This window comes from Aulostomus chinensis, chromosome 9 (genome assembly GCF_037954235.1).
Source record: "Aulostomus chinensis isolate RoL2024-O1b breed Wild chromosome 9, RoL_Achi_v1.0, whole genome shotgun sequence".
NCBI classification, from domain to species: domain Eukaryota; kingdom Metazoa; phylum Chordata; class Actinopteri; order Syngnathiformes; family Aulostomidae; genus Aulostomus; species Aulostomus chinensis.
Genome location: NC_141328.1, coordinates 17,124,734 through 17,268,373, shown reverse-complemented (window position 1 = coordinate 17,268,373; position 143,640 = coordinate 17,124,734). Strand labels below are relative to the sequence as shown.

General features: G+C 42.0%; 1 protein-coding gene and 2 long non-coding RNA genes across 4 annotated transcripts; 1 reads left to right on the top strand and 2 right to left on the bottom strand.

Annotated features, from left to right (window-relative positions):
* Positions 1–39,455: 39,455 nt before the first annotated feature.
* Positions 39,456–40,327, bottom strand: LOC147256118 (uncharacterized). Its single transcript, XR_015117737.1, has 3 exons — positions 40,203–40,327; positions 39,908–40,049; positions 39,456–39,604 (listed from the first exon to the last, which is right to left on the bottom strand). It is a non-coding gene; the product is annotated as an uncharacterized LOC147256118 (long non-coding RNA).
* Positions 40,328–52,342: 12,015 nt separating this feature from the next.
* ntsr1 (neurotensin receptor 1 (high affinity)) lies at positions 52,343–116,802 on the top strand. 2 transcript variants are annotated; one of them, XM_086214012.1, is made up of 4 exons: positions 52,343–53,091; positions 81,883–82,084; positions 98,584–98,668; positions 112,724–116,802. In XM_086214012.1, exons 1-4 carry the CDS (start codon positions 52,429–52,431, stop codon positions 112,977–112,979), a joined length of 1,206 nt encoding a protein of 401 aa, XP_086070138.1. In that variant the 5' UTR covers positions 52,343–52,428; the 3' UTR covers positions 112,980–116,802. The 2 variants fall into 2 exon arrangements, with proteins under 2 accessions (XP_086070138.1, XP_086070139.1); XM_086214013.1 differs by lacking the exon at positions 112,724–116,802 and adding an exon at positions 99,022–99,621.
* LOC147256117 (uncharacterized) lies at positions 71,256–80,666 on the bottom strand. Its single transcript, XR_015117736.1, has 3 exons — positions 80,395–80,666; positions 72,981–73,197; positions 71,256–71,462 (listed from the first exon to the last, which is right to left on the bottom strand). It is a non-coding gene; the product is annotated as an uncharacterized LOC147256117 (long non-coding RNA).
* Positions 116,803–143,640: the final 26,838 nt, after the last annotated feature.

Sequence of the window (143,640 nt, the reverse complement as noted above, 5' to 3'; positions counted from 1 at the left end):
AGATAAAGACTTTTAACACCCGACGGCCTGGACAAATATGCATTTAGTATTTTATCCTGGGTTTGTTCAAGTGGTGTAGTGTTAAACAAATGTTGCTGGGAGCTGCCAGCACCAGGGTCAGATGAGACACCCCCTTCAATCCCCTCCATGATCAGCCGACCCTCATTGTCAGAGAGGGCAAGCTCCTCTGCAACTGTGGAGCTGGCCCGCCTCCACTCTTCTCCATTTTTTTGATGAAAGCACAGCAATTACATACCACTTTGATTCTGACTTGCTGCCAAGTCCTTTTAACACTGCTGGTACCACAGCTATTAGAACACCCACTGGAACACTGAATAATCTTCTATTTAACAGTGTTTTGATATGCCATTGTAAAGTTTGTTAGGTTTACTTGTGGGATGGGATTTCCTGGAAATACATTAAAATGTATTTCTAATTGTAAAAAGAACCAACCACTAAAGAGGACAATAGTTTTAAAAAAAAAGCAGTGATTTTCTATTGGTATTTATCAGATAAAATCCAATCTATAAATTAATTTCACTTTAATTTGGCCAAAAACTGTTTCCACTTATCCTTTTATTATGGGACAGTCAGACCTAAATGTATTTGCGTATAATGTTGAAACCTGGTGCTTCAAGTGCTTTTGATGTGGGAGGCACAGAGTGAATTTAGTGGTAAAATAATTATAGAAATAAACTTACAAATTTACACGATCTGCAATTTTCTGCCAGCATTCCTCTCTCCCCTCATTTGCTGTCATAATTGTTTAGTACTGTTCATAACCCTCCATTATGGTCACTCGTTCTTCGTGACTGAAGTAGGCGGCACGTGATCTATCATTTCCAAAGAGACACACGACGCGTTCAATGCCCCTTTTTATGGGGATGTGCACAGAGCCTTGATTGACAAAGACAGATCCTATCCACCGTCGTGATACCATTATCTCTGATTGTGAGTTTAGGGTTTGTCAAGCCAGCTTATGGAAAGAAAGCCTGGCCATGTTGAACTTGCTTCGTAGTACACCCCTCTGGCCTCAGGTTAGGCAACACTTGTGCTTATAGTCTCCTTCAGAGAACAGTCAGGTACACGTCTTAGCCTGAGAAGACAAATGGTTTGAGCGGAGTTAAAGAGGCCAAGTACGTCAAACTGGAGCCATCCCTGAACACAGGAGGTTGCCCCTGTCACCCACCTGCAATCCAGTCCTTAGCACCCTGTCCGTTTTTTTTTTTTTTTTTTTTTTTAAATATATTTAACATCAAATGTCAGTGTCCTTCATTTTTCAATACTGTCAGGGCATTTAATCTCTCGATGAAGTTATATTTAAAAAAACAACTGCTTCTTTAGTAAGTTTAACACCGAGGTATTTGCCACTATTTTTTGAAATGTTAACTGAGCTGAGGTTAGCACCCTGTCTACTGAGCTAGTGAAAGATCCCCTGGGCCCTAATGACCCACATAGATACCAGTTGGATCAAGGACTCATGACCACAATACCTTTGAAACCCAGAGTTGACATGACAAACAACCCCTTTAAGAGTTACACCTACAATTATAAAAGTCTGCAACTCTCCACCAGTGACATAGAACTCCAGAAATGTTTTATTGAAGATGTTTCACCTCTCGTCCAAAACTGAAACGGTCCAGTTAACTGCAGCGCAGCACTTGAGTGACCTGTGAGATTTAAAATAATGGAAACGCTTCTGTAAACTTCCTACAGAAACTTTATTGTGAACTGCATTTTTCAGACCAGTCAAGACTTCAACAAATATGTGATGTTGAGATCAGACCTTCATTGATTTTATGGAGTTCTGACCATCTAGCAGGTTTTACAGAACCTTTCTCAAGTACCTCAAATAAATTGGTTCTGCCTTCACAAAGCTTTCCTTAAAAAAAAAAAAGGAAAAACATTACTTCAGAGGCTGAGGAAGGCAGGGGTATTGCATGATCCTATAGCGTGGGGAAGGGAAGGGAGTCTGCAAATGAGCTTAATCCAACAAGAAGGAACCAGTTAAGAAGCCTCATGTCATTGACTGTTTTGTTCCTGTAGTTTGTAGTTTTAAATTTGAATTATTTGATTAAATCACCTCCTTAGCATGACAGTTAAACTCAGTGACCATTCCTCATTTCAGTGATAGTCTTTTCTCTCGTCTTTAGTCTTAAATTTGTTGCTCACGTTGGCTCAATGAATCATATTTAGCGACTCCTCTTCCTCCCGTAGGGATGAGGATAAGGGTGTTAAGTGTTTCTTATTTACAAGGCTGGAGGGGAAGCTTGGTGAAGTTAAATCGGACCTGCAACGGCTCCGCACTAATGTATCAAAAATAATTAGCTGCTAGAGTTAGCCATCAGCCATTAGCTGGTGCAAACGGTCCTAGCATAGCTCAGGCTAAGCTGAACAGGTGCTTGGTGTCTTATAGTGGGCTTCTGCTCACAATCTTGCCCACTTGCCAGCTCTGGTCATTGGTAGTTCTATTTGGAGGAATGTGAATTTAGCAACCCTATTGACAATTCAAAACTGGCTAAAATTAACCATAAATACAATATTGTTATCCATGTCACTGGCAATGACACCCAAGAGCTCCCTGTCCAGGAAGGAGATATTCTAGTGTATCGAGGTAAAAAAAATTCTCCTGCACTTCTGAGGTGTTATGAAGGCCACGTTGCTTTGATAGTGGCCCTCAGCTCATCATCATGGCTGAATCACCACTGAACATGGGAACTTAAAAATGGACTTCAAGCACCATGGATTCTGCTGCTGGGTGCCTGTATGGTTTGAATTTGTAATGAGTTTTAAATGTAACTTTTTGTATAAAGAGCTAATATCTTGGTACCCAATCTTTTATCATCATTCAACCTCCTGTAGTACCCAGTGTCAAATTTTATTTCAAGGTTCTAACACCGGAGAAACATTCTTGTAATCCTCTTCAGTTCACACATCTGAATGTATGGCTGGCATATTTTCTTTCAACTGCATTCAAATAATCTCCAGTTCTCTTCAAAGACTGTTGTTACTGAACCACAACAGAAAACACATCCTATCCAGGAATGCACACTGTGCACCCAACAACAATCTTATTCATGCAACAATTTTTAATCGTCTTGTATACTAGATTTCCCCTAGTTTTGTTTGAGATGCACCTTTTAATCCCTTCACCTGCCCTTGGTCAGCCTTGCGTCCTCTCCCCTCACTTGGTTGTTAGGTTTCAGCATCAAGGAAAGTTTATTGGAAGCCAGGTGAAGTTTGCAGAGTAGGGGAGGCTGGAGAGTAGGCTGCAGCTGAGCTGCGGCCACCAGACAGGAAGAGCTGGAGCGGAGTTGAGAAAGGAAAGCTGGGCAGGTGAATCTGGTGGTGGAACCAGGGAGATCTGGGCCTGGAGTAGAGGAAAGGTGAATTTCAGCTAGAAACTAACTTACTTTGAGGAGCCAGGTGAAACATCACCAGAGGGTAACAGACGATATGGCAACAAGTGGAAGGATGAGCTGGGGCCTCATGTATCAACGAGGTTTACGCAAGAAAAACTTGCGTACGCAAGGATCGACGCTCACGTTCTGAGGTGTATCAACGCGCAAAGTTCGTCGATTCTTGCGTTAACTGCACTTTGGTCCGTTGGCGACACCCTGTGGCGGTGTTTGGTAACTGACATTATTTGATAACCGCACATACATCGGGTCCAAAAAGCCTTCCAGCGGGAGATGGCGGACCATTCCGGGGTGAGTCAGTCGACCCTCAGCTGGGCCATGCCCTGGGTGGTGGACCTGATCATTGAACAGGCCAATATTAATTTGCAGCAATAGCCAGATTCTCAAATGTTTAATTCTCTAATGACTGCACTCATGTTGCCATAAAAGCGCCGTCCCTTGAGGAACACGCTTACATTCATCGTAAGGGTTTCCACTCCATCAATGTGCAGATCATCGGTGCGCAGAGGCTGGAGGGATGGACGCCGATCTCGGCCAGGCAGCCGTCCGTGCGAGGACGGCCAGAATTTCATTTTCACAGTGTGAATGGATAAGAAGCGATTACACGATTCATGAAGCCAGATTCATTTATTTTGTCCACGAAACGTTCCAGAACATTTATCAGGCGGTCGAGCCGCTCATTGATCCCCGTTATTCCCCTAATAATGTACTCCTGCGACTGCAGGACCGCCTGTGTGAGGACCCTCCCTCTGGATCCGTGAGGGCCGGAGGATGCGCCGCTGGGTCCGGGTCGGCTGGAGGACCGTCCGCCGCTTGTTGGCCTGGTGCTGGGGCCGGGGGACGGGCAGGCGCGGGAGCCGGCGGGGGTGCTGCACGTCGGCGGCATGTCTGACGGATCAATTTCTGTCAAACATTGGTTTATTTAAATGGCTGATTCTGTGTATTTTTGCCTTTACATCTGTGGCAAAGCAGGTGGAAATGTTGGCGTAAGAAATGGAGTTGCCACTTACCCTCCAGGCTCTCGGAGTCAGCGTGGGTGGCGGCGACAATCCCCCCACAGAGGTGCTGCCCGTGTCTGCCGCCACCCGCTGCTCGAATTCCGTCAGGTGCCCCTCTCCCTGCCCCCACCTGTCGGCCGGCACTCCTCCGGAGGGCAGCTGTACGCCGCTTGACCTCCACCTTGAGGTCCTGAGTACCATTTTCCATATTGTTATTTAAATTTAGATTGAAGCCAATTGATTGTTGTAGTTATTGCATTTAGTGATTGTGCAGTGTTTAACTTTATCCAATAACAGGTCCAACCACTTTTTTTTTCATCTCGCGGTGGTGCGTTGCTCCGTGTCCACCGCCTTCACCCTCTCACTTCTCATCCACTCACCACCTTTATTGTTTGTACTGACTCCACTGGACAGGCTGGCAAACAAACTCCGCTGTCTCTCCTCCACCTCCCCGACCAGCTCGCACGCCGTGAACCTCTTTTTCTTGACATTATTTTGTGATCGCCAACAGCGGAGACCCTATTTAAATGAATTTGTGTATTTATAGGTGGGCGTAAGGGGGGGGGGGCGGTCGCTCTGACATCTGCGCTCAATTCCACGCTGACTGGGATGTGTCAAGGAAACGTGCGTGGATTCTGGCGTTCGCACATATTGATACATCCGGATTTATTTATTTTTTCGTACGCAACTCTCTCTCTTCTTGCGACCGCAAGTTTTTAGTTTGAGATCCAAGTATTGATACATGAGGCCCCAGGTCTTACTTAGAGTAGAAAGGTGATAAATGCCAGCTCGGATGTGTACATAGGATGAGCAACAGGGAACGGAGGGAGGCCTAAAGGATCTTGAGCTCTGCCAACTGCAAACACACTTGAGGGAAGAAAGAACATTAGGAAAAGGGGGCAAAAACAAACTGAGCCCTGACACTTTTCACCTGCCCTGATGGCTTCCTGATTTGATGCTCAAATCACCTCAATTGGCTGTGAGAACTGATCAGTGCTGGAAGAGCACACCCTGAGCGACCATGATTATAATAAACTACAAGTACCCCTCTGGGAATTATCGCCTTCTCATGGTGGAGAGGTTTATTTTTTTCCCCGTGAACCTGAGTGTTGAGCTGTCCGGAGCTTTGCGCTCCTGGTAACGTCTCCTTTGACAAAGTGGCCTTAAGTGATGGGCCACACTCAGGCTGGTTCAGAACAGACTCCGTGACAGATAGATTGATGCATTCATTATAGCCCTTGACAGACTTTCAGGGCTGCACAGGGTCAAAACTTTTCTCCCAGCAGCCTGCTGGAAAAGACCCTTGGCAGGTCCAAAGCAATACCCCTGCAGAGACTTTTTTTTGTGTTTCTCCTGCCTTTAGACTGCAAAAAGGAATCTTACACGGTGACAACATGCTGATAAAGCAGCAATTCCTTTCTGCTGTGTAACACTGGCAACCTGGGGCATAATCCCTCATTAAAATTGATCTGTGGGATAGGTAGCCGTCACACTTGGCAGCATGAGGAGTTATTCCCACTATAGTCATTGATGGGAAAGAAATGTCTAAACTGCAGGGTTTCCTCTGTTTCCAGAGACGGTGATTAATTCATTTATAGAAGTTGAGAGGGGCGGCACGGTGGTGCAGTGGTCAGCACTGTCGCCTCACAGCAAGAAGGTTCCAGGTTTGAGTCCCAGCTCCATCACAGGATCTTTCTGTGTGGAGTCTCCATGTTCTCCCTGTTCCTGTGTGGGTTCTCTCTGGTACTCCAGCTTCCTCCCACAGTCCAAAGACATCAAGAGGGGACGAGGCTGATTGATACTCTAAATTGACCGTAGGTGTGACTGTGAGTGTGAATGGTTGTCTGTCTCTATGTGTTGGTCCTGCAATGGACTGGTAACCTGTCCAGGGTGAGTGGGCCCGTTGATGCTGGGATAGGCTCCAGCCCCCCCGGGACCCTTAATAATAGGAATAAGCGGAAGACAACGGATGGATGGAAGTTGAGAGGGCACTCCCACTCAACATGTACCTATGTGCACCTCACAAAAAAAGGTTTCAGGCCGGAAATTAAGGAGGAAGCATGTTTAGTCGAGAGTTGAAGGATAATGGCCGATAGTCTATATTAAGTTTCCCAAGCAAAGTTATTCTTGCAAATCACTGATGCAGGGTGGTAACAATTATAACCCTGGTGTTGTGACTGTGGTCCCCTCTGTTCTGATCAATACTTCAATGTTCGGCTGCAACAGATCAATCTTACAACGCTCCCGCCGTGTTTAACATTTTGCTGACAGGGATGACACGAAGGTTAATTTCTTGGAAATCTGTACCATGTCCTTTTGACACAGGACTTAGTTTGTCAATCACCACTGGCTATGAAACCTCTGATTTCACAAATGTGCAATCCTTTTATTTTCCCTGAGCCATCTGTGCCCACTCAGCTTCCTCCCTGTACCTCTTCTGGAAAAGGTCCCTGTTTCCTGGAAACCTGAACCCTTTCATGTTCAATGTATTGAAGGTCTGTTTGTGGGGAAAAAATTGTATATATACACACTCTGTCCAATTTGCTCCAACCTAACAGGAATAATTCTGCTGTAGCACAAATTATATCAATTTTTCCACAGAAAGCGAAGAACTGACGTATGAATCAAGACTCATACAAAGGAAGAGAGAGGATTAACCAAACAATGGAGCGAGACAGTGAAAGAGCCTTTTCTGCTTACATCTTATAACTTTTGTGAGGTGTCCTCAAGCTGTAGAACCACAGGTACGTTTGAGATAAATTTCCTCCAAAGTAGATTTGAACAGGAAATTATTATTAAAAAAATGCTTAACAAAGAATCACAATCTGAAGAAACTCTACCCACCAAGCATTTTTCGGTCTAAAAGATGATAAATAGACGTCTGGGCTAAAATTGATCTTCCACTGGTCCAAAAATGAGTTTTTAAAAATTTTTTTTTTTTTTTTAGCATGTCTAAGCTTAGACTAGCAGTCTAATAGACGTCTTAAGTTTGACGTTTGCCAGACGTTTACTTTTATACCAAATTTAAACCCCATTACAGAATCTAGACATTTATATAGACTTCTATTAAATGCATTATGAGGATATTTTAATAAATCTGGCCATTAGAACCTATTAATAATTCATAACAAACCTTTATTAAGAAATTAAAGATGTGAAATCAGGTTCTCTAGAAAAGGGACCAAATTTAACTTGTTATCCTTACCTTGATGTAGTTCCAGGATGTAATGACAATTCATTTACGTGATGTGTTTTTTTGGATCTCTTAAACTGGTTTCAGTAACACTAATGTCATGCTCATTTTACCGCTGGACATAAACACATCTCTTGATGTTAACATTAACCAAAGTATCCTACTGTAATGTAAATCACAAACGTATGAATGTGCAAACAATATACACGTTTTTAATTTCTTAACCAATTTAAACATTGTGGTGAAAAACTACATACACAACTAGTCTAATATACAAAAATAAAATAAAAATCCAGCAAATATACCTGCCTGGAACCTACACGAAAACACACACACAAAAATTATACCAGTGGTGTCCTGTGGCCCTCCACCACTTCTAGCTGGGGCCTGTTTGAAATGGAACGGCTTCTGCAAAACAACAGGCAACCACACTTGCAATTTCTCTTCATTTATTCTATTGCTTTGTTATACGTGAGGTCGCAGATGATGGTAGCAGACAGTTTTTTCTATTTACCAGTGATAGCAGAGTAGAAGGGATTCTTCTTAAAGGCCCTCTTTCCCTGTGGCCCACCACCTTGCATCTTGAAATGACGCGTGATGTCAACAATAAATTTACTTCTGTCAGGTCCATTCACGTCAAGAAACACAAGAGATGATAATGAGCTCTGGCGGTATGGCTCTGTTCAGAGGAGCCCCCTGATATTTTTCGTGAGGGAAGGTTCTCCCAGTTTAAGACTGGAAGAGCAGACATACCCCCGTGAACAGAGCAGCAACATGACATGGAACGAACTATGCCATGTTGTACACGACGAGGTGGAGCTGGGGAGGTGGAGGGTAGCAAGTTACGAGTTGGAGAAGCAGCAGCAGACTGAGCAGCATAAACCAGAAGCTAGCAGTGCGGTAGTTGAGGCCGGGTGACATTTGAAGTTTGAGAGGAGCCAGTCAGATGCGAGGGATTTGATTAGCTTATGAATCAGTTTGATTGACGGATGGGAAAGCCAATAGCGCTTGACTACCACGGCCTGACAGAATTGACGCTCGATTTCTGTCAGGTCCATTCACGTCAAGAAACGCAAGAGATGATAATGAGCTTGATTGGTTTATTATAGTACAAATTGGCAGACCATACCTGGCAATGCCCTCGGATTGAATCGATGAGAGGATGATGAGCGTAATAATTGACCCCCCAAACCAACGAAATTTAAGTGCTTACCGAGCGAATTAAAATTTAGAGTGGGGGAATAATACAGTACCGATATAGTAAGTGAACCATAAACTGTAATAATCCTTGAATATAATAACGAAGCTTGTACTGAGCTAAGCAGTTATAGAAGCCAATAGATATGGGCGGAACCATGCTTGGAAGTTATTTTTAAACATGGCTTCCAAGATCTTGGACAGGTGCCAGTCGGCGAGCCTGGGGCTATTTTTACTTGCTAGGCAGATGCTCCGACGAACAGCAGCGGCATTGCTAATCTCGCAGGGATCTTCGGTTGGATTAGGTGAGCCCTGCTGCGACTGGGAGTCGTCGGTAAATGTTTTCTTTTCACCTGTCTGTTGGCCATGGCAAAGAGAGAAAAAATACCTTTCCGGCATGAGCACTGAGCTATTTTTAGCAAGTAGCGAGTTGAAGAAGCAGGAGCACCTGTAGGAGCAGACAAGCAGCATAAACCAGAAGCTAGCAGTACGGTAGTTGAGGCTGGGTGACATTTAAAGGAGGAGGAGCCAATCCGAAGCGAGGGATTTGATCGGCTGATTAATCAGTTTGATTGATGGATGGGAAAGCCAATAGCGCTTGACTACCACGGCCTGACAGAACTAACGCTGACGCTCGATATAACCTACACTATCGCATTGTAACCATCCACTGTTATGTTGTCTGTTCTTCTGGATTCTAAAGGTCCCCTTCCGAGCCAAATTCAGGTTTCTAAAGGTTTGCCAACAGTCAGATGTGTACCCGTATCCTGAGTATGAGGTCCATAAATGAAAATATTGTCCTCATTTACTTGCTTTCTTAATTTTTTATTATATTATAATAAACTTAGACGTCTAAGGAGTGGGCAGGTGGCTGCAGCAAGAGGGAAGCAGCCAGAATGAGATGTTGATTTTAGATTGGCGGTCCCTGGAGCCTGCTTGATACCAGACGACAACTAATCACCACTACACAAACAAATGGTTGCCACCTAACTTTTTGTTTTTGTCCTCTTTTACAATTCTTAACTTTTTTTTTTACTTTTAACCACTTTTGTCTGCTAGAAAAAGGAAATTTGGCAGTAGATCAATCTACATTTCCTATTTTCTCTTAAACCTTCCCCAGACCTTCACGACCCAAAATGTTTTTGTTCCTGATGAACTACAATTCTTATGAATGCTAATATCATTTGAATCATCATCCTCCATATGCTCTTTCACTGCGTGATTAAAAAAAAAATGTGAAGGAGAAATGCCCCAAAAAAAGCCTCCAGGGACTCAAAGAGGTGTTCTCCAGGCAGCAACCAGTCATCAGTTAGGCCTAGAGCATCGCAAAAACCGCATGCATAGCGAATCAATCTGGTTCAGATCAACAGATATCCTATCCAAGGAGGGTGCACAAAAACAACTAAACAATCTGAGACACTTCCGGGTGGTGTGACACCAGACGATCCATGACAAGAGTGAGTAGAAAAAAAATGTTCACTTGACTTTATCACTAGATAATTTAGCAGTTTTGAGTGTGTGTGTGTGTCGCCTGGACACATAATTTCTCCATCTTTTCTGTAACATGAAAGCAAGTGGTAATAAAATTCACATTTCTAAACAAAGCAGTCACTTAACAGTTCATAATGGACCGACCCAGTGGAAATTATTGAGAAGTGTAATCAGGAAGGAGCTAGTGTGACGGGAAGCACACCAAAGGGAGAGGTACAAGAGAGCGGTAGAACACGGAAGCAAAAAGGTCACACGTACAGTCCTCGCACAAGAATAGACATCAAATTTGCATTGTTCTGTCATAATTACCCTTCCTGCCTGATTTAATTACGTTGTCTCGACATCATTTCTCATCGCTGATTAAAACATGTATTTCTAATTACACCAGCAAATCATCAATCACGCTTACTGATTATTCCCACGTTTTGTTTTGTTTTTTTAAACGATGGCTGTACTAAAGAAATGTCTCCTCGTGATGTTGTTCGATAATACCAGAGTCAAACCCACTACCTGGGTTTCTATCAGCCTGTTTGTCCGCACATTTTGAAGCATCGCATCTGAAAGCAGGGATGGAAAAACCAAACTTAAAAAAAAAAAATCCTATAATTCTAGCAAGAAGTGGTGTTTGACTGGAGCAAAAAGGAGGAGACTGAAACACTTTTGATAAATGAGTTCTGACGTAGCCAACATCAAACTCATGCGACAGCGTCTTTCTGATTTCTCCACAACATTCCTCCGGCACATCCGTGAAGAATATATGTGCACATTGTCAGGGTGACTACTTGTTTATTTCAGCCATATTGGTGTACGTTATCTCTACCGCCATCTTCCGACAAATCAAGCATAGTTAATCCGCTTTAACCGCCTGATAGAAACACACACAATTCACCTTTATTTTCCCTTTTTTTTTGGTGAACTTTCAAAAAGGTTCACTTCACATTGAAATGGAAACCAGGCTTCTGTGAGTCTTGCTGCTCCAGTAGATCGGTTGTGCTAACGAGGGCTGTTGGCTTCTTTTTAAATCTCTCGTGCCGTTTTTCCTGGCCGTACACAATCAATAACATGATAAAAGCTGCGAGTCAGGTGTGGACCGCCACTCATTATTGCTGTGTTCCAATGTGTCTGTGAGAAATAAAAAACTTTTGGAGCAAATGAAGGTATAGCAACATCCCTCGAGCTTCTTATCAGTGGTTCTTTGATAGTTTTTATTGAAAATGCCGGATGTTTTGAGCTTTCAATTAATGCTCTTTGTTTTTGTTGTATAAATACAACTTTTTCATTATTCCAATCAATATTTCGTTCCCGTCTGACTGCTGACGAGGTCATTAAAAAGGGCTTCATACAAAACAAACTGGCATGAAGAGAAAGATGTCAAAACACTCTAAACAATGTAAGTTGTATATAATGAGATAGATCATGATTTTCCATGAATTTTAAAGTTTTCTGAAGGATTGAGTGGTGGTAATAGTAGGTCAGCTGATAATGCAAAAAATGATACGACAATCACGTGATGAACTGTGTGTATGGGTGCCAACTTATCCTCTGCTCAAATTCAAATGTGTAATTATTGTTCTTAAAAGTAACATTTGTATGTCCGTATGAATTCAATAACTCATGCAGGTATGAAACTGTTATGGAAATTCTTAATACGTTATGTTACATTTGCATTTATGCTGGAAATGGCAGGTTTGTATCAGATTACATAAATTAACTAGCTGAACTACATTCCTGTCAAGTCAGTTTTATTTGTGTAGCACCAAATCACAACAAAAGTTACCTCATGACACTTTACAAGTAGAGCAGGTCCGGCACCACACTCCTTCAATGAATTTACACCCAACAATTCTCCATCAGACTGGCGACCTGTCCAGGGTGTACCCCGCCTCTCGCCCGTTGATGCTGGGATAGGCTCCAGCCCCCCCGCGACCCTTAGGAATAAGCGGAAGACAATGGATGGATGGATGGAATTCTCCATCAGCAAGAACATCCTGCAACAGCGGCGACGAAAACCTTCCGTTTAACAACCTCGAACACATCCAGGCTCTGTGGGTATGGCCTTCTGCTTAGACTGGTTGGGGGGGGGGGGGGGGGGAGTGAGGCAGAGACAAAGAGCGATAGACAGAAATGGACGTGAGCAGGCTTGGAGGAGAAAGATAGCAAACTACTACTACTACTACTACAACTACTACTACAACAAAAAAGGTAAATTTATTTGTATAGCACCTTTCATACACAGGGCAATTCATAGTGCTTTACAGAGGTAAAGAGAGAATTGAAAATTAGAATCAGTTTAAAATCAAAGACATTAATTAAAACATTCAAAAATCATTTAAAATCAATAAAACAGTTTAAGATCAATTCGACAGCAGACAAATCAATATTAAATCAATACACTATAAGAAGGCTGCAGTAAACAGCAGTGTTTTCAGCCCTGATTTAAATGAGCTGACAGTTTGTGCCCCCCTCAGAGTTTCAGGGAGTTTATTCCACAGGTGTGGACCACAGAAGCTGGAAGCAGCTTGACCCTGGGGATGCTGAGTTGACCTGTTCCTGATGACCTGAGGGGTCTGGATGCTTCATATCCAGTCAACAGCTCTGACATGTATTTAGGCCCAAGCCCATTCAGTGACTTATAGACCAGTAACAGGATTTTGAACTCAATCCTTTGACACACAGAGAGCCAGTGCAGTGATTTAAGGACAGGTGTCATGTGGTCCATTTTCTTACTGTTGGTCAGGTCTCTGGCGGCAGCGTTCTGGATGAGCAGCAGGTGCTTGATTGATTTTTTTACTGAGACTTGTAAAGACACCATTACAATAATCTAGCCTACTAAAAATAAATGCATGGACGAGTTTTTCCATGTCTTGTTTAGAGAGAAATCCTTTGATTCGTGCAATGTTTTTGAGATGATAATAGGCTGATTTAGTGATAGTTTTTATGTGGCTCTTAAAATTCAGGTCTGAGTCCATAACAACACCAAGGTTTCTAGCTTGGTCGGTGGTTTGTAGCGTCATTGAGTGAAGTTGGCTGCTGACCTCAAGCCTTGCGTTTTTGGGACCAAACACAATGACTTCTGTCTTTTCTGCATTGAGCTGGAGAAAATTCTGGCCCATCTACTGATTGACCTGTAGGATACAGTCACTCAGTGAATGCAGTGGACTGTAATCGCATGGCGACACTGTAATATAAAGTTGTGTGTCATCAGCATATGAGTGGCAAGAGATGTTATAGTGCTCTATGACCTGGGCCAGTGGGAGCATATAAATCTTGAACAAAAGTGGCCCAAGAATAGAGCCTTGCGGGACCCCACATGTCATCTTTGTTCGCTTAGATTCACAGTTCCCAAGCGAGACAAAGAAGTCACGATCTTCTAAGTAAGATCTGAGCCAATTTAGCACTGCACCAGAAAGTCCAACCCACCTCTCCAGTCTGTCGAGCAACAGGGTGTGATCGACTGTGTCGAATGCTGCACTAAGGTCTAGCAGTACCAATACTGATATTTTAGATGCATCAGTATTAAGGCGTATGTCATTTAACACCTTAATAAGTGCAGTTTCAGTGCTGTGGTGTGGTTGAAAACCTGACTAGAAAGCATTGAAGAGATTGTTTTGGGTCAAGAAAGAAAGAATTTGTTGATAGACAACTCTCTCAGTGATCTTCGACAAAAACGCAAGGTTAGATATGGGTCTGTAGTTACTTATTACTGAAGCATCCAGATTAGGCTTTTTTAAGAGAGGTTTGATTACTGCAGTTTTCAGTGCCCTGGGAAATTTACCTGATTGAAGAGAAGCATTTACTATCCTCAATGCATCTGATGAAACAATTAAAAACACTTTTCAGCAAGCTTGTAGGCATCATATCAAGGCAGCACGTCGTGGATTTTAAATTCTGAACCGTTTCTGTCAGAGTTGCATAGTTTACGGGTTCGAAGCGAAGTAAAATCTGGTCAACTGGACGTAAGTTTATCTTGAAGACGTTTCACCTCTCATCCGAGAGGCTTCTTCAGTTCTAGTGAAGAGTGTGGAAACTCCAGCTTATAAACCTCTGTGGGAGTGGTGAGTGCTATTGTGGTGGAAACGACCCTCCCGAGACTCACCTGGCCTCCCCAAACGACAGTCGTGCAGTGTCAGGGAGTTTCAGGGGTGGTCGTTAGGGAGTTTCACCGACCACTCAGATGCTAATGGGCTGTGCTGGCATCAGCCGTTCCACATGGGTCTTTCAGCTGAACTCTTTGGGGAAGCTTTGAAAGGACATGGTTGTAAATAGGTGAAAGGAAATGTCGTAGTCCACCTCCTCTGTTCAAAGATGGTTTCTCTATCCTGACGTGGATGGCTTCTTTAACTCCTCTTTCAAACCATCTGTCCTCTCTGTCGAGAATTTGGACATGGTCGTCCTGGAAGGAGTGGCTTTCCTCCTTGAGGTGGAGGAAAACCGTTGAGTCCTGTCCTCCAGAGTTGGCTCTTCTATGTTGGGCCATGCGCTTGTTGAGGGGCTGTTTGGTTTCCCCTATGTAGAGATCCGTGCAGGCCTCACTGCATCTGACAGCGTATACCAGATTGCTTTTCTGGCTGTGAGGGGTGGGATCTTTTTACCCCAAAGATCCCACCCCTCAGCTCGGGGTGTAGAAGGTGGACCCTCACAGGCACTTTTTGGTGCTGAAGGCAAAGAATCCTCTTCACCCTGACGTCTGTCATCACTGGATCTCATGTCAGCTAGCGGTTGTGCTCCTTCCTGACGACATTCATCTCTTGTCTGTATCACCTTGTCCTTGGTGGAAGGAACAGATTGGTGACACAGGCAGAAAGATATGTTGGATGTAACGAAGAGAACTTCGTTACTGAGGTCCACAAGACTGTGCCACCACAAATGGACTGATTTTAACATTTATATTAAGATGGGTGAACATGAGCCATGTTAATCACAAAGGGGCACCACGCACTTTGATAAGAGTAAGCACTTTATTAGCAGGGATTTGCGCACAAGAATTTGCACATTAGTTTAGCATTTTTGTACATGGGGATACCAGTGACAGGACTGAATGGGCTGGAGGTTCCTGGAGAGGGGAGTCCAGTGGTTGTTGGTTCCTCTACCTGTATGAGAGTGCCCAATATAATTATTTTGAAGTGAGTGGGTACCATGGGGAATCGCTTAACTTTAAATTATGTAGTTCAGTAATGTAGTGCTAATCAGTGATTGTGTCTGTGGGTGTGTGTGAAGACTTACATGTCTGTCTCTTCCAGGGTGCGCTGCTCAAAAGAGTCCTCCGGGTGAAAAAGCTGGCTTAAGACTGTTCCGGGAGGGACCATTTGTTATTCAGGAGGAGGGGTGTGTGGAGCCAGGAAAGGGGTTTTGGTGATGTAAATTTTCACAGATGTTTGTGTGGGTTTAGAGGAATTATTAGGAATGTATCTGGGTATTTTATTGCACATAGATTTTTGTAAGGGTGTTGTAGGAAAGTTTATTTTATCAGAACTGGTATGGTGGGTTCCTGTCTGTTGGTCTGTCCCGGGTGACCAATCAGTGGCACAGCATAGCGCCAGTAACCATCGGCCTGTGCTGCTGGTCAGGAACCCTGGGCCTGACCAGCCATGAAGGGTGATAAATAAAAAGAAATATATTGATAAGAAGTATGGTCTCATCTTCCTGCTGATTCTGACCCACCGCCGCTACGGTCACTCTAACATGGACATAAACAGTTTGACTCCTGACCTGTTCAAGAAGAGTCCATCTTTCTTGAAAAGATGTCTGCGCTCCCAGAAGAAACTAAAATTGTCCTAAAAGTGCATGGAGTGGACATCAGATGCTGCAGATAGCCATGTGTTCAGAGCCATCAACCTGCTGAATCTCTCAGCACCTCTTCTGACAGATGGAAGGGGGCCATGAATAAAGACCTCGACACCCAGAGAGCTGACTGTGTTCAGCAGATCAGTGAAATCTTGTTTAAGCACTTCACACTGCCAATTCACAATGTCATTCATCCCCACGTGCAAAATGATCTTTTTAACAGTCGTATTTGCTGCAACAATAGCAGGGATTCTTGCTGTCAAGTCAGGAACCATATCTCTCGGAAAACAGAGAACCTTTGTGTTTTTGCTGCACATGAATCTCAGATCTTTGACAGCAGCATCTCCCACAATCAGACTTAGGGGCCCAGTTGTTAGCTTGGCCTGCTAGCTTCTGATTTATGTTCAGACCTTACACTTCTGTGGTGATGAGGTTTTTCCAGTTCATCGGACGGAGATGCAGAGTCTTGCAGTAGTGCAGCATATCTGTTGTGGATCAGGACAGGCTGTTGTACAGGTTGCTTGCTTTTCATCTTTCCTTTTGCAGCTATCCACAGCTGTGTCCTGCTCTGCATCGGTGTTGATGAGGAGGAGGTAGATGGTAGCACTGGCCAGCCGGGAGTAGTAGTAGTAGTAGTACTACTACTACAGGTTACCAAGAAATCATTTTCAGCATAATGATCACTTAAGTGCTAGTATAGCACTAATAATACTAGGTAACACTTTAAATTAATACACCTATATTCATCATTAGCCAGTAACTAACATAATTGTTAGAAAGATTAACACTAGTTAGATATTTTACTAGGCATGAAAATATTCCAACTTTAACAGACCAAGCGGATATTATTCTTAACTACTGATTATTACTGGTAAATAATGATCATAAAAGGCAATGCATAGTTCTGGTCTTATTATGTAGCAGTTCCAAAAGAACAGCCAGCCATTCTCCATTAACAACACCCAAATAGCATGGACTGTTAATACTGCCTAAATACATAGGAAGCAATCCAGTATAAGTAATATATTCCCTGTTCTAAAGTGGGGCGCTTTTCATATTTAATGAATAGTTTATAAACTATTATTAACAATGCAATGAGACTTCTTCACTATGAGTAAAACAACAATAAAATATAGTCCAAAGCAGTTCTTTATTTTATTCTAAAACAATGTTGAAAAAAGGGCTAGCTCTAACAGCTAAGTGTTTGGATACATCAGTACAGAGCTGCCACAGGTCCAATTCAATGTCACGATCCCTGTCTCGTGCTTCCTGTTTTATTTTGTAGTCATGTCCTGTCTTCCTGACCTCCCTCCTGTGATTGCACCACCTGTGTCTTGTTTTCCCTTGTTCGGTGCTGGTCCATTGTCGCGTGTTGTGTATGTTGTCATGGCGAGTATTTGTTATTAATCGAGTTTCACGAGTATCCAGTTGTCAGTCTCCCCATCTCAAGCCTCTGTTATTCAATAAACCTCTTTTGTGCACCGTCCCTCTCTGTCTGCTCGTGGGTCTACTACTAGCCTATCTAATATCTCCATTCTTTTTTCCCCATCTGGTTGCCTTGTGTTGCCCCTGCTTGGATTTGGACTGATCCACTTCGGGCGTCCATCTCCGAGTCTCCTCTGGAAGTGTGTCTGAGGAGAACAGAGCAGGACTGAGACACTGCAACAGCTCCCGTGAATATGTGAAGCAGCAATTGCATAAACCAAGGTGTGCAGAGCTGCCAACACATAAATGAATCTGGGAAAGTGCATTTTGCCAGGGTAACGAAACAGACGGAGAAGTAAAAAGGTTAAAGAAAGACAGCTGCGCAGTGACCAGATGACCTGTCCCCACTTGAGACGTCTTTTCTTGAGGCATCCTTAAGGTCATAATAGGCTGATGTTTGCCATTGTGTTTAATTACTGTCTTGCCAGTATGAGCAGTGTCTTAAATAACTGCATCCATATCATAATGCCACCAGGCCCCCAGATACACAGACATGTTAATTGACTGAGCATCTTGATGGATATAATCATCGCCCTCCATCACAGTACACATACACCCTGAAAGGTCCATGTAATTACATGTATTTCTTTTCAAATCTCAGTTGGTTTACTTAATTACACTCCTCACATCAGGGCAAAGTGTGACAAATGTGAGTGTTGAGCAAACAACCGAGACAGAAGGTTCATTAGGTGCTGGAAAACAAGCCGCAGAAACGGAAGTAAAAGTGTAACGTGACGACTTGGGGGTTGGTAAACAAATCCGCTGAAGATTTACTGTTACCAAGTACTCATAAGCGGGCCTGCTAAGCCGTTTGCAGCAGCCCCCACCCCAAGGGCTGTTGCCTCCAGGTGCCTCCTTGTAATGTTCAGTCTCGCTTCGTCGCCTACAAGCTCTGTTTCCTTTTCTGAATAGCTCCGGGCTGTGAGCTCTCCAGCTGGATACCTCTCTGTGCTCTGTCTGTGAATGTAGCAGCATTATCAAACCCTTCATACAAGACAGAGATGACTAAATATCAGAAAAAAGTAGGCCATATGGATGAATTGACCCAGCACGGGACCACGTAGTACAGTCATTAATAAAACTGTAGAGGTACAAAATACGCCAGATTCGTTCATTTAATTTCCATTTGAAAATAATCTGAATTACTTAATCTCTGCTCGACAGCAGTATATGGAGGGGACACCATTCCCAATTCCGAGTAACAAACACAAACACGGGATCTTTGACTTGAGGGAAAATAACGGTTTCAGGTGGATTATGGGTGGGTATTAATGCACACTTGCAAATTTGGGTGACTTATAATTATCAGTGCATCACTACTGCAGTTTTACTGAGTAATTGCCCTCACAAATGTTGTAATCTTTGTTGATGGCCCATCCTAGACCCACCTATGTCATGATCCCCGTCTTGTGTGTCCTATTTTTACTTTGTAGTCGTGTCCTGTCTTCCTGACCTTCCTCTTGTGATTGCACCACCTGCGTCTCCCCTGTTCCGTGTGGGGTCATTATTGGATGGTCATGTTTTTAATGTCTCTAGTGAGAATTTCTCTCCAGTCACGAATCTCCAGTCGCCAGTCTCAAGCCAAGTTTCACTAACAAACCTCATTTGTACACCCTCCTCCTCTTGGGTCTACGTCCCTATGACAACCATGTCCTTCAAATCAGACACCTCTTGGCATGACAACTTTTCACAACCAGCTACACAAGAGAAGGCGATAGGAGATAGAGAACCACTCATTGCTTCTGTCCAATAGCACAGTGGCACATTTTCATTGCTAGCCTGTAATATCACTGCTGACTGTTGTTATAGGAAAAAAAGAGCATCAAAAATGTCCCAGAAAACCGGATCAATTATCCAAGTTAGTGACGCAAAGCTCTTCATGCTCTCACGGCACCCGAGTTCTCTTGGAAATTGATCAAGACCGCTCAGGTGCCCATGGTTTCCAGGACTGACTGTTTTTGTCCTCAGAGAATGATCACTGCTTTCACCAGTGCCAAAACTAACCAGCCAGGATCAGATTAAAATTGATTAAATGCTGCTGAAATGAAGATTCCTTTTTTTTTTTTTAAATTTTGACACGGTTGATAATCAAGCCTGAGAGAACAGGTTCACTGAGGGGGAAGCCTTGATTGACAAAGGATGGCTATTGCAGCAACAGAAAATGCCCAATTTCCTCCTTTTAACCTTAATAGGAAATGGCCAGAAGGAGCTGGTCTGAGGACCAGAGGTTAGAAAAGCTCAGATGTACTTCAGCGCAGATCAGTCCTGTATCTTGAGCTGCAGGGATGGGATCTTTTCTGCCTCAGTCTGTTCACACCATTCCCATCCGTAGCTCTTTTGCATTCCGTCCGTGGTTTCATTCAGAGGAGCGGGATGTGTATGTGCTGTCATGAGCAAACCTTCTGCACCATACAGCACCATGAAGCTGCAGTGAGCAAAGTGTACTGTAAAACTGGCACAGACTTTTTTTTTTTTTTTAGTGGTTGTACTTGATGGTTTTGTCAAGTTATGGGTGACGAAATATCATGCTACAAATAATCAGGACATAAAAAGCATGACAATATAGATGGTCATGAGGAAAGGCTGTTTCACAGTATTAGGACATGGAAAATGATCCGTTCATACAAGCAGCTGCTGCTCTTCTGCTCAGGCGATGCTTAACACCTCCACACTCACAACCCGAGCAAACAGCAGAGCAATGGTCTCCGTGGCTGTGGTGGGTTGAAAACTTAAAAAAAGCGCATATCAAATTCTGTTCCACTATCACAAATATTTTCACAACTAAAAGCATGATTAAGCTAATTGCCACATGCTATAAACAGACTAAAATGACAGCAGGCAACCCAGACCTCCACTCCACAGTCAAGTTGGCCCCAATGTTATTCTGTCTTGCATGTGTATACTAGCAGTTACGGTAAGGGCAATCATGAATTAGACTTCAGAATAAAAGTTACATTCCAGTAAACACAATTTCACATTTAGTCACTGATATGCATAATTCAATTAAAGAAGTTGAGAATCAGAACAATTAATTCAAGGTGAAAGAAGACAATGTCGATCATAAACATTTCGCTGTCACAATCCCTGTCTCCCTCACAGCAAGAAGGTTCCGGGTTCGAGTCCCGGCTCGGGCGCGGGATCTTTCTGTGTGAGTCTCCATGTTCTCCCTGTTCCTGTGTGGGTTCTCTCTGGTACTCCAGCTTCCTCCCACAGTCCAAAGACATCAAGAGAGGACGAGGCTGACTGATACTCTAAATTGACTGTAGGTGTGACTGTGAGTGTGAATGGTTGTTCGTCTCTGTATGTTGGCCCTGCGATGGACTGGTGACCTGTCCAGGGTGAACCCCGCCTCTCGCCCGTAGATGCTGGGATAGGCTCCAGCCCCCCCGCGACCCTTACTAGTAAGGAATAAGCGGACGATGGAATCCTTATCTCGTGTTTCCTGTTTTATTTTGTAGTCGTGTCCTGTCTTCCTGACCTCCCTCCTGTGATTACCTCATGTGTCTCACCTGGGTGATTGCACCACCTGTGTCTTGTTTCCCCTCTTGTATTTAACCTGTGTGTTTCCTCAGTTACGTGTGGGGTCGTTGTCATGGTAGTCGTCGTCATAGTCGTAGGTGTTGTAGTTGTCACTGTCGTTGCCAGTTGCCAGTTGCCAGTCTCCAGTCTCCAGTGTCCCCGTCTCAAGCCTCCAGTATTCCCGTCTCAAGCTTCTGTTGATGTCAATAAACCTCTTTTGTGCACCCTCCAACATTCTGCATTTGGGTCTCCCTCATCCACCAACATACACCGTGACATTCACTTCAGATTGATAGACCACCTTCCTCCAGTATCAGGCTTCTTATAAATTTGATCAATTTGACCTTGGCAACGGGCTGCACGGTGGTGCAGTGGTCAGCACTGTGGCCTCACAGCAAGAAGGTTCCGGGTTTGAGTCCCGGCTCAGGCACGGGATCTTTCTGTGTGAGTCTCCATGTTCTCCCCGTGTCTGCGTGGGTTCTCTCCGGGTACTCCGGCTTCCTCCCACAGTCCAAAAACATGCAATTGGGGACTAGGCTGATTGAATACTCTAAATTGACCGTAGGTATGAATGTGAGTGTGAATGGTTGTCTGTCTCTCTATGTTGGCCCTGCGATGGACTGGCGACCTGTCCAGGGTGAACCCCGCCTCTCGCCCGTTGACGCTGGGATAGGCTCCAGCCCCCCCCGCGACCCTTAATGTGTAGGAATAAGCGGAAGATGACGATGGATGGATGGATGGATGGACCTTGGCAACCCTGAAGTCTCATGCTTCTGTGTGTCTGCTGAATAAGGCTCCAGTAAAACATTAACAGTGGAGGAGAATCCTGCAGAGAAACCACATAATTACTGTAAGTGTGTAATGAAAGACTCAGTTGGAAAGAAGCAGAAGTGATACGAATTATGAAGTGCAAACTTTATCATACATTTGTTTTCAATTAGCTTTGCCTTTCACATAAAAGTTCTATTATTTTAGTCACTTTTGATCATTCAGTTTTCGGGTCATGGACTCATCAGCATGAGCTGAGTTTATCATCCAGCTCTGAATAAAAAAGATTTATAGATTACTGCCAGCAAATATTAGCAAGTCATCTGTTGAACAATATAATAAAAAGCATTGGTTTCAATTAGTGCTTGCTCCACACTAAGCTGGGATGAATATGATGATATTTAATAAAGTGCCTGCAGGGGCATATTAAAGTAATGCAATATTGTTACTTTCTTCCTCTTGTATGTTATGGAGCCTGCTGTTTCCAAGTGAAGAAAATGCAATAAAAGTACCTTAAGACATTACATAGTGGGCACTGGTAATACGTTCAGATGAATGTTTCAGCACCACATTACATTCCAGCATGGTCCAATAACAATTACCCTTTTCATCATATTGATGATGAAATGGACAACTCAAACTGATCCAATCAACTCCTTCCTTGCCATCATTCGTTGAGAAACGCTCAGGATGGGGACCAATCCAAGATTAACAGGAGAGACATGTAATTCACTGAAAAATGTCAGGAAACAGACAAAGACATGAGGCGCTACGAGATGCGTTCAAATATTCCTTTAGCCATTAGGCGCTCGTCTCTCTTGTTTTAGCCTTTCTACAACGAAACCCATATTTCTGTGCATCAAAATAAAGCTAACTTTGCACAGGTCTGGTGCTAAGCTAAATAACTTCAAATGGCAGTGCTACAGTAACCATCTAAATTTTTAAACCTTAAATTCATTGCAATCAGCAGTAGCCTACATACTACTTATGTACAGTATAACGCCAAGAGATACAAATCTCTTGTTTGAACTGGCAGCGATTTCCAAGTCCAACACTCCGTTTTTCCTACATTGTAACACTTATTAAATCTCCCATTTTTTGAACAAATGTCACCAACTTCACCTCCAGTACTGCTGATTTATCTAAAACAGTGCTTGGAATTTTTTTGTGTCAACGCCCTTGAAAAAAATTCTTGGAAAGTAAATTTCCAATGTTCACGAAAAGAAATATAATTCGGCTTTTCTGTCAGTCGATGTAGAATGGAACCACTATTACATTTTTGCCCCAAAGTAAGCTCTTGCAGTTGATGTAAAATAGTTTTCCTTCCCTCACTTATCTAACATAAATGAGAAAATATTAAATATACATCCCTACTGCATGTTGGTAAAACAATGCAGACATTCAAGGAATTCTATCTTGATTAATTTGACAGTGGTTTGAAATCTGCTGTTCCAGGGAACTTACATATCCACAGCATTAGTAGGTGGACTGGATGAATTCACTTTCAGAGATGTTTATTGAAGTGTAACATTTACAGGACAATCAGAAATATGGAAACCTATAAAGTCCGCATTCATGAATATGTTTTGATGAAAAAGTTGACGTGAACTGCTTTGGTTCTCATAAGAGTAAACAAAATAACCAACAAGTAAAACCATTAACTAGTAAGTAAAAACGTCACGATCCCTGTCTCGTGCTTCCTGTTTTATGTTGTAGTCGTGTCCTGTCTTCCTTACCTCATGTGTCTCACCTGGGTGATTGCACCACCTGTGTCTTGTTTTCCCTCATGTATTTAACCTCTGTTTCCCCTGTCCGGTGTTACGCCATTTTATACCACTATGTGCGGTCGTGGTGTGCTGAAGTCACTAACTTTGTCACGAGTCTTCAGTCTCAAGGCAGCAGCCTCCCCGTCTTTCAATAAACCTCTTTTGTGCACCGTCCCACTCAGTCTGCTCTTGGGTCTGCTTCCCTCCTCCACCTCACGTAACAAAAAATGCTCATGTAACCTTCAGTAAGGGGCATCTAGTTATTTACGCAATACTGAGGTTTAAGTAAATGACTTTGTGAGAAATGGAGTACACGTCTGAAGAATATGTACTTTGAAAGTTTGACTATTCTACTACCAGATGTAGTGATCAGGAATAGAAATATGGCTATGAGAATCACCCTGAAGCTAATACACTCCCTGCTCCAGGTTGAGGATATTGTCCCCTTTTTCCTGTACCACTGGCTTCCAAAGTCATATTTTAGGTCACTGCAAACTGATGTTGCCAGCTTCAATGTGGAAAAAAAACACCTTGCCTGTGGCCCCATTTGCGGGGAGCCTGAATACATCAAGAGTCTACTTGCTGTATGAGTGCTCATCAAAGTGTGACACTGAGATTTTGGGTGTCAGACACATTTTCCATTTTAATGTAGTTTTAGCTTTCTCGGTTATTCTAAAAAATAAAGCACTAAGCGGAAAGCAGTTGAACCAGTCACATTGAGATTGGTATGTGTTTTAGAAGTGAGGAAACAAGGACTCAGTATTATGGAATATGAGTTGACCTGGTCAACATGTAACCTCTGAACAATACAGTACAATGTTTTTGTATTTATACTGCATATACTGTTGCACCGATCAGAATAATTCTCCTGCACAGATACTGAAATAAAAATGCAACAGTAGAGGGAATGTACAGGACTGGTATCCTTTTCAACAAGGTTTTTTTTTAAACTTTATTTTCAATTATTAGCCAATAAATTTAATGTTCGGGTCTAACTGACAAGAACTGAAACCAACAAGACCCAGGTGAGGCACTCAAAAAAGGTGGGAAAAAGACAGAAAGTAGAAATGGGTGGATGAGGCCTTGTGAAGCTTCAAAGCCTCAGGCAGACCTGACCAGTGACATCTAGTGGTCAGCTTCAAATATAACGGCCACAAACGTCCAAATAATTCACACGTCTTGATTCCATTTCCAACACAAGAGCAATAGGTCTTCATTCTAAAAATTCTTGTCCATGAAGGTCTTAACATTTTGAAATGTCAATTTACGAATAAACTGTTACATTTGTTGTCCTGTTAATACTTGTAATTACTTAACATGATTTAGATTGTTATGACCGGTATTTCAACATCAGTGTTTGAGGTATGACTGAAGGTTTGTGAGAAGTTCTTATGCCTAAGGACATCCCTGGATTTGTATCATACCTTTTTCCTGCTTGGTGTCAGATGGCTGATTTTGACCGAGGACTGAAGACGCTGGTGTTGAGAGGTACTGTATAACCACTCAGTCAAGGTGTTGGTAAGCTGCCGTGTGGAGGAGCCAATAATTCATTAGGTCCTTCACCCTAGGTGGTACTTTCTCCTTCAAATATCTGGATAAACAAATTCATGAGGAAGAGGTGAATAGAAACAAAGTAAAATGTACTTTTCCTCTGGACCTCTACAATACCCTGATGGTACAATTTGATACATGTTGTGCATCCACATGGCTGTCACAGAGGCTATTGCTTTGGAGAGGAGATGGACCTTCTGCTGGTGCAAGCATTAAACTGGCGTATTCTCATATTCTGGCACTTTCCACTGCTCGCTGACAACTTGTTGCGCGACAGGAGCTCTCCTCTTTGAATCATGCATCCAACAATGTAGCCAGTGACATAAATGTTACCTTCTCCAGGACTGCAAATTTGTCTTGGAGGTTTGTATGGCTATTGTTGACCAAGTTACTGGCAATTTAATGTGTACTCCTTGTACATTGTCTGGATGCAAGGTGCTACAGCAGCTTCACAATAGGGATCACTTTGGATCAAGAGACCTTTTCAGTAGACATCTCAACAGAGGCCTGCTGGATTGGAGTGAGGACTGAAAGACACTAATTCATTGAGTCATACTCCTTAGAAGAGAAAGGGAGGAGGGTGGTGTTCTGACTGCTGTGGGCTGCACCCAGTGGCTCCCTCTGCTGGTATGTGCGTGTTCCAGCGGGTTTCTACTTCTTGCAGAAATTTACGCTCTGGTCTTCTCATCTTTTGCTGCAGTGCTTTAATTTCAAATGTGTCTGAATCCTCTGCGCCCTAGTCACGGGGTCTGATTTTTGCAGGTGAAGTGGCAGGTCACTGCCAAGTAGACATCCATTTTTATTAAGGGCCACATATCCGCTGTTAAGCTGGCAGTAGATGCCTTTGAAACTTTTTCCACACCCTGATCTTTGGTGACCCAGTAGTTTTCCTCCAACATTTGTTTCAGGGAATTCCCAGCAGGGATTGTGTCATTGGATGCAGGATGTGGACAAAGGCCCTAAGGCCTTTATTTTCCACCTTGACAGTGGCTGTGCGTCCTTGATAAAGTTCACCAAGGTCTCATCAAGCTGTTGCTGGACATTGAGAGAAGAAGGTTCAGTGAGTCCCCCACCCTGGCAAGCAGTACGTCCTTCAAATAGTTGATCATCATCATCATCATTTCAGCAGGAGATGAATACAAAATATGGAATAAATGCAGAATTGTGTATCTTTGTGGCTATCCAGGAGGAACCAGAGGCTGTTGCTTTGGAGATGAGCTGAACCCTCTGCAGGTGGCTAGCAGTTGCAGGGCTGGTGCAGGCATTTGACTGGAACATTCTCACATTCTGGCACTTGCCACGGCTGGCTGACAACTTGTTGTGCTACTGAATCTCACCTCTTTGAATCGTAGATCCAAATATTTGATCCCCCCTGCATTTTAGCCAGTTTGCTTTCTTTTTTGCACTCCACCTGGACTGTTTACAGACACAACCAAGGCCCGCTCAAACATGATGGGTCAAAGCTAATGACAGAAACCAACAGCTTCCCTGTCCTGACATTTTCTCCTCTGCTCCCAGATTTATGTGCCTAATCTGTTTATAGCAATTAACTCTGCAGTAAAAGTATTGCTGCTGTTCCCTGAGGTCAAATGCTCTAAGAGTGGATTTCTCTCAAAAGAGAAATTGATTGAATTATTCCCTTAAGTAGTCAATCAGGGAAAACATTTCACATGCTTCTCCCTACTCAGGATGGTCTCATCCATCTTTACTCTCAGATCACAAACCTCAGTAATGATCATGCATTGATCAATTGGTACTGTAGGTTTTTGGCAGGATTAGGCAGTTGCAGTCAGTATGCAAACAATCAGTAAGTTTCTTCTTCAGCTTCTCATTTTCTTTGGTTTGTGTGCATGTATATATAACTTCTGCCTTGTCGGAGTTTAACAGAAAGTTATTACATCATCCAGCACTTTATGTCTGTAATGCTTGTAGTTTAAATACAGTAACCGTTGGCCTTCAAATTTACTTGTCTCTCTGAAGGTATTTGGCAGTGGTTGACTTCCTTGCTGCCTCCTCGTGATTTCCATTAGCCTGTGGGATCCTAAGGTACTTGTAGCTGCCCCGAATGTCACTCAGTTCTGTTCGGTCGACTCCTTCAGTTCTGATCCTCTTTCCTCTCCTTGATACATCTGGCCACGTTTGTCCGATCCGAATGACATCCCTATGCTGTTGCAGTAGATCCTGGTGGTGGGCTCAGTGACTCAATTTCTCGCTCATTCCTGGCATGCAGCTTGATGTCATCCACGTAGAGCAGGTGGCTGATTATTGCCCCACTTTGGAATCAGTATCCTTAACCACTCTCATGAACTGACTGAGGGGGTTCAGGCCTATGCACAACAGGAGCGGTGACAGTGCATCTCCTTGGTATATTCCACACTTGAGGTCAACTTTGGCAATTGGCTTTGAGTTGGCCTCTAGGGTTGTCTTTCACAGCCCCAATAAGTTTCTGATGAAGGCTCTCAGTTTACTGTTGATGTCGTACAGTTCCAGACATTCTTGTATCCATGCGTGTGGCTTTGAGTGGTAGGCTTTCTTGTAATCAATCCAGGCGATGCACAGGTTGGTCTGTCTGCTCTTACAGTCTCTGGCAACTGGTCTGTCGACCAGTAGCTGGTGCTTGTCTCCTCGGGTGTTAGTGCCAATTCCCTTCTGAGCCCTGTTCATGTGTTGACCCATTTGCTTACTTATCTAGCCGCTATGATACCTGACAGGAGCTTCCATGTTATGGAGAGGCAGGTTATTGGTCGGTAGTTGGATGGGATGGGTCCCTTGTGGGGTTCTTTCATGATCAGGACTGTCCTGCCCTGGGTTAGCCACTCTGGGTGGGTCCCATCCCTTAGCAGCTTGTTCATCTGTGCTGCAAGGCATTCAGTGAGTGCAGATGCTTCTTTCCCATATGGCCTTCCAGTACTATTCCATCTCAGCTTTCGGTGGGCCTGGTTGGTTGTTGTTCCTCTGCCACTGGGAGTACATTTTGGCTGGGTCAGTGAAGAACATTGTTTATTCTCCAAGGCTCTACCTTTTTGTGGGTGGTGAGAGCTGTTGGCCTCTGTTTGGCAGTTTCACGTGCCTCTGGTATGGATAACTAATTGCTCCTGATGAGTAGGCTGGCAACTTGCATGGCAGCCTTCACCATCAGTGTGTGAATGAGATTTCATTGTAAAGCGCTTTGAATGCCGCTATAAAATTGAGTCCATTTACCATTGTGTCATCCGTCTCATTCAACCTCCAACTGAAACAACTGGCAGCTGCAAGTATTCTGAAACAGTATCTTTTCCAGCATCACAGGAGGAGGAGGAGGCTGATGAAGAAGAAATGCTGTCAGTAGTAATAAGACTGCACCTCCCCGCGCTAAAAAGGGGCGTGTCCGTTTGCTCTACCGCAGCTCGCACGTAAATATGCCTGGACATGTCCCGCGTGGTGTGTGTGTGTTTAAGTCTATTTAGAAAATATGTCCGGGCATGTCCCGCGTGTCACATGGGATTCTGTGGTAGTACATACATGAATATGCCCAGAGTTTGTTGCTGTATTATGCGTTTCCGACCGCTGACTGCCGCCTGTGGTTTTTCCCCAATGCGTATTTGTTTTAATGCGCCAGTGTTTTTATTTTTTAATGCCGCTCTTGTTTGTATGCCCAGATGATCTGTGGTCAGACGAGACGTTGAGCCACGACGAAACTCTGCGCCATCAGCAGGATGAAACAGGGTTTGTCCCGCAATATGTGGAAGGTGACGGGAGCCCCGCGGCCCATGAGACCGCGGAAATGTCTCGGAGCAGCGGTGAGTATGTTCTTTTTTTCTTTCCCACTACCTATGTTTTAATGAGTTTGTGTTTAACGTTGTGTTTTAATACCACTGTTATTTCTGCACGCAGATGAGGGTGTGCGTTTGTATTCGTCGTTGGCGACGCGTCAACTAGAGGATCCGCTCTGTGAGATTCTAGTGGGATCTACGGATGTATGTGGATAGTGATGTATGCTACATGGACCGTGAGACTTCAGACCGATTTATGGAGCACCTGAAAAGAGTTGTACTGCCGCTGCTAAACAAATCAATCATGTCGCTGTGGTAGTATGACTGTGCAGGGTGCTGTGGACTGGCAGGGACCCCACACGTGTGACGATGACATACCCTATCGGTACTTTGATAGGAATTATGACGCCATCATGACGTGGTTGTGGAACAACAATTTCCTGCGCACAATCAGAAACTTTCTATGTCTGAAGAAAATGCTCATCAGCCCCTCTAAAATAGCAGGAGCCGTTGAGACAATGTTACACGACCTAGCCCAACCAGACGCTGCCATAAAAGCCATTGACAGCTATTATGGCAGCATACCGTTGGGACCCGGATACTGGAACAGTTGTGTTGAACACTAGCGATACTGAGCAGATGGAAAAAGGCGGTCCTAGTCACATGCTTTATGTGGGAGCTGAAGGAAAGGTCCTGGTCAAAAATGACTCCAAGATTCCTCGCAGTTGTACTCGTGGTCAGGGTGGTGCCATCTAGAGCAGTGATCCGATGAGAGAGTGTGTCACTGAGGTGTTTAGGTCCAAACACGATGACCTCAGTTTTATCTGAATTTAGCAGTAAGTGGTTAGAGGACATCCAGGATTTAGTTTTTCAGGCATTCTTGTAGATTAGTTAACTGGCTTGTGTCGTCAAGTAAAGTTGTGTGTCATCTGCAGAACAGTGAAAGTTGATCGAGTGCTTCCGGATTATGTCACCTCATGGGAGCATGTAAAGAATAAAGAGAATCGGTCCTAAAACTGAACCCTGTGGTACACCATATGTAACTGTGCTATACTCCGAATGGTCATTATTAACATTAACAAACTGAAACCTGTTAGATAAGTAGGACTTAAACCATTTTAGGGCAGGTCCTTTAATCCCAATGTCATGGTCTAGTCTCTGTAGCAGGATGCTGTGGTCGATGGTGTCAAATGCAGCACTGAGGTCCAAAAGTACAAGTACAGAGACGAGACCTCTGTCTGAAGCTATGAGAAGATCATTAGAGACTCTGACCAGTGCTGTTTCTGTGCTATGGTGTTCCCTGAATCCAGACTGGAAGGCTTCAGAGAGATTGTTGCTGTGCAGATGTTCATGTAGCTGCTCCAGGACAACCTTCTCAAGGATCTTGGAGATGTAGGGGAGGTTGGCCTATAGTTGGCTAACACATCTGGGTCAAGAGAAGGTTTTTTAAGTAAAGGGTTAATGACAGCCACCTTAAAGGCCTGTGGCACATAACCTTTGACTAAAAGAAAGATTAATTTGATTTAATATCAAAGTGTTGACAAAAGGGAAGGCATCCTTAAGTAGGCTTGTCGGGATGGGATCCAGCAGACAAGTGGTTTGCTTGGAGGAAGTAACTGCAGAAGTTAAGTCTGACAGGTCGATGGGGGAGAAGCTGTGCAAGTATGCGTATGAAAGTCTGGGAGGTGCTTCTATGGGGACTGTAGTGTGTCCTCCATTACTGGCAATCTTTGTTCTGATATTCACAATCTTTTCAGTAAAGAAAGATAGGAAGTCGTTACTGCTGAGAGTTGGGGGGGGGGGGGGGATCGTGCCTGGGGCTCATTGCCTTTCTCTCAGCTGTGCATGGCTTCTTCTCACAGGGTCTGTGTTTTTTAAAATTAAATGTGTTAAATTGCGTGGTGGGTGTTTTACATACACAATGGATGATTTTGCCCTGTTACACACCCTTGCGCCCTGGTCAATCGTCTGCTCTTTAAACTGAGCCTGTTTTTGCTCTCAGGTGCAGGTGGGGTGTCTTAACAAATAAGTGATTAATTAATATAGGGTTAGACTTAATTAGTGGTAAATATGTTACTGTAAAATGAGAAGACAATATATATGGAGTTGCTTACTGCTGCGATCACCCATTTCTCCCGGCAATAAGGAAAATCAGGATCCCGATCCGCTGTGCCTATGCACCACAGGGCCGGTCACACAAAACTGTTTGACCTCCTGAACCATTGTGGTTAAACCATACTAATAAATTAAAATGGGTGGAGCCCTGCCACCTGTCGGGGCATATTTTCTAAATAGACTTAAACACACACACACCATGCGGGGCATATGGTCAGACACCCCCCAATAACCCTAATTACGTCTACATCAAACACGTTTAATAATATCACTCATTGTTGCGAGCTGCGGTAGAGCAAACGCTGTCGGGGCTTGAGTTTTACTTTTAAACGCAGTATTTTACAAAATAAAATATTTTAGCCAGAATGGCTTACTACAGAACCCCTTTAAACAGATACTCATGTTTAATTACATTTTCAGATTTTATCACACTGGCCCCTTTAACAAGCATGTCACAGAAAACAAGACACATGGTGTTGAAAAAGGTTGATATTTATTTAACTCTTCAGAGTATACAGGGAAAAAACAAACAAACACCCACATCGAAAATAACCTCACTTAGGCTGCCATGTGTTTGAAATCAAGCGGCGCACCCTCATCTGCGCACAGAAGTAACAGTGGTATTAAAAACACAACGTTAAACACAAAACGCATTAAAACATAGGTAGTGGGAAAAAAAAAAAGAACAACAAACTCACCGCTGCTCCGAGACATTTCAGCGGTCTCATGGGCCTCGGGGGTCCCGTCACCTTCTGCATATTGCGGGATAAACCCCGTTTCATCCTCCTGATGGCGCAGAGTTACGTCGTGGCTCAACGTCTGCGGTAGAGGAAACGGACACGCCCCTTTTTAGCACGGGGAGCACGCGCAAAAGGTGCCGTCTTACTATTAGTGGCACAGGATACCACTGGTGTAATTTTTTGTGTGTGTGTTTTGGTTTAGGTTCCAGGCAGGTGAAGTTTGAAACCAGTTTAAAAGATCCAAAAAAGACATTATGTAAATGAATTGTCATTACATCCTGGAACTACATCAAGGTAAGGATAACAGGTTAAATTTGGTCCCTTTTCTAGAGAACCTGATTTCACATTCAATTTTGACAACTTAATTTCCTTTAATATAGGTTTGTTATGAATAATTTATAGGTTCTAATGGCCAGATTTATTAGGATATCCTCATAATACATTTAATAGACATCTACATTCTGTCATGGGCTTAAATTTGGTATGAGAGTAAATGTCTGAATTTTGATGTCTATAAATATGAATAAAAATGTTCATTAGCAGTTATTTTAAACATCTAAGATTGTAGATGTAGTCGTCTTTTAGACGTCTAGTCAGCGGCTAGTCTAAGCTTAGATGGCCAAAAAAACAAAAACAACCCATTTTTAGACCAGTGGTAGATCGATTTTAGCCCAGACGTCTAAGGACCTTTCGAGGTCTATTAAACATCTTTTAGACTGAAAAATGCTCGGTGGGATGAAGGCTGCATCACATATCTTCACAGTGCAGAGAATGACATGCGTTACAGTGGATTGTAATGTATACATTTTCATGTAGGCTACATCATTTTTAAGATGGTGGGTTCATATACCTGGGCATTGATGCTGAGGAAAAAAATTCTATTTACGTAGTCCCGTTCATTGTCTTTAGGCACAGTAATCAGAAATTGAAATCTATCCCAGCAGCCTTCAGGTGAGAGGCAGGGTTCACCCTGGACAGGTCACCAGTCCATCACAGGGCCAACACATAGAGACAGACAACCATTCACACTCACAGTCACACCTACGGTCAATTTAGAGTATCAGTTAGCCTAGTTCCACTAGGACTGTGGTAGGAAGCCAGTGTGCCCGGAGAGAACCCACGCAGGCACAAGGAGAACATGCAGACTCCAAACAGAAAGACCCCATGATTGAGCTGTGGCTCAAACACAGAATCACAGTTGTGTCACAGCTTAAAATTCCCTCCGCTGTAACGTCATTGTCTGCCTGCTTCCTGTCAGTTTCCCTCTTCTGTGTGATCACCTGTGTCTCGTTAGCTAATCAGTCCTCATCCACAGCCTGGTTTTCTGTGTCGCTTTTCCAATTAACTCCTCGCTTGCCTTCAATTCTTTGATTATTGGCATTTGTATTTGTTGCTGTACATTTTGATTTCCATTTCATGTTCATGTGGAAACAAACATTTCAGAGGCTCTACGTCCTCATAGCTGTGCAGGTTGAATAAAACCGGAGGAACCCTGGGGTTTGTAGCAGGCGTAAGAACACAGCAGCTGTGTTTCCTCCCCGTTGCTTCAGCCTTGGGTCATCTGGTTGACAGAGTATTTCATTTTGGAGAGAATTAAATTATGTTCTTTCCACAAGTAGCTCACACACATTTTTATATTAAATGATGTGATCTGGAGTGAAGCACATCTGCTGCCACTGTTGTATGGTCTCCCTGTCCTGAATTTGTTTTTATCACTTTTGCCTGATCCACTCTTCTTCCTCTTCTCAGCCTGCTCTCTTATTCTTGGCCCTCTTCAAAAAATGATAAACTTGCAACAAGCATGGTGATAAAAGCAGCTGCCTTGATTATATATAGAGAAACAGCGAGAGCAAGCTTCTTCCTCCCGTTTGTTAATTCCAAGTGTGTATGTATTTACATAACGACACACATTCGCTGCGGCATTGTTTTGATAAGCCTCTGCAACGTCACAAGATTTCCATCCAGTGTCGCATTAATGTTTCACCAAGATCTTGTGTTGATGATGGTAGAGTCTGACCGCTGCGCAAAGCCTTCTCCAGCACATTCCAAAGATTCTAAATGAAAATGTCTCATGCTCCCTGAACCACTCTTTCACAATTTGACCCCGATGAATCCTTGGCATTGTCATCTTGGAATATGCCCATGCCATCAGGGAAGAAAAAAAAAAAATCCATTGATGGAATAACCTTGTCATTCAGGTAGTCAGCTGACCTCATTCTTTAAACACATACTGTTGATACTAGACCTGACCAACTGCAGCAACCCCAGATCATAGCACTGCCCCCACAGGCTTGTACAGTAGGCCCTAGGCAGGCTGGGTGCGTCACTTCATCTGCCTCTATTCTTACTCTGATGCACCCATCTGTCTGGAACAGGGTAAATCTGGACTCAGACCACATCATCTTCTACCATTGAACCAGAGTCCAATCTTTATGCTTCCTAGCAAATTGAAGCCTTTTCCAGTTAGCCTCACTGATAGTGGTTTTATTAAGGCTACACAGCTGTTCAGTCCCAATCCCTTGAGTTCCCCTCACATTCTGTGTGTGGAAATGCTCTTACTTTCACTATCAAACATAGTCCTGAGTTCCACTGTTTTTCTTCAATTTGATTTCAAACATTTAAGTGATCGCCGATCATAATCAATCGGGATTCTTTTCCGGACACATTTCTTCCTCGACAGTGGGTCCCCACTATCCTTCCAGTTTTTAATATTGCGTTGGACAGTTCTTCAACCAATTTTAGTAGTTTATGTGTTTTCTCTGCTTGATGTATGCAAATGATTTGATACCTCTCAAACTGACTAACATCTATTCCACAACCATGGGATGTGTCTCTTGACATGGTTGTTTAATGAGAAGCAACTCATTGCACCAGTTGGGGATAAATAACTTATTGCCAGCTGAAAGCTAATCGCCCATGCAGTAATTATCCAATAGGAGGCTGGTACCTCTTTGCTTCGTTAAATCCAGGTGGCGACTTTTTTTTTTTTTTTTTTGGCCAGGCAGTGTCTGTATGTGATACTGATTTGAGAGGCAGGGTTCACCCGACTGGGTTGCCAGTCCGTTGCAAGGTCATCAGGAGCAATTAGGAGCTCAGTTGTTCTGGAGGAAGTGAGGATCGAACCAGTGACCCATCAACTGCTAGATGGCCACTGTACCTCTGAGCCATGCCGCCACTACATGTCGTATAGTGTGACCAAAGTAAACCTGTAAGATTATATGTTGCCAAGGTATCCTGAAATATACTGGCAGTTTAAGTGTCCATCTTGTAGTTGAACAGAGATAACATTTTAAAAAGTTCATGAAGTCACTTTTTTTAATGATAACATCTTAATACCAAATTAGAAATCTTTTTTTTTAACCCAGGTAGTCAAGCCAATTTTATTTTTGTAGCGCCAAATCACAACAAAAGTTATCTCATGACACTCTACAAGTAGAGCAGGTCCAGTACCACACTCCTTCAATGAATCTACACCCAGCAATTCTCCATGAGCAGCACATCCTGCAACAGTGGTGAGGAAAACCTTCCTTTTAACAGGCAGGAACGTCGAGCAGATCCAGGCTCAATGGGGATGGCCTTCTGCTTTGACCGGTTGGTGGAAAGAGAGCAGGAGAGCTGGACAGAGATAAAGACAGATAATGGAGGAAGAAAGATATACAGAAGGAAAGAGAGGGACAGAGATAAAGAGAGAGAGAAAGGAAAGAGAGTGATGGACAGATGGGGACGTGAGCAGGTGGAGCTACGGGTGGCAGCTTGAGCCTCTTCAGCTCTGGAGCCTCCTTCAGCAGCACCCGCGATCTGGGATGTGGGGAGCCTGAAGGCTCCGGAGAAGAAGACGAGTAAGTAACACGTATGAGTATGATTTATGTAGAAGACATACAGGAGGACAGAGATGAAAGACAGGAGGAGAGAGAAGCCCAATGCACCATGGGAGATCTCCTGGCCGTCTAAGCCTACAGCAGCATATCTAAGGGCTGGCCTAAGCAGCCCAACTATAAGCCTGATCAAAAAGGAAGGTCTTAAGTCTGCTCTTAGAGGGTGTCTGCATCCCGGACTGAAACTGGGAGACGGTTCCACAGGAGGGGAGCTTGATAGCTGAAGGCTCTGGCTCCCATTCTACTTTTAGAAACTCTAGGGACCACAAGTAACCCCGCATCCTGGGAGTGAAGGGTTCTAGCTGGATAATAGGGGACTGTGAGCTCTGTCAGGTAAGAAGGAGCCTGATTATTGAGGACTTTGTAAGTTGGAAGACGAATTTTAAATTCTATTCTGAAAGGAAGCAGTCCGAGAGATTTACTTTATGTTTAAGCACAGATCCTGATCAAAAAGAACTTCTTGGTTCCTTCCAGTAGTGCTGGGGGCCAAGGTGATGCTATCCAGGGTACCTGTCTCATCAGATAGGGCAGGGGTAGGCAACCATGTGCCATGGAAAGCCATGTGTATGCAGGTTTTCCTTCCAACCTAACACTTTCACAGGTGATTCCACTGATTAACACTCTTCTGTGGCTGAAGGTGTGTTAATCAGTGGAATTTGATGTGAATAATGATTTTATTGTATTTATGTTTACTTTTAGCCAGCAGTTTTAGATTTGACTCAACGTCACCCGCTCTGGCTGCTGGAATATGCTTGACTATAGTAACCGGTGTCACTAATTTCACATTTCTCAGAATAGAACTTCCAATTACCAGAGTTATTTTCTTAATGGATGTGTTGCCGAGTGGGGAGAACTTAAATGTGAAGTGGTGGTTGGTCACTGACAGCAGGCTTCTGCTTAGGACTATGCTTCCTTCGGACAGTCACCCAGCCGCCCTGGTTTTTGCTCGGGAGCTGCAGGGGGAGCGCTAGTCAAGGCTAAGCTAGGAGCTTAGCTGAGGCGGTCTGCACCAGCTAACAGGGGCTGGCTAGCTTATTATTTGGATCTATCAGAGTAGAGCCGCCGCAGGTCCAATTCAACGTCGCTAAGCCTCGCCTCCAACGCTACAAACAAACTACATTTAACACGCTTGTCACTATCATTAAAGGAGGCAGAGGAGTAACTTAAACATGTGCCACACTGAGCAGGAAAGGGGAGAGAGAGGGACAAGTCATCGTTAGCTTAGAGTGGCGAGTTGACAGGCCAGAAAGCCTGTCGCTACAAGACAGATGGTCTTTTAAACTTCGGCCAAATAAAGTAATTAGGTTTGTAGTTTTGGCAGGTCATTAGTCAACAAAATAAGGAAGGATGATCACAAGGATGATCACACTTTAGCTAGCGCAACGAAGCAAGGGACTACGTTCAGTAACACAGAAACAGGACGTGAGTTCACACGCTTACCGCAACGCAGGTAGAGAGGTAAGGCTTGTCTCCATCTGACTCACCAATAATCAAGTGATCCACTCACCCTGGCTTGAGGGCAGAGAGTGAGAAGGGGACATTTGATGGAGAGAGGGTGTTTTTGTGACACTCTCTCACCTGCACTGGTCAGGCCACTCGTCTCTTCAGCGGTACAAGAAGGACAAAGAGTCATTCATGCAGCTACGGGAAGGTAGCAAATTTTCTCCGTATGATAAAAGACCTGCTTTTCAGCAGCGAGCTGGGTAAATTATATAGCAGAACGTAGGTTTGAAGGGACCAGTCACAGCCCATCTGTGGCTTTATTCAGTGGGTTTGAAGTTCCAACCAAAGTAAAACTGTATCCTCTCTTTTTTATTCATCAAAAAACAAACTAACAAAAAAGGTGTTTTTGTTTATCTCGCTCTATCTTCTTCCTCTTGATTGGCTCTGTCTCTAAACTTTCTTATTCTACACACCTAAATGCATCAAGCATTTAGACACAAACTAGATTTAAGTTTTTTAATAATGTTGTTACTTGTTGCTTCTGTAATCCACAGCAAGGACTTGTATCTCAGGAGACAGTTCCTTCCGTCCTGCTTGTTTATAAAAAATCAATATCAGCAATAATAAAACTAGGATATCTATTTTAGTTTATTTTAGCTGCCACAAAAATATTGCACTTAATATGGAAATGTTTTAGGCCTCCCTTAGTGTTTGTGAATAATTCATTCAAGAACTGAGTGGCCTGTTTATGCTCTGTATACAATAAACAAGTTTTAAAATGAGGTTGTGTTGCTGAGATGAGCTTACCCATAAGCACTTTACCAATCCTTCTCTCACTGCTACATCCCTCAGGCAAAGCGAGGGACAATTACATTGACCCAGACAGGAGCAGAATGAAGTCCTCTTGAGGGCCAATACCTGGAACACACCAATAAGGTATAATCGAAATGAAATGTCCATAAACGGTAAGAGGTTCTGCTTTGCAGTGCATAAGAGCTGAGACTGTGCTCTCAACTTGGACAGTTTTGTACGTCTTATTCTGATTTAGGTCGATATCCTTTTCTGTCTTTTGCGCTACTCGATAGAATACAATTTTTTTTATATATATATATAAATTTTAAATGCAACTTCCCCAACTCCCACCCAAGCTAAATGCCCTCAGGGAAGCTCACAGCTCTAATGATCTTTACACGATAGTCTGCTTGCACTCTTCTGTTCCAAGGACTGCTAACGGTACACTGTAAAAAAAAAAAGAAGAAGTTATTTTTATGGAAAAAAACTGGCAGCTGTGGTTGCCAGAAAAATACTGTAAAAAATACTGCAGAATGTAAACCATATTACAGAACAAACTGTAAATGAACTGAACTGGTAAATTCAACATCCCTTTTCAGCCAAATTAACATGACCATGCCATTATTTACTGCCATTTTTACTGTACAATTTACATTTGGTGTTTGCTTATTTTACATGTAATCTCGTTTAATTTCACTGAAAAACTTTGGGCACAAGACATTATTAAACTGTAAAAGCCTCATTATAAGGTAGTAATTTTACTTTACTTTTACTTTAGTTGTCCCGTTAATTTTACTGAAAGGTTGTTTCATCTAATATATTTTGTCGTATCTAAAGCAGTGTTTTGTAGAGAAATTAACATCTACACACTAACTGAATTAATTAATTGTCAGTTTTTTTTCCGTTAAAAACAACATTTTTTTTTTTACAGTGTAGATCTTCATAAAAAAACAGTGCAATATACCAACTTGTCATTTCAAGATTTTATTTATTATTACTTCAAAGAGGTATGCAAAAATATTTCCACTTTTCAACAATTGTGTGTGTTTTGTTTGTAGTAATTTCAAACGATGGAGTAAAGTATTCCTTTCCTTTTCCTCTTTGGGAAAAAAAACAAACATTTGGAATGACTTGAATATAAAAAAATTCAGGTGCAATAAATCTGTATTTACGCATGCGCGCACACTCACTCTCTCTCACTCACACTCACTCACTCACACACACACTCGGAGGGGGTTCGGGCACATTGTGAACACAGTAGAAATGAGCTTTAAAAGCCACATATGTGCAAAATGTCATCTTGCAGTCAACGCCAACACACTGAAAAATGCAATGTGGTTCATTTCTATGAACGCGGCAATGCAGAACATAGCCCCGCAGTGTTAGCAGTGTTTTGCCTCACACACACACACACACACACACACACACACACACACACATCTATGTTCAACACGTTAAAACATACAACAATAGTTAGAGGAATGATTGAGGAGAGGATGATGACTTGAATCTAAAAAAATTCAAGTGCAAAAAGTGTCAACTATAATACTGCACACAAGATAGTTTCACCTGTAACATTTAAGAAAGCTTAACGAACTAAGCATCATGAAAAAAACCTCCGATCTCGGTGAGGACTCTCGGGTTCAGGTTAACAGGAACTGCCTCTCCTCTTCTCTTCTCAACTTCGGCATCCTCTGTGTTGGTGGAGGAAAACATCTTGAGGAAACAGAAGAAAAACAATTGTATGATGAATGCACTAAGGCTCACATACACATACATTGACTCTCAGAGAGGCCCAAAGATACGCACAAAGGCAGACAGAGGTTCCGATTTTCATCTGTAACGTTTACTGTTACAACTTCAAAGACTAAGTCACCTGAAGAAAACTTGTATCTGTGACTGGAACTACAGCTTCAGCCTACAGGTTTTGGTTCATTTATTTATATTTACAGCTGTACTGTGGTGCATCCATGTTTGATTGATTTATGGACCAAAAATTAAACTATAACTAAGACTTACTTGAGTCCCTTTTCAGATGTCCAGCCACTCATGATCTGAAAGGTCTTGAATCAAGGTGAGGACTCTGGGGTTCACGTGTAGACGGGAGGTGCTGCCCTTCTCTACTTTTGTGCCCTTTTCAGGATTAATGGAGAAAAAGCATCTTGGGAAATAGGAGAAAAACAGAGACGTATTAATGGTCAAGTACCTTCCAAAACGACAATAAAAATACTATGATCAAGCAACTTTTTTTTTGCTTTTTTTGTTACAGTTCAATAAAGAGAACATGTAGGCTGAACAATCCAAAATGACACACCTCTGCAGGCACTCCAGGGTGGATGCCAGCCCGGATGGATAATGGATGTTGAAGTTGTAGTAACTTCCAAACATCATGCACAATGATGACACAAAGGAGGGGATGTTCTCCTGAACAATGGTTCTGTCAATGCTGAGCATAAATCGTGTGGCAGTGAAGCAGGATTGCCCTAAAAAAAAGGAAAGGAAATCACATAAAACATAAGTGAAACAAAAGACTATAGTATTTTTTTTCTCTTCTTATAATCTGACATCCTGAAACAATAAAAAAAAGTCAACAGACAAGTAACGTGGTTTGCGAGACTGTTTGGGAGATACAACAGGCGGGTGAACAATTTTATAGAGAGGTAACTGTGTCTGACTTGGAGGGCTGCACGGTGTCATTAACACCTTTGCCGTGTTCATTGGGGTATCATCTTCAGGCTCAGCAGAAGTTCCTCCCTAGACCATGTACTGTGTGCCTCATTTCTAGCCCCATTTTTCCTTGGCAGTGTCACACTAACTGCATCGCTTCACCTCATGTTCTCCCCCAAAGGCAAATTGAAAATTACATTCCACCAAAACCTGCTCCCAATTATTGCTGTGGCTTTGTGGTCTGTATATGTTGGCTGGATGGACAGCTTTAACCTGCGGCACATCAGTTACCAGATGGCTGTCAGTCAAACTGTACATCCTGACCCATGTGTGCACTGCATTGTGATGAGCAGCACGGAGATGACAATATGTTTGGACCTGTCGCGATGCAAAATTACAGAAATACTTTAAACAACTGGATCAATGCAGGAAAAAATAAAGCAATATAAAAAATTACAAAAACATGTTTTTACTATAAATTGAAAGAACAAATCCCCGATGTCTTAAATCAGGGGTGTCCAAACTTTTTTCACTGTGGGCCACATACAAGAAAATATACAAACAGACGGGCCACACACTAGAGGTGATAGTGTATTAATGTTAGCAAAATCAATCAATTGTAGGTTAATTATTCTTGATAATTGAATATGCTTGAAGAAGAGAAAAAAACACAGCTTTCCACAATGTTTTTTTCATTTATTTTCTTTTGAAAAGGGTTGGCAGCTCATTCTCAAAACAACAGGCTCAGATTGCTCCTTAGTCAATATGGTGATCCCCTTCACAGCACTGTAGAAAAGGGGGGTAGGGGAAAAGGGGATGAGGATATTTCAGGCTTGTTATGCAAATAGGTTATTGGGCTTATTAGCACACCAACTTTTACCAATTTGTTAGAAAATGTTGTCGACTTTAATTAATGAGTATGAATTTATTAGATAATAAGGCTTATTAACATCTGAATTATTAATTAATTGACCCTTCCCCCCTCTGACGCAGCTAATTCACACATTCCTCATGCAAATCCGGCTGCTGACTGGCCGGCAGAAGTAAAGACAAGTAAACAGCAGCATTTAAAACATAGCACAGCCTATTATTTATTGTTTGTACATGAACACGCATCTGGAACAACTGGATCAGTCACTCATAGCTCCAAGTCTGGGTCCACTCCTGCAAACACTGCTCGATGTCTGCCCGATCAACCACAGGTGTCCGAATGTCCGAAGCGGACAGCTGAAGCACCATGTCAGCCTCTTCCTCTGGCGAAAAATCACTTACTGGCCATCTTTTCTCTCGCTCCGCCGCGTCCACCGGCTTCAATGACCACAGCGCTGCTTTACGCAGCCAAGCTAACTTTACGCACTGCCAGTGCGCAAGCCTCCTGCTGTTGCCCATGAAACCTGATCCCCTCATACTCGGTACCATTTTTTTGTCTGTTTATTGGCTAAAAGAATATCTACTTTATATTCGGAAATAATCTCATAGGCTGGTGTCAAGTGTCAATCAAGTGATGCATGGTCCGTTTGTAAACTGGGGCCTTGTTGGGGTTTCAGCCCTGCGGCTCAACAACCCAGGCACTGATTGACTCAACCTGCTATTGATGTGTTCAGCAGACCGTCACCGTGACTGAGAAGGAGTGTCGCGGAGATCAAAGTAATACTGGCTGCTGGTACCAAGGTGAGAGAGGGGGAGACTAGCTAGGTGACTGTGACCGCAGAGCAATGCTAGCACTTCCGTAACGCACTGACAATAAAGAATGCAGCAGGGAATACTGAAAATTCTACTACTTTGGAGTCTTACGGATTAAGTTAAATGCCGATAGTATAACGGTGAGGCCGTTGAGAGCACGAAGTTAGTATGTGGGAATTGCTTGCTGGTTGCCTAGCAACATTTTAACTCAACTCCGGCTACAAGTAACTTTATTCATTGTGATTGGGTGTTTCTTGATCGTTACACCACCAGGTTTTGAATGAGGTATAACATGATCGGATACATTGTTGCCGCTAAAATCTGTTGTTTACGCGCTGTACCGCCACCGGTACAGTGCTGCTTCAGAGGCTGAAGTCAAGTTCCATGTGTGGGCGGTATTCCATTATATTTTTAGAATATGCTGCGGGCCAATTAAAATCGGACCACGGGCCGCAGTTGGCCCGCGGGCCGTAGTTTGGACACCCCTTAAATCTTTCATGTAGAAGTTTCTGTAAGTACCACTAATCTCAAAACGTTAGTCAGATGAGGATGTGATCCTGTGTGTTTTGATAATGATAAAAAAAATTGCAAACAATTCAAGTTTCAACAAAAGCAACAACAAACAACATTTGTGATGTTTTATCCTTAGAAAAATTGAAGTTCTTCAGTGTTAAAAATTGAAATGTGAAACCACAATGAATCAGATTAAACTGAACTACATAATCTGATTCTTGGTATGGTTTTTGTGTTGTGTGGGTTCAAGCAATCTAGGAGTGTTGTCTTGAACCCACAGTCTGCTCTGGCTGATGTATGGGATGACGTATAACAAGAAGGTCCCCCAACCTCCCTAAAGTGTCCACTGTCCACTTTGAAATTCCTTTAAACCCCTTCCCCCACTCTGCCTTATCATCTTCAAAACATACTTTAATCAATTGACTGTGGCCTCAGGGTGTTCCCTGGGCTCAGAGTTTAAAATATGAAACCCCTTTTTCAAGACAAATCAATAAAATGTTGGCAGAGAGGCACTCTGGAGGTCTCGAGGGATCAATTGGAATATTCACCGTTGGGTTTTTCACAGCAATGCTTCTTATTTTCTGAGAAAAACCTATCCAGAAACTGCCCCTGGGTAATCACTGGTGTGGCAATGGAACTTTTCCAAACACCTCAAATGTCAAGTGGATGCTCCTCATCCAGTTATTGAAGGGAATCTCCACAGCTATCCCACATAAAAGGTTCCACTGACACACATTTGTTGAACATTTCCATTCTCAGACAAACATTGAACTGTAGAACACATGAAGACGCGCATTTGCACTAAAGCACCAGACAGTTTATACCCAGATAATAAAGGAGCTTTGGTTCCATACAACAGTCCTTCCGTGGCCCACGTTTAGCCTTGAATGATCGCACAGACTCAGGGGCAAACCTGTTCTATACCTTTGGCCTCTGCAATGGTGCACACTCGCTGATGAAAGGTTTTATTGTCTCTCTGCTACTTGATTTGGGAAGCCCTTTAGCTAAGGATGCAAAAAATGTGCAAGCATATTCATTTATTTCTACATTCCCCTGCTGAAACCTGGTGAAGGGGTACAGTGTGAGCCGATGAAGAAGCTCTGAAATTGTGGGTCAGATTAGACCACGCACCACATAGCGGCAACATAAAATTAACTTACTACCATTATGGTAGATTTTTAACAGTTACCAACAGTGTAGAGGTTACTAGCAAGAGGAGTTCTGCTAATGTTCTGGGGTGATTAAAACATGTATCACCAGATGGTTACAGCTCAAGGAGCCAGACTTCAGCAAGACTTCTTGTACCCACAGTCAACAAAAGTTGGTGCGATCACATTCATGTGATCAAGTTTGCGCTGATGGGCCCATTATTAGAGGCGCTGGGTGTCTCTCAGGCTCCATCTTGTGCGCGGTACCGCAGCATCACCTCAAGCTTTACCAGTGGAAATGGTGAGAACCATCAACGACTGCTGTTTTGAGTCCACCTGTGCTTGAGTGCTAATGTAAAAACAAAAAGTTGTCAGTTTGACCTCCTCCCCACCTACAAAAGTAAAATAGAAGCTGCTTCCATTTTGATCAAAATACACCCTTATGATAAAATTCATACTGATTATGTAAATATGACCACGACACTCTTACATCAACCATAACGCCAAGCTTTCTTCAGTTCACTTAATAGTGGAAACATTTCACAAAAAGAAAAAAAACAAAACAATACCCCCGCACAAATGAAAAACCATGCTGTCATATATAAAAAAAATCATCAAAGTTAAAAAGGGGCTCACCTTAAACCATCCTCCTAAAATGAATGCATCGCAAAAAATTCTGTTAAGCTTTAAAAAAAGAAAAAAGAATGACTGAATATTTGGCTTTGCACGGCGATGAGATGCTGACCCCTCAAGAGACTTTGTTTGTGGAGAAAACACTCTTTTTTTTTCCCCCCAAGAGTCCTGCCTGTGACCTCCAAATGATTGAGGCTGTCAGCTGCCGCACGTGATGTATATGTTGTTGTTCTTTAGCTGCTTATCTAAGGACAAATGAATAATAAATCCAGACTCATATTTAGAAAATGTAATCAGTCTGCAATGGCCAACAATTCCCAGTAATGCAAGTATGTCCCTATAGCTCAAGGAGGACTGGAACTATTTCAGCAACTCTCTTCATGTGGGAAATTATAACTAAAAACTATAAACTATGCCTATAATTCAGGAGAGCTCCAGCAGTGTTGCTATGACGAATTTCCATCAGATAATTACAGAAGTTGTGATTCAATACTTGTCATAATTAGAAGGGTAATCACTTGGCTATTGTGTAGCACCACACCCTGTCATTATTCATCGAAACCTGCAGCTGAAATTATTTCAGAATTTTTTTTCCCCAGAATGTTAAGAGCAGATACATGCTTACAGGTTCGGTGGATTCATTAGAAGCTACAGCAGAGATACTAACTTTTTCACACTTGGCTTCATCCAGTCACAGTTTAAACATATGCTCACTCAATAATGTCTTGCTAACATTGCCAGCTGCTGATTGACGTATCAGCTGTTCATCAGCACCTTCTGTCCAATAGGACATCAACACACTTTCATTGTTTACCTGCCAGCTCACTGCTAAATCTCTCTCTCTCTCTGTTTCCCTTCTGTCTCTGCCTCCCTCTCACTCTCTGCCTCTCTAGATTTGCTCCACATTGGGAGGAGTCAGATAAGGTGGCTCAGGCATCTGGTCAGGATGCCTCCCTGGGGAGGTGTTCAGGGCATGTGCAAACGGTAGGAGGCCTCTGGGAACACTCAGGACACGTTGGAGAGACTATGTCTCTCAGCTGGCCTGGGAATACCTTGGGATCCCCCGTGAAGAGCTGGACGGAGTAGCCGGGGAGAGGGGAGTCTGTCCCTCTGCTTAGGCTGCAGCACCTGCGAGCCGAATAAGTAGAAGAAGATGGGTAAATAGATGGATTCAGTGCAATAATTCGAGAGTTATGAAAGTAACTGCGGTTCTATGAATCCTGAATGACCGCCAGAGGGTGGTGCTTAAAGCACTGAATGTTCCCTTTGCGCATGCACAATCCAAGTATGAATACCAACAACGTCACCTGTGACCCCCGGGTGACCCGGAAGAGGCAATATCTTCCGGTGTCATCAGGGGCCTTCTCTCAACAATGCAAGGATTCTGAGTGACAGAACGCTCTGGCGGTCACTCGTTCTATTTCATCCCTGCTGACTGCCAGAGGGCGGTGCTTAAAGCACTGAATGACCAATACCAGCAGAGTCACGAGGAATCCCCAGTACACACTTCATTGAGGACGTACACGTAGGAGGCTCGTACTCAGGGGATGGGGAGTGGCTACATTCACCCTGTGGAACCTGGTAAAGGTGGTAGGAGATGCCCATGAAGCGGCAGCACATATAGCCTCCAGGGGCACTCCTCTCAGGGCAGCCCATGAGGTTGAAACACTCCTGGTGGAATGGAACCTCACATCAGGTGGCGGGGGGCGGTCATTCGGCTCATACGCGTGTCGTATGACGTCCACTATCCAGTGGGAGAGGCGGATGCTAGCGGTAGCTGCGACATATAGTGATAGGGCCTGCATGGGGCACAACACTTCCAGACCGTTTCAAACCGTGCGAGTCTCACAGGAAGGTTGAGCTGTGGGCCGGACAGCACCTTTGGAAGAAAAGCCGCATTCGGCCACAATGTGACCCCTGAGCCATCCGAATTCCATCTCAGGCACGAGGGACTACCTGACAGTGCGAGTAGCTCACTAACAAGCTTTGCCGAGACAACTGCCAGCAGAAAAGCAGTCTTATATGACAGCCACTTGAGCCCTGCCCGCTCTAAGGGTTCAAAGGGGGGTTGGGACAAGGCGTCCAGCACAACAGGCAGGTCCCATGCTGGAGCCCGTAGAACTCTCGGGGGGCATAGCCTACGAACCCCCCTCAGGAAGAGTGACACCAGGCTATGACTTCCCACTGTGTGATTCTCAACCCTGCTGTGTCGACAGGATATTGCCGCCACATATACCTTTAACGTGAAGGCCAAGCGACCCCCCCTCCCCCCACGACCCGTAACAGGAATAAGCAGAAGAAAATGGATGGATGGATGGATGGAACACTTTCAATTTTTTCTACCCTTTTTTGTCCAAGTGAGTGATATAAGTAACATTTTTTTAATCACTCCAGTGTGGATGGGTGATAATTTCTCTTTTCCTTTCAGTTTCCTTACTTTGCTCATCATGCAAAGCAGAAATTCTCTCCAGGTCAAGTGTAACTGACACCTCTTGATGCTAACCTCTTCAGGAGGTGCCATTGTTGTTTTGAAAACCACATCTCTCTCCTTAAAGGTGGCTGACTGACTGTTAAGAATGGGTACTTAGGACTCGTATTAGTTGGTTCCAGTACAGGATTGGATCAGTAGGCTATTGAAGAACCGATACATTCCTGAACAAATGGTGCCATTGGTATTCATAGCATGTCACAATAATTCAATCGAATGTAGCCGGGAAGCCGTCCCAATGATGACAAAGCTGCTGGTGCCGCACAGGTTTGATCAACACTTCAGAAAGATCCACTGTAGCTGCTAACTCTCTCTGAGTGATCTATTTGATTCCGGATGAAGCTATTAAATCAACAATTCCAGCAGGTCTGAGCTGTTGCACAAGCTAATGAGTTAACATGTAGCATTACTGAGCTGAGCCCTGTGGAGTTGCTATTTCATAATGTTAATCGTTCTGATGTCATGTCAGAAATGGACAAATGTGTATCTGAGAACAGTTTTATTGTGAATTCAACTGATAAAATAGAGTAATGTGGTAAGTGTGAGCACAGACAGTAGGAGAGAGATTTTTTCAGCTCACATCATCAGCTTGATATCCTAAATGCTGCTGCCTTGATACGCTGTTTTATTTTTCTTTGAGATATGTCATGTCTCATCTAGTTGTCACCCCAAAAACATGGTAACACCAGCCATCTTGCCCCTCCATGGCTGTTGTCGTCATCTCTGCGTGTTTCTCTTGCAAACACGCGTCTCTTAAGAGCAAATTCACAGCAACAGCAAACAGTCAAAGTCTTATGAAACATGTCACAAAACTTTTGCCAGCACTTCAGCACTGACAAAACTAAGAAAAGACGTCAAGATTTACCATTACTATCTGCAATGGGAACAGGACCTATCAGCGTTTTAAACTGGATTTACCTGTGCGGTTGTAGGTCTGCAAGGAGAACGTACAATGGTTAAATTTTACACCTCAAATCAATGATCTCTCTGACTCAAAAGTTTAGGTGTTTATGGCTCCTTAAAGGGGACCTGTTAAACTTTTCCAGCTTTGCAGACTTAAAAATATGTTTAAAATGTTGGATACTAGAGTGGCACAGTGGTGCAGTGGTCAGCACTGTCGCCTAAGAGCAAGAGGGTTCCGGGCTCGAGTCCCGGCGTGGGCATGGGGTCTTTCTGTGTGGAGTCTGCATGTTCTCCCTGTTCCTGTGTGGGTTCTCTCTGGTACTCCAGCTTCCTCCCACAGTCCAAAGACATCAAGAGGGGACGAGGCTGATTGATACTCTAAATTGACCGTAGGTGTGAATGTGAGTGTGAATGGTTGTCTGTCTCTATGTGTTGGCCCTGTGATGGACTGGTGACCTGTCCAGGGTGAACCCCGCCTCTCGCCCAAAGGCTGCTGGGATAGGCTCCACCCCCCCGTGACCCTTAATAGGATAGGCGGTAGAAAATGGATGGATGTTGGATGCTTTTTCTAGAGGACGTGGAAGTGTCATATCATGAGATAGGCGTGTGTTAAAGTAATCCCTGGCGACAGTTTCAGGCAGCTCTGCACTGCTGAAAACATTTGAATTTGGAGAGGGTTTTTTTCAAAAGTCTTATTTTGTTATGTCACAACTTCAGGGGAAGCTCCATATACGGCAACTCACCTGGCTCTGGTACCATTGCCCAGTGGTGCTGCTGCCCACCCTACCCTTTCACAGAAGTATATGGTACGGACGACAAACCTATGGTGTTTTCATCGAAATGGCCAACAGAAAGTGTTTTTTTTTTGGGTGCAAACACTTCTCATCTGTGTGGACTTCCCAAAGAAGATGAATTAAGACAGCAATGGTAGGATAATTTGTTTTTGGTGGAGCAAGTAACACTTTTGCCTTCGCCGCTTGTGTGTTCTTGTCATTTCACAGACAGCAGTTTCCTAAACAAACCTCTTTTCGACGCTGGATTTACGAAAAAGCTAATTGTAAAGGCAACTGCTGTCCTGTCTTTACATGGTCGTGAGGAGGACACCGAACAAAGGCTGTGAGTAACATTCTATCCGTGTCTTGTCTGGTTTTAGCTCTGAACTGCGGTGAAAGAATTGCTCTCAGTAGAAATACAACATGTATGGTTGTATGGATGAAATCGACATTTTTAAAATGCTAAAATTGTGAACAAGCCAATTATCGGGTGAGACAACTTCCTTGCATGTGAGAGGAGGCATGTTACTATGCAGTGGGGGAGCAGGCCTCACGATAGGTTGACCAATCAAAAGATACATACATTTTCAGTCATTCAGTGGTTTTCCACTGTGGGGGGCTTTGGCCTTCACCCAATGTGCTGCTGTGGTATCTGTACTTCACGCCAGCTCCTTCTGCCTGTCCTGCTATGCTGCCACTGAGGGGAGACAGCCTGTCCCCCCACACACACTTGTTTTCTCTCATTATGATAAATGTATATCATTTGTCATAAAATCAGCCCCATGTATGGAAGTAAATCCATCTCGTGTAAAACTATGCTTCTGCAGTGGAATAGTCTGTAGTCTCCCTGCAATCACACGCTCAAAACTCTAGCTTGTATGTGTTGAGTTTCTTTGTGCGCTCTAAACCAAAGAGGCTGAAATGGAGCGAGCAAACTGTGTGTGAGCTTAAGTTAATAATTTTTGAACAACAGTTTCCTCGACTGACGGAGCTGAGATCAGAGGAGGAAGTGTGGAAATGAACATGGAATGGAAATGTGATGTTGACACGACTTGTTACATGTCCTCAGTGGTACACGTCATCATAGCGTGTGCAGCAACGAGTCCACCCTGGAGGTTTCGACGCCAATTTGACATGGAAGTATAAACCAGGCTTGAGTGTGAGTGTAAAAATGTTCCACTTGGGACTATCCTGACATGATCCAAAGAGTCAGCATGGATTCACGGAGGCTCTGGAGCCGGACAAAGCTGTATCTGCTCAAAGCCAGGCTTTGAAGTAGCAACAGAGAAGGTGTGTACTGTAGGTGAAGGAAAGCAGATGCGCGTACACAGTAAAGTAGGGGGAGGGGGACACAGGAAACAAACTATTCCTTAAACCGTATTCTGACACATTAAAGAGAAAAATCATTTTGGCGATCAAGTAACATTTAAAGTCAACACAAAGACAGTTGCTGTGAAGGACACGATCAGTGTGGTGCCAATTAGCGATATTAGCAGAATAAATGGCAGGTTTTTATCTCATATTCCTGTAGGTGGAAAACTTCAAGGTTGAATATACCCTGGACGCCGCTCTGTGTAGTCAGACAGCGGAGAACACAACACCAGGGTGTGTGCATCAGAGCTGACATGTTTCACCACGACTGAGATGTCCGAGTTAGCTATAGATTTTAGGATGAGTTGGCAGCACATGTCCAAGATTGATTAGTTCTCATAATCCCAGGGAGGGCCATCAATCACCTCAGGTAATCTCATCAGTGGAGGAAGAAGTACACAGATAAAGCAGTACCCTGGTAAAAGTAAAGAGTTATATGAAGATGGTTTACTAAAGTATCAGAAGAAAGAGTACATGTGTGTATTGTGGTGTTTGGGATTGTTCAACAAAATAACCATTGTAGTTAAGGTCAAGTTTATCTATAAAGTATAAATAAATGTAACAAGTCACCAATTCATACCCAACAAAAACACAAGATATTATTTATGTAAAAACATGAAATTAAACCCTAAAATAAAAACTTATAATGGGAAGGTAACATGATAATCCCAGCGACTTTTGGGCAAAAGGCGGGGTTCCCCCTGGACAGGTCACCAGTCCATCACAGGGCCAACACATAGAGACAGACAATCATTCACACTCACAGTCACACCTACGGTCAATTTAGAGTATCAATCAGCCTCGTCCCCTCTTGATGTCTTTGGACTGTGGGAGGAAGCTGGAGTACCAGAGAGAACCCTCACAGGAACAGGGAGAACATGCAGACTCCACACAGAAAGATCCCGTGCCCTGAACTTTCTTGCTGTGAGGCAACAGTGCTAAACACTGCACCACCATGCTGCACATAATAAATCCTACTGAATGTTTTTTTCACACACACACACACACACACACACACACACACACACACACACACACACACACACACACACACACAGGTTTGTGTTGTTATCCTTATTAGGACATTCCATTGACTTCCATTCATGTGAATATCCTAACCCAAGCCCTAATCTTAATCCTAACCCTAACAAATGGTTGCCTGACCTCAACCTCAAACTAACTGCAATTTACACCTTCACTCTAACTTTGACTGGGTGTTCATAAATTAAGTTCTGCCGCATTAGGACTGGTCTAGGGGTCCTGACTAGGTGAGTATTTATGTCAGAAAAGGTCTCTAAAAGATAACAAAAACCAAGTACACACACACACACAAACACACACATGCGCAGACAAGGGAAGTGAATGAGATAAGGGGGAAACCAATCGCCAAAAAAAAGACATCCTGTCCCACAGTAAACATCATATGTATTGTACTGCGGTATATGTACTACATTTATTTATTCCTCTCTAACTGCCATCCAAACACTGTCCAGCTGACATTTATCATAACTGATGCAATTTTTAAAAATTATTCCTCTGTGACAGCCTGTCAGCATTCAGACGCACACATGACTCCGGGACAGAGACATAAACACATTTCATATTTCAAATGAAGTAATTAATAATACCACCAGCAGCTTCTCGATGCAGCCGCAAATAAACACACACGTACGCATTTAATTAATGAGTGTGTTTATGTGACCGGCCATGAAAAGTTCCTGATTAATAATGTGCTCCATGTTAGGGATGGTGCATTTACAAAAGTCTAAAAGCGTTTGTTTGGATGCACCGCTGGTGTCCAGCTATCCCTCAAAATGTGCTCCACTGGTCCCAAGGATGGTCCATTTCCTCTCTGCTTCTTTAGGAGGATCATTAGCAGTGTGACACGAACTTATGTTCCCTCAACACATTTCTGAATACACATAAACAGAAACGGTGTGTGTGTGTGTGTGTGTGTGTGTGTGTGTGTGTGTGAGTGAAAGAGAGAGCGAGACAGAGAGTGCGTGTGTGTGAGAGAGACCTCTGAGTGTTAAAGGTGAAGAAGTCCAAAAACAAAATTCTTGTAGAAAGTGGAACGAAATGCCTGTAACCCTTAAATTCAAAGCTGCTTCTTAATATCCGGTTTCCAAGGTGAAACATGAATGAATGAAACGGCGCGAGCTCCACTCACTGAATGACAGTGCGTCATCGCAGCATCGCCACCAGCGAACACGCCTCCCGTGAGCCACATATATAAAGTCTTTCTCTCCGTCGGCTCTCACTCCCTCAACCAGTTGTGCTCCGTTAGGAGTGAGTGAATAAAACAATATCTGCTCACTTAGATCAACTTTGTAAATTTTTTGTTCGCACATAAACGCAATTATGGATTTAAACTTGACACTCTCGGGGCGCGACTTTGGCGCACTGGCGCAGAGACTGTTGGGGAATAATTCACTCTTTACACTTGTTGATAACAACACAACCACATCCAACCCGGACGAGGAAGACTTGGAGGTCAATACGGACGTTTACTCCAAGGTGATAGTCACTGTCATCTACGTGGCTCTGTTCGCGGTGGGTTCTCTGGGGAACTCCATCACTCTGTACACCCTGCTCACCAAAAAGACCCTTCAGAACCTCCAGAGCACCGTTCACTACCACCTGGCCAGCCTTGCCGTGTCCGACCTGCTGATTCTCATCCTCTCCATGCCCATAGAGCTCTACAACTTTATCTGGTTCCACCACCCGTGGGTGTTCGGTGACGCCGTCTGCAGGGGTTACTACTTCCTGCGGGATAGCTGCTCCTATGCCACCGCGCTCAACATCGCCAGCCTGAGCGTGGAGCGCTACATGGCCATTTGCCACCCGTTCAAAGCCAAGAGCATCATGTCCCGCAGTCGCACCAAGAAGCTCATCAGCGCCATGTGGTGCGCGTCCTTTGCGCTCGCCACACCGATGCTCTTCATCATGGGTCAGGTGACGCGTCAGGGCGAGAAGATTTGCACCATCATCGTGTCCGCTGTCACCATGAAGACGGTGTTACAGGTGGGTGCACGCGCTCTACGGTTTACGCACCAGAGTGTCCAGCACTTGTGTGTGTGTGTGTGTGGGGGGGGGGAGTTACCTGTTGTTTTCCATCGGGAACTCCAAAAACTGCAAGCAAATAGATGGTAAATTGATCATGATGTTGAGACTAAGTACACTAAACTATGGAGTTTTTTTTTCTTCATGTGTCACACAGTTGTGTTGATGTGTAGCAGAACATCTCAAACTCCACAATATTTCCTTAAAAATGAAGTTTTGACACATGGTTTGCTTCGGGACAAATTAAGATTCAGAATTCATATAGATTCAGAATACTTTATCAATCCCTGACGGGAAATTCCAAATATTCCACCTTCAACGTAATTAGGAGCTTGCGTCAGGCGATATTGCGATGTCGATTAAATGTCGATTAATTGCGCAGCTCTTATCTAGATGATCTTTTCCGTCAGGAAATTATCCAGCTGGACTCTTTCCAAAAACACAAATATGATTAGTTTGTTTTGTTTGTCGGTCTGTTAGCAGGATTAAGTACCAAAAAAACTGTAGTCAGGATGTCTCAGTCCATATTTGGAGTGAAGGATGCGTCACCATTGTGAGGAGGAGAGAGCAACTTCAGGAATTACATGAGTAGTGACTTTTTGTTACCATTGTAACACTTGTCATCTTTCCAAATCCTATTTTCGAAAGGTTTTAGGTTACAAGAATAGAGCTCTTTCCCTCGTTGACTAAATCAATCAAATACGGTGCTGGAGGTTTGCGATCGAGTGGGCCGTTGAGTCGATGGAATGACTTGTTGATCTGCATTCTCAATTTAGTTAGAAACAGAAACGCACGCCTTCCGCGCTCTGAACACGGCAGCCTCCTGGAGTAAACAAAAGAAGAAGGGTATTTTCCCGAGGCCGTCCCTTCGCTCCCTACTGCTCTTCAAGATAAATGCTGCTGTTACTCAGGTCATATAAATGATCCGGCCAATTTCTAGTGCTGTGTTTACTGTGTGAATACCTGGCATCGACTCAAGAATAGGCAGGGATCAGGTGAAGTGTCCTGTCGATGCTCTGCTGGAGCTTTACAGACACTTGGAATGAGACAAAAGGGACATAAGCTGATCCGTGTAAACCGCTGTCGCCAGTAATCACAACGATCCCTTGTCTGCTTTAACTCCTTCAGGTCCCTTTTGTTTCTTTTTGCCCATCTTTTCTGATTTTTTTTTTTTTTTTTTGCCCCCTTCATTCATCACTCCAGACTGACAATAATTACCTGACGCAGTGCCAAGGTTAACAATTCTTATCTTTTGATGCTTTCATCAAGGCTATTGGCATTCGGGAGCTCGTTCCCAGCAAACAGTCTGAGACATTTTCCCACACCAGAGGTCATATGCTATAGAAATCACATAAGGCTTTGTGTTATTTTTTCCACTTGATGTTAGAGCGATGTAAAGACGAGGACATTCCGGTCTCAGGAGTGTGTTCTGGACGGTGCTGCCAAAGAGGAAGTGATTCAATTGCTCCCTCAACATTTTATACATGAGTGTGTTTGTTTGTGCATACATTTGTGTGTATATGCAGTACATGGAGGATGCAGTGTGTGCTGGACTTGGAGTCCTGCTGCTTGGGAGGGTCTCCAAACACTCTGGCTGTTTTGACAACAGAGTGACAGAATGGGTAGCTAAAGTGTGTGTGTGTGTGTGTGTGTGTGTGTGTGTGTGTGATTAATAGGAGCAGCATGGCACGAACACTGCCGGTGTAGGGGTTCACTACCGAATACAGAATTAAACTTCTGCTGCTGCTCAACTGTGGATAAAACAAACTCAACCGGAAACATGAATAATGGGGAACGCTTTCTTAAGTAGGTTTTCTCTTTTGAAATCCTCATCCTGTCATCTCATTCGAGAGAAAATGAAATCCAAAATTTTTCATTGTTTTTGGCATTTGAATTTTGTCACAATGCAGCAACCTCTCCCTTATCATGACGTATACGGCCAGTGTGATAAGGACATCACATTCGCCACACCTCATCAGAGGTAACTGCTGCCTTTACACAGAGACCCCGTGAGAGAGCCCAAGTGGAAGATCCACCAATGACCCGCCTTGACTTTTTATACAAACTCATACAAATGCGCCATATTGCCACACTGCGATGGGCTTTTAGACAGCAACAATGACGTAAACCCGTACCAATGCGAATAATTTTTCATGTAATCGAATGGATAAAAAAAAATCCCAAATTGCTCATGTGAAGTCATTTTTTTTATATGAAGTTCCAATTAACAGTGCCATGCATTTAAAAGTTAACCAATGGCAGTGAATTGCTATGAAACAAATTATGCAAAGTTGCAGTTCCATATCAAAAATGTGAAAACACAGAGTCAACGACACAGAACAACGATGTGTGTTGAACAGCCTAAACTCGTACGTTGTTACAAGTGATTCCAGAGGTGCTGGTTGTTGCGTCCTGGTGGGCCACAGAAGTACTGCAGATGACAAACTGCCTGGATGCCCAACAGGACATTATTTGCGCTTAAAGAGACATTTCAGCCGAGAGATGTTTTGTTTACTTGTCGTTAGATGTCTTCAATTCATAAATAGTTTCTTTTCCATCTCATACTTGTTGCTAGAAGATTTGATTAAAACTACGAAAAGTCCCGGAACAAACAGTGAAAGTGATCATCCAGTAAATAATCCCAACAGTTCAATTGCTATAGTCCAGTGTACGAGTGTCATCGAGTGTGATTAGCTCACGCAGTCACTTAACCCCCCCTCCTAGCATGTTCGATGAATGGGAGCAAATTTTAAATCCATATTTGGCATCTTGACTTTGTGTTTTTTTTTTAATGGTTTCAGTACAGACAATAAAAAGAGTGTGTTTCTGCCTTGTCAGCATTACCGCTCACCCGAAAAACAAACTTCTCCCGGCCTTGGAGCTTCATACAACGGTCATTGAAAATTATTGATAGAAATGATGTTGTGGCGCAGCAGCGGGTGAATCAAAATCAACAGGAGGTCAGAAAATGAATAGAAACGCTTTAATTTATGAATGATATCACATTTTTCCAGGTTTTCTTACTTTTCTTCAATGATATTAAACTGAATGTCTTTGGAGTTGTGCACTGTTGCTCTGACAAACTAAGACGTGAAGATGCCACTTGGAACTATAGGAGCCAGATTAAGTCATGAATAATTTAATTGAGGGACTAGAGGATAACTTTAATCCTCAACACATGTGCAAGCGTGTTGATTGTCTACCTTGAGATAGTAGGAGAGAGCAGGAGGAAGTGTGTGTGTGTGTGTGTGTGTGTGTGTGTGTGGGTGGGTGGATGTTTGAGGAAGATTTGATGTGAACAAATTGAGATGGAATTTAACTCACCAAAGTGCCAACTAATCACACAGCAAGGGAAATGGAAATGCACTGACTTTCAAGTGTGTGTGTGCTTGTGTGTGTGTCCCGTACACCTGCAGGCCTGTTTGCTGTGGTTGCACTGAGTGGCCCCCTGCTGTGCCGGAGTCTCTGCTTGGGTTGCACAAGGCCGTATTGTTTGTGCGACAGAATGAGTTTGAACTCATAAACAGAATGATTCATCCAGAGGGGCGCGTGATCAACGTTACTTTGAAATAGTTTGAAATATTTCTTTGGTTGTTTGTTGCTAACTCCTTCCTCATGGTGGAGACACACAGTCCGGTTTGGCAGTTTTGATACTATCATCGAGGGTAAAGCAATTAATCCCCCGATCAGTGTGTTTTGCTTTTGAAGTACTCAGTACTAATAGGTGTCTGAAGCACACAAAGACGATAGTCCTGCTGCATTCCTACTCTGCTTGAATTGAGGTTTTTTTTTTTAGCTCCAGTCAACATGTTTGTGGATCATTTAGCGTACGCCTGCATGGACAAGACATGGATTGTACTGGACTGTGCACTTGAGAATTAGTGAAAAGACGTGTTTGGACGGTTTTGCCGTGTTAGCCATCAGCAACGATTTGCTTCAAGCTAAAAATATGAGGCTAGATTGAAGGCAGAGTACACTGGCAGGCTGTCTGTCTGTCAGGGAATGTTGGACACAGACACCTGACTAGGACTTTACCTCCTTGGAAATAACACAATTTCTTTGCCCAAGCACGAATAAGGAAACATTTTTACTCATTTATTGCTCAGCCTTGTCACGACTGCAAGATCCATACCAGGAAGTAGTTTGTCCAAGTATCCTGCTCGTCCTGAGAAGGCGCCTTGTTTACATTGGCTAAAACAGCTGCTTCCCTATAACAGTAGGAGAGATGGATTGTTCTGAGATTACAAAGTGGAATTTAAACTTGGAGTGATGTTCCATTATACTTTTTCTAGCAGTGGTTTGGAACTCAACATGGGTTTTTGATTTTCACTGTTCAGGTTTTGCGTTAATCAGGGGTGTCGGGATTTGGTTTCGAAATTGGAAATCAGACAGAATGAATGTCCAGTCATGCATCCTGAAGACAAATGTCAAAGACACAGCTGCTAAATACCACACATGTAAAATTTAAGAAATTAACAGGCTGCTGATGTCTGAGTCAGTCGTGATGGAGCAGTTTAGCTGCAGCAATGACGAGTCCTATGTCTTGCATCACACTCTACCATTTATGGGGCGTCTAGACACACACACACACACACACACACACGCACACACACACACACGCATGTTAACATGTGCTTGATCATTGCTATGTTCCAGGGAGTTGCTGAGTGCAGCAAATTTCACCTAAATTTGAAGATTCAGCAGACAAAGTTCAACAAGGCTGAACTCCGACCAGCCTCGTGCACTTTGCTGCGTATGCACTTCACTCAACACAGCAACAAACCATCTGTGCAGGTCTTAAGTAATTGTAAATAATGAGTTTTGGTGCACAGAGACTATGTCAAGGACCAAAAACAGCATTTATTCAGATGCAGAGCCTGTGAGTGCACACTCAGGTACCTTCAGAGCATCAGCATGACTCCATGGATCAGCCAACCAACACCTACTCAGAAACTGAAGGTGTGTGTATACTGACTCAAATGTGTTTACAGTAATATCAAGGGGACTTTCCTCCCTTTTGGAGATAAAAGTACTTGTACTCACTCACCCTATATCAGTAAATTTAATGGGGCGGGTAAGACTTCATTTTTGCGACTTGATTTATATGAACACAGGGTACCATAGTCCAAGCACAGACCAGTGAACTATATTGGGGCCCTCTGAAAAGACTCCAGGGGAATGTATTTGTGTGTGTATGTGTTTGTGTGCACATCTCTGATCTTGCAGATGAATTTATGGTTATGATCTTGGGGAATACTTCAGAGCCTGAGAAAACTACTATATGAGGCCTGTATATGGTGCATGTAGGATCCAGGATTCTTGATTTTTCTAACTTGACAGTTGCAACTTTCCTCAATTTGTGGAGGTGGAGTTCCATTTATAACCACAAGGCTTTGTGCCAAGATGAATCCTCACAGTAGGTGAAGGATAACGGTTAAAAATATTTGCTTGTCTGGCTCTGAAAATGACAGAGAATGAGCACATTTCCTCAAAAGTTGTTGTGTCACTTTAATGTTAAACCCAGACAGTGAAGGCAGTAGCACGAGGAAGTAATACTGGGCCTCCAAGGGCTGGGATCATTACTTGGTGATCGACGGGATGAAGAGCTAATACTTTTCCAGAGACAGATTAACAAAGGCAATCAGTTAAAGATGTTCATTAAATTCTTAATTACAACCCAGTCTGCCTCTGACATGCCTACTTGTGGTGCTGGTATGAAGTGACCGCGAAGCTGCAGGAGCTTGGTGGTTTGCACGTCTGGCAGTCGGTTTTGCAAACTCAAAATCCTGCGCGATACAACCAAGTTGAATGTTATTGGTTTTTTGACAGTTTTAAAGAACTTGGCTCCCAGTTTCACATCAAGATCGCATTTTCTACAGGAGACGATCATTCAGTTTAAGGAATTTGATGACATTTTAAAAGGAGTTACATGAGTAAGTTACATGGAAGCCCTGCAATGAGCTCAAACACCCGTGCTCCTCTTCCCTCGTTAGTCTCTCTTTCCTCATTACTGTCATTTACTGTAGCGGCTAATTAATTAGCTGCAGCAGAGTACATTTGCGGCCATAGCTGTTACAACGTCCACTTAGTGTAAGAGCCTCAACTCAGCCTGTATTGCTGCAGTTTGTTAAGGCACTGTTTGTTTTAGAAGTGACATTTCATATTACTGTGTTGTTCCATAATGAGTTGCTCATCCAAACGCTCAGCCACACATACTTTTAGGACTCGCACTATGGTGGACGGCAACTTTTATACAGACGATACAGTATATGCACACAGATATACACTGTTTATTTCTTTCAGTAAGTTAGCACAGTTTCATTTATGCATGTTTACTCTGATATTTCTGTCTGCTTCTGCCAGATGCATTTGTGAGTGAGTGTTGAGAAACAACCTCCCAGGTTCCCAAAAACAGAGAGAAAGTACTTGTAAAGGTCGTATGTTCTATTGCATGTGATAAAATTGAGACGAGGTATCTCATTAAGCAATTTTAACACATCCTCGCAAAATTAATGATGGAAAATGCAATATGAATGTGAAGCTGCAGGTGAAATGAAGTGAAAGACAAAGAAATCACAAATTCTTCAAACAATACAGTAAAACAAGCTGAAGGGAGCTAAGATCAACATGGGCCTCAACCGGGTTTCTTGGGACTTCACTGTGCACTCGAGAGACGAGGAGACAATCTTGATGCCGTCCTGCAGTTGTAGGAACTGGATTTTAACTGTTCAACAAGGACACTGCTTGCCTCTGGCATGTGAGGCAAAAGGAGAACAGGAAGAAAAGTCTTTTTTGCAACCGGTCGGAAGAAGAAATACCACTAATTGCAGTCCCATAAGTGGATGATTCGCTCTTCTTTTATACTGGGACAATGACAGTAGTCCAATTAAATGACTTAACTGACCTTTGTGTGTGTGTGTGTGTGTGTGTGTCTTTACACATTCTCTTCTTGTCGCAACATCATAACACCAGCAGCTTCATGAAGCACGAATAAAAGACAAGATGAATCTGAAGCAGTGCAGCACACACTCTCTCAGAAATGGTAGCTTCGTGGTAAACAGAGTGTCTTCCTCACAGATAACATGTCACATCTCCGAGCCTGCTGGGAAACATTTATGTAATGTGCTGCCATGAATCACCCCCCATATATGATTTATTGTATTTTTTCACTGAGAGGCCTTCAGAAAACTTTTCTATTTGAAAATCGATAGCAAGGCACTGGGGAGCAAAGTGATAAAAAAAGAAAAAAATTTCTGCATGGGTGTCATGCTTTTATGACAATAACCTCAAAAACAGGCATAACTCCATTTCACTGGTGCTGTGGCCCTTAGCACCAGGCGGAGGATGTTTGCTTCATGAGCACAGCGGTGTCCCAACTGTCAGTGCTCAGTCTGACAGCTGTGGAGTGAGGAGGCTGTGGCTGCATGATGGCATCCTTAAGAGGAGGCAGGACATCAAACTGATGCTCAACACTCACCATTAATACTCAGCGTCTGGCTGATCGCCTCCCACTAATTGGGCTTTCTTTCTTTGTTAGACACACTGATGCAGTTGCTGTTGTTTGAGGGGCAATAGGATCCCGTCAGTATCCTGTCTGTCATCGCAGGTTGCCACTCCATAACAGTGACAGACAGTAGAGACTCAGATGGTAAATCGTAAATGGACTCAATTTTATATAGCGCTTTTCTACCTTAGCGGTACTCAAAGCGCTTTACGGTGTCATCTCATTCACCCGTTCACACACACATTCACACACTGATGGTGGAGGCTACCATGCAAGGCGCCAACCTACTCATCAGGAGCAATTATGGGTTCAGTATCTTGCTCAAGGACACTTTGACATGGTCACCGGGGTCGAGCATCGAACCAGCGACCCTTTGGTTGCTAGACGGCCACTCCACCCCTGAGCCATGCCGCCCACATGCTCACGCGTTGCCCAGAATCTCAGCTCATTTTGCACCGCCCATGTGCATCAGCATCATCTTACTCTTAGTTGGACCCTCAAAGCTCCACACTTCCTGGATGTGCCAGCAATGCGCACTGAACTGTTGTTGAGATCATAGCGTCAAATGCAGGAAATGTCTGCGCGTCTGTCTTTAAATATGAACGCGTGGTGATGATGATGATGGATAGATAGTCAGAGCAAAAACTTGCTCCTCTGTTTTGTTAGCGAAAAAGGATATAGAGTGGCAGCACCAGGACCTGTTGAAAAAAGCTCTTTGACTTTTTTCAGGAAATGCTTGGAGCAGCTGCATTAAAAGGAGTGGAATTCAGAATTTTCTTCCTTGAGATGTCCACAAACGCTCATTCTTTATTGGGAATTATTGTAAACAGATGCTGTATGGACACAGACCCTCAGTTAGTTCCCTCTGCTTCTCTGCGTGTAGATTGCATTATTGACTGTTACGTGTCTGACTGTGCTGCCATTTTGACATTTCACTTTTTCCATTAACCTTTTTACTATGTGAAATCAAAATATGCAGCAAAATATGTCGCTGGACCACCAGACTACTGCAGCATTCACACCGGGATTGTGAATCCCACCATCCCCCCAGGCCTGCCCCCTTATCCTTCCAAAGCCATGGCAATTGTCATCATTGCGCAGTAATAAATGAACAGGGACAGTAATTCAATAAATAATCATCATTATACTGTTATAGCAGCATTATTTAACATATATGTTTCAATAATGAAAACATTTATTTATATATATATACCACTGAAACATAGACACACATACACAGTAGGCTGCAGCTCTTCATCATCGATACATATAAAACAAATGTGCTCCTCTGGCTTTCTCATGCAGTCCCATTAGAAGATCGATGCCCCTCATCTCCCGTTCTCTCCACAACCTGCTGTTCTTTCTCTCTCTCAAAGTCCTGCCCATTGCAAGTCACTGTGAAAGCACATTATGGATCTGAGCGATGAGACGAGAACCAGATGCGTTTACATCACTTATTGTTTCTGTGTGCCATTATAAAACCCAGCGTGACGTGCAGCGAGCAGCCTGTGCAGAGCCTTTCGTCTAAACAATGTCAAATCGTGCAAATATTTAGATAACTCCCCGCTGAAAGAGAGATAGATGTTTATTTACATGTGAAGAAGCACTTCGCTTTAATTATGAGAAGGGTGCACTGGGGGGAAAGCTAACCAACCCTCTACGTGTTGTAAACAGGATTTTATGACTCATGAATAAGGACATCAATTAAGCACAAATAATCCCAATAATTACTGTATGAAGGTGCTTTATTTAGCCTCCATTTCTTACAGAACAATAGATAAGCAGTCAGTATTTATTCAGGAGTGACAAGATGACACAGCAGCAGCTTATTGGAGGATTTCCAGTCAGGTTTCAGGGTTCATCATCAGAAACAGCACTTGTCAAAGTTACCAATGACCTCCTACTGGCATCAGATGAGGGACTGGTCTCTGTGCTGGACCTGTTAGATCTCAGTGCAGCTTTTGATACCACTGACCACCATATCCTTCGACAGAGACTGGAACAAGTCATTGGCATTAAAGGAACTGCACTAAATTGGTTTATGTCATATTTACTATGTCAATCTCAGTTCGTACTGACTAATGATAACCCCTCTGAAAACACGACAGTCAGTTATGGTGTTCTACAAGGGTCTGTGCTTGGACCAGTCCTCTTCACCCTATACCTGCTTCCTCTAGGTCACGTTATTAGGAAACTCTCAATTAATTTTCACTGTTATGCAGACAATACACAGTTGTACTTATCAATGCATCCACATGAAACAAATCAGCTGACTAAACTGGAGTCCTGTCTAAAGGAAATTAAAACATGGATGACCCACAATTTTAAACTCTGACAAAACTGAAGTTATTGTGCTGGGTCCAAAACACCGTAAGAACACCCTATTTGACGAGACAGGTACCCTGGATGGCGTCGCCCTGGCCCCCAGCACTACCCTAAGGAACCTAGGAGTTCTCTTTGATCAGGATCTGTCCTTTAACTCCCACATTAAGTAAATCTCTGGGACTGATTTCTTTCATCTACATAACATCGATAAGATCAGGGACATCCTGCCTCAAAAAGATGCAGAAAAATTAGTCCATGCTTTTTTCACTTCCAGGCTGGATTAATGCAATTCTTTCAGGCTGTACTATTAAGTCCACTAAAGACTCTCCAGCTGGTCCAAAGCACTGCTGCCCACCTTTTGACAAAAATGGGTAGAAGAGACCATGTCTCTCCTGTACTGGCTTCTCTGCGTTGGCTCCCTGTTAGATTCTGTAGAAATTAAAATTCTCCTTCTAACATACAAGGCCCTCAACAATCACCCACCATCATATCTGAAAGAGGTCATAGTCCCCCGCTATCCAGCTAGAACCCTTTGCTTCCACGGTGCAGGGTTACGTGTGGTCCCTAGAGTCTCAGTGAAATCACCTGTTAAAGTGTTTGGTTGGAAGGAAAACCTGCATACACACGGCTCTCCAAGGCACATGGTTGCCTACTCCTGGTCTAAGGGCAGAGGATTTTGTTATGATGCCATGTAAAGTCCTTTGAGACAAACTGTTTGTGAAAACGGGCTATACAAATAAAATTGCCTTGCCTTGCCTTTCTCTCTGTCCCTCTCTTTCCCTCTGTATATCTGTCGTCCTCCATTATCTGTCTTTGTCTCTGCCCTGCTCTCCTGCTCTCTTTCCCCCCAACCGGTCAAAGCAGAAGGGCGTCCCCATTGAGCCTCGATCTGCTCGACGTTCCTGCCTGTTCAAAGGAAGGTTTTCATTGCTGATGTTGCAGGATGTGCTTGCTGATGGAGAATTGTTGGGTGTAGATTCATTGAAGGAGTGTGGTACTGGACCTGCTCTACTTGTAAAGTGTCAGGAGATAATGTTTGTTGTCATTTGGCGCTATACAAATAAAATTGACTTGACTTGCCGAGATGATATCAAAGCCCTAAATCTAAATTTGAATTCTTCAGCGTGTTAGATAAACGACCCCTTCAGTCTTGTGTCACCTCTCCAGCGCTGACATGTGGCCTGCCTCCACAAATGTACTTCACTCCTCCATTTGTCTTTCCTTATACAGTCTGTGTTTTCCTCTCTGAGCGTTATGGATCATTCGTCATCCCTCTTACTGTATCTCCACATTTCTCACACTCCCCTGCTCAGACTTCAACCCCCTCCCAACAGTCTATGTGAGATGACGGGGAGATACGTGAGGAGGCTGTAATTAATAGGAGACATATTTTGTGAGTGTTCTCCAGAAAAGTGGTCAAAATAAAAGAAAGAAACCCCTATATTTAACATTTCATTGCTGTTCTGAATTTGGATGCCTTCTTGAACCTCTTTTCTCTCAGCATTGTTCATGAGAAGGGCATTCTTAATGATGATAATAGTTTAACAGTTACAAAATTAGTTTATAAGATTCTGTCTTTATGGATCTTTCCAATCGGTTCCTGTTAAACCAAGAACTTCACGGTTTACCCAACCTCCACATGAGTATTAGACCTATTTTTTGTCGGGGCAGGAGGCCCAGAACTATGAACAGGTTTGGTTTTGAGTACGAGTGATCATATTTAGTGATCAAGTCAAACAGCCTTGTAGATAAACAGGACATGTTCCACAAGCAGGCACTGGGTACGTCTGTGACGTGTTCTGAGGAGGTGTATGAGGAGAAAAATAGGGGGATGCCATTTAGGTCAGGTTGAAAAATATATGCACAATGGCACTGGACAATTATAGATCTGCACACATTTTGAATTTTCTCTGGCACAAAAACACGGTTCTTTAGCTTTACCTTTGCAGAGAAAAGCAATGAAAAAATCTTTGAAACTTCCTGTATGATTTTACAAGGTGTGTGTGTGTGTGTGTGTGTGTGTGTGTGTGTGTGTGTGTGTGTGTGTGTGTGTGTGTGTGTCTCGAAACAGTCAATACCTTCAGCTGGCTGTCTGGTTGGACTGGTGATTGCTGAGTTCGATTGTAAGCCTCAGGTTTTGTAATAATTGAGGCAATTGTTTGTTCCTCTTCCCAGTGACTCCTAACTGTTGCTGGTCTTTCCTTGTGGCTGTGGGGAGTTAATCTATTTATACTCGCATTGACAGAATCCAAAGGGCCCTGTTTTGTTGTTTGTTTTCCTGTGACATGTGCAGTTGTCCTGTTACTTTCTACTAAGTAACGCCCTGAAAGTTGTTGTTTTGGGGAAATGTTATTTGCACCCTGTCAGTCAGCCAATATCGGCCCCCTAATGCATGCAATGAGATAAGAACATCTCATGTCCAGCTCTGGGGAAGATGGACAGAAACGTGTTTTCAGAAATACTTGTTATAAGTATTACTTCAGATTTCCTTTTCACTGCTTTTCACCAGGGGCGGCACGGTGGTGCAGTGGTCAGCACTGTCGCCTGACATCAAGAAGGTTCCAGGTTTGAGTTCTGGCTCTATCACAGGATCTTTCTGTGTGAGTCTGCATGTTCTCCCTGTACCTGTGTGGGTTCTCTCTGGTACTCCAGCTTCCTCCCACAGTCCAAAGACATCAAGAGAGGACGAGGCTGATTGATACTCTAAATTGACCGTAGGTGTGACTGTGAGTGTGAATGGTTGTCTGTCTCTATGTGTTGGTCCTGCGATGGACCGGTGACCTGTCCAGGGTGAAACCCGCCTCTCTCCTGAAGGCTGCTGGGATAGGCTTCAGCCCCCCCCCCCCCCAACCCTTAACAGTATAAGCGGAAGAAAATGGATAAATGGATGGTCGCTTTTTACCCATTTCATCCTCAGTGACAGTTTATCATCATTCTTTCATTCGTTAAAAAGTATAATGTTACATTACAAATTCAATAAGCTGAGTGTATAATGTGTCATTACACTGTTAAAAATCATGTTTGGAATTAAGATTCCTCCTGATAAGAAAGATGAGTCGATGCAAAGGTTCCTGTGATCCAAGTTGCTGTTGTCGTCTCTGCTTGAGACAAGTTCTTCAACTGTGTGTCACTGCAGATGTCCTTATCTCCTTTTGAGGAGGAGAAAGTGACAGATTAGCTGCTGCTTTAACTTCCAATAAACAAGCGTCTAATCTCTCTGATCACGTGGAGCAGACTAAAGGGGGAGGAAATCTTCCTCAGACATTTCAGTGAAAGTGCCTCGTTTTCTTGTTGCTCTCATTGGAGAAGTGCAGCGGTTTGATTGCTTCAGTGTGGCCAGTGGATTCAACAGCTACCCACCCACCCATCCATTTTTTTTACACCGCTTATTAGTTAAGGGTTTGTGTGTGTGTGTGCATGTGTGTGTGGGGGGGTCCTGGAGCCTATCTCAGCTGATATTGGGTGAGAGGCGGGGTTCACCCTGGATGGTCACCAGTACATCCGCAGGGCCATCAGGAGCAATAAGGGGCTCAGTATCTTGCTCAAGGGTACTTCGACATTGTCCCTGGGGGAAATGAGGATCGAACCAGCAACCCTTTGGTTGCTAGACGGCCACTCAACCTCTGAGCCATGCCGCCCCTGAGTTATTCAGCATGTACTCTGAAAAGAGAGAGAGAGAGAGAGAGAGAGAGAGAGAGAGAGAAGACTAACAATTATCTATGTAATCACTGAGCTCGGCTAAGTGCTTCAGGGAACACAATGAAAGGTAGAATAAGAAATATTCCTGGAATTAAAATCTAGTTCTCCTCGTCATGAAGGCCTCATCAGATGTGACGTGGTTATAGACCATATGAGGTTCTTGGAAATTGCAATAATTATGTTCAATAAGTTTTTATTTTAGGTAAGTGCAACGGTAAATAGACACTTTTTCAAAGAACTACACAGGACGCAACAATGGTGCTGAGCAGCGGACGAGTTCTATAAAAAGGATAACGACTCTTACTTAGTTTAAAAAAAAACTACACCCTGACTCTAGATTTTTGTTTTAAGCCATCATTGCTTCCATTCTCTGATGTGTTTCTGAAAAAAATTCAAATGTTTCATTATTTTCCAATAAAATCTCATACAATAATGTGTTCTACAACAGCAACAGAGGGTTTAATGCCTCTTAACAGATTCTGTTGTCACTAAAAATGACCTTACGACACTGGCCGACATTATATGGCTGAAAAACACTTCTTTTTTGAAAAAAATACTACGATATGTATTTGAACCATTTATTTTTTTGTATCCACCGACCCTTCAGGAAAACACAACACAGTTCAGTAGCTTTGCCATTGCTGAGGAAAGTACAGTCACGTAACAGTGACCTTTTTTTTTTACTTATTTCATCTGTCAGTGCATTTTACTTTTATTTTCTCGTGATATTTTTCCTTCTGTAACGTAGGAAACAAAATGAACCGAATCAAAACTGTGACCTAAAAGATGCCATCAAAACCCCGGGCTTGCTCAAACTCTTGCACCCGGGCCTCGTCAAAAATGACCCATTTCAATATTTGACAGTTTGCAGGATTAAACGTACAGACCTTGAAGAAAGGTATAAATTCTTGGATATATTGACATGATGCATATATCTCAAGCATAAAATAATCTTATCCACCTAAATTTGTGCCCATACTGGAACTGAATTTCAACAATTTCTATGAAACCATACTTCTTCAATATGGTCGAAAGTTTTAGAGCGGAACTGTAGCTGAACATATGAGGGTCTCTGTTTTTGATTCAAAGCTCCATTTTCATTTTTCACTTGGGTCTTGTATTAGGAAACCATCCATCCTGCTTATCCTGTTCAGGGTCGCGGGGGGGCTGGAGCCTATCACAGCAGTTTTCGTGTGAGAGGCGGGGTTCACCCTGGACAGGTCACCAGTCCATCACAGGGCCAACACATAGAGACAGACAACCATTCACACTCACAGTCACACCTACGGTCAATTTAGAGTATCAATCAGCCTCGTCCCCTCTTGATGTCTTTGGACTGTGGGAGGAAGCTGGAGTACCAGAGAGAACCCACACAGGAACAGGGAGAACATGGAGACTCACACAGAAAGATCCCGTGCAAACGTAAAATTGTAATGATTTACTGGTTATACAGTAGTAGCAGACCAGAGAGGACGTCATCTGGGCCCAGACGCCGCTTATTGATGACCTTTGCTCTCAGAGTCTAACAGCGCAGGCACAGCAGTGTTCTGATGGTCACACCATATTACTGACATATTTTTCATTTCATTTATTTATTCGTTAAAAGCGGGACAGTGCATATTAATGTACATTTGCATGTAAATATGCCAGATTGTAGCCAAAGGCTAGTTTCCATCCGTAGTCACTCGGATAGAAAGGTCAGTTTATTGAAGTTGGTCAACCTTTTCAAACAATTCCATCTCAACTCTACTTGAGGTTAGAAAAACAATAAGTATGACTATGCAGCAGTTTAATTACCCCAACAGTGGAGGTCATAGCTGTCTGTCTGCTAATCGGGCTGTCTGCAGGATTAGATAAAACCAGGCTGATTTTCCTGAAACATGGCGGGGGGTTGGACCATGGGCCAAGGAAAAGTTCATGACATTTCGGGACAGTTTCAGGACCAGTGTGTACATTTTACTAATTCTTCAAGAAGTTTTATGTTGATTTTTTTTTTTCAAAAAGTTATATTTGAATTTTTTTGGGAAAGACATCTATGTATTGAAGATTGAATTTGTGGATTTGCATGTAATAGTGGATTGGGCCGTTGCCCTTTTGCGTATGGAGAGCGAAGGTGAGCCTTTGTTGTTCTGAACAAGATACTTTTGCATAAATAGCTGAAAAATAAATGCTGGTTCTGAGAGAAATTGAGATTACCTGTGTTGTAGTCGAAAAAAAACAAACGTTTTTTTCTTCAAATGCCTGTCTTCTAAATTCAGATCAGATGCTGAGAAATGTCTGCCCTGATCCTGGTCAGACCAAAACAACACCATTTTCAAAAGTTGCTTGATTGATGTTACAAGTTGCTAAAACCATGTGTCTTACCTAAAATCAACATTTTCTATTATTCAATATGGCTAATGCTAATCTAGCATTTCCTTACTTGCACAGCTTTTTAGAACTTTGCATCTTGTTGTATGTAGCATAATTACACATGCAACAAATTTGTTTTTAAACGGAACATTACATTTTTCAGTGTCCATGAACGCATCACGAGAGCTCTGCTATTAAACAATGGAACACAAAGGTGAGATCACTAGCTGTTAGCAAAGCTGTTTCAACTGAAAATCATACGCGAGTACACTTTTCCTTGTGTTTCAGGTATAACACTTTATTATAAATGGCCCAGGTTCTTGCAGAACAGGACCCGACCAGATTTAGCACATTAAGATGTGGTGGCAAACCCATACCCTTGGGGTCAGGTTTTGGATCTGTGACATGACCTTTGAAGACCTACTGTGAATAAAACATGGTGAACCCTTTAGAAGAGCACCTGCTTAAGATCCCACCAAAACCGACACAATGCTCCTTTAATTTCTGCTGGTTAAATTCAGCAGTAGTTAAATTTCGTAACTGAATATTTGGTTTCTTATGGGATTAGAATCTTTGTAAATGTGATTTCTGTGGCAACACAAAAGCAACACTGAACAAAAAAATAAAAGTGTAATACTTTTATTTTTGTATCCATTTCTGCAAATGTGAGATGACTTCTTCAAGAGAAGTCTTTTGTGTTCAGAGTATTTCTAGCAAGGGCCTGAGAATTTTCTTATCGGTTTTCCTCATACACATGCGGATTGGAGTCTGCACCTCCATGCAATTATGACCTTTTTGTGCCAGTTTGCCGTGCTGATTGGCCCAAGCTAGTGCAGACTAATGGGGACTCAGCACAATTGTGACATCTCAATAAAACCCTGTCTGAAAGTGGTGTAGTGTAATGAATGTCATTTTATTTTGACTAGTCCGAGGCACCTGTGCAATAATAAGGCTGCTGACACACCGCATCTGTCAGGAGGATGGATTTTCTTGGCAAAGATGAAGTACTGACATGGAATTTGAAAAAAAAAATTGAGCAAAGAAACCTTTTTATGCATGTAAGGAGTTCTATCTCTTTTACTTGGACTCATGAGAAATCGGGAGGGAAAACAAGAGTTATGTTTATACTTATGTTGACCGCACAAAATGGTGACAGAAAAGACTAACCTCCTTCCTGATGTCACATTGCACCACATATTGAAACAAGCCGTTCTCAACAAACTCTCGCTTTACACACCTTTTGTCCATATAAACACCTCCAGTGCATGAGAGCTAGTCTGTTCACACAGCCCAAACACCCTCTGCCCCCTCTGAGACTTGTCGTACTGGATGAGAGTGTGTGGGGGGCGACATTTGATGAAGGTGTGAAACACAGTGATGAAAACATGTCAAACAAGAATTAGATGGAAGTCGATGAGGCTTTGGCCTCTTCGTGTTTTTATCAATGTGTTTTCATGCGTCCATCGATTCTTCTGGGTGTGAGTCACGCCTCTGCCTTGCTGCTCACGCAGCCTGGGAGGTGTGTGTGTGTGTGTGTGTGTGTGTGTGTGTGAGGACACTGGTGTTGAGGGTTATACAGGTGTGTAAATGAGACATGGACATTCATTACCTCTAGTGTCTCCATTTTTGGCATGTCTTGAATATGCGTTTATTTTTAATCATTTCTATCAGATTTTCTGCTTGAGCATGTTTGCTCAATTATCTGAGGTGTTTGTCCATCCATCTGTTTTCTGTACCGTTTATCCAAAAGGGTTGGGGGGGGGGGGCTGGAGCCTATCCCAGCTGACATTGGGCGAGAGGTGGGGTTCACCCTCGGCCATGTCGCCAGTCCGTCGTAGGGCCATCAGGAGCAATTACGGGTTCAGTATGTTGCTCAAGGGTACTTCGTCATTGTCACTGGGGGAAATGAGGATCAAACCAGCGACCCTTTGGTGGCTAGACGGCTCCTCTACCTCGGAGCCACGTTGCCTCTCCAAGGTGTTTACTGCTCCTTTGTTGTACACTGCTCTCGGTAGTCAGATCTGGTCAATCATACAATCCGAGCTGGGCCAGAGGCGGCATGTCAAGGTGAACAAATGAAACAATGCTTCATTACATAAAATTCCTAAAAACCAAAAATGAAACATGGATCGAAACTGCATGTGACTGTAACGTTTAATGATGAATGCCTTGCCTGCTTGTTGTTGCTGCATATTACATTGACACATCAACAAAGTCTTCTGCAGGTATTCTACAATCACTCCACGAAGTAATCAGATATAAAATACTTTATCTCGTTAAAGAGAGAAAATATCAGTTATCTTGTATCAGGAAAGTTAAATGTAATAATGAGATATAAATCAGCTGATCTACTGAACTGAATCCACTGCTTCCAGCTGCACCTGATGATGACTTTCCTTCTGAGGTATTCGATGCATCACTGAGATGGGTTATAGGATTACTTGAGCAAAACCTGGAGAATTTAGAGAGGTTATTACCAGCCAGGTATGTACATAAAAGAGTTGATGTAAAACTATAAATTCAGTGTTTCAGGACTTCCAACAGAAGAGTGGGAGAATAGTCACCTTTTACCTTGATATTTTTCTTCTCTCTCCTGTGACTTCAGAATGCAGAGAGCCAGCAGCATCTATTTAACTTGAAGCTAATGATGACTGATGGCTCGCAATAGTAAATCTGCCCAAAAGTCTCCATTTATAACTCTCCGGTGATGTAGGTGTCCAAAAACAGCCTCTCACCCCGGGTCAACCCCTTGGTGTTTCCTTCTCTTTTGTGCAGCATATATGTTACACGAATATTACAAATTCAATGTGTGCTTTGGTGGGGAAAAAAGGATACGTTTTCCATTAAAACAAATAGCGAAAATGAAGAGTTAAAAATTCCTCGGTGTAATGGCTTGTCTACAATGAAGCAGAAACACCATCCTGTTGAGTTTCTTTCATGCAAATGAAATCAAGTGAGCATGTAAACACTGCGAATGACACTAAAACAAATGCACGTGGCTAAGGTTGCTAGGTGACTGGTTCATGATGATAACACCCCATAGCTGTAAGCTGTTTAATCGAGCAGCAGCAAATTTAATAGCCTGAAGACTCTGGCTGAGCTGATGTCAATACTGCAGAGTAGCTGAATGGCAGCTTTGTTAAAGCGTGCTGATGCAGAACTCTGCGTATCTATATACTGAAGAGGTCTATGTCTGACTCAGGATGTGGCAGATATTTGAGGAAGATGCAGTTGATAAGGCAGCAACAAGCCAGCTTTCTGGGTCATTTAATAGAAACAGAATACTTGCTAAATAGCAGCTGAGTGTTTAACAAGGCCATTACTGTGTCAGTATCATGTCCGCTGTTGCAACAGAGTAACCCCATCGAAAACACCTGGACCGCGCATCTTGTCAGCCTTCGAGTTCAACAAAACATTTGTCTTGTTGCGCTACTGAAAGGAAAACGGGGCTTGGAATTGAAGTTTCATTGCGCATCAGTGGCTGTCAACTGTTAACGTGATATCTCTGGAAAACCTTCAGGAACTGACCTCAAATTTGGGGTTGAAGGGCAAATTTAAAAAAAAAAAGTGGTCAAAGGTCATGTTCATCGTGACATACACACTGTTGCCTCGCTGGAACACGTAACATTGTGTGTGTTATCCCGAGTGAATACACTGAAACAAGGATTTTATTTTATCAAGTGCTCCTTTTACAATTGAATTTTTTTATTTGGATTTTTGAACATCAGACTTTTTAAACGAACCGGCCCAGTGTTTACCTTTGCTGGGTACTGCCTATCATAGTGCGCTGAAGGTTGTGACTGGGTCCACATCACTCTATCCTGTATATTAAGGTTGATCTGAGCTGACTAACCATACAGAGACAACTGGATCCCATTTATTTATTCTTGGTATGCTCCAATCTCATCTCTGCACTTTTCAAATGACAACACTCATTTGACCTGTATTTATCAAAGGTAGATAAACTGACCTTGAGGGGTTCCGTTCCCTCTTCCTGGAACAATACCAGAGAGGTTATGGCTGGAAAAGTTGATTTCCGTCTGTTGAACTGATGCAACAGTCAGTCAGGAGCTTTGCTGTGTTGCCGAGCATCTCTTCTTTTGGACTGAACACTTGACTTTGTAATCACGTTTCGCCGCACATTCTGCTGTCTTGTTCAGGTTTCTTCTTCTCTTATCTGAAGGAGACTAAAAAAAAGAATAAACTAGGGAGGATTTCATTCAAAAGCAGGTACATGTGCCTGGATACCAGGGGGCCGATTAGAGTCGCACTATTGCAACAAGCGCTAGGGGCTCGGTCCCGAGCTGTACAGCTTTTGAAGTGTGTGTCCTTTTTTTTTTTTTTTTTTAATTCACATAGCTGCAGCTGGAGAGGGCCGGATTTTGATTAGATAAGTCACAATGCACATGCTGGTCTTACAGTGTCTCACCACGAGTCTACGTGATATCATTTGACACAAGATCCTTGCTGAAACTAATGAAACTATGAGAGATGTCACCGTCCATCGGTAATAAATGACAATGCTGATGTGACTCCTTCAATACTGTACTTCAAAAACCGTAAAAAAAACAACATTATACTTTACATCAGACAGAATCATTTAAAAAGCGTCACTCATCTAAGTAAGATAAAAAAAAAGAAGCTTATACACAGTGTAGCTTTTCTAGAAATCTTGAGTATTCCTCTGACTGCATTTTCAGGGATTAAAAGCAGCAAAACAAAACAAAAAAACTCAAGATGTTAAAATGTATATAAAATAATCTGTAATAGTTTGATCTTGCAGACATTTTACATCTTTTAGTGATTAAAGATAAGCTGAGTGATCTTTGAATCTTTTTGAACAAAATAGTATTGATTTTCGGATGGATTCAAATTTGACTCTGTGTGTGTGTGTGTGTGTGTGTGTGTGTGTGAAAGAGCTTTTTTCAGGGTTATCTTTTCATATATGTAAGCATTAATCACACATTTGAGAGCAGAGCAATTTCAGGAAATTGACTGCAGTTTTTCTGACTTAATGTTGCGATCGCAATATTCAAGATTCTTCTCACCAGCCTTTTTATAACATCTAGTCTACAAAGTGCTGTGTTGGTAGAACGAAGCTATATCTTGCCATATACTTTATATCTTGATTCTCTAAAGACCACATCAATAATGTTGCTATCGGTTTGTCAAACAGCGCCTTGCATCTTCTACCAGAGCATCCACTACCTTGATGTCTGTAGCCGTAGCGTTTTTGATTCGAACAAACTCCTGTCACAGCGACGTCATACGCCCTTCACTTGTGATGCTGAGAAGCTGGCGAGGCTGCAGCCTGGCCATGGCCGAACGAGTCACCAAACTTTAGATTGACATTTTCTACATCCAATTACAGACTGTTTTGGATTATCAATGCTCGATTATAATGTATCAGTGCGTTCTGTTCAGAAAGGACCTCCCTTTATGACTTTGGAAATGCAGCTTGTTTAGTACCCGGGTTGCACGTCGATGTCACGTTTTAGCCAACTGTAAAACCAAAGTGCTCAAAAATGTTAGTTTTCCAAGCTGCAGGCACTGCTCCAGTGTCGGCTGCCATCCGTCCCCTTTTCAGGTAAACTCGTCTTGCAGCGACATCTACGAGAGTGGAGGGTTTTTATTACAAAATCCTGCCGTGTGTTTTTAGTGTCCAAGCACAAAAGCATTGGTTGGAGGGAAATAGAAGAAGAAAGAAGGTGAATCAGTTGCCGACGGTCTCAGCTAAACATTTAGTGTAGTAGGCTATTTATGAATGTGATGTTGCGGGGTGTCATACTTATTTAGTACACAAGGGAGCATCAATCCTCATCATCAAAGAAGGGAAAAACATGAATTCAGGCCTGTGACAACAGGAATAAACAGGGATTCCCATTTGGGAAAGACCATTGAATCCAGATGGTAAAGTTGCCCATATTCTCCTAGACAACATGTAATTTGGCCTGCAGGCTCAACACTTTTACAGGGACCAGTATCCCGTCGGTAGTGAACTCCACACTCTGATTATTAAACAAACATATGTGCACACACTAACACACACACACACACACACACTTGTGTCTGTCACGACTAATGGGACACCAAAGACGCACTTCAAACATTTACAGCCACCATAAAAGCAAAGAGACCATAACAAAAATGTAGGTGAAGATGGTGAACCATCCACTGTACACACACCCTAGAGTGTGTTAGGATGACCTGTTCGACGAACAATAATAAAAGGAAGGTGCATAGCAACAGATGACGTTGGGATCCAGTAACAACACATTCGCCTTTGCTCCGCACTGGTTACTATGTCAAAGTGTTTCGTGCATGTGTGTGCGGTTGGAGGGGGGGGGGGGGGGGGTCCATTTCATGCATTTTTCTGTTACCAATGATTGTTGTTGCTCACTTATGACACCCACCATGGGGAGAAGGGTCGCTATAAAGTACTATGCATGTAGTTATACAAACTCCATCCATTTCATGCAGGTCTTCTTTGAATTTTGCTGGATTGTTTGCACACCATGTGACTTCTCTTATTAAAGCAGATGTGCACACAAACATCATGAGGGTGTTGCTAATGGTGGGGTGGTGAGATTGAAGATCTGTACATGCTCAGGCAGTGCTCCAGATAACATGGAAGATAATCATACCCCAATGTGTATTCACAGCTGGAAATATCGTTTGCTAAGCACAACTATCATAGTCATGATAACTAAATTGGCAGGTGGTTTATTGCTTTGCCTTTCATTCATTCTCCTACTGTTTCCTGCATTTCTCATACCACTCAGGGTGTGGAAGATGTATCACAGTCACTCGCAGCATTCTAATGAATGAGGGCCCTAACAGTCACGTAGCTAGTTGGTTAACTGTGCAGCCACCTTTAAGTCATACAATTAGCTTGGGTAGAAGGCGTACAAGTCGCCAAACCTGACAAAATAACCATTTTAGCACTGTCATGGTATTCCTTTCCATCACTCTAGGCTCTGTCGGGCACGTATCCTCCTCAGGGTTTTTACATCTTTCATATCCCACATTTTGGTGCAGCTCAGTAAAGAGGATGTAACAACTTAATATTTGATTTTTTTTCTTCCCTTTTTGCTTACAGTGTTAGATGCACTTTGACTTTGACGGGTAGAGAAGTTGCTTATGTTCCACAGTCTGTGATGACTCAAGTGCGCTGCAGTCCTATGTTATGTATTTAAGCTACTCAACTTCCAAACATGTAGATGAACACATTTTTTTTTTTAAATGTGGTTTTATCCTTCATATTGGCCTAATTGGGCTGAAGTTTTGTAAAAGGAATTTATCACTCGTGGCAGCAATTATATGTTGATATAATCACCATACAGTTGGGACAAATAAGATCCCTCGGATGTAACCTAAGCAATATATCACATTCTGCTGTGGTATAAAGTCAATAAGTATGAAGAAAAAAGCCTAAATTAACTGTGTGGCTGAGTTCTTCACCTATACATTTATTTAGCTTCAGTTTCTATGAGAAATGGGACAATTTGATCAATCTTTTTCATCTTTTTTTTTTTTGCATTGTCAGCTATGATCCTACAAAATCTCTTGCCTTCAGAATAAAAGTAGCTATCCGTTATTGTGTTGTCCCAGAGCTTGTTTTGTGAGCCTTACTCTTAAAAACTGTGAAAGTACGGAGATTCTGATACTCGTAAGTAGCAAAGCTAACATTAGTCCATCAGCCTGTCCTGTCCTGTATATCTTAAGTGTCGTGTCGTACTCCACTGGACTGGTTCAGTTTCCTTGACGACGTTTTGCCACTTATCCAAGAGGAGTTCAAGTTCAGAACTGAAGAAGCTTTAAAGCTTTTAAGAGATACCTACATATTGCTAACCCCTTTTGGAGGAACACCCTCGAACTGGTAGGGGACTAGGAAAGAACATCTAGCAAGTGGGCTCAGGACAGGAACACCTGCACTTCAGGTGCAGGCGAAACAGGATGATTCCCAATGGAACTGAAGAAGCCTTTTTGGATGAGGGGCGAAACTTCTTCACGGAAACTGAAAACAGTCCCATTGACTACAACACAGCACTGAAGGGACACCATGACCTGGATGGCTATGAATTTTTACCGCACTTAACACTCAGACATTATAGGACCCATCGGATGGGCAATGCAGTATAGACCTATACAGTTTATGTGTAATAAGTTGAACGATTCATCAGTAAATGCTTCCGACATGTTGGCTTGCAAAAATAATTGTAATTTCCATTTAAAGTGAAGACACAAAGTATGTCAAGTATGTAGTATTTGTCCAGTAGTAGTGCTCTTACTGTGAAGGGTATAAAGTGGAAGTGTGGTATGTGGCTATACTGCTGTGTGCTTCTGGGTGGTCAGGGTGAAAAATCTAAACGAGCGATTCTCGCGCGTTCCGTTACCGAAGTTTCCATGTGTCATTATTCTATATTTTCATAAAGCGTAGGCATCCTTTACAAAACGCTCAGCTACAGTTGCATCTTTAGTTTAAGTGGGGAATTCTGACAATATGCACCTGCAGATGTTCTGTTAATTATTTTCATTTCAATGAACCTGCTGTATTACACCTTAAATGCTTTCTGGATTGATTTTTCAGTAAAGCCACCAGGGGGCAGCACTTGCTTCAGGTTTTGAGATGCTCACTACAACAAACTGTTGTAGTTCATCATTCACAAATCGCTAATTCACATCCAAAATCTTTACATGACATGACATGAGCGGCAATCCTGCTGTTTAACCAGCATGCTGGTCGTCTCACAAAGCGTTCCCTAACACAGACTTTCACACGGAAACAAAACCTTAATGTTGAACTCTTACACCTCAAGAAATTTTGCCTCCTCAAATAAAGCATTGATGTTTTCAGGTTAGGGGGAAAAAAAGTCTCATTTAAGATAAAATATAATTATATTCTTATCTGAGGCTGGCAGAAAATAACTGCCTGCTTTCAGTCACACTCCACGGAAAAACAAGCTGGTTGTAAATCTCCAGTGACAAGATGGTAAATTAGACAAATGGTTTCTCAACACTGGATGAGAACCGTATAGCGTAGAGGGTGAAGCCCTGCCAGCTGTCACTGAGGGTGCTAATTAAGTGCTGATGCCTTTGTAGACAGCGTGGAACTACAGAACATTAATCTGAATGTATTGTAGAAGTAGACCAAGGTTTTTCGCACAATATGAAACTTGCAACATTCCTTTTGGGTTTCCCGTCATGCGCCCCCTCCACCCCACACACACACACACACACACACACACACACACACACACACACACACACCTTCCGTACCTAATGTGTCCATTTTCTTGTTCTTCAGTCCTAATTAACCACCTAACCTCTGCCAGTTTCTTGGCTTCATTTCATAATTTTCCAACCTGAGTCGGGGGGTTTGCTTCGCTCCATCTCTCTCCTGCTCTCCTTCTTCAACTTTAATCAGTCATCAGTGTCCAGAAGGCAGGGGACCCTCCGAAGTTAGCCATCCTGTTCATTAAAGCCATTAACATTTTTCAACCCGAGATTATCCTCCTGGAAAAAAGCAGAACTCTGTGTGTGTGTGTGTGTGTGTGTGTGTGTGTGTGTGTGTGTGTGTGTGTGTGTGTGGAGGGCGGGACGTTGTAGAGATGTTTAATTATTGTAACCATGCTGGCTTTTACAAATGAACACTAGACGCATCCTTGCATGCCTCTGTCTTAAACTAATTCCTATGTTCTTCTTTTCTGCCCTGATGAATCTGGTGCTGGAGCTGGTTCTTAATCAGTTCCACATGTGAGCCTTCAAAGAACCACCTTGCCTTTCCACAGCAAGCAAGCAATGAATCACTGCATTTCCGTGTCTATCACTGACTTTTTTGGTTATGTGGCTGATACTGTGTTTTACTTCTTTTTATAATTGGCAGCGATAAAGTTTTTGTTTGTCTTTTAGTTCATGATAACTCCCTGCCCCTGTCATTGGTGAGTTCTTAGTTTGAGACTAGGGGACAGTTGGTGCCATGCTGGAACCCCGTTTTCCAGCCAGGGGCCAGTGCTTTGGTAATGAAAAGTGGAAGAACTGGTTCAAACCAAAGTACTGCCTCCAGATATGCCCCAGAAATGTTTTGGTGGGAAAAGGGCAACGTAGCACACAGAAGAAAGTTGCTAATGTCGAGCAGCACTCCCTCTTTCCTTTTCGCTCTACTCTCATCAAAAATATACAATTGAAAAAAAACAACCTCCCATTCATGAATTTGATGAGACATTCAAAATATCATTTCATTGCTTTCTTCATTCCTAGCCAACTTTTGAATCGCATCAAAACAGCTTGAAGTACATCCTGTCTTTACCAAAGTCTGACCTGAAAAGTTTTATTCCACATATACGCCAAATTAATTAGACAAGAGGAGGAAGGCATCACATCAGATGTAAGAAAGTTCGGTAAAACACAAAAACACTCAATTCTTTTTTTGGGACAACTCATTATTTTTTGCCTGTGACTCATTCCTCTCCAATGCAGGTCACTCTTAAATTACTGCTTCTCATTCCTTCTTTTTTTTTATCACTACTTTTACATTCTGTCCCATCATTCTTCCCTCTCAATGCAGTGCGTGCACTTTTCACTAACTTGTGGCACTGGTGGCAGAGAAGTACTCTATAATGAAATAGTACATGGACTGTATTTATATAGGGCTTTTCCAATCTACCAACCACTCACATATCCTGTTCACACACATGTACCGAAATTGATTGTGAAGGCATTGAGAGTAATTAGCTGCTCAGTTTTTTGCTCTAAGACTCTTAGACGTGGTCTCTAGAGGAACTTGGAATCAAACTCGTAATCCTTCCATTACGAGACAGCCACTCCACCACTTGTGCTGCTCCACCCAATACTTGCATTATTTACCAGTTCATTTTAAATTGAGCTGTTCATTTAGCGGCTGACATTATGACTAATTCCCAAGAACTCCTTTGGTCATGTACTCAATTTGTCCCCATGCTCCCTCTTCTCCACCCCTCCCTCATCCTTTACTCTCCATCCTTGCAGACTCTAGATAACGAACTTACAAAGCCAAAGCTAAGCTAGCCACTGGCCAGCCAGTGTGCACATCATCTTTCAAGGCAGTAATTTTACTTCTGACACTACTGTGATGTTTCACAGACATGGCGGAAAGTCACTTTAAGTTTTAAATGAGCACAACTACCACAACTCCTAACACTTCATCGCACATCTTAGTTACATCTGCCAGCTGCCATTTGCAAATTTTTGGTTTGGTTTGTATACTGTTAGTGGTTAGCATAGCTTTGTCGTTAGCAGTATCATGCAGTTACTGTTCGCCTGTTAAATGCCGCAATGCTAACTAATTACACGTCATTGTTTACGTAGCCAACAGCTAAATGTTGCTCATACAAAGTACAATTTACCTTCATTTGACTGTCCTCACTTCTCTGTCTCCTCCCACATGACTTTCAGCAAAGCAGCAGCTGAATCCATTTTGTTGAAGCCTTTGTTGAAGGCTGACTGATGACTCACCAGACCACCAAGCCGCCCAAACTACTTGCCTGTTCACCTATCTGAGCAACTGTGGTTATAATGGTCCCTGATGTTTTTTTTGTTTTTTTCTTTCTAGTCTGGCTTTAACATCTCTAACTTGTCCCTGACTTGTTTTGGAATGTGGTAAATGTTCAGTTCGGCCAATTTAGTGAACCTCTTAACATAACTTTCTTGTGTCACTGTCTCCAACTCACACTGAATGCCATCTTCAGCAAAAAACAACAACAGCAAAGCTTGCACCTTGTTGTCTGTCCAATTGTCATACATTTTCTTCTGTTTCCATCTTGAAGTGCAAAATACAGTTGATGAAGCATGTAAAACAATCTTGACAGTAGGGCTGCGACGATTAGTCGACGTTGTCGACAAAAATTGATAATAGAAATAGTCGAAAATGAATTCCATTGTCGACTATTGTCACCAGATGCGTTTTTCCAACAGAGTGAGGCATCTTACTTTATTATAATCTCTGCCGAAAGTCGCTCATGCGCAGTAGCGTCTCTTCTCTGCGCGGTAACGTACAGAAATGGCGGCGTCAACATCAGGTACGCGTACAAAAACTTCTAAAGTTTGGGAGCATTTTAGCCTGGATACGGCGAATAAAAAGACTACTTGGAAAGTTTGCAAAGCAGACCTTGGTGTCATGGCAGGACCTCGGTGATGCACGAACATTTAAAGAGAAAGCACGTCGGGCAGTTGAACGAAATGGAGTCTGACTCGCCTCGGTGAGATTGAAGTAACATTCAAGCCAATACGGTTTTTATGACATACATTGTACATTTTATAAGCGTATTTTCTCTATAAAAGAGAGCTTGAGCGTTATGCCAGACTGTGCCTGACCAACGTATTTTGAATTAGTGTTTTTAGTGCTGCTACTCAGTCGCTCTGCCGAGCAAACATAATGGGGTCTTCGCGCTCAGGCCCTAATTAAATGCATGCAGTCCGAACACTGTGCCTAATTGGTTTTAGATAGGACATTTTTATTAAATTTTTGTACGATTCCGCAGTATGTTCAATAAAAGATGTATTTTTCATTGTACCCATCTTTCTTGTGTTTATTATCATTTGCCACATAATTAAATCAACTTCATGCTAAATTTAAGAAAAAATTAATAATTATCCGATTTGTTGACTAATTGTTTCAATAGTTGGTGACTAGTCGACTATTAAAATAGTTGTTAGTTGCAGCCCTACTTGACAGCGGTGAGCGAAACATAGTTCCTGGGTATGTGACGTCCTAAAGTGGTCATGTGACCCAATGGTCTTGAGCCACCAATCGAGAAGGTCATCAATGCATTTTACATGAACTTTTAACATGTGTCAGTGCAACCAAATCTCACCTGCCTTTTGTTCCCCTACAGGTGAATGCCTTTCTGTCCTTTGTGGTACCCATGGTGGCCATATCTGTGTTGAATGGGGTCATAGCCAATCAGCTGCTGCGGATGTTCCGTGAGGCAGAACAAGAAAACCGTGTATGCATCATTGGAGGCAATCCCACCATGCTGAATGTAACTGTGGAACCCAACCGTGCTCAGTCACTTCGCCATGGCGTTCTTGTTCTTCGTAAGTCATAAAGACACATGCTCAAATATACACACATGCATCTCTGAATCTAGCAACAAATTTGACCTGGGCTCACTCAAGGTGGGTGAAGCTATTGGCATATAAGACAGTGTTTTTATTAGATAGTAAAATGTTATGTGGGGTGATTGACTTGGTATTGATAGTGCTTGATAACATAAAAAGTAGAGATGTCAATACACCCTAGACTTTATGAGTAGGTCTGTGAACATTGCCTAAACTACCCCCAGAGGTGGTCAGGGACACATTGTGACCACATAAAGGTGTAAATGCTTCTGATCTGCAATCCCAATACAACAACTGCGTGTACTGCAATATGGATATGGCAAGTACATGTTTCTTCTGGATACCACTGTATAGCAACACCCCATAAATTAAAAATGAGGTTAATTTGGGGTGATTCCATTTCCAGATAAAATGATATAACTAAATTTGTGAGAAAATAAAACTGAAGCACATACTTTATTTTGCAGCTAAAGTCAGCTCATCGTTCAATGCAAACACAAATAAACTGCACAGGGTCTTTTCTGCCAGCCCTCCTGAATCCATATCATTAACAATTCATGATACTGCATAATGAATTATGATTATACATCATCCTTCACTCCCTGTGTATTTTTTGGAGTAATATTCAATTTTTAACAAAGATACAACAACCACCAACATTTTTCTTCATCAAAACACTTATTGTTAAGAAAATTGGAACAACTTTTTTTTGACACCTAATTTTTCAGGACAAAAAGCACTGAAGAATTTCAGATGGAACTTTGTTCTTTGTGTTTTTTGGATTGGACAGATCAGGACCCAAATTCTTCTTCTTGCTCAGTCGTCCCCTATTGTGTGCAGTATAATTCAGTGTAGTATTATGAATGGGTAAGTCAAGAGACGTGTGAGCAACTTATAGATCTCTACTACATCGGACATATTGATAATCATACATCTTTCTATGATTCTGCAGTTATCAGCCTGACCCATTCATCATATTATAGATTGAATGTAAAGCCTGGTTAAAACAAGGGCTTTTTTTGTTCTTCTTCTTTTTTTTTTTTTTTAGAGTTATCTAATACCACTCTGAGTGGTATCTTTATCACTCTAACAGAGATTAATCTTCACTAACGTGTTTCACATTCAATGCTCATTGATTATGAGACACTGACCACAATGGTGCACAGATTAATTCTCCTCCGGTCATTCCTAAGTCTCTTCATCCTTCTTAAATGTAATTACACTTTTACTCTGTGTTTGTTTGTCGTAATGGTCTCAATTTTAACAAATCCCTAGATCAAATATTTCTCATTATTGGCCAGGCTTTGTGTAGCTGCTGCTTTATTTAGTAATGCAGCATTGCCTTCCAATCACTCAACAATACTCTAAATCCACATATTCACAATGAAAGGTATCCACAGTGAGTACTGGTTTCTCAAATTACCCACACATTTCAAGAATGTGGATGCTCCCCAAAACCTTCTTTTTCAAGCAAAAGGCTTGGGTTATTATGTCTGCTGCAGAGGATTTGCCCAGCCTTGAGCTGATAGGCATCCTAGAGGTGAAAAATGCAGTTATGTTCTTCATAAGAGTTGATTGTTAGCCATAAATCATTTAAGAGCCCTCCACCATACTCCTGGGTCCACTTCCAGAATTATTTTTGAAATCTGCTTTCCATTTGGTCCTAGATGACATCTTGTTCATGGTAAACTGTTCACCTCAGACTGGTAAGTGATGCAGTTACACCGCTTAAAACGAACAACGTGGACTTATTAGGTAAACTAAAGGCAAATTTCCAGCCCCATCCTTCTTGGTAAAACTGATTAGAAGGCTGTCATCCAAAAGTGTCACAGCACAGAAACTGTTCATCTGTGAGTTGTTAATAACATGAGAAGCAACGGTGACATTTAAAAAATCCTTCTGTCTTAATACTTGTCAACCTACGCTCTGCTTTTGACACAGCTGACAACAGGATTCTGCTTGGTTAGCTAGTTGGTTCGTCCATTGCTGTCCTCCAGTGGTTTGATATCCTCACACATTGACTAGAGCTCTCAATGGGCATGAAAATTACAACCAGACCCTACTCGGCCCGTTGGGTTTGTCGGGCTTGCCCGACATGTTGAGAGCTCTAACATGTCACTAACATGACACTTTAAAACCCTTTTAGCACCATAATAATAGATTTATTTATTAAAACGCCTGGTCTTCTTCGTTTATTTTTGTCAATAATTGTGTCAAAAAATGCCCTATGTGTAAATAATTTACACCCTTTTTCCAGGAGAAGTAGAACTTCCAAAGTCTGTCAAGTATTTGCCATTTTTATGTAATTAAATACCTAAAATTGTGTGTTATAAGAAGAAAAGGACAAAAACGGAATTGAATTTTCTTCAACTATCTTTTTAATAACTTCTTGAAAAGTGCAGATTGAACATTTCTGAGATTGCAGGTAATTTGAAATACACTTGCGCAGCGGTGTCACTGGTGATCCCTGTGGTTTTAAGTCTAGCTTTTGCCGACTGGACCATTTGTCTATAGAATCAGACCCAGTGTGGTGATCTTGCCCCCGACTAGAGGTCATGTTATTGCTCACTTGTTGTGGTTTGTGAACATTTAGGGCAGGGTTGTCAAACTCAAAGCACAAATAGGTCAGGATAAACATTTATTGAACACACTGCAACTTAACATATTTTGAACATAAATATGAATAAAAACAGACAAGAATAATATTCAAGAATAAATAAACTAAACTTTAAATAACTTAAAACATTTTGCCCTCCATAAAAAAATATGTCCTGTCAAAATTATACAAGTTAGAAATATGAACATGCTGCAAAAAACCCTGAAAAAAAATTAAAATTGAGCTTTTAAGGAAATGTTAAAATTTAAAAAAAAAATCTAAATACTCAGTTTTCTTTGCTCTTATGCCATTTTGCCACAGTTGGATGCTTGGCATCTATTCTTGGCAACAAGTTTTTTCAGGTTTGGTATCAGGTTCTGTGTATTGTTCTGTCCACGAACTGACAGATTTCCTTGCTCAGCTCAAAAACTCTATTGAGAATTTTCCCCCAACTGTATGATAAGGAATGTGGGCAACCGCTGAATCTATTTCCCGATTTAAACCTTTTGCTCAGATAAAGTTAACAGTTTGCGTTGCAGGGCTCATTACATGTTCCATTTTTAGGACTTAACCACACAGCGTTTCCTGGTGTATGATGCAGTGATATGCTGCTAACTCACCAGTACAGTTCTCCTCCTGCATCTTTACCCACGTCCTTCCCTGTGGTCCACTTTTTTCACATCCCTGGTGTTCCATCTGTTGTAATTCCAATAAGTTTGTCCCAATAATAGATCTGTATAAAATGATCTCACGGGCTAGATATAATTGTACGCCGGGCTGGATGTGGCCCGCGAGTCTTGAGTTTGACACATATGATTAAGGGTAAAACAAGTACTAAACTGAATGTCCCAATGTTTGTTTAACTTTCTGTTAGTTCCCGTTTCATTTTGAAATGCATTTGCCTCTGCTCTCTTGTTCGCCTTACTTCTTTTCCTTTTTGTCCTTTTTACCTCCTTTTTAATCACCTTTGTCCTGTCTGTAATCACCTCTCAGGCCCTTCCCTAGTAACTCACCAGTCCTTCCAGTTCTCACATTCCCCTGTCTGTTGCTTGTGATTAGAGCAGTTTATATTATTTTCCATGGAAGTCTTGTCTTTTTTGATGACAGGTTTAGTCTGGTTTATTTTGTATTTAAATAAATATCAAGTTCCCCATCCCCTGTCTGCTACTGCATTTGGATCCATCCTTCACTACTACCAACCCTGACAGTTCCTCAGTCTCTTGTATGTTCTCTTTTTCCCCATTTCCTGTTTATGTTATATGGAATGCCATAGTCTTAGTTTGCCATAGTTTTATTTAGTTCTAACTCTCCTGTGTTTGCTGTAACATCGCTGTGTGTCTTGTTTGTAATATCAATAAGATCGGACCTTATTGATTTTTGTATTTTGAGACGGGGATTCCTATATTAATAAACCAGTCCACTGTGCCGACCCTTAACAAGAGAAGCCAAAAGAGTTAAGAGCAGCTGAAGTAAAACAAAAATGCGGCTTCATGCTCCTCTTTCCTGCACCGCCTCAGTCCCTCCTGAGGTTACTGTTGCAGCATGAACATGGTACTGAGACGATACATCAACCCTCAAAGCCAGCAACAGTGAGGCAACAGACGGCTGCAGTGCTCCACAAAATAGCAATTGATATGCAACAAGCCTGCTACCTTGTGAGGGCAAATACAGAGATGCTTTATGATAGAAAAGTACCAAGAAGAAGTAGGAGAACGATTGGGTGGTTGGAACTGGGAAAAAAAATGTATGTACATTTGGCAAAACTACACAGGTGCTTTGCAAACCCCGCAGCACAAAGGAAGTAGTTAAAGTGGAGAGCCTGGACATATGAGATGCACTGCATATTAAAATTAATTGCAGGTCCGTTTGTATCCATAAACCCTTAAAATCTATTAATTTCTGTTTTACAAAGCGACCTTGTGATCCGGAAGACCTTGCTCAGGCCTGAGGATCATGACTTCCTATTGGACTAATCCTCCCATTCAAAGGCTAACGATTTTGAGATTTGGTCTTTCTGTTGTTACTTGTTTGAATCTGGGTATGCATTTAAATTTCAGTTCCTTTTATATTTATTTTGAAATTGCTTTCTTTTTGTGTGTGTTTTTGCTGTATTTTTCCTGCCTGCGTGTGTGTGCTCTCCTCCTTTGTGTGTCACCACCTGTGTCTTGTTAGATATTCAGTCAGCACCTGTGATTAACTGCTACATTAGCCCTGCTGTATTTCACCAAGCCTTTGTTCAGTCCCATCTGTTTTGTGAGTCCTTTTTGTCTTTTTGCTCATGAGTTCACTGAGCCAACTGTTTATTTATTCTGTTTCTTTTTGACTATTTTTCTTCTTGTTTTGTCTATTTTTGATTTTAACTGCCTTCCCATATATTCGTTGTCGTAGCCTACCTGCTCTCAGGCTGCAGCACAGGGAGGAATCAAAGAGGCTATATAATGTTCATATTCTCTTTCATACTTCTTACTTTGTCGGCTGGAATAGTTGTCATTCTTTAAAAACCACCTTATTTCTCTCAGTCTGTTCAATCTCTGTCTGAAACGCACCATTTACTACCTCCTCTCGGATCGGTTGATATTCTGGTGTGAGCTCTGCCGACTGTCGACCATGACCTCAGTAGCAAATCCTAAACCAAAAAACAGATTTACCACACAGGAATCTGATCTGTGTCAGTCTCTGCCTTACTGCTTAAGCCCTATCACATCATATTGGTCAGCATATCTCTGAAAATAAACAGCAAACCAACATAAAACGCGCTGCTTCGAAGCTTGAATTTAACTCAATCCTTAAGCAACACTGAAAAACAGTCCAGCAGTTTAAAGTAACAGTTTTCCAGCAAAACTAGATTCTTTGTTATCCCCCAAGAGTTTCAATCAGTGAATCTAACTTGAAACATCAGCCAGAACCCAAGTAGCACAAGCTGCTTTTCCATCAACAGCATCACTGTTATCTGAAAAGAGATAGCGGCGAGCCACATCAGGTGTGATCACCCCACCGGTGCAACTGTTACATCAGTTATGGCTACATTTCTGACATGCGCAGTAAAATACACCACTCACAGGATTCATGTGTGTGTTTTATCTGGGTAAAGAAAAAAGGCATTTGTATGGAGTGTCAATCATCTTTAACTAAAACCTTGAAAGTACACTCAGCGGTTACTCAAATACCTTCCTCTCATAATAGACTTGTTTTATTTTCTTTTGTTTTTCCCAGTTTTAAAATGATCAAACTCCAGGTTCCTCTTAGAAAGAGCCCTCCCATGATCTGATCCTCCAGGAAAAAAAGAGAAAGTAACGTGGAGGCGACAGAGATGACGGGGACAGACTCTTCCATCATGTTTGCGCCGTTCATTGCTCACTTGAAAAGATGAAACTTAGCTTTTAGATACCAACACTTCACATTTTTGAAAGACTTTAGCTTGGAGGCCACAGGCTGTGGGGATGTGTCCCTCTCCCTGTGACAACCAGTTAATCATTAATTGATTATTTAATTATTAGAGTGCAACATGGCTTGGAGGTAGTGGCCGTCTAGTGACCTAATTGCTCAGGCATGTGACACCTTGCACCCCTACAGTCCTTAGAACTGCGCATTGAAAGACCAGTCTCTGTAGGTTACATAAAGACTTTTCCAACACATTCCCTGGACAAACATTGTTTGCTTTGAGCTTCTACTACCAGGATCTGATTGAACACCCCCTTGGACACTCTCCATTATTGGATGGCCTTCATTGTTGCTGAAGGTCAGCTCCTCTGATAGTGTAATCTGTTGAAATTGGCCCTCCTCTGGTCTTCTGTTTTCTCATCCTATTTGCTTCAGGTAATATCAAAACCCTTTATATTTCACCCTTTTAAAGTGGTGTAGGAACAGCAAATACACACCACTTTGTCTGTTTAACACTCCAGCTAATACAGTAGAACACCGGTTAGGAAATAGATCAATTACGTGAACTGTTTAATTAATAAAATCCTTCATAGTTGGACAAAAACTACAGTGATTTCCAGGTATGCTTCATATTGGAACAGTATCGGGCGCCCCCATTATCAGTTCAACCTGCCATCATAGATGATGGGAATTTATAATGTTTGAGGGGATAAAAGGATGTTTCTCAGTACCAGTTCTTTAATGATTCCAGTTTTGAATTTCCATCCCATCCCAGCACAAATGTCAGTCCATGAGGAAGAAGTCTTTTATGGTATTGGGATGTAAGCTCTTATCTCTCTCAGCGTGTTTGTCCTGGCCTGACACTCTGAACACCGGTACCATGCCAACTCATTCATTTACGTATATCTTGCTCCATTCCAGGCCAATAAATGCTGCTTATACTGTAGTTGACCCTCCCGTCTCCAACGGAAGATGTCAGAGAGACTATATTGGCTTCTTCAGGCTACTGCTGCCTCTTGTGCTCCTTGTCTTTTTGCTTTATGCATATATAATGGTGCAGGCAAGCTATATCTCTGAGGTAAACTACCCTCCCAGATATTACTGAGCGAATTTTCTAGCTCTGTGACCTTTCTGGGGTGTAAGAGTTTATAAGCAGTACTTTATTCAAAGATCAGTAGGTCCCAGAACACTGAGAGGCTGTCTGAGCCGGTCATGGCGCTTGCTGTTAAAACTAAAAGAAATCCAGTGTTATTTTTAAAAGCCCTGTTGAGGCCACAAATCTGCAGAGGAACTGTGGAAACAGTTGTTTGTGTTTCACAGGCAACTCTCCAGACTAAAAAGGATTTGTACACCCTCGAGGTTTCCTTTCAAACTCGGCCCCTTTTTTATGAACTCCTCATATAAACGTGCTGTGCTACTGACAACATCAGCTTCGTCTCAGCTTCATAAATTCCTATTTCTTGCTTATTGTCTGGATGGAAAATGGACCTATAAAAACAGGCCAGAGGGAGAATATTTTCCAAAGTAGTGTCAGGGCAAGCGTCGCACGTCGCCTTTACGCCAATTGATGGAACCGGCTGTTGGACGTCTTCATGGGAAACAACTGAAAGAATGGAAGGGTCGCTCACCTGCTCTCTCACATCCGTTGTGTATCGTATGCATTGTGCTCCCCCTTCCCTCTCTTAAAACAGACGGAAATAGTCGTAAGAGTAACTTATTGGGGAAAAAATAAAAGTGACGAAACAAATACAATAGTAAGGTGCTGAATCCAGTCAAATAGGTGCTGGATCCAATTTGGGACTTAGAAATGCTGGGTTATTGATTAAACTCTGTTTACTCACTACAGCCTTCCTTTAATGGTAGGTGCTATAGAAATTCTCCCGTACGATCAAACCTGCCACAAGTGCAGGTCATTGTTGAGAATATGTTGTGCTGTGGGTGAAGGAGTCAGACTTGTTTATACAGTGCAAAAATACAACTTTAAATATACACGTTTGTTTTTGCTCTGACTTCTCAAGCTATCAAGGAATAGATGTAAGACTTCTTATAACCACGCACAAGGATTCTCCCTCATCAAATCCGCTCACCCGACAGATGTGGATTATACCAGCATGCTGATTAAACAGCAGGATCGTGAAAACATCCCGGTTCTTGCTTGGTCTGCATCATCACTACAAATTCCGCCCTTTGAGCATGTTTGGGATTGGTTCGGTGCCTGCTAATATCCAGCAACTTGGTGCAGTCACTGAAGAAGAGTGTGTCACGTCTCGCTACACTCCCCCTAAGACATAAACTAGCATTCCTGTAACCCCATGTGAAATAGCTGTAGTTTCAGTTTGAGCGTTCTTCTATCACTAATAGTCAAAGACACACCTGTGCAACAAGTCTTAGGTCTTGTACCTGAACTTGGATGATTGGGTTTACAAAACAAAGATCCTTACCGTGTTAAAATGTCTCCTCTGAACCAGCTGACATGTCTGTCTCAGACAACGTTCAGTTGTAGAAGTGACTGACAGGTGAAGTGGCTGAGGTGACTTTTAGTTCACCATGGCGAGTCTGTGTCAGTCACGAGTCAGTCCTGTTTTTGTTTTTTTTTAATCTTCTAACAGTTTCCGCTGCCAGGCTGAATCGAACGCTTCCATAGACAAATGTGATAATTGTGGGCCAAATCAGGAAGGTAAACGTGTATCTCTAAAGGTCTTTAAACACAGAGTCCATTTTTAATCTGAAATTGACGCACGTTCAAAAAAATGCCCCAGTTGTGTCAACCATATTTACCGACTGACTCATGCGCTTTTCGTCTGTTATTATCTTTTATAACTGAACAGGATCGATCTGAAGCGTATCCCTCCAAAGTGTTGGACATTTTTTTTTTGACTTTTCAGGAGTCTACATGCAAATAGCGTGTCCCTTCCTCAACTGCTCTTCAGGATCAGTGGGTTGGTGGAAATTGGTCATCGTCTTGCTTATGTGTGGTTCCTGTAGCGGATCCAGCTGGATCGTCGACATCCTGACATACACCTGGTGATGCGATGGTATGAAGTGATGAGGATAATTCAGCAGTTGCTCTTGTTTTGCTTTCAGGATCGGAAGAACCCTGTATTCTTTTTTCATTTTTCGAGAACTGCAAGAACCACATAATCATCCTCGCTGCTTGATAGACTCCATTTGTCTTGTGAGTTAAAGCAATGAACGCGTCAGATTCAGTGTGCAAAGTTTCTGTGCACAGCTTCTATTTTTTCCACACGGTGGAATTAAACTACGCATCCAAAAAAACAGACTCAAGTGTGTACAGGCCTGAACGCAGGCACAAAATTCTACTTCCCTGCCCTTTAGTGGGGACGCTGCCTTCACATTTTCCATTGCATCATCTCACTTCTAATTTAAAAGTAAAAATGGACTGAATCTTGACATCTTTGGCTGGTGAGAGAGTAATGGAGGTCTTTAGTGTATCTTGCAGGCTAGCCTATAACGGAGAACTTGGCTGCCTTGCTTGACCCGTCCACATCCTCCTACTATACTGTTACATCATGATGTTAATAAGTCACCACGCTGGACTAAAATGAGACCTGTCATGGAGTCAAGGAGCTCTCGAAGGTAGAGAACAACTCTCTCATATCAGTTCAGCATTCAAAAGTAAATGGTAGATAGAAATTCTACCCTTTGTTTCTTATACCACTCAAAGGTATGTGTGTGTGTGTGTGTGTGTGTGTGTATCAAGCCTTTTTGTGTCTGTCATAAGGACATAAAAACACATTATAGTGGTGAATAAAAGCAGATGAAAACAATTAATTTTTTTTTTTATCCACAATAATAAGGTAGAGCAGAATGCAACAAAGCCTGATAACAATTTAGTGTGAATGTTTTATTTAATTTTAAAGAGTGGAATCTATTTTAATCTTTTCCTTGTGACTGTTAAAGCTTCTGTAATGAACGAACCATCCATTTTCTTCCCCTTATCCTGTTAAGGATCGCGTGGGGAGGGGGAGGGGTAGAGGGGTGGAGCCTATCCCAGCAGCTTGGACTGTGGGAGGAAGTCAGAGTACCCGGAGAGAACTCACACAGGCACAGGGAGAACATGCAGACTCCACAAAGAAAGATACCATGCTCGAACCCGGAACCTTCTTGCTGTGAGGCGACAGTGCTAACCACTGCGCCACCGTGCCATGAAAGAACCAAATAATGTATATATTTCTACAAATTAAGTATTTCAGCAAAGGAAGAAAATTGAACTCAGTTGATTTAAACATGCTTCCTGGCCCTTAGAGTATGTTTATGAGGTGCATTTGATTGGGCTATGAACTCACCTGGGTGTGATCTAGGTTTGAAGTTGAAATAGTGTGACAAAACCTGAAGTGTAGATGGTGAATACATATTCGGATTAAAGACTTGTCGTGCAGCTGTGATGAGAATGAGTCATAATGCTAGTGCGTCCGCTCCTGTGTATCAGCTCATCAGCAAGGAAATGCGGTGCACCCCCCCCCCCCCACACACACACACACACACACACACACACACACACACACATACACTTTAAGACCTTTTGTGGTAAAAACATTATGAGGACTTCTGGTCATGAAGGGGAAAAAAAGATTGGTCTAATATGGCACAATGCAATTCTCGACCTCCTGGTTAATGGTAGAGTTAAGATCTGAATTAAAGTTGGGATAGGTTTAGGATTAGGGCTTGGGTTAGGCTGTCCACATGAATGAAAGTCAATGGATGTCCTAATAATGATTACTGCACAAACCGTGTGTGTGTGTGTATGTGTGTGTGTGTGTGTGTGTGCCTAATGACTAACCATGTGGGAGCAACTGGCAGTGACAAATAGAGACAGGCATAGAGCTCAAGATGGAACTGCCATATTAGAACAGGCTGTAAAAAATGACTTACTGATGGACTGCCAGGGGTAGTGTAAACACACACACACACATGTATCCCATGTGGACTCCCTTTTCCTGCAGACTTGTTGCTTTATTTATTTATTTTTTTTAAAACATGCCCACTGGATTTTAAGCATTCCGGTATTTGGATGTTCTTTGATCACTTCAATGCAGCAGACAGATGTTTGACCTTTTTCAGATGTGTTGACATTTCAGCGAAAGCCGAACATTAGTATGCCCACCATCAAGCCATATTATGAGCTTTTCTTTACCCCACATTGATGAATGCCAAAGGTGAACTCTCCTACCTTAAGAGGTCTCCACACAAAGCCACGAGACACAAAAGGAGGAGATGAATGATATAACCTCACGTCATCTCTCAGACAGATTGCTTCTTGATAGATATCAGTGGTGTCGTGTTGGGAAGTTAAAATTGCCCAGCCGTAGCAGATAAGGTTGGACAACTGGAACCAAAATAGCAAAATCTTAGACATTATTCATAAGGTAGCTTACAAAATTAGCCCAGAGGTGACAGGACAATAGAACTATTTATTTATCTGGTGTTTTCAGCTTTGTAGAAAAGTTTGCACGGGCTGGAGAAGTTTGGTCCTAACATATTTTTCAGGCTTTGAATTCAGTAGATGACAGCTGGGTTCTTAAAAGAGGCTCTAGGCTATAATCAACATTCAAAATGAGATCTCTCAGCTGCAGTCTGAGTGATCAATCCAACACCCCCCACCCCCACCCTCACCCCCCAGCACTCAGCTACAGCACAATTAACCACATATTTGGTCTCAATTACAGCACTTTCTGTTGCCAGTATATGGTCATTTTAATCCTGACCCATAGATTCCATCTGTTAGACACCATCGATTCCAAAGCTGCTACACTTTTTTTTATTTTATTTTTTATAAATATGAACAAAATTACAGTCAAATGTTTCAAAAATGGAAAAACATAGCAAATGTAATTGTCTTTCTTCTTAGCACTGCAACCCGCTACAGTACATACGTGTTGATCCGCCATCATACTCTCTACTCCTCAGAGTCTGAGTGGGTGGAGCTGGGCAGAGCGGGGCAGGAGCTTGTGGCCAGTGGCTTTGTGACGTGTGAAAGCCAGTCTGCCTGAGCCTGCCTTTCAGGGTCTGCCATTGGTTCACAGCGATTTGAATGTAGAAATACTCAGAAATGCAATTTTAGCTTAGTTTTCTCAAGATGTGTTGTCTAGCATCAGAGAAATGCCACATGAACATGTGAACAACATGAAAAACATGATTTTCATCAGAGTGGGTATTTAAAAAAAATTTAGATGGCAAACAAAAGTTTGGTTTGTGAGCCAAAATCTGTGTTTGGTTTGCAAATCTAAACAGTTTGCATCTGGCTGAATCTCGTGAGCAAGACCTTAACTGAAGCACACAAGGGACGTTTTCATGAAGCAGTTGTGATGGGACTGACGGCTTGACCAGCTGTTTCAGAAGTGGAAGCTTCCGCTATGACCACATGAAAAGAAGGTATTATTATGTTTGAACGGCTCCTTGTAGATTGCCGTTGTTTAGTAATATGAGATGATTTATCAGTGATGCGGGCAGAGCTTGACTTCGTGGCCTACCTGAGCTACTGTCGTGGTCCAATTTAATCAAAGTGCCTCTGCAGCACTAATTGTAGGGTGGTCACCTTACAATTACCTGCAGCTAAATGTGCGATGGACAAAACATCATTGCTGAATTCTTTTAGCAGCTCTCATTGCAATGACTTGATAAGCTGAAACCAGCATTCTTTCTTTTTTTATTTCATTTGTCTTTTCTCCCAAACTGCATATTGCCAGTTAACTGACCAAGCTGTCCTTGTCATTGCCACGCCCCCTCTGCCTCTCGAAAGGGGACCTCTGATTACCACATGCTTCCTCTCCATCACATGTGAAGTTATCAGCTGCGTTTTTTCATCTGACACCATGGAGTGTCACCAGGGTGATTAATTGCAAAGGAAGATCACCCAATCCCCCACGAGTTCCTGTTTCCCCATTAAGCAGGGGCCTGACCAAGCAGAGGAGGCGCTCGCGCAGCAGCCAGTACAAATACACATAAAGAAAACAGCTCAGTGATTAAAATGTGTAAAAAAAAAAAAAATCCTATGTAAATAAGTCAAAATGTGGTTAATATTTTCTACATAGTGGATTGCCATGGATGCTGGTGCTGACCTGCATGCGAGGCATTTCCCCTCCCTCCTTCTTGGCCAAAAGTGGGAAGGCAATGAGTGATGTCTCTTCCATGGCCGCAGTACCTCGGGATGTTTTCCACTACTCGCATTAATACTAATATGACACGGACAACTCAGATGAGGGCTTATGTCGAACAGTGGTCAGCGAGAACCATAAGTAGCCAAAGTATGAAGCTAACTAGTAACCGTCCTGATAAGACAAAACATGGATGTATTAAAAGCTTAATAAAACCATTTGGGCATAATTTGGGTTATATTTCAATAGTGTAATGGGTACTCAAAAATATGACACTAAATTAAGACTCAATGGAAGCTTTGAGGATTGAAGTATCAATAATTGTTTGTTTTTTTCATTCAAATAATAGTTTTAGACACTGACGGTACCTCAAGAATCACAAATGGGTCCTAACTGCAATGCTTTTGCTCCTCTGGATTTATTATAGTTTGAAGTTTATCATGCAAAAGTTCCTAAATTCGAAATTTAGCATCCCTGTACTCACGAGCATAAACAACAATCAGAAACATCCAAAAAGCAATGAAAGGCACTCAAGTGTGACTTCTTAGCTGTTTCCCTCAGAAGATATACCACTTTACAATAATTGCACATAATAACAATTCATGTGTAGTGTTATAATTAACCATTCATTAATGCTCTTTGTGACCCCTTATTACAAGGCAGGGGACCACCACCACAACCCATCCTCCAATTTTTCCCTCCATCTTTTCTTTAACCTTGAAAGTTAACATGAACAACATTGAAAAATGATTACTGCACACATTAGTTAAAGGTTATTTAAGCATTAACTAGCCGTTCTTATTGTACACCTATAATATAGTCTTACACGTTTTGTGTAATTTTGTTATAGTTTCGAGAACAAGTGAACTGAACATTTGTTTCCCACCAACCTGCTTACAGTAGTTTCATTGTTGCTAAGCTATTAGCATTTTCCTGTAGCTTCGCTTGTTACATTTCTCTGGGGGTATCATTGTTATGATACTTCATTTATTAACTCGTAGCTTGGTAGCTTTCCCAAAAATGCACATTGGTGTTATCATGTTAACTCCATGGAGAGTTGGTTAACCAACAAATAGGTTTGCTGCAGTTTTATCTACAGCTGAGATCCTGAGCTCCTTCTTCCAGAAGCAATTAGTTTTCAAGGAAGTGGTGCTAAAGATAACAAGGCATGGGTCTGGTGACATTATTGACAGCAGTGCTTTGATTAAATGAGTCATGGAGGTCAGAGTCAGGTTGATAAAGACTCCAAACCTGACTGCAGGAATCTGAATCTGAAGTGTCTTGACAACCTGCCATCCAATCACAACAATATGGATGCAACGGTGAAAGAGGAACAAGATGGATGATGAAGAGGAGCACATACAAATCCTATTATAGATTTACTTTAGATCTCGTTATTGAACATGCCACAGCTGTATGAATGCTTTATTGATGTCTCATCTCACAGCTGCTGAACCTCCCTTGATGAAAGATTTTTATTTTTTCAGTGGTAGGTTAATGACATCTTAAGGCACAACTTTGTATTGTGACTGCTATCGATTTGTTGTTGTTGTTAAGTTAGAGAAGTTGTTTTTCAGGGATGCTGTCATTTGTGTGGGGATGTACTTGTGTATATGCAGCTGCAGGATAAATGTTTATAAATGGTAGTAAAATACATTCAGATTATTTGATATTTTGATGACAAATACACACCAGTACATAGTTTTGGGTTACACTCGTACATTAGTCTTTTCAAATGCAGTGTTTTTTAGATTAGTTATCCCGATCTAGAAACTGTCATAGCTACAGTTGATAGCGACACTACGTTCCTGTTTCACCACTCTTATGGCAGTCAAAAATCAGACTTCACATCTAAGTGCACCTGTGTGAGAATGTCAGAGTAATCATGAGTAATCACTGAGCCTGCAGGAGGTAAATCTGTAAAGGCTACAAACAAGGCCTTTGTGTCTGTGATCGTGTGTGTCTACAAGCTTCACCTTGCTGTAGCGACATACAAGGTTTGTCCAGATGTCTGGTGTTGTGTTTTCATTCCACTTCATGCAATTTACCTACAAAACAGTCAGTCTAGTGATCCCGCCTTCAAATAAAGGCAAGGCAAGGCAAATTTATTTGTATAGCACATTTCATACACAGGGCAATTCAATGTGCTTTACGTGAATAGATTAAAATACAGGAAGGAAATAGAAAGACATTAGCGAAAAATCAAATGAAATGAAGAGAAAAGAAAAGAGAGAAAGTCAGTGCAGACTATGAATAGGCACATGAGAAGAGGAAAGTTTTCAGCCTGGTTTTGAAGATATCCACGCTTGGAGAAAGTTTGACCTCCATTGGTAGCTTGTTCCACTGATTTGCAGCATAGTAACTAAATGCAGCTTCTCCGTGTTTCTTTGTCACTGCGAAGCACCAGTTGTCCTGAGTTCACAGAACTCAGATTTCTACAAGGTGTATATGTTCTAAACATGTCACACAGGTAATTGGGAGCTAACCCCTTAAGTGATTTGTATTCGAACAGTCATGCTTTGAAGTCTATTCTCTGACTCACTGGAAGCCGGTGTAAAGTCTTCAGAACTGGTTTGATGTGTTCTGTTCTTGTGGTACGAGTTAGAACCCTGGCAGCAGCATTTTGGATCAATTGTAGCTGCTTAATGTTCTTTGTAGGAAGGCCTGTTAGCAGACCTTTACAATAGGCAGCAATTGCTTTTCATCTATTATGTTTTTTTTAGATGTGGGGTTGAATGTTTACTCTGAAAGTTTTGGACAGAAAGTCAAGTTTTTTTGTTGTTAGTAGCTACTGTAAGTTAGCATCACGCCGTCTCGTTTGGGCTGGTTGCTGTATGTTTACACTACTTAATAACTGTGATTATTCCTGAAAGTTGTTAACCCAGTTCATTACAGTGGAACTTTATGCTGTGTTGTTATTCCTGATGTGGTTTCAGGCTTTCCTTTTTTTAATTAGCTGTAGCTATCGGCCGGTCATTTCACATCCCATCAGCTGACACACATGCAGTGTGTTCTCCACCAATCGCAGCTGCACATCTATAAATAGGAAATGCCTCCTGCTGTGTATTCCTGTGTTCCTGAAAATCCAACTTTTTGGTCGAAGGATAACTCACATGATTTTGTTCTGCAAATCCCAAGTCAGACACATGTTTGAGTATTAATGAGCATATTATTTTATGCCATAATACATGTGCAGGGTTGTCCTGACATATTCAACAAACGGTGTGTTATAAATTCATCCATTCAATAATGAAAGCATAACATCTTCTGAATGTTTTACACACTTGCCAAGTTTATTTTCTGCGTTATGTTGCCATTTTTATGTGTTTCTTGGCATGTGATGTGTTCTATGTATGTGTGTGTATGTGTTCCCCCGTGTTCAGGAGCGGTGGTCATTGCTTTCGTGGTCTGCTGGCTGCCCTATCACGCTCGCCGCCTCATGTTCTGCTACATCTCCGAGTGGTCTGAGTGAGTAACGATTATTCCTCTGTATCTCACGGTAAAGGACACACCAGACCATTCTCTCTCGCTCTCTCTCTCTCTCTCTCTCTCTCTCAATCACACACTCACTTTCACACACACGTGGAAAGTCTGAATACACCAAGACCTGCAGACTGACACACACTCACACATATTGGCTACAGGGGTGATTTATAGGCTCATCAGTTAAGAGCATCAGATGGAGGAGCAGGATACATACATCTTCTTGATTAGATTGACTTTGTTTAACATTCTCATCTTGTCTGTCTCTCTCTTCTAACAATTAGCTCTTCGAAACTGTATTATTTCCTTAATTCAATCAAACTCACTGTTTCCTTCAGTGCTGGGAAAGCCTCTTTCTTCTACTCCATGTGACGGATGGACATTTCAATGAGAGAACACAAGAATCCTGTAAAGTCTCCACCTGTTCAGTCAATATACATCAAACCAATCACAAGATCATTCATGCCACCCGCATTCAGAGAAAATTCACTTTGCTTGATGTCATAAATTGTCATTTTAATCCAGTCCGTCCATCTGCTAATCAATGTTTCATTCCTAAAATTGAGACCATTAAAATCTTATGATGATGTTGTAGAAAGAATGAGGCGAGTGCTGCACTGGGTTCAGAAGAGTGAGAATATGAATTGGTAAAATAAAATTTAAAAAAACCCACATAATCATGTGGTCCTCAGGGATGAGGGACAAAAGTCAAATTGCCATTAACTGAAGTGAAATGACCACCCAGATTATCTGCATGGAGAATCTTCTGTGGGAACTAGACAAAATTAATTTAAAAGTCCTTAGTCCTTAAACTGGATACACCTCATGATGTAATTGTAGGATATTAGGTGACAAAAATGGAACATTGATAATAATTATTTAATGTTCAAATTTATTGTTAAATTTACTGGTTGCAGTATATATACTCCTTCCACAACTCCCCCAACCAACATCCAGCCATCAATAATCACATTTGAAGTCACAACCAACTGCAAACTGTAACTTATTTAATATTAATTACAGAACAGGCTTCTAAGACCCCCATACCCCACCCCTCACACACATACACACACAAACAACAAGTCAAACATCAAAGATGATTACTTTTATACCAACCAGTTCTGCCCACCCGATCAATCATACAGATACAGTACATCTGTTGGTCTGCTAGGAGCACTTTTATCAGATAAGCCGCTGCTGAAATATCAGTTTGAGCAGCCATCCATACCGGTCACCTTACCAATCGCAAAGAAAACAACCCTCCTGAACTGGTAAGACGGAAAGAATCTCTCAACCTCTCAGTTATCTGAAGGCGCATCAATAGGCAAAGCAGAAGAAGAAATATCACACTCACTCAACAGATGCTGGACTCCATTCATCAATATCATATGACTTAACACAAACAGTATATGGACCCTGGATAAGCAAGCCGATGACTCAATGATCAACTCCTACCACTGCAGCAGCGTGACAGTGTCACTGAGATAAGGAAGTCAGCTACACACACACACACACACACACACACACACATATATATATATATATATATATATATATATATATATATATGAAAAGGTTTCAAACCCAGATATGATGATGTCATCCCTCCTTGGCGGTGTACTTTCCCGATGCCCTCTGGTTTATTTATCACAAAAAACCTGTACCGTCAACATCTAATATGGTGGCAGCTTAGCCAGTACTGCTAAATACCTCCCACCAACCATGTTGTTTTTTTTAAAACTGTGTCGAAGGATTTGCCTTTTTTCTCCCCCTCATCCACATTACTTCCATCACGGTATTTTGAAGTTTGAGGGAAATGGCAGACATGACTCTTAGATTATTCTAATCCCTTCCATGGAGTTTATTTATTGTAGCTTAATTCATGTGATGTACTAGTTAAAGCTACTCAAGGCTGTACTGGACTCAAAAATAGCTGTTCAATACAATACCTCCACTGTTTTTAATAATAATAATATTCAATGTACTTTGGAACTGCAGATGATAATAGAACTTGAAAAAACGATTCTGCCATTTATAGCTATAATCACACAATGGTCAGAAAAAGCAAAGGTCATCAGCAGCCACTGCTAGCAGCCTCTGCTAACAGTAATGCTAGCAGCCTCTGCTAACAGTAATGCTAGCTCAGAGAGGTTTTGGTTTCTCTGACAATGAATGACTATTAGTCATGCTGACTCGCCGTTCGCTAGCTGTCTGTAACTGGGTGGGTGTTGTTGATGGTCGACAGAAGAATACCCCATGGGTGAATCAGTGTGGGGTTTGCAGCTGGCTGGAATGTATCTGTGATGGTTAAACACAAGATGCACGCATGGTCAATCACCAGCATCTGTGACGTGATGCCAGCATCATCTCGACAGAACGGCTGCAGAGAAAGCTTCAAACAGCTATGTTATGAGTAACTTGCCACTTTCAAGGACAGTTCTTGTGCTATCATATCAACATATTCCTTGTTTTCTGTGTGTCACTGAACGCCTCCTAGACTTCCATTGTGATGGCGAGGCATGCGCCTGCCCATTGATGTCATTGGTGACGACCGTTTCCAACAAACAATCGAATTTTATAACCAAACAGTAAACCAAAGTGTGTTTCTGAAGACACTGCATGGGAGAAATAGGCCATTCAATAATAGAATCTTCATTCATATTTGAACAGACAGCTCCGGCTTCCTCCCACAATCCAAAGACATGCAAGAGGGGACTAGATTAATCGGATACTCTAAACTGACCATCGGTGTGGCCATCCAGGGTGAACCCCGCCTCTCGCCCGAAGGCACCTTGGATAGGGTCCAGCCCCCTACCCTACCCGTAACAGGATAAGCAGTAGAAAATGGATGGATGGATGTACTTGCAACATTTAATAGCAGATTTTTTTGGCTCCTTACAGCATCTGTCAGCTCATCATCATGGGCTTGAAGTGGACGCTGGGCAGAGCTGCTCTGCTGAATTCATCGTTGGTCAGAGCTACCATTGTGGCTATGAAATATGAGTTCAGATTCTTTTTCCTTTCCAGAAAATCCAGTTGACAGCACTGTTTTTTAATAGTGGGTTAAAATAAAAATAAACATCAGCAGAAATCCCCAGTGTTTTACTGAATTAATCAGACTGAGCAGTTTTCAATGGCAGGTGGAAAATACAAAGTGTGTCGAGATAACGCGCCATTTCATAAGTCATTTGGAATGTTACTCATATTCTTTTAGTGACACCAGCCTGTACACTCTTGGCAAATAGATACATAAAATGTAGTTGGATTCCAACAGCTTAAACATTCTTCTCCTGTCAGGAAGATAGTACTTCCTGTTCCCAAGGGGCAAATAAACATTAATTATTCAGCACCCGAACTCCAGGAATTAAACGGAGGAAAATCTGTGTTTCTCAACTTCAGGAATCTCAGTCTGCTTGAGGGATTTCTGAACAGATGATTTGAATCATTGAGTAGCTGAAGGAATCTTAATGTTCTGCCAAGACAATGTCAATATGACCAATTTTCCCTCACGAATGTATCCAAGAGGGCGGCACGGTGGTGCAGTGGTCAGCACTGTGGCCTCACAGCAAGAAAGTACCGGGTTTGAGTCCCAGCTCAAGCACAGGATCTTTCTGTGTGGAGTCTCCATGTTCTCCCTGTTCCTGTGTGGGTTCTCTCTGGTACTCCAGCTTCCTCCCACAGTCCAAAGACATCAAGAGGGGACGAGGCTGATTGATACTCTAAATTGACTGTAGGTGTGGCTGTGAGTGTGAATGGTTGTCTGTCTCTATGTGTTGGTCCTGTGATGGACTGGCGACCTGTCCAGGGTGAACCCAGCCTCTGGCTGCTGGGATAGCCTCCATCCCTTAACAGGATAAGTGGAAGAAAATGGATGGATGGCTGTTTTTGGTAACATTATTGAGGCAACATTATTATTATTATTTTTATTATTTGAAAATTAATCCTCAGAATGACACAAGAAAAAGTTGTTGTTATTTAACGATCCATGGTAATGACATCGTTCCCACAAATTTTCAACATTTGATTGTAGGAATGATCTACAATAATAAACACCCTTTTTTATACAATAAAAAAAAACAAGAAAAAAAATTGTATTTTCGAATACTAAATTCAAAATCTAATGAACGGTCCCTGCTCGGTGGGTTTTCTCCTGAAGTAATGATGCACGTCACGCGGGGGCTGGAGGTGTGTTGATTTAAATTAAAAGTAGAAGTTGTATCGAGAACATCTGTTTCATTTTAACCCATCTCGTTTTAAAGCCCCTTTAGAAGTGCACAATTTGGTTCCTCTGATCAGTCTGTTTAAAGATATAGACGATATTAATATCAGATGTGTGTGTGTCTGTGTGCCATTATTGAGAGCAAAGAATTGTTATTATTCTCTCAGTAGGTTTTTGCCAGAGGCCCCCAGGAAACCACATAAAAACAAACCTCCAGCATTGTAGGAGGACAGTCTTCCACAGCTTGGATGGAATAGGGTGTCATTTTGGAAATAACTTTGTTCTGCATGGTAGAAGGTGGTAATAAAAGAAGGTCACACTGACTTCCAGCAAAGCTGATTGAGAGAAAATGACAAGAAAACCCGACTTTTTTCCTCTACTCTTCTCTCTGGTGGAATTGTTCTGAGGTGCTCCTTATGTTCCTCCAGAGACAGAAAAAACTCGTGAATGTGGACTGACGTCATCCTCACTTACTCACTGGAAATGTCACAAGACTGCCGTGATCACCTGCTGTTAGATTATTGGTGGTTTTCGGCAACAGCGGGAAGGTCGGAGAAGCAGCTTTAGTCGTTTGCTTCTACCAACTGTGGAATACCAGCAGATACCAGGGAAGCAGCTCACTAAATGTTTTTTTTTTAAAAAAAAAAGCTTAGGACTTATTTCTTTTCTTTAGCCTTTAGCTCCCTCTGCACTTGCTATCCGCTTCACTTTATGATTTCTGTTCAGCTTTTATTGTCTTTTAAAATGATATGAACATTCAAGGAACATGTTTTTATGTTCTTCCCTGTTTGTCTGTTCTTGTATCATGGAGATATATATATATATATATATATATATATATATATATATATATATATATATATATATATATATATATATATATATATAGGCTAGTCTTTCAGTTACATTAGACTTTTTTCCCCTTTTTGATTCGTCATCAGTAAGCATCCACCTCATTTTCCTGCTAGCCTGCTGCTGCTATCTGTGTTTAGCTCCACCTACCTCCGCTACAATCTTGACATTTGCATTTAATATCTTGTATTGTTATAGTCAGTGTGTGTGCAAATCTAAACACTTGGGACTAATTCCTACACCCACAGAGGCTTAAAATGGCACAACACTCAGAAATACGTTTATTGTAGTCCCGAGGTCTTTTATTTTTTTCCGCTAAATGCCTGAAACAAAGTTTGGGGTTCACACAAGTTTATAATTTTCTGTAATTTTTGTGGATACTCAAGGAGAGTGAGAGGCAGGGTTGCAGCGTGAATGTCCTTGTTATGTTCCAGCCTTGGTTGTTGTCAAATTTTCAACTGTTGATTATAGGAACATTATCTAAAATAATAAACACCTGTTAAAAAAAATGTAAAAAAAAAAAAGTATTTTAGAATATTAAATTCAAAATCCAATGAACGGTCCCTGCTCGGTGGGTTTTCCCCTGAGGTAATGATGCACTTCATCCAGGGGCTGGAGGTGTTTTGACGTGAAACATCCGTCACAGATGGATGTGGACTGGCGTTAGGAGTGCTGTTGGAGCCGGTAGCAGTCACGACCAGTCAAATATTTAGCTTTTGGTTTCCTAGTAGCAGCAATCTTCAATGGTCTATTCATAACAGAGAAACTTCTTCAGAGTGCATTTGCCACAAGAGAAAATGTCCTTGAAGGGCAGTCACTGAATCACCACCTTTTAAAAAGCCAGCACCTGTGGTCGAAAGTTCTCCTGTATTTCATTGTGATGAAAATTATATTTATATATTTATATATATTTATTTATTTCCGGAGTGATTCCAAACTCCTCCTGGTTCATGTGTCATCCTCCATTACCTAAACAGACTCCGCAGGATTACCTAAGTGTAAATATAATGAAAAGGTCATGTCCAATAGAATCCCTGGTGCCCTCCTCAATCCCTCCCTCATTCATCTTTCATGGTGTCCCCGTATGCCGACAGACACACACATCATTGACTCTCTTCACACTTCAGTGACCCTTGTCTCTGGCCTCTTGTGGCCTTCAGGAGCAGAACAGATCAATAAACCAGATTCTAGTAACTGAGATGATGCTCCCGCTGGAGCTTCTTTGGATATATTGATCAATGATGACTTATAACCTTATATTTTCCCTTTTATTGTATGTTTCTTCAGACACAAACCCACTTATCCTCTCTCCACCCATCACCATGAAGCCTTTGCACATGTTGAAACCCAATGTTCTCTTTAGAGATGTAGTTTTTGATGTAGTAGGACACAAAAGAATTTCTATCTTGTTTTACGTCCTTGTTCTGGCTGCTGTATTGCATCATGGCTAGTTTCTAACAACAGCAGTAGCTATTTTCTCATAAATGTGCATTCATCCAACTCTGCCCCCCCTACCTTTGTTGATCTTTAAAAGATTCAAAGTTTGTTTGTTTTTTTCTATCTTGTGCCAGCACAAAGTATTTTTTTTATCAACTGACCAACAAAAACCAGGGGCCTCATGTACAAGGAGATGTACACGCACAAAAATGGAATGAAGGATTCTGAACTTTGGTGATGCATTCAAAATGTGAGCAGGTCACAGGCGGGGAAACCATTCTGGCATAAAATCTTAAAATAAAGAAGCCGTTATGTTTCTTTTTGTGTACTTTGTGTCCATTTCATTCAGTATCTCAATTCCATGGCTTCTTTCTGTTGTCAGATCTTTTGTTGAACTCACCAGGTTCGTCAGTCAGCCTTTGATTGAATTGCGCTTCAAGCATCAGTTCGCATCCCTTTGACACGCCGCAGGCATTGAAGGCCGTATGTAAACACAACAGGTCCAGCTGTGACGTTTAACATGAGCCTAGTGACAGTTGTTGCAATCAGTAATCAATAATCTATTGGAGCTGCTATGCTGACCGCATTAGGTGTGCATGACTATTTTTGTCCTGACTGCATTACGCCGTGGTCCCTCAGGCATAAATAACAACAAAACTCCACAGAATTGTGTGGAAAAACAAACACCCGTCAGCGGTAATTAGAATAACACCTTCGTAGCAGAAGCAGCATTGTGCATCAACGCTCATAGTCCCAGTTAAAGTCAGTTAGTTCAGCTAGGACTTATTTTGCCATTATAACTATTTAAATGAAGATTGTATTTTATCACTTGTGGCCCAGAGTTTTCTACTGCTTATCCTGTTATGGTCGCGGGGGGGCTGGAACCTATCCCAGCATCCTCTGGGCAAGAGGTGGGGTTCACCCTGCGCCAACACATAGAGACAGACAACCATTCACACTCACAGTCACACCTACAGTCAATTTAGAGTATCAATCAGCCTCGTCCCCTCTTGATGTCTTTGGACTGTGGAGGAAGCTGGAGTACCAGAGAGAACCCACACAGGAACAGGTAGAACATGAAGACTCCACAAAGAATGATCCCGTGCTGGAGCCAGGACTCAAACCCGGAACCTTCTTGCTGTGAGACGACAGTGCTGACCACTGCACCACCGTGCCGCCCCTGTGATTGTTCCATTTTTTTTCATTCGTCTTTCTTTGGCAGATCTTCAGTCTTGGCCCCTGCATCATCCCTAGTGTGTGTGAGAGAGAGACACACTAGACATTATTAAATGACAATCAAGAGTGAGTTGATATGGTATGCAAAACTGACCTTAAAAGTAACGTTACTGATACACAATCCTCATTTCTGCATGCGGGTCCATCCTCCTCCTCACACATTTATCTTAACACATAAAGAGGAAGACTTTACATAGTAAACATGACAAAACTGAATCAAGTCTAACCGCTTCAACAGAACCTAAACACAACAGCACAACTCGAACAAAACCACTTGGCCATGACCTTTTAGAGGTTAACTGCTTGAGATTTGAATGCTCCAGAACACTGCAATACACATCATGTTGAACGTGTACTTTTCTTTTACTCTTGATCCTGTTATAAACTCAAAATCACATTTACTTTTACCAGAGTACAATCTTATCTGAGTATTACTGGAGTAAAGGAACTACATACTTCCCCCAGGTCCAACATGTTGTGGTCTTCATTTTTCATTTCACCCTTCATTCTGTTTGCTCTTCAGTCTTTCTGTACCCTTTTTCATCTTATGTAATTATCTCCTGCTGTGGCGCTTAATCCTCCTTTTCCTGCTTCTTCCTGTTGCAATCAAAAGGAAAAGGAATAAGCACTTTCCTGAACTTGTGTGTACTGTAAGTCGTAGATTTAAATTCAACGTTAACTGTAATTAAAGCTCAGAGATCAACCTTCTTTTAAGTTGCTTGAAATACAATGAAGTATTGCCAGAATCTGAAGTGTGGGGGAGTTTAACATTTAGAGCTAGTTCTAGATGCTTTCACGGACAAACGTGAACTACGTTCCCTTCAGGCAGCAGAAGAAGCATTCCCTCCACGGTCCGTCTGATTCCAATTTGTGTTTCCTAACTCTTACCGGAGCTTTGGCAACATTAATAAGCTGGCTGAGATCCTGCTGTACAAACTGGCACACCATTCCTGAACATTTGATCTGTTAATGATGTTGGAGGCATTCCTGCCAGCGAATCAGCAAAGCCCCCCGAATGAGCAGTGACATCTTAAGAGAAGATTAGTGGCTCAGTGTAATACATGCTCACCAGTCATTAGCATGCACCAGGCATCACTCTCTACGGCTGGCTTGACAACTCTCCTTAGCTTATCGTCATGTAACTGCTGTCTAGAATGAAACAAGACCTCGTTTGCCTTCATGTTATATTTTATATGCTTTTTGTTATTGCAGAGCACAGTTGGTGAGATGAGTGACCTTCAGGGGGTCGTTTAAAGCCAGGCTATCATTTTAAATAACTTTATCGTGAGCTTTATTACGTCATTTCAACCTGCAAATAAATCAGTGAGCGCACAGGGGGATGTCAAGCTTTAGAGCAGCAAATGGGTTCAACTGTGGGCCACTTTTTTCATTACTGTTTAGTTGGCAATTTGGACTGTACGGCAGGAAATACACAGGCCAGAATGTGGCCCATATTCTTTTTTCTGTTAATCTCGTAATTTGTTTCAGCTTTAATACATTTTAGGTATCGATTCATGCAGTCTTTTTGTGTCACGTATACTTTTCACTTCTTTCTGGTGTCTTGGCTGCATTAGAGATTTTGGGAAAGGAATCAATTTGATTTTATTTGCAGGTTCATCCAGGTTAAAAAATAAAGCGTGTGTGAACACACATAACAGACATATCACAAGTTTTTAAATAAAGGCAGTGAAAGAACTGTGGCACGTGTCCCTTTACCATAATTATCTTTGTAGAAACACAGAGAAACTCCAGCCTAATGCCTGCACGATAAGATTTAAAACCAGTTCTTGTTAGTCTATCTAACGTCCAGCCCGCCCATGTCTGCTGTCACACAGCTATTGTCTGGAGCTCCTCTTTTTATCCAGACTTGCTAAGACAGGAAGCCCCACAAAAGCTTTGTAACACGCTGACATGGTTAAACTACTAGGGTTTGTGTCTCTCTGGCAGAGATAAAAAAATCAAAAAGCCATTTCCTATTTTTTTCCCACCAAATGGAACATTCAAAAAAAATAACAGACGATAGGTGAGTTATTATTTTCCATCCATCCATTTTATATACCGCACATCCATTAATTAAAATTAACAATGTCTGTCCCAAAGTCAATTTTTTTATGGCTTTGTTGATTGTGGTACAATCTATGTTAATAACAGTGAAAAATCCCTTTATCTGATATCATTTCAAAGATGTGCGTATGTTTAATACGCCTGCAATGATTATTTGCGCCTCCTGAATTTCGGTTTGAGGCTGATTGAAGCGTTTACTGCCAGCCACGTAGTCGTAGAAAAATACCATTTCAAGTCGGATTGACACGATATTTTGACTTTTTCCTAACATCGTGTAAACATACTAAATGCCTTCAAACATTTTTATGTAAAATTCATGAGAAATAATAGTCACATTAATGCTAATATTTTGCAAAGTGTGCTTTCAGGATATTTAGTGGCATACCAAATCAAGTGTAATAATTAATTAAATAAACCACCTTTTTTTTTAATCTCAATAAAATGATAATGTCCTTAAGTCAAATGACTCAGGAGGTTTTTCTAAACATGGCGGAGATTAAACGCCTACACGTACACGACATGCTGGATGTCGAAAAAGTTTCCAGGCTCAAGTTGCCTTTCGTTGAAGAATTGCTTTCGAGAGTTTTCTGCTCTCAAACACTGCAGGACAGGAATTTGTGGCATGTGCCCACATTAATCATACACTCGGTCTGACAGTGGGGAAAAATACATCTGTGTCAACATGTTGAAGCACCACCACCCCCCCCCCCTTCCCCAGCTTCCTGCATGTGTTTTTAACCTGCAATGCATCACCATTTTGATGATTGATTTTATAAGAAACTGACACTGCAGCAAGAAAGACGGCACAGAAATCAGTGACATATTTGTTTTAAAAAGTGCCGATAAAACACTGAACGCTGAAATCTATAATTATTCCGGTCCCTTCAGTGTCGTTTAACGTTGCAGTATTTGTGTATCTTCCCCGAGTTATTAAAACTGCAAAAGCAACTCCACGCTGTCGTCCGTGAACTTCGATTGACAAAGAAAGAGAGAATTTGGCACATTCAACAATTCTCCTCTGCTGAGACTTAAATCGCCAATATGTTTATTAATTACAGCTGAGATAAATATAATTAAATTAACATTTAAAGCAGAGGTTGTAAAGACATTTTTGTAAAAAGGTTAAAATTCTACCATTGCAAATTATTTCAGCCTGTTAAGGTACAATCAACTGTAGTGCAAAGTAAGTCAATAAATAGTAGTAATAATAATCATAGTAATAGTAATCTTATTTATAAACCACGATTCAAATGCAAATTACAAAGTGCTTTACATAAAAAACATGAAAACCAGGAACAGGAAATAATGCAGAAAAGTTGTTCACAATTATAAAACCAACATTAATAAATGTAAGTGCAATTTAGGAGAGTGCCATTTTGAAAAAAAGTGTTGTGAAGAGAGGTTTAACAAAAGAGAACTACTCAGTAGCCGGTCCAATTAAAGTTGGAGGTGCACAAACATTTTCTCAAGATTTGCTGCAGGACAGCTCACGTTATTAAAAGACAGAAGGACAAATCAAAGAATTTAGATTAACGGCCTGAGGTTCTAATCCACATGTAGCCTGTTGGGGTTGGTTGTGTTTGGTTCATACGTCTGAGATCAGTTCCAGACATGATTTTCTGTTTGTCTTCATCCCTGTTGGATCATGCCTGAAAAAATTGTAAGGATAATCCACAGAATGTGTAAGTAGCATTACACCCCCATGCACCCTTGGGGTTTCTCCTGAGTTTGAACAGGGTGGATGGGTTAAGGCAGGTAGTGGAGTGGAGTGGAGCTGCACCCTAATGCAGAGCTGGAACGCAGACAGAATTTGATTAAACTAAAATGTTAAAAATAAAAATTAAACAATATGTAAATTTAACAGGCAGGGAAGCGCAACAGACGAACTGACAGATATCCATACATAAACGTGATTTGGACAGCCCAGGAGGAAAAAATCTGAATTCCACTTGTTTTCCAATCCACAAAATAAATTTACAGCGCACCGACCTTCTGCCCTCAAGCCCTACCCACCTAAACACACACACATTCATAAAAGTCAATTAATTCTTGAGAGGTGACGTTAAAAACACCGGCTTTTGTACTGCATGGAAATGAAGATGAATCTGACTGTGCACGGACTGACTGATGCTAACGGTACCGTTGGCCACCTGCTGGCTAGTGAGAGAACAGCCAACATTTGCGTTACAGTGAGCTAAAAATGGTCAGTAGCTCAAATCATGTCATCAATGTTAAGAAACACAACTTAATATTTATAGTTACTCCTAATTCTTTATTCATCGCTCCATTGCAGTTTTTCCATGTTGCCTCTCCCCACAACACGTTCAGCTACTCTAACACAAAAGTTAGCTAGTAAGCTAAATGATAGGAAGGAATGGAGGTCTCTGCAGATGCTAACCTCTGTCTTTTATTGCACTGCCACTGCTGTGGAGGGTTAGCATCATCCACCAGCTCATCCTGTTTGCTGTCCTCATTGTTTCCATTTCCTGCCGTGAAACTGAACTCATCTGCCATAACATTCTGACCCCCGCTCCTCTCCTGTCTTCAATACTCACAGGAATGACTGGCAAATATTTAAGCAGGCAGGCAAAAGGCCCCCTGGTTATTCAGAGCACTTCATGTTTCAGCTTGCATATTAAATATTAAGCAATGGACAACACACACATCCTTAAAATCTCATGTTGGGTGACCTGAAACAATTTACATCGAGGATAATTGACATTCTGGTTGCTACAGCTGCTGGTGTGTGCCACTGGTGGACAAAATCAGCCTTTTGTGTGTGAGATGTGGTAAAATGTGGCAATTTGATGGTCTAGGATGAGAAGTTGCTATCTCAGAACCATGTGAAATCGTTTTTTGCTCGGATGATTTATCGTATACCATGTATAAACCCACAGTGATCCGATGAATGCGAGTCAAAGCACCTTCCTGCAGTGGCTCCAATACAAATTAAATGTTCCACTCTCTAGAACAGGATGTCATAGTCAATAGCGTCTACAGAGACAAGTTCCTTTTCTCTGCTACAATTATCAGGTCATTTGTAAAAACTAGCAAAGCTGAGCGGAATGATCCTCTAAATATCCTCAGTTAAACTATCACTGGTGAAAAATCAAACAGTTGAATGTTATATAAGGAAAAAGGTAATCTTAGAAACACAACTGGTATAAAAGCACCGACTGACACAGTGGATAGAGAAAAGGCTTGTAAGAAGAGAATTAATAATTAGTGACCTGAAAGAACTCTCAAGACCGGAGCTGTGGCTAATTTGTATTCTGCAACTGAAAAATATGTCACGGATCACAAAATGAAGAAATAATAACAATGTTTGAGTCACAATACAGCTGGTGGAGAAGAGCAGCTAGAGAATAGAGGACAATTTGTAAAATTCTACAAATAATACCCACAGTCAATTTCCTGTTCAATGACTATATTACACAAACCTTAGCAAAGTCCCAGAGGAGATTTTATATATATATATATATATATATATATATATATATATATATATATATATATATATATATATATATATATATAATATGGTGGTGCAGTGGTTAGCACTGTTGCCTCACAGTAAGAAGGTTCCAGGTTCGGGCACGGAATCTTTCTGTGTGAGTCTTCATGTTCTCCCTGTTCCTGCGTGGGTTCTCTCTGGTACTCCAGCTTCCTCCCACAGTCCAAAGACATCAAGAGGGGACGAGGCTGATTGATACTCTAAATTGACTGTAGGTGTGAGTGTGAGTGTGAATGGTTGTCTGTCTCTATGTGTCACCCTGGACTGGTGACCTGTCCAGGGTGAACCCCGCCTCTCACCTGAAGGCTGCTGGGATAGGCTCCAGCCCCCCATGAACCTTAACAGGAATAAGCAGAAGACAATGGATGTATGGAGAGAGATATATATATATATATATATATATATATATATATATATATATACACGTGTGTGTGTGTGTGTGTGTGTGAACTGACCAACCTGTTTCCACTGGTTCACTAGATTATCTACTCTGGCACAAGCAGCCATCATTGTAGTCGATGTTTGATGCCTCGATTACTGATGTGGTCTTTGCAGTTGTGGAAACAACTCATTCATGTTCATTGTGAGCGTGTGATTTCAGACAGGCTGGCACGGAAACAAGCCTTCGAGCTGGCAGTGTGTAATTTCTAAGAACTGTTGTACAAATTCATCAAAATTAGCTTAATAGGACAACAATGACTCTTGTGTTCTCCCGCAGTGGCCTGTATGACTTCTACCACTATTTCTACATGCTGACCAACGCCCTGTTCTACGTCAGCTCTGCCATCAATCCGGTCCTATACAACCTGGTGTCCACCACCTACCGTCAGATCTTCTTCTCCACGCTGCGCTACATCTGCATGCCCTGTCGCCACTCGCCCAGGAGACACCGCTACCCACTGACACGCCACTCCATCAGCATCTCCAGTAACCACACCCTCTCCACCAACATCATCAAAGAGACAGCATACTGATGGAGCTGGACTGTGAAGGATTTACATTGACATACTTTAATCCATCAATTTACTATTTCTGGTCCAATGTCATTCTGCTACTGGGTGGATTGGCGACCAGTACAGAGATCATCAGTCATTGAGGTGCTTCTCAGTACCTCTGTGATTTCCTTTCAGATACACATTTGTGTTTTTATGTGTGTTCATGAAATGTTTGAAGAATCATACGAAACTAAATGTGACGATGGAAGATGAAGAAAAGGAGGAACATATGGGAAGACTCTTCAAGAAGGTATTGCATGTACTTCAGACGCATGCGCTCGGTGCTGTAAAGTGTCAGTGATTCTGATGTGTCAGTGTTTAAGCATCCACGTTCTCCTGAAAAGACCCCGTCACAGACGTTCTAATGCAACAAACCTTTGTGCAACTATGGGTGAATACAGAACTGTCCCTTTTTCCCCTCACTAAATCAGTGGGAGGAAATGGTTCAGGTTTATAAAACTGCTGCACTTCAAGAGTTTAATCTTACCAGTTTTGGGCTGAACCACTGTTTCTTTGATGGAATGCACAACCAAAGAATCATGCCAAGCAGAGAGGCCTCTATGCTAAAGATGGGCGTGAGTAATCTGTTCCTTGATTAATCATTCTTGTCTGAGGCTGACGACTGACCCCACCACTATTAAATAGAATACCCAGGTCTACTGGACTAGCAGCTCTACTCCCCAGGCCGAATGACACTCCTTTTGTTCACTTTGGCCACTTTGTTTTAGAACCAGTGAAGCTAGCAGAATCAATAAACTCTTCTTGATTGTTGGGGTTGGACTAATAGTGTAATTAATGTTTACATGTAACATTTGTATGCCTGTTTTCAAAGCCAACGTTGATAACGGTTCATGTTTGGGTCAAATTTGGCCCACATCAGAGGCAGAAGAGCCAAACGTGGCTCAAACGAGGTCCAAATGCGACTGCTATCTGGGACATACTCAACAGTAGATGCCTCATCAAACAATTTCTCAAACTGGAAAATCATTACTAGCGTCCATCCTTTCGCAAAACGTATTTCCCACCCAGGGCGGGATTTTTAGCAAAAACTTGGGCAAACTACACAGTAAAGTTCCATCACTGTCTACAGACTGTAGACAGTGATGGAACTTTACTGTGTAGTCACTAGAACAACGGAAACTGTGGGCGTCATGATGCTATTGAGTGGGCCTTCAACAGCACACACCACTGGTGTATCAGCAGGCTTTGAAATGGCAAGAAGGGAACCCTTGTGAGATAGAGTCACAGTTTATATTACGGCTCTCGTCAACCCAATTTGGGGGTTCTGAACAAATTAAATTTTGGTGAGAAGGTTGTGGACCTTTTTAAAGTAAGGTTCACCAACATGTACAGAACCTGTCCCTGCCCACCCCCCCCCCTTCCCTTTTTTTTTTAACAACGAATGTCTCTTCTCCTGTCTCCTCCTGTCTTCATTATTAGCTTATACCAGAACTTTGGTTGTTCTGAAGAGAACAATTCCATCAACCTTAATCAGTTCTTGTCTCACCATTTAAACCAAACAAGAATGTCACTTTTGAATGTCATAAATGTTATGTTTAGTCCTGCTTTTAAATGGGAGGTCAGTGGGTGGACAAAGACGCGGCACTAACAGTTCAAATGTTTGCACTTGACCGTGTGGATCAATTGGCTCCAACTGATCGGCATTGATTGGAACACAAAACCTGCTTCACACATACAGCGAGCTGTCAGGGCTCCACTGTCAAAAATATCCATGGAGGAACAGAAAGCTTAGCGCCTCTGCCAGTAGCTTCTGCTCATTTATTTCATTTCAGCCACAAAGTTGCAAACTCCTTGTCTCCTTGAAATGGGAAAAGGATTTATTGCCTGTAAAACAATGGAAGAGGATCATTATAAGAAGTACAGTAACTTATTGTTAGCCAGGGGAAGTGGTAGGGTGCTAAGGCAAAAACCTGACCCTATGGGGAGAACCAAGAGCGATTTAGTTGCAGCTGCGACTGCTGTGAACCACTGTTCTTTGGCAACACGTACAGCTGTTTATCTCATTGGTGGTGTTTTAGATTGAGGTTTATTTTGAGCACAGCATTTAGTGGCAATCCAATTCGCTCCTCATAGGGAAAACCGTGGGACAGCTAGCACAGAATTATGTTAACCTTAATTTCCACCAGAAGCAGCTACATCACGTTACAGCCGCGTCACGACAGCCGGAGCTGATGGCGGCCATTATAGACAATGCTTCAGTTTCTACCACAGAGCCCTTTTGGGACACGCCTTAAATGCAGTGCAGAGCACAGCCTCACAAGGAAAACACATCAAGTCTATTTTTGACAGAAGGCGTGTCGATCTGCGCAGAGCTGATCGAGCAGGACAGGAATCTCCCGGGCAAATGCATTGTGAATCTGGTCAGTTCACTCCTTGTGCAAACTTCTAATTGCAAAAAGGACACAATATAACCAAATAAAAAAATTCTATCTGTATGTGATAGAAACATTTATACTTGGAGACCACAAAGAAGTCCGCGGCGGAAATTGCAGCTGTGCAATTGTGTGGAGGGTGGAAATGATCGGCGCTGCAGGCAGGTCACAACGCAGCTGTGCCTGGTGGAAATTCTGGGTTAAGAATCAACACCAATTCCCGAGACAGGTAGTAGTGTTCTTTTCGTGTGGTGAGCAGGAAATTAGATGTAAGGTCTCCGGCCAGGGGGGTCTTTTTCTCAGGGTTTGTCACACACCCTCAGTGTGTGTTACCTTTTGTACAAACACTCTTTACCAAGTGTATCAGACACACCTGTGCTTTCAGAAAACTCCAACTCAGTGTTCGTATACAGTACTTACCTATGCTTGACTTCTCTTTACTGTTACAATTACAGTTTAAAATTGAATCCCTTCAAATTGTGAATCAAACATTATATGGATTTTTAGGCAAATGTGTATTTTATTACAAATAGTGTGAAAAATTGCAGTTTCTATACCTCAATCTAAAAGGTCCATAAATGTGCTGCATTTTAAACCAAACCTAACAGAGATACATATTATTGGATGGGTTATAGACACTGCTAATATCAAATATGCCAAAATTTTACAGCTGATGGCAGATATTTACCGTCATCGATATTACCTGTATAAAAAAAATTCTATCCTTTTATCAAATTTTTTTACATACTAACACATGTAAACATTGTGAGTTTGATCAACTACATTTTTTTTTTTTAATTTCCAAATCCCTTGGAAAGACCATACATCATGTTTTTTCAGCATAGTCTTTTCAAAAGATAACCTAATTTTCAGGTAAATTCCTGCATTTTGACGTTTGTTATTTCAGTTTTGTGACGCATCACGTGACAACAGATCAGCCTGCCATTGGACCTATGATGCCGTGTTCCGCACTACAGTTTTAATCTAACAGACAACAGCAACCAAAAACTGACTGTGTAGGTTTAAACACACCGAACTACAACCCCACAAACCAGCATTTGATGCCCTGCAGCATCATTTGTTTTAACAGCCTCTGCTGTGACGGTACCTTGATGATTAAGATGCTTTGGCGAGGCAGCACATGACATTCTGTAATCTGAAGGACTGGCGAGATTTCCCATTTCTGTGTAACTTTAATGTATCCTGATGGAAAACGACAGAGGTAGTTTAATGAATGAAACTCTCAGTTGTCCAATTACTGTCTATCTGGCTGTTAGAGTTTCAGTTTTTGAAAAGTGGCAGATGGAGCCCATTCAATTAAAATGTAGGATCATTACGCGGTACACAATGCACTTGACGCATAGTGATATCTTAAGATCTTGAGCTTGGTTTATACTTCTGGGCCAAAGCAACGCTGTAATTTATGGCATATATATAATATATATTATATATATATAATATATATATTATATATATTATATTATATATATATATATAGCAACACAAAATACTGTCCAAAAAATGCAATGACCATCCACACTCAGGCTTTGTTCAATGAAGCTTTTCATTCAGGCAGCCATTATTCAAAGTAAGCCCTTCTGCACCTCAGACCTCTGTACCTGCTCCCAGCAGGGCAAGGTGTCCTTTGAGTAGATGTATGATATCCTGTTCTGCTGAGGTTGCAATGGATGGATTGGCCCTGTCATTTCACTCTGTGAGATTGCTTGTAGGAACACCAATAATCCTGAAGGCTGGGTTTTCCATGCGTGTGAGTTTGGCCCAGGTGTTGAACATGTAACATGTGAAAGAAGAAGGTAGAAGAGTAAGTTAAGATGGGCTGAATGATGCTCTGGTGCCTTGTCTTAATTTCCGGTGTCAAAGCTGACCATGCTCCAATGGCGGTAGTCAATATGGCAGCATTCCTGTGCTGCCTGAAGGAGACATACTGAGAATGCTCTTTTGGCAGTGCTGAGTTCTTCCAGTTAGCCGTCTGCTAATTTTTGGATGAATAATTTTGTTGACTGGCTCTGCTGGACAACCCAAAATGTTACTTTGTGCGAGGATAATAATTTCCGAAAGCAAACATGTCATTTCATGGGGATTGTGTTGTGCTCTGAAGAATTTAACAATCATTTTATGGATGAAACAGTCCTGCTGAGTACAGCTACTTCCTGTTAGCCCTCCGCTAATTTCAGTGGGGACTTCCAAAAATGTTACTGGAGCATTCCCAAAATGTTACAGTTACACTGAATGAAGCATTCATTGGCAAATTGGTAACTGAAACTCTGAGCGCTGTTTGTTCCGTTTCAGCTGCCATATTTGAAAATGCACGAAGAAACCCAACAGAGCAGCACAGAAGCCCCTCTGCAAACTAGTGGTCAGATATTGTAATTGCAGATACAGTGCCGCCTGAACACTGCAGAAGTATAAACGCTCGTGAGCTACGATGTCAGTACCAGGATTTAACGCGGATGTATAAACCAGTCTACCAGTCAGGGCTGGAACCATAAGCTATTCTCCCTGTACTGTTGAAAGATCTGGGCGCTGATTCCATTTGCGTTGATTCTTAAGAACTGCAATTAAAACACAATACGAATCCCAACTGGCAGATAAGACACGAATGAATAAAGGACTCCATTATCTTTAAGTTTCCTTTCAAAATAATGAAGTATCCTACCCCCTCCTGAAAAAAAAGAAATTACCAGATCTTTATGGAAAAAAAATCATTTTGCTATATGAATGACATTTTTTTTTCCCCCCTTGGTTTCCATGACTGCAGTCTCAGTGTAGGCAAAGCAACATTTTGAAATATTTGTATCGGAAGAGAAGAACCACCTGTAGTAGTTTGGGTACTGTTCACTCTTTGCACTCGTACATACATATGGGTTATTTGTTTGTTTTGATGTTGTATTGACTGCTGTGTAACTCCAGTGACTGTTTTGGTTCCCAACTTGTATATGAATATGATAAAAGTACCTGATAATACTGCAGCCTATACGCTCCAGACAGAAAGCCACATGATTGTTGAACAAGGTCTTTTACGTACGCAGTGAGAGGAATTGGGTTTTGTGTGACTGTGATGTTCATCAGTGTAGGAAATGAACGGACTGCCGGCGATAGCGTTGCTTGTGTTACCAATTTTCTCCATGGGTGCACTTGTATGCTCCCTCCTATAGCGCCCTGTAACTTACAACTGATGTGGATTATGAAAGTGCCCCTTCTGCTCAAGTCGCTGCTTCTCTTGTGCTTTTTTTCCTACATTTGTCGGCTTTTATAGAACCAAGTGAGACTGATGAATGGGTAACACTTAGAACGCTTTATTCACAGAAATTGATGTCCAGCTGGTACTGAGAAAAAAACAACAAAACAAGCCTTTCAGCGCCCAAGGTTTTTCCCATTAAAGGAATATGCCAACTTTGTGGGGAGCATGCCTATTGTCCATCCTCCCCAGAGCCAGACAAGATGAGAGGTAAGCTTCCCTTCTCTATGCCTGTATTAGGGAGACGGAACCCACTGAGTCCTCATGAATGCTCGTTAGCTTAGCGAAATTAATGGTAGTAGTTGGGCAAGTTAGCGTTCTTTCATTTTGCTCTCTCACATCCTCCTCATTTTTTTTCTTTCAAATTGATCAGGATCTTGGTTTGTCCAGAAGTAATCCTCCTCCACAAAGTCAGCTGTAACTAGTAGGGGCGGTTGGTCTTTTACCAAAGGATCGCTGGTTCAATCCTGACATCCCCCAGTGACCCTGTTGAAGTGTCTTTGAGCAAGAAACCAAACCTCCAATTGCTCCTGCATGAGCAGGTTTTATGGCAGCCTCCGCAGTCTGTGTGTGTGTGTGTGTGTGTGTGTGTGTAAATGGTATTATAGAAGAACTTTCATCAAAAAGAAAAATGTATTTGTCAGTATGGTTATGTTCTGTAGCCTATGGGGCTACTGCTGTTTTTCCAGAGCCAAGTCAGCAACAAGGGCAACATGAGCACCAGTAAAGGATGGACGTTGGAAGGAGGTCCGCGGGTCACCAGCTGAAGTGGTGCGGCCTTCAGCAGAGGCTTTGTTGCACTACGCTCCATTTCATGGCTTTAATGGAAGTATGCTAACTTGCGCACCAACTATCATTCATGTCGCTAAGCTAATTAACAGCTAATCTCAGCTAAATCTCCTAAAAAAGTCAGCACATTCCTTCAAAAAGAAAACAACATGAAAAAAATGACGAAATGAAATAATCCACTTTTACACAATACACACTGCTGCTAATTCTTTTGTTACTTTGTACTGTTACAAATACTTGACACTGCTACCAGTTTCATTGTGCATCACGGCAACAAAAAAAAAAAATGTAAGCCTCCGTGTATATTCTCTTTTACTACAATTACTCTTGTGAATACTGTGTTTTGATGTCAGTTCTGCTTTGTATTAGTTGAAGACTGTAATTCTGTTTTATTCGTGCAGTATCTTTGTTGTCGAATCTGTGTCAAGTCATCTATTCTTCATTTGGCTGAAACAACAGATTTTCTAACTGATAGTTCAAACAGGCAGCCGAAGTGAATGAAATGTAAAAAATACATCAGTCAGTACTGTGCGTATCCCTTTTCTGTACTGTGTTCTTCACAGTACAACCTGTATATGGATGTATTATAACTTGAATGTGTCTTGGCCAGTGTTCATTGTATTTATATGAATTTTACGTATTTTGACGAATGATTCACATCCATTATTTATCTGCACTTCACACGTTCCTCAAATGTTCTTTCATATCAATGTTTAAAAAAAAAAAAAGAAGAAAAATTAAAGATGATATACTGCCATGTTGGGACTATGCAGTTTGCGCTACCTCTCTCTCTCTTGCTCTCTTGATTTCTCTCTCCCAGCCTTGCAAGAATACACAAACAATTAAATAAAGGCACCCCCACACAGACAAATACACTCAGCACTTAGCAGAACCGTGTTTGACCTTTCCTAATGTACACTCATGACAATTGATAGCTCAGGGCTTTAAAAAACAAATGTCACTCAGCCAGCGGATGCATCCAGCACAGAAGGCTGCTGCCACCTTTTAAAACCAGCCGTGTGTCTTACTTACATAGTTCACTGGGGAATAACATGGAACTGACCTGTCAACCTCTGACGAAAGCAAACAGATCGTAGTAAATACCAGCGTCTGTGGCTGCTGTTTGTTTAGATGCACTGATAGATGTCAGCCAACAGCGAGAGGGCAGGCTCACGCCCAGCGAAGGGGGATATTTACTAAGGCCGTCTTGGATTATTCCCAGGGTCACCTGTGGTTCATCTCTGCAGCTACAGTAAGATCTGAGTCCTTTTGACACTATTTGAAGACTTCTTGAGTGCGAAAACTGCAAATGACATTCTAGTGGCTTCATTGATAGGTTTAGATACTCCTTTGACGAAGGAAACAGATAAAGAATTGTGCTTAAAAATGGAAAAAAGAAAGTACACTTTCATTGGCAGACATCTCTTGCAAGGAGGAGTCAAAGTGTTGCAGTGATAAAAGTCAGAGAGACTATGGCATCGTGTACTTTTTCAATTTTTCTTCAAAATCTTTTTATTTGTTTTCCTGCAGACGTAACAACACGATGCGGAACACCACAAAGGGAGGGAAAATACAGGAACAAAAATATTAGTAATTCATAGTTTCGTGTGTGCCAATTGTGCATTTCTCCTTTTTTGTGTATTCATTTGAAAAGATATTACATTTATTTTTATGATTAAAAACAGACAACCTCCACATGAATTTGCAATTGCAGAATGTTCCAATCATGCGACAGTGGACTGGTGCTGCTGTGAGCCATCGCTCGTCGGCATAAATGTGCGGATGGAAGCGAGAGGACACTGAAGAGACAGAGAAGAAGGGGGAAACCACACGGAGAGAAATCTAGAGCTCTGTGTTACATTGCGATACATATTATGTGAGAAACAATGTGTAATTTTCTCCCCTGCTTAAATCCTCATCGTGATCCCTCTGTAAATACAAACAAATGCCATTTGACTATAAAGTCTAGATGCAAGCGTAGCAGATGAAAGGGCAGCAGGTTCCTCTGAGCTGGTATCCTACGAAGAGCTTACAGCGCTGCCTTTTTAAACCGGGGTTATTCCACACCAGGTCTATTTCAACAAACATCCTAGTGTGACTGAATAAAGAGGAAAGGAAGTATTCAAAAACATGATTGATGGTATACAGATGTATAATTACATTTTTGGTCGACTAATTGTGGAAAAATAATGGCAAAGTAGGCAGCCTTCCTCTTTGGGATGATAACAGAGTGAACTTACATGAAAGCAAGATCGTACCAATATGTTTTGAGTTACAATGATCAGCGGTTGTTGTTCTTTTAAACCCTTGGGCAGAAGAAAAAAAAGATGCTTCCCCTTATGTTTTATAAGTAATGGTTGATGTACTGAGTGAGCCGTAGCTTGACAACCTCAGTTAATGGGTGGGAACACAGACATGATGCTGCTGAAACACAAGGCTTTCAAACCAATAATCAACGTGACAGCCAGGGTATCACACGCTCTCTTTCCTTGCTATTCTATATCATCCTTGTTGTTTCCTTCTGACAACTTGTAGTTTATTCATGGCTTTTTTGGCGTGGGAGGGTGTAGTCTGCTTCTGGCTTTACGACTGACTTCCAAGACGCCCTCGTGTGTCAGATTATCTGTCGTGTGGCGTAGGGGAGGCACCGCGAGGGCCGATCTCATCCTCAGATTGAATTTCAGACATGTCAGTTACCAACTATGGTGCCGACTGAAGCACACTATCGTCACGCCACGCGCAAACAGAAAGTCATGGGGTCGCGCGAGGCAGGTAGTTTGACGCATCTTTCGTCTGATCACAACGTGCACAGTAGAGAGAGAATACATCAGTCTACAAGGGCCCGCAGTGTCATTGTCAGCAGTGTGGGGTGCAACATCAAATTGGACAAAACATGCAGTGTCATTAAGGCTGCTAACATTAGCCAGCTTCATTCAGCTAACACAACATACCTATTGAAGTTCATCCTTTCCATTTATGCAAACTGGGTGTCTTCTAGTCTTTTTCTCCTTCAATCCACCATGAAATGACTTCACGGTGACAAAGACGGCAAGTTTCTGACGTTAAATGGAACTGCTGTATCATTTGATTCGCAGCAGGCAAAGAAAAAGTTGAGGTGGAATAGTCCATTAAATGTGGGTCTGAATAACTATTGGCAACTGTACAGTATAATTCAATAGACATTTATTTTGACCAGTTACAAGTTATCTTTCATTTGGTGTGACAAGGAAGCAAAATAAAAGGTGACAAAAATTCATGTGGTCCTTCGGAATTCCCCTCTGTCTGATGTCTGCGAACTCCTCCATGCTTTTCCCAGCCTATCTACTCTAATCATTCTACCAAATGGAAATTTAAGCACATGGCAGAACACCATACATCACCATATATCACTTCTGAATGGGAGAACTCTTTCTGTAATGACCAGCTGGATGAAAGTGGTAGCATTAGAATTGGTATATCACAGGAAGAAATGTCACTTGCTTCTGTGGAAATCATCAAGACTGAGGGAAAGTGGAAAAGGTTCCCGATAAGGGGAAAGCGGAACAAAGATTTGGGTTGCAGTGAAGGACCTGCTTCTTAGTTCGATTGTTAGATATCAGAAACCATAATCCCTCTCTTCTTATTCTGTCACTCAGGGAACACCTCAGCACATTCCTGTGCAGGGAAGCTAGGTACTGTAGAGGATGAATGAACGAATGAATGAACGAATGAATAAGTGAATGAACAGCATGACAGCTTACAAAGCAGTCTTGCTGGCAGAGAGCAGTGATCCACTGACTGACACGGCAGCACGGCACCATGATGTATTACAGCCTGCAAGGTTGAATTCACATTGTTTGAAAATATCCTTTTTCCGACTTTTCTTTTTTTTTTTTTTCCTAAACTATGAATCAGCAAATGTTCCCAGAAACACTTAGAACTGAAAGAAAATGGAAAGGGCTGCAATTTTTCAAAAAAAAACCCAACTTAATTCTCTATATTTGAAATTTTGAAAATTGAATCACTAAAAGGAATTTAAAAATAGGCCTTAAACGTCGCCCAGATTGACAACTACAGTGTATGAATTTTCTGCAGTTGTGTTATTGCTGTATTCTTGCGTGATTTAAATGCGTAAAGGTTAACTTTAAGATTGCTGTCGTTGTTTTTTTATGGTCGAGAGTTAAGAATTAAAAGCAGAACGTGTAAAGGAGAACTCTTACATTCTTTTTCTGATTAAATTCATTTACCCATGTTGGATTCAAATGAGAGGAAGGGAACGGGGTAATGGGGTGTCCTCTGGAGCAGCGCTTCTCTAATTAAAGAGATTTATCTACAGATTCAGCATTCAGATTGGTTGCTCACTCACAATAAACACGGTGACCATACACAACATTTTTATAACAAATTTTGGGTGTTTAGACACTTCATTTTGTGCCGCAGCTGCCGAAATATTTAGGTGTCAGTGCTGTCGGCCCTTCTTCGTAATTTTCTCATCTTGTTGATTTAATTCTTGAGACAAAATAAAAACAGCATGGAGAACAAGTCTTTCTTGCAGTGATGGCTTTCTTTTTCCACTGACTCACATTTTTCTGTGTTGCCATGGCGACGAAGCTCATGCGTGGAATGGTCCAATATGCATGTGATCACACATAAGCTTGAAATGTGTAGCTGCCGCGCTTCTTTTGCATTCATCGTTGTCATACAATGTCCGTGCCTGCATCCCTAAATTCGCACCCTTTTGCTACAGCGGGTCGCCTGCAGAAGTAATTGGTGGATTTGGACCTCACCGAAACACGGACGGCTTCATACATGTGACCAGTGCTCTTTCCTGTCTAGCTGAGTGATTGCTTACAGTAAAGCTGGGGAAGAGAATGACACAGCCAGACAGAAAAGTCCCTATTATGCCAATTTCTGGTTCATATCGCTGTTCACCAAACATCCATTATTCATAATGACGGGATAGCATAGCATTTCTTTATTGAGATTGGTTTCCCAGACTTATTCTTAAAATACTGCAAAGGCTTTGTTGAGATCTGATGGTGAAACCAGATGCATGAGTATCAGTACGCCCCCTCATCCATTATGAGCTATTCATGACATTAATGAACCCCTATGATTTGCATGTGAACACACTTCGCTCCACATTTATCAAGACACTCCAAAATACTCAGGCGTAGGTTGGTTTTTTTTGTGTTTTTGTTTCAACCTTCTTAGGCTTAGAGTTTGTACATTATTCCCTGTCCCTCATATTCAGCAAATAAATTCAATTTAAGCAAACGTAAGATGATTAATGGAGGGTTGCGAGGGAAGAGAGAAAGAAATATCACCGGGGGGGGGGGGGGGGGGGGTGATATCCAAATTGGAATAAAACCGTGGCCTTGATGCAACAGGTAAAAAATGCGGCAAATGAGGGTTTAGGACCAAAAAAAAGTATCTGAACAACTGAATTTTGGACTCCCGTTTAAAATCTTCTACAAAATGCTATGGGAGTCGAACTACAGAACCCAAAGCTCCCCTAACACACACAGTTATTTCAGTAATTTGTGGCTTGTTTAGATGGAGGTTCCTACTTATATTAATACCAGGGCGTTGTTTGCTGTCTGGAAATAAGAATCTTGGTTCAAGTCTCAGCTCCATCAGGAGTTCCGACCCTGAATCCTCATTAATTAGTTCAACGCTCCTTCCCACTGAGAATGTGAGTTAAATTTGTGAGTTTTCTTCATTATTGACGTTTATATATTTTTATAAAATATTAAATCAATATGTTAATTTTAGACACATCTGCAGTGATAATTACTTTTTATTGCACAATTCCCCGGATGGAGACTCTTTCATTTCTTATTTTCTTCCTACCTCCTCCTCCGAAACGGCCGATCGCGTATTCACATGCCAGCTATACACCAGGGGCCGCTCATCGGCCAATCAGAAGGAAACATGAAACACACGTGTCTTGTTTCCGTAGCAGTCTGGTGAATTCTGAGGTAAGAATGAAAAGATACACTTGTTACCAATATCTGATATGCATGGATGCATTGATCACTGGTGAAACACACCGACTTGTGTTCCAAACATGTCAAACATTCATGCGGTTGCTAAAATTAGCAGCAGCAGTTGTGTGCGCTGGCTGAATGAACGCAACAGCATCGCAATCTGACATAATAAAAAAAATACAAAAGAGAGAAGGAGAAAAGGAAAAGGAGAGAAAAAAATATGGAAAAGCAGTAATAGACCCCATGTGATGACCAAAGTGTGGTAAGAAAGCAGGACAGAGTGAGAGAGGTAAACGAGGGCGGGAGGGGCAATGGATGGATGGATGGGTGGATAGAGAGAGACAAGAAAAGCCTGTGAAACAGAAAAGATGGATGGATGAAGTGAAAGGATGAGGAGCAGACAGAGAGAGAGGGAGCAATTTGGTGGAGCGTATGAACAGCATGTTACTGCCCATTCGCTGGAGGTAGGTAAACCAACACAGGAGGGAACCAAAATCCAATCTCTGGGAATTTACACTGCAAATTGTTATTAGAGCCAACACAAGAGCTTAGCGATGGCTTTCCCACAGGTTTCCATGAGGGAGCCGTCAATCTCATTAGCTGCAGTTGGACGGAGGAGGGGAAGCAGTCACATAGAATGGCCCAGTCTGGAACAAAAGCCTCCCTAATATTCCCAGTCTGCTCTCTCTTTCTTCCACCAGTAGTGGTGGTTACAAAAGAATAGATGGAGACCCCGACCATCACTTAGAACTCTATAAAAGCAAAGCTGCCATTTACCATGTACAGTCGAGTCTGAAAACATGACACTTGCTCTATTGTTTGATTTGTGCTTGAGCCCCCCCCATATAGTCACTGTTTTTGCAACTTTTGTGTAAAATGATTTCATTGAAGTCATAAAACTGTAAGATATTTGCTTTTTCTTGTCATTGGAATGTCACTTTATTTCCATTTTCTGCGCAAGCTCTTAAAACCAGGGTCTAGCTCCCATGAGCTGACGTTTTTCCCTCTAATCTAGTCATAACATTCACCTGCCTTTGTGCTCAGGTCGAATCTGCTTCATTTAAAACATTAATAAATGGTAATAAGTCCTCAAAGTCTTGTGTTTTCCTTCACATGAGGCAGCGAATAGTTGCAGATGGACACTCCACTGAATTTGGAAAGGTTTAGCCATCTTTCTCACAGCTGCGGCGTTCCTGCTCAAACTGACCACCAAACAGAAGGATTGACCCCTGAACCCCCTCAGAGCCAAGACCTCGAACTTAGCATCCGACCTGGTAAGTTAATTGAGTCACCGAGCATCAGAACACGACCACAGAGTGATGGAGGAAGGTGGTGCGGTACAGAGGCCAAATTATTTAGTGTTGTCATACTGTGAAAATGTTGAGACCCTGAGTAGATGTGATGTCATTCCCTCATAAATGTCTATTAAACAGAGCTTTTTATTAAAGCCGGTCCATCATCTGAATGTCATTGCTTTTCCTCTGAAAATGTGCTCAAACACACCATACGTAGACATAAGTAGGACCAACTCCATATATTACCGGTGAGCCTTTATGGGTCTAGCTAAAGAAATAAAATGTAGAAAAATAATCTAACATGAATTTACTTGTAACTATAGAACATCATGCGATTACTTTCTGATAACATAAAACCCCCGCATGTTCTCCCAGCCACTTTCAACCCATGAGGGATAATCTCATCGTCTCTGTTCAGATTATTGCCGCTTGACATTAAACGCACATGATTTTTTTAAACCGAGGTAGCCCATGTAGGATTATTCTTCTCCAGGAATCTGTACATAAAGGTTAAAGAAGACATGACAGTTAACAGCAAGAGAGAGGAGCACAGGCGCACCGGGATCCCAGTAAAACCCGTCAACAACCCTGTCAGAACCTGTGTTGAAAAAGTTTTTGTAAAATCTTGAGGATTACTCAGTTCAATCAACTCATCAATGATTCCACCACATTCCCATCATGCCTTGTGCTGTCTTATCAAGCGCTAACTCAGATCCGAGTCAACCCGGGGTTTCCTCAGATTAGATCCTTACTCAGTTGATGGGGACACACAGGTGTTGCTGTCACCTCCTACTCCAGTGCAGTGACAACTCCGCAATAATTAAGCAAATTTCTTATTTTATTGAGCCCATCTGACAGAGGTGTTTATTTATTTTAGCAGTCATTTTAGAGGCACTATTTTGTTGTGGGGTTACGCTGGGATCCTCTGCTCTAATATTTTTTCAGTTGAACATTAGTGCATCAGCATCACAATTTACAGCTTCCAAAATGACTGCTAAAATGAGCTTAACTCCCTCCTCTCTGAAACATATTCATTAAAAATGGATATGATGAGCCTCGAGAATAAGATTGATAACAAGTCAGTTGGATTATGACAGCATTAGCTAAATGGATTAGTGGCATGTCATAGATTAGCTTATCATGTATCAATCAAACCATCCAAAGACGACAAGTCATTAACAGGTCTGCTAAACTGGCAAGTGAATGCTGAACTGTAATGTGCAGTATGATAGGTCACGGCAGACAATTTCAGGGCATTATACAAGAGACAGCTCCAGTTTGAAGATAAAAATGTTTTATCATGAAATGTGCTTGTGGAAGGGAGGAAGATATAGCCGGAATTGGAGGTGCTAAAATATGAAAAATGGTTCGATCTATTCCCTTGTAAGGCCTGAAAGTGTTATGCATTCATGAGCTGCAGCTGGACTGAAAACGTCTGTCTCTTGTTTATAGGAGTAAAATCAACAGATTCCTAGATAAATGTGTTTAATTACTACTGGTTCTCTATCTGTTGACCTGAAATACTTCTCTGTGCTGTCTTTGTTCAACTCAAATGGCAAACTAAAGTTTATAGGTACTGTGCATTATTTTTGCTAAGGCTGTAAAACAAAAAAAACAAACAGAAGACTTGACTTTAGTGCTGTAATTGTGTTAATTTGCATTTAGCCTGACAGCAATCAACTGGGCGAATAGCTATTTACTTAATAGGATGCAGACATCCCTAAGAGCTCAGAGTGTGGTGTGCCCCAGGGGACTTGTCTTGGACCCCTGTACTTCTCAAATTTAACCGATGACCTACTTATTTTTGGGCTGAAATGCATATAGTACAACTGTTGATTTTGTATTAAATGCCATAACAGTGCTAAGGAACACACTAATATCTGGACTGCATCTACGACTTGACTTGACCGACTTGTTTTACAGCAAAACCAAAAGTATGGTTCTCAGGGCCAAATAATCAATTTATTGAATGAGTTTGAGTGAAAAAGAACAAAATATTACATATATAAAGCAAATGTAAGTGATGATGAAAATTCCCACTTCCTGTCACTGAAAGGCTTGGATATTGATAGTTTGTCTCTCCTTGACTACCATTCAGCCCAAAAAAGACGTGTCTACGCGATTCACAAAATTCTGCTTGAGCTTTTCCTTTCCCCACTTTTCTTCACAACATCCATGATAGTTTTCATGGTTTGATTTTGTCCATAAAAACAATATGTAACAGCAACACTGACGGTAAAACTGATGTCCCAGATGTTACTGTATATGAAGGCAACATCCGTCCCGATCAGTGATTAGATGTGACTTGGTGTTTGTCATTTCATTTTGTAGGATGATGTTGATGGGAAAATGGGAGTTTACAGTTTTCTAAAATGATTAGACCAAAGAGAAAGAACAAAAAGGTGGTACCTGTGATGTACCCCTTACCAGATCAAGACCGTGAAATTGAAAGTTGTTTTCTGTTATTTCTATCTCCTGCAGCTGTTCTAACCTCTGCTTTCGCAGCTCTGGTCAGAGACGAGGACAAATTGCTCCTTCCTTCTGTGGTAAACGCTTGTGAATAAAAGTCATGCGGCTGTCCATCAGCGAGAGAGAAAATAAAAAAATCCCTGTCTGTCACCCTGACAGACAACAGCAGCATGTTCTTATTGATTGATGACAAAATTGTAGCTTGCACTGCACGACACAATCTACAACACCGCTGACAAGATCCACTGCAGCCCACTCCTGCATTAATACTACCTGGGTGAACGGCTTAACTTGTTTGTCAGAGAACTTCCACACATAAGAACATCAGGATCTACTTACATTACTTGTTGCTGTGACTGTCAGCTGAAAGAAAATGTAATACTTAATTTTTCAAATGAATAGCCGATACTCTGCGGTACACACGAGGAAGAACGGTCTACAGAGGAACTATCACATTTAAATAATGGTTTATTGACTGAAAAGTGTTTCAATCCTGCTGGGACTCATATTTTCTATTTGGACTCAGTGTGTTTTTTTACTCTCCTGCTGTCTCTCTGTGGGCTGTATTCCATTGGCCCTGCAGTCGCTGCCAACCACTAAGTCTGCCCAAGCCCCATAGTTCTGATTTATGCAAGATTCCTGTAAAAAGTCTCGCCTGGTTAGTTTTAACCTGCACTCAGGTCTGCCCAGGACCAGTACCCCCGATACATGAGTGAAGACAGAGAAACTCACCAAGAAATAACACACGACGAGTTCTAGATGTTTGAGATCAGATTAATAACAAGAATATTTATTGGTGTGATGAAATTCAAATACACAGCAAGAACAAGAAAATACACAAAAGAGGAAATGTGATGAAGTAAATACAGACTGAATTCAAGTCTCTCTGGGCTACGGCCTGAGATCAGTCCAAGTTAGTGATGAAAAGATGAACATCAGGAAGACAGGCTCCTGTCACGGTCTGTATTGTTGGTGCAACATGCTCACGTGCCAATTTTTTTTTCCAAAATGTAAATTTGTACCTCCATAAAATCAGGATATTGCAACTGCAGAATAGGATCCCTGTTGGTGATTAAAATAAATATTTTAAACCCTCCAGAATACTACAGAGGTCTTAGAATCACTTTAGTTGAATAAATAATATCACATGACTCACAGCTGCTCTGGGTGCTACCCTTTCAGTGGGTCATTGGCTTCACTGTCTTCATTTCTTACACCTGAGGATGAAAGCAGCTCACCGTGCTCCACATGTGCTTTTTCCACTTGTGTTAAGCTTCTTTTCTTTTTTTTATTTCATTCATTTGAATCAAACAATTGCTTGAAGCTTTCATGCTGTCATACAAAAACAGACGGTGACCTCACTAGAAGGGGCTGCTTTGTATTTCTGCTGTAAATTACAAATGAGGCGTTTCACAACTCTTTTGTCTTACAACAATCCCAGTTCTGCAAATGCAGTAGGGATGCACATGGATCCGAATATGAATCTAGATTAGCGGCCACCAAGAACAATCACATTATGATCCGCATTAATAAACAACCAAGTTTTTTTTCTTGTGCCATTGTGCCCTTACCTGTGAGTGGTAGTGATGAGATGTGTAGCAGGCTGACACAAATGAACTGGTGGCAGGGGTGACTTTTTTTTATTGTTGTTGATAACAAGTAAACCCCCACCTGCTGAAAGCAGATATCCTACCGCAGTAAGCACTGCTATTCAGTCAAGTAATCCAGAGAGGTGTTCAGAGCAGCTGTGACAACGATTTATCACTCAGCGGGTTGCAAGTGAGTAGAGAACCTTCTAGCCTCAGGTGTTGTGTGGATGCGTCCCCTGAACCGGTGGACTCAGGGTATTTTCGCTCGGGCTGAGCTATTTATCAAAATCGTGATTTGCGACGTGTTTGGCTTATCACAAAGGCTGTGGTTAATCTAGCTATGCAGCTATATAGCTTGGAGCATCTGCACAATGGTTTTTGTGTCGTTGTGTGACAGACACGCATGCTAACCAATCAGAAGTGACCCAAGGCCAATGTGTATACACCCACAAACAATTCATCAAGTGGTGCAAAGCTTGCTGGAACGAGAAGAGCTGGTGAGGCTTCCCTCCACACATAGCCTCAGCTCTGGAACCGAAGCCCTTGACAGGGGTCTGGCTTTAAATAATTTAAACAATCACTTGAACTTTCCATTTTTGTATTCATTCTCTATATTTGTTTTCTATTATTTCCCCTTGTATTCATAATATATCCTGTGGTATCTTGACACTTTCATTGGAATACTGAAATGACTGACAATCATCAGAAAATTGTTTGCGAATCGATAAAGTTTATAGTTAAGCCTGGCCTAGGCTAGCCCTTGGATGTGCTGCTATAGGTTTATACTCCCGGGGGATATCCCATGATGCACTGAGCACCTCTCTCCTCCTCTCTGCCCCCCTTTACTCATTCATACACAAGTTACTGACTTGACTCTGTGCTTTCCCACCTCCCAGATCCCTGACCGATGCTGCAGCCAGAGACCTGAAGAGTCTCAGGCTGCCACCCTCAGCATCAGTCAGTATGATAACTAGTAAGATTCATATTCAAATTCTCATGACTGTGCCAACATTAATATCAGCATTGTGTTTTTATTTTACTTGCTAGTAGTTCAATGCTCATATGATGCTTAGGCTGATGGCTGAAGTAACCGTTAAATGTTATTATTGATAGCTAGTTTGATATTATTGCCGCTGTTATTTGTTGTGTGTCTGTCTCCCCATCCCTGTCTTTCTCTCCGCTCGTCTTTCTCCTGCCATCTTGTTCATGTCCCTCGTCTTCTGTCATTCTCTCCCCTCTGTCCTTTGCTCTCTCTTTGTCTGTCCCTCTCTTTCCTTATCTGTCTCTCTTTCCCTTATCCCTCTTTGTCTCTGCCCTTGTTTTCCATGTCTTTCCCTCCAAAAGCCGACGGTCATTCCTATTGAGCCTGGATCTGCTCGACGTTCCCTCCTGTTATAAGGAAGGTTTTTGTCACCCCAAGATGTGCTTGCTCATGGAGAATTGTTGGGTTAATGTGTAAATTAATGGCAGGAGTGTGGTACTAGACCTGCTCTACTTGTCTGAAATACCTTTTGCTGTGATTTGGCGCTATGCAAATAAAACTGACTTGACTTGCAACCATATATTCCTCAAGTTGCCCCTCATATTTGCTGATTTTTTTTGGAGAAATAAGAGGTTGATTTTAAAATGTAGGAAAATTTTAAAGAAAAGAATAATATTGGCCAGTTTGAGAGGGTTGATACTCATGAATCAAATTAGTCAGAGAGATAGAAAATCCATCCATCCATCCATCTCCTTCCTTCTATCCTGTTAAGGATCGCGGGGGGGGGGGGTGGGGTGGGGTGGGGGGGGCTGGTGCCTATCCCAGCAGCTGTCAGGCGAGGGGCGGGGTTCACCCTGGACAGGTCACCAGTCCATCACAGGGCCAACACATAGAGACAGACAACCATTCACACTCACAGTCACACCTACAGTCAATTTAGAGTATCAATCAGCCTCGTCCCCTCTTGATGTCTTTGGACTGTGGGAGGAAGCTGGAGTACCAGAGAGAACCCACACAGGAACAGGGAGAACATGCAGACTCACACAGAAAGATCCTGTGCTGGAGCCGGGACTTGAACCTGGAACCTTCTTGCTGTGAGGCAACAGTGCTGACCACTGCACCACCGTGCCGCCCCGAGATAGAAAATGTGCTCATTAACTATCATTATTCTCCTGGGTGTTCTAAAGTCATGTATGCCACCATTAAAACAGCTGAAAATGTGCTTTTGAAGGGTAAGCTCAAATGGTTTGTGTGAGCAATACAGAGGTTGAGAAACTCATTGGCTGTAATGAATATGATGAATGTAAATACATAAAATAATTAGGAAAGGGTATAAGTCTTCATATAATTTTCCTGTGTAGATACAGTAGCTTTCTGCATTATATATGCATTAGAGGGAAAAACAAAGAGGAGGATGAAGGTCGAAAAGGATAATTTTATTGCTTGAGACACTGCTTTGAGAATGAATGTCCAAGAACGACGAAGAAAGGGCGAGGAAATGAAAGCACCATGTTGGGCCCCTCATCTTGTATGGAACAATCTGCTTCCTCTGTCAGAGGAGGCAACATCAAGCAGATGCAGATATCTGGCCTTCATGCCTCATGCTTCCCAGGGAGGAGTGCAATAGCCGCCAATTTATTCAGGCCCTTGGCTCTCCTCGTGTTTGCCCCTCGCTAGCAGCTAACCACCCTCTGGTTCCTCACCTTGGGATGAAGAGTGTGTGGTCGACATTGATCGGACCTTCCAGGTGGCCGATTTTACTTTGGTTGCCATCTATGGAGAAGACCTTTTAATTGGGCCAGTGCTTTCTTTTTTTCCCATGGAAGACTTGACAGATTTGTGTAGAACATGTGGGGAGCCATTAACAGAGGAAGACAGTGTGAAGTGGGAAATTGTGCTTATTAATTTATGTTTGTCTCCATATGCTCTAGATAGTTAGAGAATTTGTTCTCGATCTAATCTTCCCTCTCCATTGAGTGGACATCATGTGGTGTCCCATACCACTGGATAACCAGTGGTGGAAGGGGCCTTCCATTGCCCTGTTGGACCCAAGTGGCTAAGGCAGATGCCTGGCCACCCATAGTCCAGTTCTATGTTGTATGTGCTCTGCCTTATAATGGGTTCCGCCATTAGTTCATCCCCTTAAGGCTCTTTATTTGCCTTCCCTACCCAATCAGGAGGTAGCATAGTCCCTTTATGAGCCCCTGTGGCTTCAGCTCCTCTCCCTCTTCAACTCTGCCATCCAGAGGAATATCTTGTGTTTTTTTTTCCTTAACAAGCTCATGTCGTGGGGTCGGCGCACACTTTCGTGACCCCTGCATTATGACAAGTGCGCACTGAATTTGATCCTATTTTATTCTGTATGAACAAAGCGCAAAGTAGTTTCACCAGTGTAGCATTCTTTAGAATTCAAATAAATTCAAACAAATTGGAATAAAATTTGAATAAAACATAAATAGAAGTAAGCATCGACCATGTGACATGTTTTTCAGTAGTGCCAAAACAACAAGCAACTACAAATATTCTTTGGAATAGAAAAATCTGTGCAAAATCAAGCCTCATATATGTTGTTGCGCACTTTTTGCAGTCATTCATTTTCTTTTTACCACTCACTCCTGTGCTTTTACAAGCGTTTCCTTTTTTGTGCATAGGTGAAATGGAGTCTGATCGGGTAGCGTCTGTGGTTATTTGTTTGTTTTTTTTTGTAATCCATGCAGCCTTGCAGGAACATTGCAGCTACGGTACTGAAGCGTTTCTCATTGGTTATCAAGACGCACATAATTCCAGACAGGAAAAGAGAGAATGGAACAGTCAGAGAGCTGTGTGATTACTTTCATTACAATAAAGATTTTCAGAAATGAGGAACAAAGTGCGTCCCTTATCATAAAGGGACATGTTTTTTAGTTCCCAAATAAGGGATGATTCTGTATTTTAAGGGACAGTTGGCAACCCTACCTCAGACTGTAAAGCAGTGTCGCTGTCACCCGCGCTCTGCTTTGGCATGGTCGTCTGTTGTCTTCCGGTATCTTCTTCGCAAGCAACCGTACCTTGACCAATGAGATAAGCAGGATTCTGTATCGTCGTATGCGTGTGCAAGTGTGCTGTCAGCTCATTGGTCACAGAGGAAGAGAGGGCCTGGGCATAAATTTACCGTAAGTTTTCATATAAAGCGTTGACTCCATTGACATTTTAGAGACTATTTTTGATCCTCACCGTGATATGGGACAAAGTGCGTTCCTTTTCAGCTCAATACAGTTTTGTTTCTAAATATGGGACAATTTTTTAAGGGAGGGTTGGCAACCCTATTCAGACCTTTAACTGATCTGAGGAAGGTAAACGAAGCAACCGAGCCTGACAAACCTTTTCCTCTCCCATTTATGGAGGATAATGTGGACCAGGTCAGCTCAGGAAAAGTTTCTCAGCAAGTTCAACACTCTGGAAGGTTATTTGACGTGCCTTTTTATTCCTTGAGCTAAGGCAATTGCACTATTCATCACACCTACCAATTTATATTCTTACCAAGTAATACCGTTTAGTTCACTGGTCACCAGTAACCTCCCACGGCTTTGGTCCTGCAGTCACAACAATAAAAGTTACAAACCCAGCCTGGGAAGTCGCAGTCCTATCCTCAATAAAACTAATGAAATGCTTAATTGCATCGGAGAGTACTTTACAAATCAATCTTATTTAGAATACAATCTGTTATGTTGCAAACCATCAGTCCGTTGACTGTCCGGATGAAAACCTTAATCATCGGGACTTTTCTCTAAAAAAAATCCGACCCCATCACAAAGCCATCCTGTCACAATTTGCCCAGACAGGAGTAAACAACCCCTTGGCAAAAATGGGAACTGCTCATCTAACCTAAAACTTGGCACAGCACTTTTTAGACGATTATTATTCGAATATTGCTTTACTATAATCGATTTCACCCGCTGACAGAACATTGGAAGATGGAGCATGTTAAGGGACATCTAGTCTAGAATACACTTGGAAATGTTTAAATTCAAACTGTGTCTTAGAAAGGAGCTTGAATCAACTAGAGAAATGAGATCATTTGCAGTCAGAGCAGCCCAAACACCCCTTCATTCCAACAGCAACTTGATTCAGACAGAAAAATGTGTATGAGACACACCACCAATATGTATTCCATCAGCCATCTTTTGTCATGTGATATCCTTGCTTTCCCAATGACAGAAGTAATCCTTGCTGTATTCTGAGTACAGTTCCATCAGCATGATTTGGTCCGCCTGTGAGTACAACACCCCCCCCTCTTTACCATCATTTTGTATCGCCACGTCGTCTTTTCTACCATCGACTCAGCAGGGCCTCTTCTTAAGGTGGGAAATGCACTTAAAGTGAAGCAATGCAAACCTGCCTCGAGTCAACCTTGATTAAATGAGGCTGAGTGGCTTTAGTGGAACGACTTGAGGTTTAATTGGGAGACAACATTAGTTTAAGCCAGGCTTTATTTATCGGCCTTGATGGAATATCCTACTGGTCTTCACTGGGGTTAAAAATGACTTTTCATTGCTTTCACTGTCCGTCATATTCAAGGATCTCTGTTGCAAAATGGTACTACAGGGATCTACTGCAGGTAGCTTTCTTGTCAGGTTCCTATTTCTCTGTCACCCCGTGCACTTAATGATAGGATGTAGTGCTTGGTTATTGACCGTCGGCTGTTCACGTCTTTTCCCTCGGCATTGTGGTCTCACTGTATACACACATTTACACATGCTACAACCTTCATCTCAGCTATAGCAAAAAGTTGAAAGGGAAAAGTACAGCAGTTTTATTTATAGCAACCATGCCAGTACAAATAAAACTACATCGAGAATGTGTGGGATGTTGAAGTCAGTACTGCATATCACAAGCGCAGAGGAGTTGCTAAAATGAATAATGTAAGGAATCACGTGTTGACCAAAAGAAAGGTACAGTCAAGAGAAAAGGTGTTTCCTCTCCAGAGGTCTTCTCAGAGCAGGTGACCAAATAAAAAGGTGTGGTCCACCTGGAATGAATGTTGGGTATAGGATTTTATTGTCCGAACCCAAACTGGACTTAAAAACTGGGGCTGAGCCAGAAGCAGACTGTGTTTTGCCTTATCACATAATTATTTTAAAGTCAGAAAAGAGATCAAATCAGATCAGATAAAATACCAGCCAATCTAACGGCGGGGTAAAACATTAGCAAAGCATTGATTTCAACTGAAGAAACATCATCTTCAGTGCAGCTGCGGCATTACTTTATTACAATACTTCAGAAAGGATGCTCTGGTGTGTCTTAGGCCACGTTTACACATAGTCGGTATTTACAAAAACAGATGTTTTCCCACTCTACGTTTTCAAAAATAACATCGTTGACACCAGACCGTTTTCAAAATATCTTCATTTACACGAACCCGCATAAATAAGAGTTAAGAGCTGCTATGTGCATGCCAAACCTATAGGCGGCAGTGTAAAGAGAAGCATAAAGTCATGCTAGCCAATCAGAATCCTAGAAAAAACAAAAATGACGAATGACACGAGTTACTTCCCGTTACTTCCGCGAAGGTACGTGACGTTCTGAAGCCTAAATGTCCTTTTCCCCCTGTTTACATGCAAACGTGAAAACTGAGTTTTTCAAAATCTCCACTTTGGCCAAAGTTTTCAGAAATGCTCATTTTCGGTGACTTGGAGCTTCGTTTTCGTGTAAATGAAAGGCCCAAACGCATGGAAACTTCACCGTTTTTGCATCGTGCAAACAAGGCCTTAGGCAAAGGACGTTCGCTCCTCTCCCAAGCCTTTTGGGGAATTCAAAAAGCTTTTCACATGGCAGCCACAGAAATCCTGCTGGGTCACATCACTCCAATAGGATCTTTCCTAACCCAAACAGCCTATTCAAAGGCACCGCTATAGTGAGGCACTCATTCAGACCACGTGGTATACACCTGTGTGAGCGACAGTGCAGGAGGATGTGAGCTGTCTACTACTAAAGGACTGAGTTCCAAGTGGGTGAGCCAACCACGAAGACACTGATGTAACCCACTATTAAACCGTGCAACTTGACATTTTATTGAATGTGAGGTGTGTTAACCTTGGATCCAAGTTTTTTTAGCTGTGATTTAATTATTTTTATTTTGAGGTTGAGGAGAGTCCGTCTGTAAAACCTCCATATGAAGCACACTATAGGCCCTATGGGGAAATTTAAATTATGCATTAAAAAACATAAATGTGCAGATCATGATGTGAACTCATCAGTCAGCAGAGAAGCTCTTCAACCGGCAAGTTACTGTGGAAGTAGTTTGGGATCTTGGGAGCACTCTGAGAGCTGTCATGGAGCAAAAGCTCAATTGTTTAAACTCCCCTGAATGATGATGCGTCTCAAGCAGAATAAACTTGATGGAGAGCACTAAGGTCCATTTCAATATAAAGGTATTCATCACTGGAGTGTGCAGGTCGGTAGGACATGTTAGTTTTACAGGGATGGGGAGGTTGATGTAAGCTGGCTCTGTTACATCACATGCCACCAGATCAGCCAATGGCATGATCCAATTGCTGCTCTGCATCTTTATACCGCGATAGGATTTAAGTAGTTTGCAACAAAATGTCAAGATTTGGGATCTGAATCAGCTCTCAATTTTCTTGCAAAGCTCCACTCTCTCTGGGTATTTTTAGTCTGGATTTCTGCCGTGAGACAAAAAAGTGCACTTTTGCTGCAGACTTCAGATAGACTATGGACTCTCTGCTAACAAAAACAAGCAAAAAGGCTACATGAGAGAAAAATAAGCCTTTGCTTTGTCTGCAGTGATACAAAGGGTTCCAGATTGATATACCAAATATGTAGGTGTCAGAAATTTTACAAATTGAATCAACGCACGTTTTTATAACCTTTTCAAGCCATTGTGCATTATGCAAAAAAACAGATACCAGCCGTGTATACGTAGAAATGAGTTGAATATTTAAATCTCACTTATGACTACTGAGTTTACTTCGATATTTACATGAAGAAAATTAACAAAAAAAGGCAACCTGTGCACTGTTCCTGTTTCCCATAACTGTATAAATAAATGAATAAATTAAAAATCAGGTAAAAAAAGTAAAATAATCACTCAAATCTAATAATTAGGTGTGCTCTTACACTACAAGCCTTTATAGTGTAAATGTTTTGCCAACCTAAACACTGAGTGTTGAGAGAGGTGGTCTGGAATAGTGGTTCTCATGAGAGCTACGGGCAGACAGCCTGTTTCCTGCAGGATGGGTCTGAATGGATGGAGTACCAGTGAAGAACAATTAGGTGTAATTGTTTACAACACTACTTATCAGTGGGTCAATCCCTACAAGTGTAGACAGACATGACATCAATGGACGTGATTTGTGATGTTAAATGGCGGGAATGAAAGCTGTCACAACAGCTCTTCGTACTCCGACAATCGATAGCAGCTCGCACCACCTGCCAGTCCGTGTTTGTCTTTGTTTCACACGCTTTTTTTCTACCCATGTCTTCTCTCTGAGCAGGAGAAAGGCAGATGGATGAAACATGAATGAATCCAATATGTTTAAATAAGTAAAAGGGTGTGGAGTCAATAAGCAAAGGAGGAACAAAGCTGTGAGCAAGAGGGGTCGAAGCTCATCTCCAAACTGTACTGTTGCATTGTATTTGCCTGCCTGGCTGTGACAGACTCATCGAGCACATCAGACACAGGGAAAGACCCAAAGCATCAAGGAGCCGAATGCAAAACACTGAAGTTCAGTCCTCCCGGTAGCCATGAGGGTAGAACCATCCCCAACCTCCCAGACACCCTAAGCAAAGTTCCGCTGAGGGTCCTCCTGCCTGCCCTGAACCCTATAAACCTCAGGTGTCACATCTCAGGGCGCCAGTCCCCCTCCCTTTAAAACAGGTTGCTTCATCTGTAGTTTGCATTCTGTTGTGTAGGGCAGGGTATTGGTAAGGACCATACACATATCACGACACATGCATGTATCGTACCATGGGAGTCAAAGTCCATGGGTCATAAACTGATTTACACTATGATGTTAGATATAAATTTACTCAAAATTCCAAAGCAGACCAAAAATACAATTTGTGTACAGCCAGGGCTTCCATTCAGGTTTATTAGAACGCTAACCCACTGATATGTAGCTACCATAAAAGCGTATGGAAAAAATAAAGTGCATATACCCATGAAGTGTTGCTGCCATTATATCGTCTGAGGTAGGTGTAGCTGCCATGACATCATGGTCGTGGGAGGATTTTATCACAATATACCATGCTTGCAGAACATTGACATGGTAATGAGAAAAACTATTGTGAGATGCACCTCCCCCAGTATTTCTAAACTAAAATACCATTTACCAGATGTGGTTCAGCATGATGAGCAGAGAGTTTCTGTGCCCCTCCGCCCTCTTATAGAGAAAGATTTTTCATTTCCTTATCTATTCAGTCTGTATGGAAACTAGTATTGAAGCACAACAGCCGCTCATTGTCAGAATCAAAACCCTGATCAGGTACGATTTTGTTCCATCTTTTATGTTCATTCATATTCATTCTTCCGACAGTGTTTTTTTTCACCCTCGCCTTTGAATATCGCACAGCCTCACGTCGCGCTCGTCTCAGAACACAACAATCTGACCTTGGTTACAGTTGATGAAAGGTTTTTTTTTTTTATCCAGCCGTTCAAAGTGATACTATGATTTCAGGAGCAGAGGCGGGGAATTGTTTGCAAATTTTATGAAAGCGCTTGAAAAGAGGTTCAAATTATCTGGATGTGATATCTGAAAATATAAAAGAGGACTCAAGCATGGATGGTTACGTGAAAGGATGTCTCGGAATCAGCACGTTTTCAAAGTTTATTAGATAAACATATTGAAATGATGACAGCATGATTTTGGTGGGATCTCTTCAGTCTTTATAATACCATATTCAGGCTATTTTTGAATGTGGCCTTATGTGATGGAGTCAGTTTTTGGTTGGTGCTTGATTTTGAATTGTTCCTTGTTTTCTTGTCACTTCCTGTTTTATTTTGAAAATCTTTCATCATCTGCTAGTTCCTGTCTTAGTCTGTTCCCCGTCTTTTTTTGAGTCAGGATTCACCTGCGTCTCATGAGCTCGTTAGTCTTCATTCGTCACAGGTGTCCTCCCAGTGTTTCCTCCTGCCCCCCCCATCTGTTTCTTGTTGCGCAGGTTGCATTCAGCTCAAGCTACTCACGTCAGTCTTTGTCAGCTTGTGTGTGTGTGTGTGTTTGTGTGTGTTTGTGTGCTGCAAGTCCAGCCTACTTTTACAGATAAATAAATGATAGAAATATCATTCCACTTGTCCTTGGAGCTCCACTGAGTCATCTGACGGAGTTTCAACCGCCATCATCACTGAGCTTAAGTTATTAAATTTTCGCTGCATGGAGGGTAAAGCTCTTCGTCAGCCACTTCCTGAGAGGGTAAACTTATCAACCAACTCTCTCAACAGTTATGGATTTCTGTGAGTAGAGTAGAGAACAGGTATTTGTTGAAATCAACTTTCATGAAACTTCATTTCTATTAGACCCCATTTTCAAGTAAAAAAAATATGCAGCAGTATCACAGGCAATGGAAGCATTTATGCAAAACCCACTCCTATCTTTAAACTTCCTAACCAGTTCCTTCTTTTCAGAATTGTAAAATCAAATACATTTACGGACAATTCTCTCGACTGATTGGATCAAATGCTCTTTTCTGTAAAGTGCAGATCAGAGCACCCTGGTCACTGGCAGACCGCTCTATGTTAGCGATGGCTGTCTGAAAGTAGTTATTTTTATTATCATTCTATAATGCCAGGAATTTCTGTCTGTCCTCCTCTCTATTAAATTATCTTTACATCTATAGATGGAAGTCACACTTTTAAAAAATCAAGAATGCGCAGTGCCAAGTTTGAGGACATTGTTGATCAAAATGAGTTTTATCTGTCAGATTCTAAAGGGGGTCTGTCTCTTCACGTCGATTGTTTTAGTCATCGGCTTGTGATCTGTTAGGGCTGTAAAAGAAAGGATGTGACTCCTTCACTGTCCTCACTGACATATGGAAATCAGGTTTATTATTTTTGAAGGAGGTATTCCCAAGGAAAGAAATGCTTGAACTTGGAGGACTGTCCAACTTTTAGTTTTTGATTTTTAAATGGATTTTCCAAACAGAACAATAACAGCCAATGAGAAAGCAGGAACGGAGCAGCTGACCGTGTCTCCAAGCAATGCTAAAAACATTGTAGTCCTTAAGGCTAACGGTAGCAAGTGCATTATAATCCTGTTGGTAGGTATTAAAACTGGTAGTTAAAAGTCACCACCAGCTCGCACCCTGGGATTCCACTGAGTCATCAAATTCCAGCTGGGACGCTGTTTACATTCGTCCTCTACCGCCGCCTCGCACACCGTTAGTGTTTCAGATTCATTTCCCCTACCAGGTTTGTCAACCAGCTCAGACTCCGCTTATGTGGTCGTCGTCTCTCCTTTTATGAGTTTCTATCACATGTATGTATTGTGCAGGGTTATATTGTGTCCTTCCTGTCTCTTTTTATTCGGAGTGTGCACATGGTGTTTTATTTTGAAAAGCGACCAGATTCCCTACACCGTTCACGCGTAGACTTCCTGTCTGGCTCGATCGGCTGCGCGCAGTGTGACTGACTTCCTATCACCCCAAACACGTTACTGTACTTCGACTGGAATCTCAAGCTTGGTCTCGCACGGTCGTGGTCGACCGCGTTTATCGGACTTAGGGGTCAATGCTGTGCCAGCGCCCTCAAATCTCATAGCGTGAGCATGTTTGAGATTAGTCTGAAGATTCTTCTTCAGGGTGTGATGCAACCAGATTTGGCAATTAATCGGGATTTGTAAACTCCAGTCGTATGTGCCCAGCTTAAGTTTGAAGCAGACGAGGAAGGGGAGGCGGGGAAACGAACCCTGCCACATGACAGTTTTGTCTTGACATGCATGAGGCAATGAAGTGAAAGCCATCTTAAAGTCATCACATTGCCTCATGCATACAATCAGGGAATATCTAAATCCTCACATCACGTTATTTGTACCATTTTTTTCGTAGTATGATTAATTGGTCCTGTCACACCAGCGCACCGAGGGAAAGATAAGAGGAAAAGCAGAGTATAGAAATTCAAGAGCTTAAATTGAAGAGTTTACAATACAAAGGTTAAATTAACTAAATATATTTTCTAATGATATTCCCACACAAAAATTTCCGTCAAAATTTGACAGGCAGTATTTTTGGACTTACATTAATGATCTATGTTTTTTTAATCCATTTTCACCAGATGAAGTATTTTCTATTGTGTCACTAATACTGCAGATTACCTGAAACAATAATTTCAGATGGTGGTCCACATATTTGCTGTTCTCTAATTTATGAAACGTTCGGAAACTCCTCGTGTCTCTGGAGTGAACATTCCCTATTGAACTGAGTTGACCCCCTAGAAATCTTCCAGGTTTTTTTTTTTTTTTTAATAAATCACATTTCATACACAACACACAGGAAAAAGAAAGGAACAGGAAAAGAAACAATGATATAAATTAAATATAGGATCTGAAGATATTATACATAACTGATATTGTTTCTAATACAAAGATCAAGATTGAATTACTTTAAATAAAATGGGGAAAAACTGGGATGTTCTTTGTGAATGGAAAGGCAAAAGAAAATGAATCATCACAGCAATCCCAGACACAGGAGATTTCTAATCTACAACCAAAAACAAAGAAAGTTTCATGCTATTAAATCATTCTGGATGAGTATCAGGAGTTGTAATCCCACCCACTACGAACAACATATGAGGGACCTCCAGGGCCTTTGTGGCTCACCATCGTTCCAAAAGCTTCTTCAACAACAGAACAAGTCATAATCTCTCTCCTGGCCCCAGTCATGGGAGTCATTAGGATGCCAGCT

Excerpts from the sequence above, each read along its gene's own strand:
- ntsr1 (XM_086214012.1), top strand. The coding sequence starts at position 52,429 with ATGGATTTAAACTTGACACTCTCGGGGCGCGACTTTGGCGCACTGGCG. Across the intron at positions 53,092-81,882 it reads CCATGAAGACGGTGTTACAG|GTGAATGCCTTTCTGTCCTT; the intron begins GTGGGTGCACGC and ends GTTCCCCTACAG. Across the intron at positions 98,669-112,723 it reads TACATCTCCGAGTGGTCTGA|TGGCCTGTATGACTTCTACC; the intron begins GTGAGTAACGAT and ends GTTCTCCCGCAG.